This window comes from Carcharodon carcharias, chromosome 22, assembly GCF_017639515.1.
Source record: "Carcharodon carcharias isolate sCarCar2 chromosome 22, sCarCar2.pri, whole genome shotgun sequence".
Lineage (NCBI taxonomy): Eukaryota > Metazoa > Chordata > Chondrichthyes > Lamniformes > Lamnidae > Carcharodon > Carcharodon carcharias.
The window spans coordinates 13,120,358-13,264,536 of NC_054488.1; the positions used below are offsets into that span (position 1 = coordinate 13,120,358).

Consider the following 144,179-nt stretch of genomic DNA (forward strand, 5'->3'; position numbering starts at 1 on the left):
TAAATCCAGGCCACCACTCTGGTTCCCCCTGTTGAATTCGAGGAGAAGTTTAGAGTCTAAACGGTGCGCTGACAGTTCACAAATTGGTCCCAAGCCAGAACACATCTTGCGCCGTAAGAATGAGTGTAAATTGGGGTGTAAATGATTCCGGAGCAAAGCAGAACGGGACTCTCACTTCACCTCTCCCTGACCCTGACATCGGATTCAGACTGCAAGTAAATAAAACCGATTTGGAGTAAGGCTGCAGTTGTACAGTGAATTCATTCTTCAACATCTCATTGTTCTATTCGATTTTAAGCATAAAGTCTATGTCAGTGTATTTCTATGTATGCTACTCAAACAATATATGTGCATATATCACATGTATCTATACATTAATGTGCTTATATAAGTGCATGTATTTAATCTCAAACCGTGCAACCACAAATTATGTTTCGTTGTGCTGTTGACCTCTGCCTGCCTGGGTGCGGGTAACTCTGGAAAAGGACTCAACAAATTCTTTGCACATCGCTTTTCGATTCTCTGTCAAGCTCCATACTTCGGCTGCATTTAATCGTGTATATCACCCGTCTCTCCCCCACCACCCCTGCGCTGGGAATGAAAGGGGTGAGGAGTTATTTGGTGTGTGAGGACTTGCGGGAGGCGCCTGATTTGATGAATGGTTTCCCATCACGCCGGGTCGCCTGTTTGTGTCCTGTATGTAACGCCGGGATCGCAGTAGTTCGCAACTGTTCACATCCAGACACAAGCCTTCAGGGACCTGGCTGGGAAACGCAAGGAAATGGCCAAATAGAACGCCACCTCGCGTTTCAATTTAACCAGCGTTTGCTTATTTATTTATTCATTCATTATTTTATATATATTTTTTTTTAAAAATTAAAATTAAAGAAAAATGAATTTAATAGAAAACGGAAAAGCATGGGATTCTTTTTTTAAAAAGTCACTTGTCCTCCACATTATGAAGTTGGACTAAATGACATCAAAAGGAAACAGCAAAAAGCGCATCGAGAGCTAATGTGATTAAATCGTACTTTGCTTTTTTTTAAAATCGGTCAGTGGGGTTGTTTTCGGGGAAAGCTCACACGGTGTGTGCGGAAAGCTGGTCAAAATTTACAGGGGGGGGGGAACACGTTAATTTAAAGACTCAGAATGACATATTATAAAGCTGTTATCTACAGCTCTTAATTGGACAATCGGAGCCACCCCAGTGTTCAATATCCATGTTATTTCCCATCTATGTTGGCCATTCGGCGGGAGTGATGGGTGGTCACAAATTTGGAGCAACTCCGGTCTCCCCCCCCCGCCTCCCCTCCTCAGGGGTGGGGAACAAGGAGAGACGAAGCTGCTGCCTGACTCTTTCGAACTGCTGTGCAGCTTTGGAGGTCAGCGGGACCGAGACTGTCCGGGAGCGAACGCAGCGCCGGTCTCCCCAATCCTCGACTTGACGGGCTGCCCACGGCCACTTTCCAGGATCAGATATAAACAATCTCCAAAAAGTCTTTAACTGCTAGTCGCAAAGGAGCCAAGATCGCTGCGGCGGTGGTGGTGGTGATGATGATGATAGTAAAAGCCTCCGTGGTAGGAGGGTCTGGGCTGGCTACGCGTTAATTAGCCCTTCCCAGTGCAGCGCCAGGCAGTGTAACCAGTTGCTGTCTTGCTAGTCGCGGGGGTGGGTGGATGGGACCAAAAACCTTGAACAAGTTTCTCGCTGCACACAGCTACCCCTGCTGTAAGAGCACAGAAACTAAGTGGTGTGTGTGAGTGAGAGAGAGAGAGAAGAAACTTTTTTTTGGACGAATCTTATTTCTCACTTGCAGTGCCAGTTGCTTCTCTTCCCCCCCCCCCCCCTGTCTGAACCAATTTATGGTTTGAGAAGTTGAGGAAAACTTCTACTGGTCTTGGCCGAATTTACTGGAATTGTCTGTTGTGTCTTAACTACCAACATGACACTTTTGGGCTCAGAACATTCACTGCTGATCCGAAGCAAGTTCAGGTCAGGTAAGGCAGTGTATAACTTGCCGCTTTGCAAGTGCTTCTGCTATAATCTTAAAAGTGTACATGTGTCATTTTCAACCTTCGTTTTTACTTCAGTATTTGAAATAGGATAATTGAAGACAATGATATGTTAGTTTATGGAGTGACTACGTTCTTTCAAATATTTTGTCTTATTCTTAGTGAGCTTCATTTTTGGATCCGTTACCCACCAGCAAACGTGTTTATTTTTAATATTCTCTTACTTTTCTGTTTGCTTTTCTCATGTGCCTGTTGCTTATTTTAGTTTTAATTTAGTTTCTTAGATTTTGCAGGACAAAACATTCACAGCAATAGCCACATCCGACCTATAGGGAATTAGAAAAATGTAACATGTTGATGCCAATCTACTACTTCTTGTAATGTTAGATGATGCTTAATCTTTCCAAACTGCAACAGATAGGTGGTCCTTAGGGCCTTGTGAGGTATTTACGATTCCTGCCTTTTCTATAAAATTACTTACGTATTTACTTACCTGCTGTTCAAAGCTAGCTGGGAAAAAGATGAAAATAAATCATGTATGTATTGCCAAGGTTTAAATAAAGAATTAACCTCTTTCTGACCTCCTTCAGTGTATTTGTTTGGTAATTATTGCTGTTTGTTTGACTGAGGCTAATTTTGAACCTAAAGCATCTGGAGAAGTTTCAAGCTAGCACAAGAGGTTCTCCTAATGTGCCTGTTGACAGTGCAGGGGTATAATAGAATAAAACCAGCAACACTGCTAATGTGTCCTTGAAATCCAATTTAACATTGTTGGAAAGACATCTCCTTGTATCTTTGGTTTTGACTGCCTTCACTTGTTTGTCTATAAATAAGAACTATCTGACAGCACCAGCATGTCAAGGGTTTTTCCTTTTTATGAGCAGTTGTTAAAATACAAATTGATGTAAAGCCCAATGAACGCTCTTATGATTAAACCTTCAAATACATTGTACAGAACATTACATTGGGGGTTGATGTGTTTGTGCACTTGTTATAAATTAAATGGTTATAAATGTGAGACAGAATTATGCATATCAAAATGTACTTGCATTGTCCTGAGACTGGATCAATTAAAATTATGTCATTTCAGCCGATGGAACATATGTATATGTTTGATAACCAGGACCTGGTCAATTAACTGAAGGGTAACTTTTAGTGTATTTTGCATTGTCTTCTGCCATAACCAAAAATTCCAATAGAATATTATATTCAGAATCACTAGTTTATGCATATGTATAATTAATTTTAAACAGCATGTGTTTGATGTGTTATAACCAGCATGTGTTTGTTGTATGAAATCTGTTAGTATTAGAATTATAAAAATGTAACTCTTCAACTTTGTGACAACACTGCCACCTTCCTGAAACACATTATAATTGAATTTGACATTGCATATTTCATTCATGATTCTGATTTCATAAAGAATGTTTCAGCATTTTCCTGCATTTCTAAATAGTGGAAGTTTAGTTTTTTTCTAGCATTCCTTTTTTTTAAAAAATGCATAAAGTTATGAAGATTGACCCTGCATGGGTAACAGCACTCATAGTGAATCCGGCATGTGGTTAGTGGAAATGGACTGTACACCACTGCTTAGTGAATACAAGTGAACCAGAAAACAGTCACCAAATTGGAGTTTTCACTGAAAAAGAAATTTCTGTTAAACAATTGTTTTGCACAAGCACTTATGATTTACAGTTGTTCCTGAAATGAAAATGTACATTACTTAAAATATAGTAATGCAGCTTTCTCAGATATTTGGTAGAATGTCAAAAACCCCGCAGTGCATGCAGCCGCACGAGCTAAGAGTAAATAGTGGGATATCGCAACAAAATATTACAGTTTAAAGTATCTATACAGCAGGTAAATTAAAGAACTTCTATCTTTTTGACTTTTGATTCATGAAACAGTAAAACTCATCCATGTTCGTCTTTTAAAAATACTTCCAAATGTTGGTTTATCTTGCTCTGCGACTGACTTGTCTTTAACAGTATATTTCTGTGATCTATGCTACATAGCTCTGCATCCGTGAGCTAAATGTTGGGCTGTCAGCTGTCCGATTCTTTGTTTACAACAGCAGTTGATGCTCATGCCCTTCAGACACTGGACAGCAGACTCTATCAGAACACAGATCAATCACTGTCCCCTTTATTCTGACTCGGGCAAAGCTTTCTTTGTATATTAGTCTCCTTCATATAATTTACTGACTATATGATCAATTGATCCTATTTAATTAAGTAGCACTGAAACTAGCCATAATAGTTACGGACTAATTAGATTACTTTATTAACTAATTTATGCAATTCAGTGGCTATTTTATGCAGGTTCCTGCAGTATATATGCCAGCAGTGCTCTGGCAGTAACCTCTTAAAATGCTTTGAACAAAAACAAAATACGTTATTTCATAAAATATGCTATACAGTTTTGGTCATCAAAGTTGGACTTCAGTTCACACATCTCAGAATCCCCTCTTTGTTCTCTACCCATTGATTGCATTATGAGAATTGATTTGAAATCATGCTGGACCTGGACAATTAACAGTCATTGACCCATGTAATTAAATGATGAGGTTATAATCGAATATGAAATTGTGTGTAGCCTCATGTCACGTTCTCTGTAAAGCTCTTGTATTTATGCCAGGGTTGGAATGCTACAATTTTTGAACTATAACGCAAGGATTAGAATTTAGTATTAATTTGACAACATAAAAACTTTGCAGAGTGTTTTTGTCAGTTAGAGCGTAAGCTTAGCTTGAACAGTTTTGCTGACCCTGAAATTCACCAAGTCATTAATTCTGTTTTCACGGAAAGTCTTTTTAGTCCAGTTTTCTCTGAAAACATCATTCTGCTTAATTGCAACATTAGCCTCAAGTGTAATCTCCCATCTGGAATTTATCATTAATGCAATGTTACCAACGTAAAATCAGAATATTATAGTGATTACTGTCCCAAAATAGTTCCACTGTAATGCCATACTATCATTTTTCTTTCAAGCCAACACAGATGCTAAAATGTTGACATCTACAACACCTGACATCAACCTGTTGGTAGATGTCCATGATCTGAGCTTTGCTGCACTAATGCGCAGCTGATCCTGAACTGCCCAGTATAAATGTAGTTTGAATAAGGCCCAAGTACTCAATGCATTACCTCCACAACACACAAAGTAAACAGAGCTAGAATTCATCCAAGTTACAGTTCAGTTAGGGTCGATATCTGTTTTATTAACTCCTGTGCTTAAATTTGTCACACCATTCTGCATTTTCTAGCTGTGAGTGGTGCTTTGTGAAAAATGCTATGTTCATTGTCTTAACCTTACTGTAACCTGTGCTTCTATGTAGCACAGCTGGTGACAGCTCTGGGGACTGAAAATTAGGATGTCATTGTGTTGGAAGGAGCCTCAAACCGAGTCCCAAATCAAAGCTGACTTGAATCTCAGTGGCTTAAAGAGCTGAGAGAAATGAACTGATAGGAACACATTTTTTTAAATGAAAAGAAATTTAAGTATTTTGAATTTTGCTGTAGAGCCAGGTGTGTCAAATGGCAAGTTCATTCATCCCTGCACATCTGTATGCACTTTAGCAGAGAATGGTCATAAATATTCCCCAACACACGTGGCATCTTAAATTCTGTTTCAGCAATAGAAGAAAAATTGTAAACAGCACTGTTGTTCAGAGGGGAACTAAGGTTTGTCTTGGTTGATTAAACACCTGAAATCCAAGTGTGCCACAGGCTTAAAAACACACAACACACGGCATATCAGGCAGTACCTGACACGAAAGACAAGTTAATATTTTTACATGGGGCCCGTGCCCATCAGGAGCTTGGCTGAATCTGTTTGTTGGTCCTTTTACAACATAGAATGGTGCCTTTGGCTCATCAGTGCTCTTGGATTTAAACCCAGATTGCAGAGATGAAAGCACAATCTGGTAACCCGTTTGCTCTGAATCTCATGTGTAAGCGTTTAAGAATATTTATACGGTGCATAAAAAGAAAGCAACAAATGCTCTAACTTTTTTTTTAGATTACACCCTTCCAGCCTTGGGAAGGGGGTGATTTTTAGGAGGCCTGAGCAAATAATGCAGGCTTCAGGGAAAATCTGCGTGGGTCAGTCCTTTCTTGTAGAACTGAAACCAGGCCTGTGACAGTTGACCATGGAGCAGCTCTCTGTAACTTTTACACTGAAAGATACAAGGAAGTAGCACTGTGCTGAGATTAGCACCAAAAAAGAATGAAGCATTCTTCATGTATTTGCTTTCCCTCATGTCTCCATTTTGCTGGGATCCACTCGCTCCACGACCTCACCCAAGTGGCTGTTTTTTATGTGGCAGCCCTAGAGGTAATTATTGTCAGACTTTTCATCTTGAGATTGGTGGAGACATCATAGCTATGCTAAGTCTTGCCCTCATCCAGTATTCATATGCTTCCAGCAGGGATTGTTGGAAAGTGGATGGGAGATGCTGGCTTAGTGCCCTTTAGATGGCAGATTTCAGTGAAATTTGGGTACAATGTCATGGAATTGCAAGTGAACTCACTTAACTGGGCAAAGGAATTGCTTTGCTTAGCAATACTGAAATTATCTAAAATGTTGGAGCTCAACTCTACTAATCTTGCAGACAAATTGATTCTACATCTTGATCCTCCAAACCAAGATCATTTTTCACGACTGTACTGATCTCATCCTTTAATAACAATGCCACACCACCTCATTTTCCTTTGCGCATGTAGTTCCAAAATGTTTAATACTTTTGAATATTTAGGTCCCATCCACAGTCACTTTGTAACCCATGTTTCTGTAATGGCAGCCAGATCGTTCTCATTTATTTACATTTGTGCGATCAATTCATCCATTTTGTTACGAATGCTGCATGCATTCCTAAACAAAGAGCCTTTAATTCTGCCTTTTATCATATTTTCCTATTCTGACCTTATTTGCTGGTGCACTCTTAGGTTTGCATTGTGCTAAAGTGTCAACCAAGATTTAGTGCTCTCCTCTCAATGTTCTGCTTAGAAGCAAGAGTGCTACAGACTGAACCATGGCTGATATCTGATACAGCAGAAAGGTGCCAAAAAAACTGGTCACTTTACAACGCCCTGAGTGGCAATAGAAATCTGCGAGTGGCCATGTTGTTCATTAGGGCTTTCTGTAGAAGTTAGCTTACAGTTATCAAAACCAAAGAATAGAATTCCCAAGATACCTGTGACTGACTCACCCTCTCAGGTACAGTATAGTTGGGAGAGTTCAGGCAGGTATGAACAAAATGAGAAAGTAAAAAAGTTTCATAATGGAAACAGAATAGATTGGAAACCAGTAGCTTAAGAGTTGTGCTTGTCATTGTACATTGTACCCTACATTAGAATTAGTATAATGTAATGGTTGCCAATGAAGTTGTGGACATCCTAATTGTAACCACAGTTATATACCCAACCTAATAAATTACTTAACAGCCCCTAAACTGTTCATTTTAAAAGAAGGGTGATGCACAGGAAGGTTTGAAAGGTAACAATCTGGATTAGCTGTAAGAGCAAGTTTTCTGGGCAGCTGCTTGCTTTTAATTAGACAACCACGCCTACACTCATCTCAGATATTTCTTAATTGCAGCCAACTGTCAGCATGCAGAACTATCCATTTTAAAAATAATTGCTGAAAATTCTAATTTTTAAGGAAAAACGTGCATGCAGACGAGCTATCACCTTCATTGTCAAAGGCACCATTTCACTTTTTCCTTTCTTTCTACTTACTGCTTTCAGTAGGTGACCACCCAATAAAGTCATGAACAATTTGCTGCCAGCAAATCTATGATTAGAAATTAAGGGAGCGTTTGAAAAGTGTGACTACATTGGCTGTTTTCCAGATGTGCCAAAATCTTACCTTAACATTGTGCTCAAGATCCACCGTGGCTACCTTGCAACATGTGTTTGTGTTCTGTGCATTAACCGTTGAGCTGATGCTTGCGCTGGACCTGGAGTGAGGTTGGAATTTGCACTCCAGCCGTACTAACGATTGCTTCACACAAAACCACAGTTGTTGAATGGATGCAGGGTTTGGCACTTTCAGGGTATTTTAATCACTCTATCTTTACAGTGCAGAAGGAGGCCTTTCAGCCCATCAAGTCAGCACTGGCTCTCTGAAAGGGCATTCCACCTCATCCCACTCCCCTGCCTTATCCCCATAACCTTGCACATTCTCTCTTTTCAGGTAGCAATCCAAATTCCTTTCGAATACCTCGATCAAACCTGCCTCCGTCACCCTGTCAGGAAGTTCATTCCAGACTCCAACACCCTTTGGGTGAAAAAAATTTTCCTCACATCACATTTACTCCCTTTGCTAATTATTTTGAATCTGTAGCCTCTAATTCTTGATGTTCTCTTGAGTGGGGACAGTTTCTCACTATTTGCCCTGTCCATACCCCTCAGGATCTTGAATATCTCTATGAAGTCCCCTCTCAGCCTTCTTATCTCCAAGGAAAAGAGTCCCAACCTCTCCAATCTGTCCTCATAGCTACAGTTCTTTATTCCTGGAATCATTCCTGTGAATCTCCTCTGTACTCTCGCCAATGTCTGAAGTATGGCACGCAGAACTGGGCACATTACTCCAGATAAGGCCTAACTAGTGTCATATCCAAGTTCAACTTGATCTCCTTACTCTTGTATTCAATGCCCCTATTAATAAAGCCTAAGATATATATGCTTTGTTCACTGATCTATCAATATGCCCTGCCATCTTCAATGATCTATGTATGTATACACAGAGGTCCCTCTGTTCCTGCACCTCCTTTAGAGGCTCTCCCTTTATTTTGTACTGTCTCACCATACTTTTCTTGCCAAAATGAATCATCTTACACTTCTTTGCATTGAACTCCATCTGCCATGTGTCTGCCCAATCCACCAACATGTCTGTCCTTTTGAAGTTCAAGACTATCCCCAACACAGATGTCAACATTTCCACTTTTCATATCATTTGCAGATTTTGAAATCATGCCCTTCACACCACAGTCTAGGTCATTAATATATATCAGGAAGAGCAAGGTTCCCAACACTGACCCCTGGGGAATTCCACCACAAACCTTCCTCCAATCTGAAAAACAACCATTTATCACTACTCTCTTTTCTGTTGCTCAGCTAATTTCTTATCCAAGTGCCTACTTTCCCTTTTATTCTATGAGCAAGTATTTTGTTGTGTGGCACTGTATCAAATACCTTTTGAAACTCCATATACACCATATCAACAGCGTTTCCCTTATCATCTTTCTCTGTTACCTGCTCCAAAAATTCCAGTAACTTAGTTAACCATCATTTTCCCTTAATGAATCCATGCTGGCTTTCCTTAATTATTCCGCACTTGTCTAAGTGACTATTGATTTTATCCCACCCTACTTCTCCTGCTTATTAAAGTGAGCAATGAGATTATACCACCCCCTTCACCTTTCACTCACTCTGTGTGAAGTGCTCTCTGTCCGTTACTTTAACAAGTTGGATAAAGAATAAAACACCCTCTCTCAAAAAGGACTGACTTAATAATGTGACAGAGCCTCCAGTTTAAGAGACGTTCCTAAGTATACAGTTAGCACAGTACTTCCATCTCAGAAGCTTTGAGTTTTATTTTGTAATTTTCAAAACACAGCCACTCAGTGCTGAGTATTTAGGTAACACAATTAATGTATGATCTCTAATATATAGGAACATAGGGACAGGAGTGGGCCATTCAGCCCCTGGAGTCTGCTCTGTCATTCAGTTAGATCATGGCTCATCTGGCCCTCAACTCCATTTATCTGTCCTTGCTCTATCTCCTTTGCATCAATACCTAACAAAAACCTATTGATCTGAGTCCCAAAAGCTCTACAATTGTTGCACCATCGACATCTTGCTGGGGAAAGAGTTCCAGATTTCGCCTACTTCTTGTGTGGGGAAGAAAGTGCCTTCGAATCACCACCCTCAGTTCAAGATTGCATCCCCTGGTTCTTGATTCCTCTGCTAGAGGAAATAGTTACCCTATCCACCCCATCGAAACCTTTTAATGTTTTAAAAACCTCCATCAGGTCACCCCTCAATCTTCTGTACACAAGGGTAACAGCCATGTAAGAGAAGGATTTTGTACTTCCATTCCCGCCGTCTCCTGCTGAATCCTGATTAGGACCTAGAGACAAGAGAGAGCTTTCACATAGGGAAGTGGAAAAGAAGACATGTCGCCTTGAGGCTGTTTGCACACACCTAATTGAGACATTGACAGAGACCTAAGGCTCAGCATTTCAGAAGGAATTGAGGAAACTTAAAAATAAGAAAATTAACTTTAAAACTGATAGAATGGAAATATAAAGATAGGCAAGATAAGATAAGTATTAATAAATCCAGCCATTTGACGTTTTAGAGCATCAGGACTTGTTTTAATAGGTTTTAACCACAACCATTGATGGTCATATAAATCCCAGAATTGTGATATCACAGAATTAACCACATAACCTTCACACAGTGCTCGTTAACAATTGCATAGAAAAGGTCTTAGTATTGATAACTTATGCTTTGTATCAATTACTCCCAAGTAGCAGTTTTGATTACAGAAAGTCATTGGCAGGATTAATGTGCAGGGCAAAAATGTTCTTTTTAAAACTTGAAGGGATAGAGATCAGTCAGTAAAAGGGGCATCACATCAACTGGCTGTTATACAATATGCTCTGCTTGTTATTCAATTCCATTGACTGCAAAGGGCCAGAAGAACAGGGCAGGCATGTACCACCATCTTGACTTTGTAAAACTCTCTCCAAAAGGTTTTTGTTTTCTTTCCGGCAGACATCTGTTACAGTATTAGCCATAATGCAGCAGTAAAAGCAAAGAGAAGGTGTAAATTGTGCACAGTTTTCAAGTTGCTTACTTTTACACAGGGTACAACTGCTGAGCAGATATATTCATAGCCGACAACTGGTGGTACTATTTTTATCGGCTTAATTTGATCAGTTGTGTATAAATCATCTGATTGGATTGCAGTGACCGGTTCAGAGGCCTCAGCACTTCACCCTGAGCCTGTCTTTTGAAAGGGTTCTATTTTTAAGGCAGTTTCCCAAAGACTTGAGTTTATCAGTTCAGCCCTGCGGCCTAAAGAACAGCTGAGGCTTGTGTGGAAATATTCTATACAGGTTCGAACACGACTGTAAAAGGCTTTCTCTGCAGGTTCACAGCACTGAAGAGTGCGCTGGGAATGATCTCATAATCTGAACCGCGTTTCCCTGCCCATTCATTTTGGTTTCTAAAGGAAACCATTCGGAAGTATGGGGACAGTTAGTGGAAACGGGGGCTTCTGACAACACTCGGCTCCAATCAGGTGCTTGTAGGGCTGTGACCCTTTGCAAAATTAAGCATGGTTGATGCTGCAGAGAGGCAAGACAGTCTGTCAGGGATCATGCCTTACAAAGTATATGGAAGCCAGGATAACAGCTGTTATGTTCACTCCTATTTCATCTCTCAGGGATTAAAAGAAGGTTTGAATATCTCATTTTTACTTGCCTTTTTTTTTTCTTCCTTAAAGCTCAGCTGCTTCTCATTTTTTTAAACTTGAACTGTAATGATGTACACTCCCTAAGCTGCTTCTGAACACTTGTACTGTTTCTAGTCGGTAGTCACCAAACAAGTTATGGCTTCTATTATTGGGCGTTGGTGATTCAGTAATAAATAGGATCCAGGCTCCTGCTCCCTTTGAATTCACCATTTATATTTGTATATGTAAAACTTGTACCATTTTTTAAAAAAATCACCTATTCAGAAACCTGTGACATATTCTGTACCTCGCTGGCTATTCAACAACAGCGAAGTGGTATCTGTATTAAGGACACATGCTACTTGAATCAGCTGCACATATGTAACATTGACATTAACATTTCTGAATGGACAGTTAAGAGTTGAGCAAAATGTGGTAAACAAGTTCTCAAGAAAGTTTAATATCATGGTCCAAATGCTGTCCAGCATGATTCTGAATTATCTTGGGGATGTGACAGTGTTTGACCTCTCGGTGTTCACTTTTTTTGCTGGGACCACACACTGCCATGATTGTGTTTAAAAGACATGTTTATAACTGTACATCCTGTTTTTCATGATATATTTGTAAGGGTGTGCTTTTTGTTTGTCTTCCAATTTTGTGCAGCTGTTGTCGTGGATACTAGAGTTTGATTCTTAAATAATACTTAAATAGTCCTTTTGATTTTCCAGGTTTTATTTGAGTATCAGAATTTAACATTGATTAAATTACAATCTTTTCAGTTCACACACAGTTAGCAAAAAGGGGAAATGAGCAATATTAAAATTGATCTTTTGTCATTTTAATTTGCTATTTTTTTTTAATTTTGAAATCACCTGGTGGCTATGTGCAGCAAAGCATCTCGATCTAATCTTTGAATCTTGTCTGCCGTTTGAGTATTTTGTCAGTTCCTAGGCACCCACTAGAGGGAGTATCACGCTATTGCAAAGCCATAGTCATCTAGTTAAAGAAAAAAACTCAACATTTGTGTAGTGTCTTATCACATCTCCCACGAGTCCCAAAGCACTTCACGTACAAAAATTACTTTGATGTGTAGCCACTGTTGAAAAGCTTGAGATTGCAGCAACCGTTTTTGCATCTAGCAGGCTCTCTCAACGAACAATGAGATGACTGGTGATATTGGTTAAAGGGGAAATCGTTGTTAGTGCAGAGGAGGACTCTCTGCTCTTTGAATAGCACCATGTGATTTAATTGGTTTAACCTGAAAGATATTGAATAGCACCATGTGACCTGTACTTCCATATAGCAGGCAGAACACAATTTAATGCTTCATTTAAAAAGAATAGTTCTAGTACTTCCTCAGTACAGCATTATAATCCTAGAATTTTTAAGTCTTAACTTAATTGAAATATTGTTCATTCTCCCACATGACTCCTCTTCACAAGGTTTTGTGGATTTGCTAACATGCATTTTCTACAAATAAATGAAAGACAACACACACATATATATATGTATGTATCATACATAAAACCTGTGGTTAACGTCCCTGAACCACAGAAATGCCCAGACCATGAAAAGGCCCTGACTGAATAAATGCAGCTGTACATAAAACACCTCCACACAGGTGTCTGTAAAGACCTGCAGGCACTAAAATTCAATGGGATGTCCTTTAAGAAGTATGACAGTGGGATGCCTCTCTGAACTCAAAGGTTGAAGCACTGCAAGAGATTGTGTCCTGCTTGTACTTCCTAAAGGTCAGTCAGACCAGTGTTGAACCATCACGTTTCTCTCCACAGATACTGTCGGACATGCTGAGGATTTCCAGCACTTTACGTTTTTATTTCAGATTTCCAGCATCTGCAGTATTTTGCTTTTGTATCAGCGTTGAATCTTAAGTTTTTCTTTTTTTTTATAAAGTGGTGCAAAAGTAAAACAGGAAAGGTGGCCAAACCATGGCTTACCAGGTAAATTAGAGATAGTATTACATCCAAGGAAGAGGCATACAAATTAGCCAGAAAAAACAACAGACCTGAGGATTGGGAGTAGTTTAGAATTCAGCAAAGGAGGAGCAAGGGATTGATTAAGAAGGAGAAAATAGAGTACGAGAGTAAGCTTGCGGGGAACATAAAAACTGACTGTAAAAGTTTCTATAGGTATGTGAAGAGAAAAAGATGGGTGAAGACAAATGTTGGTCCCTTACAATCAGAAACAGAGGAATTTATAATGGGGAACAAAGAAATGGCTGATCAACTGAATACATACTTTGGTTCTGTCTTCACAAAGCAGGACACAAATAACACACCAGAAATGTTGGGGAACACAGGGTTTAGTGAGAGGGAGGAACTGAAAGAAATCTGTATTAGTAGGGAAATGGTGTTAGGGAAATTGATGGGATTGAAGGCCGATAAATCCCCAGGGCCTGATAATCTACATCCCAGAGTACTTAAGGAAGTGGCATTAGAAATAGTGGAATCACTGGTGATCATCTTCCAAGATTCTATAGACTCTGGAACAGTTCCTACAGATTGGAAGGTAGCATATGTAACCCCACCATTTAAAAAGGGAGGTAGAGGGAAAACAGGGAATTATGGACCAGTCAGCCTGATGTCGGTAGTGGGGAAAATTCTAGAGTCCATTATAAAAGATTTAATTAGCTGAGCACTTGGAAAACAGTGGCAGAATCAGACAGAGTCAGCAGGAATTTACGAAAGGGAAATCATGCTTGACAAATCTACTGGAATTTTTCAAGGATGTAACTAATAGAGTTGGTGAGGGGGAACCAGTGGATGTGCTTTATTTGGACCTTCAGAAGGCTTTCGACAAAGTCCCACATAAGAGATTAGCGTGTAAAATTAAAGCGCATGGGATTGGGGGTGGTGCATTGAGATGGATTGAAAACTGGTTGGCAGACAGGAAACAAAGAATAGAAATAAATGGGTCTTTTTCCGAATGGCAGGCAGTGACTAGTGGGGTATCGCAAGGATCAGTTTTGGGACCCCAGCTATTCACAATATATATTAATGATTTAGATGAGGGAACTAAATGTAATATCTCCAAATTTGCAGATGACACAAAGCTGGGTGGGAGGGTGAGCTGTGAGGAGGATGCAGAGATGCTTCAGTGTGATTTGGACAAGCTGAGTGAGTGGGTAAGTGCATGGCAGATGCAGTATAATGTGGATAAATATGAGGTTATCCACTTCGGTAGCAAAAACAGGAAGGCAGATTATTATCTGAATGGCTATAAATTGAGAGAGGGGAATGTGCAATGAGGTCTGGGTGTCGTTGTACACCAGTCGCTGAAGGTAAGCATGCAGGTGCAATAGGCGGTAAAGAAGGCAAATGGTATGTTGGCCTTCATAGCCAGAGGATTCGAGTACAGGAGCAGCGATGTCTGCTGCAATTATACAGGGCCTTGGTGAGACCACACCTGGAATATTGTGTGCAGTTTTGGTCTCCTTATCTGAGGAAAGATGTTCTTGCTATCGAGGGAGTGCAGCGAAGGTTTACCAGACTGATTCCTAGGATGGCAGGACTGACATATGAGGAGAGATCGACCCGGTTAGGATTATATTCGCTGGAGTTCAGAAGAATGAGGGGGGATCTCGTAGAAACCTATAAAATTCTAACAGGATTAGACAGGGTAGATGCAGGAAGGATGTTCCCGATGGTAGGGGAGTCCAGAACCAGGGGTCACAGTCTGAGGATGCCAGCCAGCATCAGCACCCGACCTCTGAAAATCCTTAAAGGTGGTAAGATTCTGCCCAGTATTAGAAAGGGGAAGGAATCTTAGTCAACTTAGATTTTTTGCCAGGTACACTCAAATTATAAAATAAATTCTAATTTACCTTGTTGCCAAATAATAAAATGGATTTTTTTTGTGAGAGTGAAAAGTGCCATAAAACGATTTGTCCAGTCCCGCAGCATTACACCTCAGGCAGGCCTCTGTCCATGCTTTTCTCCACATCTCTCACCTGGCTCAACAACAACTAACAACAATGACTCTCTCTATAAACTATACAGTCTATATACCACATACACTCTGGCAGTTCCAAGGCAATAGCTTATCTCGAGGTTAAAAACCTATTTGATCTTTGCTTTGTTGTTGCAGTTTATTTATGTCACTCAAACTTCGAGGGTGCTACCAGCTTGTTAACACTGTAATACTGTGTACTGTGTAATACTATGCATTCAAATGCTCCCCGTGTAAAAGCCACAAAATTTAAAGACAGGTAGCAACTGCAATGTAAAATATATTTTTGACAAGCTTGTTGCCTGAGCAAGAGGTTATGGTCAAATAATTTAAATGTTCCGGCAGAATAAATGGTTACTTTTCAAAAATTACAAAAAATGTGAATTAAAATCTCAAAAGATGAGTGTATTTCTGGGAAACATCTGACACCTAAAAGGGAGGAGTATTTCAGTAATGATAGGGATGGTAGTCACCGATTGACTTTCATTGCCTTAAGTGCCCTGCTACCTGCCTGGCTGATCTCAAGTAGGTATCATGGACCTCCTCCATATAAGAGCCCAGTTGCCCTCACTACAGCCACCAAACACTTACTTCAGGATGCTAATGAAGGGCTTGCTTGCTGATCTCTGCAAATTTTGTTTTTGTCACAGTTCTACAACTCCGACTCCAGCAACGACGAACCCGCGAGCAGCTAGCAGACCAAGGCATCATGCCACGTAAGTGCACATAAGACATAAGTTCTCCCCTCTCTCTCTCTCTCTCTCTCTAAATATAATTATGTGAAATGGGTTTTGCAACCAGGAAGCCACTGTCTACCATCAGTTATACTATAAATAGCACAAAGCACAAAGTAACCTCTTTGAACTCATTGAAATGTAAATGTAACTGATGAACCAAGAAAAAACTCTTTAGCTGTATTTAATCCCTTCAACTACACTTCTGCACAAAATAATCTATTAAATCAAATTAATTGCTGAGGGGGATGGGGTTGCGGTAGTAAATTCTATTTGAAAACTAAATGAAGAAGACTCCTGGTTGGTACTCTGGTGTGTTCTGTTTAATAACTCTGTTTTACCCAACATCATCTTGCACTTATGCTGGCAGATTACAGTGCTTTATTTCTGGAGGTTGTGGCACTTTCTCACATGAATTCTCATAGCCAAGGCATGATTACTGTGCCTTTGCTGAAGAAGCTTGAATTTCTGACAAATTAGGGCCCTATTGCTCAGACAGCAGCTACCTAAAAATATTGGAGCATCCTGAAATTCTTAGCAATCAAAGGATTAATTGTGCAGCCTTCCTTATACTGAGACATATTTATAGAAAAATAACTATAGTATTTCAGTACCTTCGCGTTACTCGTTTGCAGTATATGGGTACTTTCACACATAGTGCTTATGTTACTGGATTAGTGGTGCAGAAGACTGGACTAATAATCCGGAGAATGTGAATTCAAATCCCACCATGGCGGTTCGAGAATTTGATCAAAATAAACCTGAAAATAAAAAGTTGGCTGGAAATAAATGTGACCATGAGGCTGTCAGGTACACTAAGTTACTGGTACACTACTGGTACACTAAGGAAGCTTGTCAACTTTACCCAGTCTGGCCCATTTGTGACCACTACTCAGCAAATTCATATTCCGCCTCTAAGTTGTCCTCTAAAGTGCATGTAGTATCAGTATCTGATCTAGTGTCTGAGACTATGAGAGTGAGTGGCAGTGTTTATTCTTCATCGTTGTCCTACAGCTCTTGCCCCTCCACCACTGCTTGGCCAAGTTGCTGTTCCTGGGTGTCTGAATGTAAAGCTTGGAGGGAACTGGAGTGTTCCTCCTGACCCTACATGAAAACCACAAACTGCTGTCCACTACTGCACATCTCCCGGTCGCCTCCATCCCGATCTCCTAGTTCATGCCCGTTCCGATTGCTCTCCATTTCCTGGTTCCCTCTCTCCCTAGTCTCATGCCAGCCTGGTTGACTCTTAACTGCCCTCTGAAATGGCCAACAAGTCACTCTGTTGTAACACCACCACCTCAGGTAAACCATAGATGGACAATAAATGTCAGCAATGCCCATGCCCCAAGAATGAGTTAACTTTACTGAAATATTTAAATTGCAAATAAATGCATGTAACAATTTAAAAGTAGGCTGTAATCACTCAGCTTCCTTTGTAAAAATGCAAATAATTATTGATGTTCTTACTAATGTGGCTTTTTAAAATATCTTGCTAGTAGAAATGCCTTGGCAATGTTCATAGAGTTTGAGGCTTCTTTGGAATGACAGAAGCATTTGACCATGTAACCATACTTCTCTATTACTCTGCTGTTACAATGGTGTTATGTTTAATCTTGTCTGCCTGTTTAGGGCCACATGGTATAATTGCTGTGACCAGCATACCTGAAGTCAGTTCAAGGCCAATTCCTTTCCTTTTTTAAAATATATTTCTTAAATGTAGCATAGAAATTTGCATGTGTGATGGACGTCCCAACACTTATATTGAGGGAACTGATGTGGCATTGTTCAGCATGAGTCAGAGCTTGTTGCTGTTGCAAGGGTGTGAATATTGCCTAAGGGAGCAGTGAGGGGGCTGCATATAATTATTGAAATTATTTGAAAAGCAGCGTCTCAGACTCTTCTCACAGAATGAAGCAAATGTTTTTATGATTGATTATAGGGAAATTTATGCTAAATGTTTCCTTACCCACTGCATTTTGATTCAAAGTTCTGTGTTTTCAGTACGAAAAGAAAGTTAATCATACAGCCAGGCCCCATCGCTTTTACTGGGCCAGCAACTCTCTCTGAAATAAAAGCTAAACACTGGATTACCCCTCCTCGAAAAGCTTTTCATATTCATCTCCCAGTTTCTTTTCAAATCAAGTGGAGAAACAAGCCCACAAATAATGTTACAGCCTAAGGTTTCCTTTTTCTCTGAATCCTACTGATGCATGCTAAACATGTTCCAAATTGTATGCACTCAGCTTGTGGTATCCTGAAAATTACTGGCCAGGGTGTAATTGTTAATTCAGTTAATCGTGCAAATTATAGCTCTGGAATACCTGTCAACAGCAAGTCCAGGTTTGAAGAGAGGTTCAGGTTCCCCAAGTAAAAATGGTTTTGAAGGTACTGTGGGACAAAAAAAAAACATTTTCAAGTTTGTTATGAAATTTATGCATCTTCTGCTGCCAACGTGCTAGGAATACGGACATGGGGAATTTTTTTTCTCTCTGAGGGTTGTGAGATTTTGGAATTCTCTTCCTCAAAATGTGGTGGAGGCAGAGTCTTTGAACAGCTTTAAGCCGGAGGTATATAGATTCTTGACAAGTAAGGGAGTGAAAGGTTTTTGGTGGTTGGCAGGGATGTGAAGTTGGGGTTAAAATTAGATCGGCCCTGATCTTATTGAATGGCAGAGCAGGCTCAAGGGGCTGAGTGGCCTACTTCCTGCTCCTAATTCATACTCCCATATGTTCGTATTAAATCTTATTTTAAGGGCTGGACATGAGTTAGTGAGGGAAAACCAAGAGAAAGACAATATTGGGCAAACATTTTTATAAAAATGGTCTCCATGTCTTTTTTTTTAAGTTGTTAGATTGTTGTCACTTTTTAGTTTTTGATATGTGGGCGATGCTGGTCACATGGTCACATTAACTGTCTGCACCTACTCATTCTGAGGAGGTGAATCTGAGCCGATACCTTGAACTGCTGCAGTCTTCATGTTGATGGTGCTGTCAAAATGGTGTTAGTTGTTAATGTTAATTGTATTAGTAAGCTTAAGGATAAAGAGGTTGAGGGTATTGATTGATTGATTATCTTGACCACATATAAAAAGGGGCTTGCCCTACCAGGGGCTATCACCCCCATCTATTAGTTAATTTGTTTTGACCATTTGTTTTCTTAAAAGGGACTACAAAGAGGGACTGTTGTGACACTGGGTGGATTAGTCGATAGGAAGCAGACGTATGTAATGCTGCATTATGTAGATAAACAAACTATCAAGAAAAGGATAAAAACAAAAAAACTGCGGATGCTGGAAATCCAAAACAAAAACAGTGTTACCTGGAAAAACTCAGCAGGTCTGGCAGCATCGGCGGAGAAGAAAAGAGTTGACGTTTCGAGTCCTCATGACCCTTCGACCGAACTCACCGATGCTGCCAGACCTGTTGAGTTTTTCCAGGTAATTCTGTTTTCGTATCAAGAAAAGGATTTGTTTTTAGTTTCACACTTCACCTTGGGATCACCTAGGCTTGGGATCCATTTATTGTTAGGTAGGTGATTCCATGACTTTGACTCAATGATGATGAAAATAAGGTGATTTATTTCCAAGTCCAGATGGTATGTGACTTGAAGTAGGACCTTAGGATTAGCAATTTAAATCATTCTATTTCTAACTTATTTTTATAATCCTGTATCATTGACATCTCGTATTTGTAAAAAAAACAGTCAAGAAATGTGGTGGCCAACTTTTGACATAGAAATCATTCTATGTCAGAAGCAAAGCATCGACAATTATCACTATCATTCTGACAATCATCAATATTGTTATTGAACTTTTATATACTTTTGAAGAAACATATACAAACAGTGGTAGTCATTTGGAATGTACCCTAATTTTCAAATGAAATGACAGTATAAATTTTACAATTGTAATACTAAAGATAATCTGATATTATTGAATTACCATCAGTATTATATCCAAGATCAGAAAGTCTATAATCTCGACCTGATCTTAGCAATAACATAAAAAAAACAGCCACCATTCTGGCCTAGAAACTGAAGTGCAATCAAAGTTTGATCTCAGCCAACAGCAACTTACATTTATATAGTGTTCTTAATGTAGTAAAACCTCCTAAAGCTCTTCACAAGAGCATTATTAGAGAAAAATTGGCACTGAGTCAAATAAAGAGATAATATGGCAGGTAAAATAGGCAAAAGCTTGGTCAAAGAGGTACGTTCCATGGAGCATCTTAAAGAAGAAAAGGGGGAGAAGAGAATTAGGGAGGGAATTCCAGAACTTATAGGGCCTCAGCAGCTGAAGGCACAGCTGCTGGGCACTGGAAATGCTCAAGATGCCAGCATTGGTAGAGTACAAAAATTTTGGAGTGTTGCAGACCAGAGCAGTTAACAGAGATAGGTAGGAGCAAGGCCATAGAGAAGTTTGAAAACAAAGATAAATACAAGGTGTCGATGGACCAGGAGCCAGTGTAGGTCAGCAAGCACAGGAGTGATGGATGAACGGGGTTTGGTCTAAGCTTGGATATCAGCAGCAGCGCTTTGGGTGAGTTGTAGTTTACAGAGAGCAGGAGATGAAGAGATCAACAAGAGAGGTGATATGCCAAGAACCAATGTCTATAAATTCCATCAGCTCTACACATCACATGTAAAAGAAACAGTACAAAATGTTTTACATAAAAGGTTAATGCTGAATTGGCCTTTCCAATCTTCATAGTCCCCTCAACAAGCAGCAATTAAACTTGGCCTGAGCAGAAATCACTTTGGATTATGGAGGCTTGTTTTTCCTCCCATCTAGCCTCTTCCTCATTCTTCAGGGAATAACCTACACCTCATATGTATCACAGTTTCTTCATATCAACCTGACATTCATTGAATTAGGACTAAAATCTCTTAATCAGTTATTTCAATTTCCAGATATTTAAAACTGCCTACCATTGACATACATTCAAAAGGAACATATGGTTTTGGTCAAAGCAAATTGGCCCACCGGTCTTAATTGCTGGTTACCAGCAATGTATGACTGTCAGTCCCAGTGGCAGTTTGACAGTCTGGGTGTATGACTGTCAGTCCCAGTGGCAGTTTGACAGTCTGGGTGGGGTTGGGGGTGGGTGGAGGGCGAGGGGGAAACAAGATCTGCTGGCCGAGATGCAATTGAGACAGCTGAGGTCTTTAGGACAATCCAGTTGTGGAGGAAAGAGCGATGATCAGAGGTGGCAGTGGTTTCAATGTGGAAGCAAGGTGGAAGAGTGACTGGCTCCATAGTGAAGTAAATTTTTTTTTAAATCTAAACTCCAGTGGCTGCTGAATTAGGTGCAGAGTGCCTGAAGGAACTGACTGCAGCAAAGCAGATTTTGCAAAGGGATCTTGAAATACAAGTTAGGCTGCCAATTCGGAAGTGGCTTTCAGGCGTACACGCTGAACACCTAAAGGGCAGCCCTAAACAGTAAAGCAGGCAATAGACTTCCAGCAGAATGAACAGGCTCGCACCACCCACCATATTGGGTCTTAAGTTTTTGTTTTTATGATCCAATTTCTAGGCCCCTGAGGTGGTCATACTGAGGAATATTAACGCAAAAGCCAAATACTGCAGGCGCTGGAAATAAAATAAAAACAGAAAATGCTAGACATACTCAGCAGGTCAGGACCATTTGTAGAGAAACAGAGTTAAACCTTTCAGGTCGATCTAACAATTTGTGATTGATCAGAAAAGTAAGGCTGGATTTTAGTTCCAATCCTGATGCCAGGCTGATTTCTGGGTTGGGAGCCCAGAAGTAGGTATGGTAGGATTCTGGAGGAGAGTTTCGAGGAGACAACCAATTAAGAGGCCGCCCCTGGGACCCCTTGCCAATTAAAGACAGCGATCAGGCTCCACAATCCAGGGGGCCAATGGGAGCGTAAAAGGCTCTGGGCAGCCGGCAATCCCACCAGGTAAGGCGGGAGCTGGCGATGCAGGTGGGAGAGTTATGGGGCATCCTCTACACCCTTAGATAGTTTAAAAATAAAATGTGGCGATGAATGCCAGGCCATCATTGTGGAGGAGTAACCTCTGGCGACCACCATACCGAGGGCTGGAGGCATTGCTGGGTCACTGGCCTGTCGCCGGAAGACTCCCTCCATCCGTCCGCCGGGCTCCGAGTCTGGAAAATTCCAGCTGGTGTCTGATCAATGCCTTCAACAGACACTTTAACCAGCCTTAATGTCTACTCGTTGCTGGCAGATGGGTATCCATCATCCCCAACCTCCCCCTGTCTTCTCCTCCCCCTCCCAGAAACAGCCTCACTGGAAATAGGGCAGAGTGGGCCAGCACACCCACCATCAAACCCGCCACCATCGCAGGATGAAAATCCAACCAATCAACTCTGTTTCTCTGTTCACTGATGCTGCCAGAGTATTTCCAACCCTTTCTCTTTTTTATTACTGGGAACATGATTGACTAATTGATTGACTGTATCCTATGGCTGATTGGCAAAACTTCACTCACAGAAGGCTTTGTGTCATGAATCTGAAGCGAATGACTGTAATAATCTTGGTTTTTACGGGCAGGATTTAGCCCTCGATGGGCGGGCGGGCCCCACCAGCTCGGCGGCAGGCAGGCAGCCAAACTCCGCCACCGAAACGGGCCCCGCCGCCATTTTGAGTGGGCTGCCCGATGGGAAGCGCTATATGCTTCCTGTGCGGGGGGGGGGGTGGGGGGTGGGATTCCCCAACTTGCGCATGCGCGCAAAAGAGCGCACTGCTCCCTGAGACTAAGTGCTGCCTCAGGGAGATCGGTGAAAGTTTAGAAAACATCAAAAATAGCAAAAGCAAAAAATTATTAACACGTCCCCCTCATGTGACAATGTCACACGAGTTGGGACATGTTAGTAAATATTACATAATCTTTATTAAAGATTTTTTAAACAGACATGAAGCCTCATCCCGCCAGTGGATGAGGTTTCATGTATTATCAGAAGCCCGCTGGGGCTCCTGGCCTGTCCACCAGCCTTAAGGTTGGACGGGCAGGGCCTTTAATTACTTTAATTATCCTGTCGATGGCCTCAATTGGTCATTGACAGGTTGGCGGGCGGACAGCTGATTTTGCCGTCCGCCCGCCTTCCTGAATATTTAAATGGGGCGGGATGACATCGGGGGTTCCTCCCAACATCACCCTGTGTCATTTTCCCATCGGCGAGTGGGCCCTGCCCCCAAATCGCCGACGGGAAAATTCTGGCCAATGTTTTCAAAGGTGACAGTTCCATACCTGCTTTAATTTTCTGAAATGCAGCAGGAATTAATCTTAATTTTTAGACATGCTAAAGCCTTGCTTTTTTCAATTTTGTATTTGTTTTGAACACGATGCTTCATGATTGCAAAATGATCATTCTTGACCATTGTATTAAAAAAAACCTTGTCCGAATGACCATTAAGATAAGAGGGTGTTTTTTGAACAAACTTACTTGTAATACTGCCGAGCATAGTCAGTGTTATTTTGTTCATCCCAGCCTCCCGGACAATCCAACTTGGAGAATTGCAAAGATTTAAACAAGTTTTCCGAAACCGAGTGGTGCAGTTTGTATCAGTGAGATAGGGAGGAGGAGAATAGTTTTCAGTCCATCTTGCAAGGCTGCCAGTGAGGGTTGAAATGTGCAACATTGGCACGCTGGGGCAGTATGGCAACATCCAAATGTGTTCAGCCTTCATCTTAATAGATCTGTTGAAACAAGCGATTGCAAGGGATAGCATGATTAGCGTAAAAGGAGAAATTACAGGAGTGGTTGGCCATGAGTCAAAAGTATTTCATGTCTGGAGCTGTGTTTAGAAATGGCAGGTGACAGAGTGTAAGCAAGGCAAGAATCAGAGTACAGAAGCCAAGATGTAGAGATTTATTGATTCTTTCCCCCTCCGAGTCTCCTGATACAGGTCGAGTATCCTTTATCCAAAACCCTTGGAGTCGATTGCATTTTGGTATTAAGATATTTTCGGTTTTTGGATCTACTGTTATGCTGTAGGATTAGGATTAGGCCTACTTACGTTACAATAGCCTAAGCCTAGGCTCGCTATAGTTTATAAATGCTAGGTTGTTTCTCCATTTGCCAGGTTTGCATCAGCTCGAGTCACAGACTTCCCGTGCAAAAGGTAGGTGAGGTTCATTTGGCTCACGCTAGGGTCCGTTCAAAAAAGTTCTGGTTTTGGCTGTGATCGGTTTTCAGATGTACTCTACCTGTATATCAATTCTGATGAAGCAGAGATAGTGTACTCTTGAAGAATTTTTTTTAATGAACTGGAGCACACTGTCAGAAACAGATCACTTCATTTAAAAGACTGTCACCACCCTTTGTGAGTGTACACAGCAGGCTTGCTTTGCGGAACAGTTGGATTGCAAAACTCTTGAAGCTCTTCTCCTAACTCTGACTGAGAGTGTATTGATCCCTACTGCTGATGGTTAAAAACCTCAAACTTATTTTCAAAAGATTGCACATTTGTTTGATTAATATTGCATATATTTTGTACCGAGGTGAACATGGTGACCCAATAATTTTGCCCCAGCATCAAAATCTCATTGGACCACACTGATCTAATGTCATCAATAAGCAGATTTTTGTGACTTAATTTGATAAATAATAGGGAAGAGCATGCTTAATAACACCTCAGGGATGATGATGTCTGTGTTAAATGGAAATACTGAACTATAATCTTTTATGTAGAGCTTATATGCAGTCAGTATTTTTTACCATGTTTATGACTTTACATCTATCACAGTATCTCTGTGGGAATTGTACTATAAGGACAATGGACCAGCATCTAACATGGTTTTAAAAAATCAAAAGTTTAGAAAACAAATGAACTGATTATGTAATGCAAGAAATTCTCTCAACACTGAGATCCAACAACAATTCTATTATATTTGGATCTGTCACCAAATAAATAACTCCAAGGCCATTATCTGACCTTTGATGAACATGACAGGGTATGAACGGACTATATCAGAACCCTCAGCAGAGTGTTGTTTATCTAAGAGCTTTTCTTTAGAAGAAATATCTGAACAAGATTTTGCAGAACACAACCTAATTATACAGCAAGGAGCAAGAGCGAAATACCATTTCAAAGTTAAATGCCAAGTAACGCAGTTAAACATCAAATTCAATTTGTGAATGTAGCACCTGCAGCTCTAACAGAGTCACTGAATGGCTTTCTATTTCAGAATTATGGTGTAAAGAGGGGTGAACATTTGTGATGTCAGTCATTAATTTAAAACAGATCTAACTGGCGTCTTGTAGAGCACTTGTTACATGGCACATTTCCAAAAGTCACAGTGTTTCTGATGTAGTAGGGCCTTTTTAAATTCCAATCATAGTGTATGAAATTCAGATGATCTAAATGTGAAATTGAACTAAATACCCCCGGGGAAAGTAATCAGTGGAGAGCCCAGAAAATGCGATAGAAACCATTTCTCCCTCCAGCATCACACCTCAAACTGCCAAGCTGTGTACTCATCAGTGGATTTCCGTGCATGTCTGTTACATACCCAGTCATTAGGGAATTGTTTGTATTTTCCATGGATCTAAAGGGATTTTATAACCCTTTAGATCCGTGGACAAGGTACTGGAAAATCACATTCATCCGTATCATTGGATCACTGCTCACTAAATCATCAGAAGTTTGGATGTTTGACAATAGATTACTAGGGGAGCTGGGGCATGCACATCACTTAATGAGCTGAAAATCCCCTCTATATTAATAAGGAATCTGATAAAGACCCTCCCCACTTCTGGCTGGCAGCCCCCCCCACCTGCCCTCACCACCCAGCCTGAAAGGAAATTTGATATAGTCACTTGCTAGTATAGAACTTGAGCATTGCTGAAATAAGAGAGACAGGCTGTCAAAGCTTCTCATCTTGCTCTCATCAGTACACATGCAAGAATACCAAATTTCAAAGGGAAAAACAATTTAAACTGCATGAGGAAAGGTACTGATTCATTTGCAAATGAACTCTAGTCAAGGCATTGCCATGGAGAATGCACCAAGGTACAGTTAGGCCCCAAACCTTTGTTTAAATTCAAAAATGGCAAGTCAATTCTGGTTGAGGTGTTGCCATGGGGAATGAACCAGGGAATAGTTGCCCCCCTTTCTTTTGTTTAACTCATAAAGGCGCAATGCTGGGACATATTCTTTCTGTTTGGAGAAGACAGGGCCATGTGTATGTAGCTTCTAGCAAACATAAATGAGCCACATTGTAGGCCTGACTGATAACCTTAAATTGGTTGTTAGGGTCATTCTTTTCACGCTCGGGATTGTTCAGTAGGTGCTATCCAGTTACGGAATCACAACTAACGTTGGACACTGTGCTGAGTTTTGCAAGCAAGGACTGGTTGGGCACTGGGATGTACTGTAGACCTATCAGTAAATGTTGAGAGGATCAGTTATGAATACAAAGCATTCCCAATATATACTGAAATGAAAAGTTCAGATTGCATTATATATGGAATTCAATTGATGCTTTTACCCCAGTTGTCTCCCACTTTCATGGTTCCTCTCTCAAGACACTGGCTCATGTTGGGATGTGATTCCATGGACCCTTCAGCTCTCCACAACCTCATGCAACTAAGCCATCTTCCTGTATGAACCAAACAGAAAGTTTGATGGAGGAGAGAGTCACAAAAGAATCCATTCCTATTTTGAAAATCTACATGCATATTTTCCCACCACAGGCAGTGAACAGTTACCAGCATCTCATCCACCATTTTAAGTGTTCACAACCTCCACCATTGATGCACCGAGGCAGCAGTATGTACAATCTTTTTAATTCTTTCATTGGATGTTAGTGTCATTGGCAAGGCCAACATTTGTTGCCCATCTATAATTTCCCTTTAGAAGGGTAGCGGTGAGTAACCTTCTTGAACCACTGTGGTCTATCTATGCGGGTAGTGCCGATGGGAAAGGAGTTCTAGGATTTTCATCCCGAGACAGTGAAGGAACGGGGGATATAGTTCTTAGTGGTGTGTGGCTTGGAGGGGAACTTGCAGGTGGTGGTGTTCCCGTGCATCTGTTGCCCTTGTCCTTCTAAGTAAAGAGAAGTTGAGTTTTGGAAGTTGCTGTCAGTGGAGCCTCATTGAGTTGCCACAGTGCATCTTGTAGATGCTGCACATTGCTGCCATTGTGCATTGGTGGTGGAGGGAGTGAATGTTTAACTTTCTGTATGGGTTGCTGATCAAGCAGGCTGCTTTGTCCTCAGTGATGTCGAGCTTCTTGAGTGTTGTTGGAGCTGTACTCATCCAGGCAACTGGAGAGTATTCCAACACACCCCAACTTACCCCTTGTAGATGATTGACAGGCTTTGGGGAGCCAGGAGGTGAGTTATTCAGAGTAGAATTCCCAGCCTCCAACCTGCTTTTGTAGCCACAGTACATATATAGCTGGTCAAGTTCAGTCTCTGGTCAATGGTGATCCTCAGGATGTTGATATTGGAGGGTTCAGTGATGGTAATGCCATTGAATGTCAAGGGGAGATGGTTAGATTCCCTCTTGTTGGAGATGGTCATTGCCTGGCACTTGTGTGGCATGAATGTTACTTGCCACTTGTCAGCCCAAACCTGGATGTTGTCCAGGTCTTGCATTTGGCTTCAGTATCTGAGGAATTGCAAATGTTACTGAGCATTGTGCAATTATCAGCCTTCTCTTCCTGTTAATTGTTTAATTGTCTGCCATCATTCGCAACTGGATGTGGCTGGACTGCAGAGCTACAATCTGATCCACTGGCTGCTTCTACTGATTGGCATGCAAGTAGTTGTACCTTCGCCCTGATGATACCTCACTTTTAAGGTATGCCTGGTGCTGCTCCTGGCATGCCCCCTTGCACTCTTCATTGAACCAGAATTGATCCCCAGTTTACTGTTAAGTGTAGACTGGGGGATATGCTGGGCCATGAGGTTGCAGATTGCAGCTGAATACACTTTTGTTGCTGCTAATGCCCCATAGCGCCTCATGGATGCCCAGTTTTGAGCTGCTAGATCTATTCAAAATCTATCCCATTTGGCACGGTGATAGTGCCAGACATCATGCTGGAGGGCATCCTCAATGTGAAGAGGGGGTTTTGTTTTCACAGGGACTGTGTGGTGGTCACTCCTACCAGTGCTGTCAGGGACAAATGCATTTACGACAGGTAAATTGGTGAGGATAAGGTCACGTAGGTTTTTCCCTCTTGTTTGCATCATCACCTGCCACTAGCCCAGTCTGGCAGATGTGACCTTCAGAACCTGGCCAGCTTCTTGGTGATGGACATTGAAGTCCCCCACGCAGAGCACATTCTGTGTCCTTGTCACCCTCAGTGCTTCTTCCAAGTGGTGTTCAACATGGGGGAGCACTGATTCATCAGCTGAGGAAGGGCAGTACGTGGTAATCAGCAGGAGGTTTCCTTGCCCATGTTTAACCTGATGCCATGAGAACTCCCTCCCGACTGTATACCACTGTGTCACCATCTATGCTGGATCTGTACTGATGTTGGTACGGGACATACCCAGGAATGGTGATGGTGGTGTCTGAGACTTTGGCTGTAAGGTATGATTTTGTGAGTATGACTAAATCAGGCTATCAGGCTGTTGCTTGACTAGTCTGTGAGACAGCTCTCCCAATTTTGGCACAAGCCCCCAGATGTTAATAAGGAGGACTTTGTGGAGTCCATTTTTTCTGTCACTTCCGGTGCCTAGGTTGATGCGGGTTAGTAAATTGGGTTTTGCTTTTCTGTAGCTGTTTGGCATCAGATTGTTGTAGGTCTGGAGTCACTTGTAGGCCAGGCTAGGTAAGGACAGCAGATTTCCTTCCCTAAAGGGCATTAATGAACAAGGTGGATTTTTTTTTAAGTCAATCAATGATAGTTTCTTGCCACAGTTAAGGAGATTAACTTTTAATTCCAGATTTTATTTAATTGATGAAATTAATTAATTGAACTGAAATTGCACCAGCTGCCATGGTGGGATATGAACCTATGTCCCCAGGACTTGAGCCTGGGCCTCTGGATTACTAGCCCAGTGACATCATCACCATGCCACAGCCCCTCCCATCTGCAAGATTCGCAGATTCCTTTGACAGCACCTTTCAATCCCACGACCTTCGCCACCCAGAAGGACAAGGGCAGCAGAAGCATGGGAACCCCACCACTTGCAAGTTCCTGTTCAAGTCTCACACTATCCAGACTTGGAAATATATCACTGTTCCTTCACTGTCGCTGGATCAAAACTTGGAACTCCCTGTGGGTGTAGCACACCACACGGGCTGCAGTAATTCAAGAAGGCAACTCACTACACCACTTCTCAAGAACAACTAGGGGCGGGCAATAAATCATGGCCTTGCCAGCGATGCCCACATCCCATACACGAATAAAATAAAAATTGAATGTGGAAAAGCAGACTGATGTATACTGTGGGTTGGGAGGGGGGCACACACAACCCAAATCTGCATCCCAACTGAAATCACACACTTGGCTCATGCTGGCCATTGAAATTATTATCTCTGGTCTGTGCAGCTTTGTGTCAAATCTGGCCTTTGCCAACGAAACAATTGGCAAAATTAAATTTCATTATTTATACCTCTTTAAATTATGGCAATATTGCTGTACTAACCACTGAAAATCATTTCTAGAATGTCTATTTTAAACTCTTTCAAATAGCCTTGTTATGTTTCTTACTTTAGAATAATTGGGAGATTACAGCCTCACCTGCAATTATTTCATCAGGGGAAGCAGAGTGAGATGCAGTTTCCTATTTTTGTGTCTCCCACTCCTTGGATGCGTAAAAGATTCCTTACAAGAGTTCATTCCAGAACTTGTGAGACCTTTGCACTATTTGGTACTGCAGTGGGCTAATGGCCTATTTGATGTGTCCTTCAGTAATTATAAGCACCTAATTTGGAACTGGTTCTTAACTGTGTTTTAAACATTCACAAATGTGGGAGAGCAACACGCTGGACAGAATGATACGTTCTCAGCTCAAAATCTGCCACAGGAAGAGCTACTAGTTGTACACATTGGCTGGGTTTATCTGTGCCCGCCGGCGTCGGCCACGTTTGTTGGCGTGAGCGGACAATATGGCTAGAAGGCCAAAAATTGGTTTCACCACAACATGAAACCAGTTTGCGATCATCCGCTCTGTCCGCTGATGACGGGCTGCTTTCTCCACCATTAGACGTTGGGAACCTCATTGTAATACATCAGCATATCATTATAAGGCCGCCTGCCGGACTCATCCCCCCGCTCCCTGCTGGATCGTCCACACACGTTGGCAGTAAAACACGCCAATGTGTTTCACAACAGCATCTGTAAGGTGTGCACTTGCTGGGCTGTACTTTGCTTGAGACTTCAAGGTTTGTTTGCCTACCTTGCTTTGGTCAGCACTCGCAGTCATCAGCGCCAGGCTTCACAGATTTAGGGGATCTCATGGGCAGGTCTCTACCTACCAGATCAGCCATATGTGGGTCGCTTTTCAGTGGCTGCAGGGCAAGGTCTTGCTTGGGGAAGGAGAAGAAGTGGCCTCAGGCAAGGGAAGAGGCTGCAGGATGAGAGCTGTACAGGGGAAGGAGGGTGTCCCAGGGAGTGTGTGGGGCACATGTTGATCTGTGCAAGTGGCCTCAAGTTGGTGAGGGCTGAGGAGGCAGATTCCAGAGGCGACGAGGCCAGATGGACATGTGAGGGTTTGTGTGAGAATGGGTGGTGATGTCCCTTGAGCTGGCAGTGAGTGAGATGCCAGTGAATGTGTGAGGGGCATGAGATTAGAGTGGTGAAATGGTTGCCATACCTGACTGCATGGATGAGATCATTCATCCTCTATCTGTATTGGATGGCCAACCTCTTCTGCGTAGCATTGGCATTGACCACTGCTGCCACCACCTAACAAGCCGGATTAGTAATGTAGCTGCCCCTCCTGCGGCCAGAGCGGGGTTAGAGGACATCGCAATGGCCCTCCATGGTGTCCAAAAGGCGCTCATGGCTTGCAGGCTTCTTGCCTTTCGGGGCCATGTTTTCTTCGCTGCAGTCCTGGCCTGGCGGCACTGAGCACGGCTGTACTTTAACTGTGGTGCCCGGCGTGATGAAGCGACGAGGTGATGGTGTGGCAGGCGAATCGGAGCACGGCCACCATTGGAACGGTGTGTATCCCAGGAATGCATAGTTAATGCAGCAGGTTTCGGACGATATGGCATGAAAAGCTGCCATTCCAGCCAGCGGGTAAAACCTGCCACACTCACTGCAAATCTGAGGCGATCTTGCCCATTGAAATGAATAGCATGTAGCAGAGGCCCAAAATGGGCATAGCGAGGCTCAGAGACACCAGATTGCTCCCTTCCTCACCACAGACAGGAGAGGGGGATCTGCACATAGATCCCAGTCGACAGTCAGTAAGGGGATGTGTTCGAATTGGAAAATGTGGAACCTTGGGAAGCAAAGTAAATAATAATAAATTAGGAAAAGGAAATAAGCCATTATCAAGGTTGTCATGTTTAGAAGGCAGTTCAGTTAATGATTCCATATGATGATGGTTCAGTTGCCTGAAGTCAACTGTGAGTCCTGCAGTCTGTTTACTAAACCAGTGTGACCCCAGACACGTGCAGGGAAACAGAAACATTCATTCACAAATGTTTACTGTGTCTTCATTTTGCTTCCTGAAGTGCCAAAAGATCCATTCAGACCAAGTGTCGACAGGTCATGAGGGCAAGGTGAATATTTTTTCAAACAGAAGGATGCCTCAGACATCTGAAACACAAGAATTTCTTCACACCTTAGCTCATTTTCATTCAAACAATGGTGTAAAATGCCAATGCACGTGTTACAGCTGGACAGGGAAATGACAGGAACATTGCAGTGGGATACGTGATATTGCATTGCTCATACATTTCTGAAATGTAGTGGAGCGGCCTGCCCTTCAGTGGTAACGTTTTGAGTTTAAAGTCAATGTGCAAACAAATTGGTCTGCTTGCATTCATTGGGGTAAATATTTATTGCAGAAGCTTTTTTTTTATTAAACAAGGACTTTTCCTGCAAGGAGCAAGGACATGACAACAATAAATTTCAATCCTGAAAATATCTATCTGGTAACTCTAAATTTAGGTGTCTACAGTAGCACTTTGCATTATTTGAACAAGCTGTCTCATTCGGACATGATCCTCTGGGGCTGTCGTGAGATGGACTCTTCACCCAGCAGCCTGTCCTCTTCGCCCAGCAGCCTGTCCTCCTCGCCCAGCAGCCTGTCCTCCTCGCCCAGCAGCCTGTCCTCCTCGCCCAGCAGCCTGTCCTCCTCGCCCAGCAGCCTGTCCTCCTCGCCCAGCAGCCTGTCCTCTTCATCCAGCAGCCTGTCCTCTTCGCCCAGCAGCCTGTCCTCTTCATCCAGCAGCCTGTCCTCTTCGCCCAGCAGCCTGTCCTCTTCGCCCAGCAGCCTGTCCTCTTCGCCCAGCAGCCTGTCCTCTTCATCCAGCAGCCTGTCCTCTTCGCCCAGCAGCCTGTCCTCTTCGCCCAGCAGCCTGTCCTCTTCGTCCAGCAGCCTGTCCTCTTCGCCCAGCAGCCTGTCCTCTTCGCCCAGCAGCCTGTCCTCTTCGTCCAGCAGCCTGCCCTCTTCGCCCAGCAGCCTGTCCTCTTCGTCCAGCAACCTGTCCTCTTCATCCAGCAGCCTGTCCTCCTCGCCCAGCAACCTGTCCTCTTCGCCCAGCAGCCTGTCCTCCTCGCCCAGCAGCCTGTCCTCCTCGCCCAGCAGCCTGTCCTCCTCGCCCAGCAGCCTGTCCTCTTTGCCCAGCAGCCTGTCCTCTTCGTCCAGCAGCCTGTCCTCCTCGCCCAGCAGCCTGTCCTCCTCGCCCAGCAGCCTGTCCTCCTCGCCCAGCAGCCTGTCCTCTTTGCCCAGCAGCCTGTCCTCTTCGCCCAGCAGCCTGTCCTCTTTGCCCAGCAGCCTGTCCTCTTCGCCCAGCAGCCTGTCCTCCTCGCCCAGCAGCCTGTCCTCCTCGCCCAGCAGCCTGTCCTCTTCGCCCAGCAGCCTGTCCTCTTTGCCCAGCAGCCTGTCCTCTTCGCCCAGCAACCTGTCCTCTTCGTCCAGCAGCCTGTCCTCTTCGCCCAGCAGCCTGTCCTCTTCGCCCAGCAGCCTGTCCTCTTTGCCCAGCAGCCTGTCCTCTTCGCCCAGCAACCTGTCCTCTTCGTCCAGCAGCCTGTCCTCTTCGCCCAGCAGCCTGTCCTCTTCGCCCAGCAGCCTGTCCTCCTCGCCCAGCAGCCTGTCCTCTTCGCCCAGCAGCCTGTCCTCTTCACCCAGCAGCCTGTCCTCTTCGTCCAGCAGCCTGTCCTCTTCGTCCAGCAGCCTGTCCTCCTCGCCCAGCAGCCTGTCCTCTTCGTCCAGCAGCCTGTCCGCTTCGTCCAGCAGCCTGTCCTCTTCGTCCAGCAGCCTGTCCTCTTCGTCCAGCAGCCTGTCCTCTTCGCCCAGCAGCCTGTCCTCTTCGCCCAGCAGCCTGTCCTCCTCGCCCAGCAGCCTGTCCTCTTCGCCCAGCAGCCTGTCCTCTTCACCCAGCAGCCTGTCCTCTTCGTCCAGCAGCCTGTCCTCTTCGTCCAGCAGCCTGTCCTCCTCGCCCAGCAGCCTGTCCTCTTCGTCCAGCAGCCTGTCCGCTTCGTCCAGCAGCCTGTCCTCTTCGTCCAGCAGCCTGTCCTCTTCGTCCAGCAGCCTGTCCTCTTCGCCCAGCAGCTTGTTCCTGTTCAAGTCAAAAAAATGTGCCTTAAGATCACCATATTGTAAAATCCCACCTTGGATTTGTTTTGCCATTTGTTTGACTGAAACAAAGGGCATTTGGAGCTGGCGTTGGGCCAAGCCAATGGCAGTGTTTCCTCACAGATGGCAACCTCCAAAACAGCAAAATGGTAGAAATAAATTCTGCAAAATATTTTGAAAGAAGGACAATAAGATTAACATGGTAAAAACAGAATGGACTATCATATGAAATTAAAATCCATTAGGAGAGAGAATAAAGTAGGGAAAAAGCCAATAGATAAATAACAAATAAATTATTTATGCTTCTCAATTATGAATCAATCATTTTGCAAATTATTAAGGATCAATGAAAAGAAACTGAAAATCAGCTCAGAGGAACTTGACATCTAGTCACGTGTTTTTTTTTTCTTCCATGTTTGAAATTTGCCTTTATACTTTGTGGTTTTCCCATGCCCCGCGCTATTTCTCAACTAACAGCCCGACATGGACTTTGGTAATTGTACATCTCAAATTTGAGAGAAATGTAGGTGCAAAATATAATCTATTTGTCATGTCAATGTTCATTTCAAAGTGTCTGTGACCAATTCTGTAATGAAGCCTGTTAAGAGGTGAGAACGGTTCATGAAATGTGATGCCTGTCTCTCAGTAAAAATGGTTCTGAACCTGATGAACCTTCCTAATGTTAGCACTTGTCAAACCAAAAATTATGAAAATAAAGTTAAAGGTGGGGGCATGGGGGTGGGATGCCTGGATCCCCCTTGGGCCGGTAGAAATAAGCTGAAGTTAGACATGGGGCAGTGATGCACCCAAAGTGGCACCTCTGCTTACCTGTCCCATGCTAATTAGATGCTATTCCATGAACTCCACAAACTCTGCCAGGGCCAATTTTGGAGCGCATGATTAAACACAATCCTGGCATAACCAGCCAAGGAATCTTGGGATGCAGGCTTGTAGCAATATAGGAGCATTAGTATCTCTTTGCACCGCGTTGGTAAGTATATTTGTAAAAACGTCCTCTCAACTTTGCAGGCTATTAGGGGTTAACAAAAAGAAACTGAAAGTCAGCTCAGAGGAAGCTGACTCGTTCTTTGCCTAACCACATTTCTTTTCTTTCTTCCTTTTCCACCCATGTTTGAAATTTGTTTGCCTACCTTTTTGCCTGCACTATTTCTCAGCCAGTAGGGAATTCTTTAAAACACCTAAGCCATTCCTCGAATTTGTGCAGGACAAATCATGGCCGCCCCTCAGCTCAGCTTTCTTTCCTTTCTTGTGAAGAATCAAGCCCCTGCTCACTGCTCTCCGACAAAACGTCCAAGACTAGAACTTCACAATGAAGAAAGGAATCAACAGAATATCCCACCCAAGCACTTTTACATTCTCTCTTTGCTTTGACTCTCAAGGGTCAATATTAAACAATGGAGCTTTGATGCCCAGAGATATTTTTGAATTAATATTAATAGAGGTAGGACAATTTGAGGCGTCTGGGACCTTTCAAAATGCTGTTTCTAACAGACCAATGTCTGGTGCAGAGGTTTTATTCAAGAGCTCCACCAGAATTCATCAGGACACATTTCTTTCTGTTCCCTGTTGAACTGCTTGTTGAGTTGCTTATCATTCCGCATTGTGGAAACAATTTCAGTTACATACTGCTGCGTGGACCACTTTTGCTCAGCTGCTGTCTCCAAAACGATTGAATTACTGAAGAGGTTTTACTAAAAGCTCCAAGCACTGCGCTTAGCTGTCCTGCAGTAAACCAAAATACCTATAAGATTATTCAAGTAGATTGAATATATGCCTAGTCTAAAACGGTTCAGGGTGATCTGGCATCGAGCAACAGACGTTACAGAAGCAGAGTCCGAATGTTATATTAGAAAGTAGTTTCTTTGGAAAGGGGCATATCAAATGTTGGGATTGAGCAGGAGATTGTGATTATTCTAAATGGCAAGGTGAAATAGAAAGATGAGGGCAGACTCAGTGGGAAAGGTGGCCTATTCCGAAGATGTAGTGTCCTATCATTGTATGAAATTTGAAATTATGCCAAGCAATCTGCAGTTTTTTTAGGTTGACAAGCATAGCATTAAACAAACCTACAAAGGATAAGTGTTAACATCAAGAAAGTTCAGCAAGTTCAGAACCCCTTTGACTGCAGGACAGGCATCACATTTCATGAACCGTTCTCACCTCTTAACAGAATTAACCTCATTACAGAATTGCTGACAGACACCTTGTAATGAACTCTGACATGGGAGTTAGGTTATATTTAACACCTACATTTGTTACAAACTTGACATGTACAATTATGGGTTAAAAGTACTGGGTAATGAGAATAGGAGATGAAGGGAAGGGTAGCAGTGTTAATAAAATTGCACCATCATCACAGTAAGGAGGGATTGAAATGAGTGTAATCAGCAGATTAAGTTACTATGAGAAGAGTTAAGCATAGTAAAATATAGAAAATACCACTTAGAATATATTACAGACTTTCCGACTATAGTGGCTTAATGGAAGAATGTACGTATATTCAGATGAGGAAGGCCTTTAAAAAGGATAAAAAGATTTTAACCTCTATATAGATTGGGGGAGAAATACGAACACCAAGAAGAAAGGACATGGATTTATTGAACATGTTCAAGGTAGCTTGTTAAAGCAGCATGTCCCCAAGCTAACAAAGGAGCTGTTGATAGCCAATTAGTCATAAATAACAAACCAGAAAAAGGTAACAATCTGATAGTAAGAGGTTTAAGGATCGTATTTTGATTGAATTTGCTACCTGGCCTGAAGAGAACAATAGTGAGAGACAAATCAAGGTCTCGGTTCTGAACGAGGGCACTTTTAAAGAACGAGGAAGGATGTGACTAAAATAAGGTGAAGGTCATAGTTGGTTGCGAAATATATAGCCCAGCTGTGGAGTTGATTCAAACTGGATTGCAAAATAAGTTTGTATCCCTAAATGACAACGGAGGTGGTGGTGGTGGAGGGGGGGTGGGGGTGCTCTTGCTGCCATGAAATAACAGCAATTCATGAGAATGATTCAGACCAATAAAGAGGCAATAGTAGTGGCAAGAATGAGAAGAGAAGATTACAGAATGAAACAAAAACAGACCCAGAAAATAATAAGAAAGGCAAAAGGAAGCATGCTGTGAAGGAAAGGCTTGCGGGCGGAGTTAAGGATAGCAAAAATAATTATAATTACAGCAAGAAAAGGAAAGGGGCAAAGAAGATATTTGCTGCATTGAAACAGATTTAGATATGACTGAAAGAAAGACAGACCTTCTATTTATATAGTGTTTCACAGCCTCAGAACATCCCAACATACTTCACAGTCAATGAATTACTATTGACTTAGTAGTTATTATTACGTAGGCAAACATGACATGCAGTTTGTATACAGCAAGATCTTCCAACAGCAAAGAGATAAATGATTAATTAATTTGTTCTGTGAACCATTTGGCCAGGAAGTTGAGAGAGTTCCCTGCATTTTTCTTAAAAAGAGCTGTGGAATCTTTCACATCTATCTGTTTGAGCAAATGAGCTCTCAGCACAACATTGAAGCTCTTGACCTCGAGCGGAACTCAAAACTTTTGACTTGGAACCAAGCATGCTCAAACTGAAGCAAACAACACTTGGCCAAATGAAGGAAAATTACATGGTGGAAACTCTAAATGAATATTTTATTTTGGCCTTTAAAGTGCAGAAGGAAGATACACTATGAAGGGTAAGTGGAAGAATAATAATTGGTGAAGTGTAATCTTCTTAGAGATCAATGAAAAAATAAAAATAACGACGGATAAATTGATGGAATTGAAGTCGAACAAATTCCAGGCCGGGATGGTACCACCCAAGTGAAATAGGTAAGGAAGTCGGTTATAATCCTTCAATGCTCATTAGGTTTTAGAATAACGAATAGTGTCAGAAGGTAGGAAATAGTACACTTTTATTCAGAAAAAGAGGAAGGGACAAACCATGTAACTGCACTTCTATGGCCTGAATTTTCTGGTCGGCATGTGGGGGCAGGTCCTGCTCACCGACACGTAAAATGACACACGGTGATGTCACCGCGCATCATTCTGATCTTCAGTTCGGTGGGTGCGCACCAAAGTCGGCTGTGCACCCGCTGAACTGTCAAAGGCTTATTAAGGCTATTTAAATAGTAATTGAAATTATTAACTGAGCTGCCAGTCCAGCCTTAAGGTTGGCGGGCAGGTGAAGAGCCCAGGCAACCTTTGCATTTTTCATGGAACCTCATCCAGAGGGGGGATGAGGTTTCGTGAAGGGTTTATAATTGTAATAAAAATGTTTATTAAAATTCATTGACATGTCCCAGCTCATGTGACACTGTCACATGAGGCGACATGTCTGAATAATTTTTTTTTCTGTTATTTCAATTTTTCATACCCAAAGTAATCTCCCTGAGGCAGCTCCGTTGAGGGGGGGGGGGGGCGGGGGGGGGTGATTCCCTGAGCCGGGGGTGAGCACAAGTGCTCAGATCTCCCTGAGGCAAAGTGCTGCCTCAGGGAGATCAGCGTTACTTTTAAAGATGGAAACAAATTTCAGGACACGTCCCCTCATGTGAAACTGTCACGTGAGACGGGACAGGTCCATGACTTTTATTTAAAAAATTTCCGTGAGATTTTAAATCCTACAAGAAACCTCATCCCGCCCGTGGTTGAGGTTTCGTGCATTATCTGAAGGCCGCCTGGCCTCTTCGCCTGCCCACCCAGTTTAAGGTTGGACAGGCAGGCCCATTAAGTCCATTAATTAGTTTCTTGGCGGGCGCATGACCGAATTAAAATCTAAACGACGCAGGGTGACACTGGGACGCACGCCTGACATCACCCTGTGTCAGTTTACGTGTCGGCACGTGGGACCCACCCCCGCTCGCCGACTGGAAAATGCTACCCGCAAGCTTGGCCTGATGTTAACATTACACTTGCCTTTTTTGAAAACTATGGGCTAAATTTTACCGCCCCCCCGCCCTCCCAACCCATCCCCCAACAGGAGGTGGGGAGGGAGGTGATGGGAGCCAGTAAAATCACTAGGAGCTGTGTCAGATCGGTTCCCCCATCCATGGCGGAACAGGAATCAGGCAGGCTGCTGGCCCAAGGAAGCAGGCAGCCAATTCACATATGTCAAGGCCCCAAAAGGGACCATTTTCCAGTGGCATTGGCATTTTACAAATGACAGATCAACACTCCCTCCCCCTCCTTTCACCACGAGAAGAAGCCGCCAGTTAATGGTGGTGGTCTCTCAAGCAGCAACCAGGGAGTCGGGGTGGGGGGGGGAAGAATGTTTGTTTTTTTTTTAAAAGCAAAGAGAAGGTTGCAGAAAGGGAAGGTAGCACCCACGGCCCAGGAGAGCATCACCCACAGTCCCAGCAATATCTTCGGAGGGGTTTCCCTTGCAGCACTCGGCCCGGTGTTTATTTTAAAGATTTTTCTTACCCTGCCTGCTGAAGGCAGCAGGTCTCCAGCCTGTCTCAGCAGTGGCCACCGCTCCTGGTAGCGCTGCTGAGCTGCCGACTCTCTGATTGGGCCGGCTGCTTATAGGGGCCGGTTGCTGTCCTGAATAGAATGGCAGCTCTGGCAACAGTCCCGTAATTGGCTGCTGCCTGTAAAATTCAACGGGAAGTCCCACCTGCCACCCGTGTCTGCTCGCGACACACCCTTCCTCCCGATGTCGGGCCATCCATGTGATTGGTAAAGCGCTGCCCTTTAAATCCACTATAATAAATTGTCAATTCCTACATCCACGTGCATCACTAATGGATGTCATAGGAGTTTCAGTCATAGGCAGCCTTTACAGAAACAAACTATATTCAGATGGGAATGGAAAAAAAGTGATCCCGAAAATGGAGAGGATTGAACTGATTTGCAACATAAATACTGTAACCTTCTTGAAAGCAAAGCTTTTGTGCATATTAATGACAATAGCCAGACACACAAGTCTAACACAAGAGGTGCTTGCAGGTAACCATAGCCATATAGGGCCTGATTTTAACTTTCCGCGGTGAGTTTTGAATGGGTTAAAATCGGACCCACAATGTCTTTTGCATCCGTAAAGTGTAGCATGATTTTCATTTAGATAGAAATGTGTAACAAGGATGGTGCAGCTTTAAATATCTGAGATGGCCTCACTTTCCACAGTAACTATTCAATCTTAAGGTAGAGATTTTTGAATTTACAAAGCTTCTGCTGGTGAGAACTATACAAACAGCAAACTACTTGGTTAACATTGACAGGGAATAGCAGCTGCTAAAACTGACAGAGTATAGTATGACATTAACCATGCTAGACCTTAATCACGTGTTATAGGGTAACAGCATGTAATTCCATGGTTAAATCTTAAAAGAATGCTATTCTCTATAGAGTCATCACCTGAAAGTGGATCAGACTACCCAATAACCATTTCACTTCTCTTAAAGGGATAATGTCAGAATACAAAAACAGTGGCCAAATTGTGGCGGCTAGACATAGCTCTATTTGATCTTTTATCTATGTATAACATCTAGGATTAACATTATCATGAATTGTACATTTACGTGCACCTTTCCGGTGAAGCAATGTCAGCTTGACTCAGCCTAGTGGCAATGACATCTCTTCAGTCAGAAGTTTGTGGTTTTCCCTTCAACCATGGTACATAATTGAGGTTGACACTCCGTGTGGTACTGAGGCAACACTGTGTTGCTGAAAAGAGAGGCATGTTGCCAAAGCTTTGCTTCTTGCACTCATCAGGACAAACACAAGAATGCCTGAGGGTGCTGACTGGTTGGCAAGTGGACTCTGATTAGCCAAGGCATTGCCATGGAGAAAGCAACAGGAAACTATCGGCTCTCCAGGTTCACAGGTAATTCAAAAAAGGTGTACATCTTGAACATATTTATTTTGTTTGCAGAGTATGTGTCCCTGTGTATGAATGTATATCACTTCTAACAAGTCTAAATGAGCCATGTTACCTGGGTGCTTGGGGAGCCTATAATTCTCCGTTGCTTACTCCATGACAATGCCTCAGCCAATCACAGTCCATTAGCACCCTTTTCTCCTGTAGTATAAATTGTTGTGATTGTTTCAAAGTTGGCATTCTTGTATTTGTCCTGATGAGTGCAAGATGAAAGGCTTCAGCAACATGTCTCCCTTTCCAGCAATAGTCAAGTTCTGCGCCACCAAGCAACTGCTTGCAACACTGTATTTTAAACAAAGACCCTGTCTGCCAGTTCTGAGAGTTTGAGTGGACGCTAAGCATTAGAAGTCTCCTGGCACATTTCTACAAAGAACTAGGAGTTCCCATACTGATCTGACCATCGTTCCTCCCTCAGTCAACACCACTCAAATAGATAACTTGTCATTTATCTCGGTGCTGTTTCTGCAATCTTGCTGTGTGCAAAATGGCTCCTGAAAAACAGCAGTCACTAAAGGTCAAATAATAATGTAATTCGTCTGTTTGATGTACTCCAAGGTTTGGATAAAAACTGAACGTTTCATTTCCAGTGCGGAAAGTAAAACAAACTGGATCTTGTCAGAAAAATAATAAACTCGGAGTGTGCACTGGGACAGATCTTTGGTTTGTGTGATAATGTAGAACAACAGTGATAGTGAGTCAGTAACCCATTTTATATCTCATGATACTCATTGCCATTTACTTCATTGTCGGATGTTTTGACTAAGTCAAGATCGAGCCCAATTTGTGAACGTTTACCCCAAGCAAATTCAAAATCTATGTAAATTGATTCCAAGTCCCAATTTGCTCCTGACTTAACAATGATTTAAGGACACTTACCAGTGGTGCACACTGCTTCTATTATGTAGTGATATTAGATGCGGAATTTACACTGTGGCTATTCTGTCACAGGGCGGGAGCAAGTATAGGGAAAGTGCACCATTTCTGGCCATTAAAATCAATGGGTGGAAAATCATAGGTTGGAGCTGTGACATTTCCTGCTATCCACTTCCTGTGTGCACCAGGAGTGCAAAAGTGGAACATCTCCCCACTTCTTCACTAAAACTTATGTACAAAAAATACTCAGATCTGAATATCATGAGATATAAAATGGGTTACTGACTCACTATCACTGTCGTTCTACATTATCACACAAACCAAAGATCCCAGATATTATTGGACTATGATATTTTGTAAAATACCATTCTCATTTAACATGGTGAGATTTTTTGTTGATGTGGCAATGTATGATTGCAATGTAATGTTTAATGGTAATAATATATGGATGGTTGTAATGTAACATTATTGTAAGGTTGTATTCAGTACCATTGTAGCCTTGTAATATATTAACATTCTATGACTTCATGTACTAGTGTTGAATGGCAGGATAGCAATACTGTTTATTTGCAATGTAATAGTGTTGGATATTTGGAATATAGTGACACTGTATGCATGTAGTATATTAATGTTGCATAATTGTAACACTGTATGGTTGTGACATGGAATTTCCTCCCTAAACCTGTCTCTGCACTTTCTTCCCCTCCTAAGATGTTCCTTAAAATCTTTGCCAACCTGTCCTAATATCAGCTTATGTGGCTTGGTGTCAAATCTTGTATGACAACACTCCTGTGACTTGAGACATTTTACTACGTTACAGTTGCTACATAAATGCAACTTATTGACTCTACCAGTGAGTCAATGCAGGATGAGTTTAGTGCGGGTAGGACTGATAAGCAAATTGACAATGGCTTCTGCATAGATGTCAGTGTCCATGCCTGAAACAGGCATTAAACCCTTTTTTGGGTGGAGAAAGGGGCCCAACGCTGTTCTACAAATTTGTCAATGCTTGCCTTCAGCCATTGACTATTGTATTCTCAGGTGCTTGGCAGCCAAACTGGTCCTTAAGCCGAGGCTAAGTTGTAACTTTTTTGCTTAACCTGCATTAAAGGTGCTATAAAAATACAAGTTGTTGTTGTGGAGCTGGGAGGGGTATTCCTGCTCCCCTCAACTGTACAATAAATCTGCAGACAGCTGCCTTTCACCCACCTATTAATTACCACCCCCACTTCCAGTCCCAGACTCTGCTTATCACCTTGACCACCAATCTTCCTGGTCCCTGGGATCGGCGAGCTGGCACCTGCAGCAGACCAGTAATAAACAGATGAGGGCAGAGCCCGCAGCCCTGCTACCCACCTCATGCCCCTGATTTGGGAGCGATGCAATTTCCAGGCCAATGTCCTGCCAAATTTATCTTTGTATTGCAGTCTTAATTTTCACTTTAAATGATCACAATTGACATTCATTTGACTGTACATGGGTATGATATACACAAACCAGGTGCAGCTCCATAAAATATTTAATCAAAAATTGAAAGATAACCATCAGCAACTAAAAAACAGCAGAGATAACTTTGCTGCAGTCAAAACTTTGTAATTCAGTTCTGGTATCATCGCAGCTGACAGGTGAATGGATAAGGATCATATCAGCAAAGGACTGTTACATAAAAAGAAACCATTCTGTAAGGAGGAGGTGCCTTTGTGGGTTCTGAATCCTATACACTAGATGTGCTGTTAGCATCATTGCAGAAGGCTACAGTTCATGCTGTTTGGCAAACAGCAGGAACTTTCTTAGATACAGTTCTTTGCTTGAGTATTAAAATGTGAGTAAATGCTGGATGGGGAATGTCTAAATACAATTACTGCAGGTCAAGATACCTCCTCACAGATCTTGTTGGTTAATTACACAGCAGACTTCTGTAAAGTGTATTATGGCTGTTTGCCTGTGAAAGCTACCTGATTTCAATGATTGGGCCAGGATGTGACATCGAGTTGACCTCGGCCTCACCCTCCAGCTCATAAGTTAAGAAGAGTCCATTCTTCAAGAGCATTGTTTGGAGCGGAGTGATCCTTAGAGAACTGCTGTTCCCATTAAGAGTAGCTTAGCATTGTGATGAATCAGAGCATTTTTCACAGCAATTCCCTCCAGAATTTGACAGTAAATTGGATTTTACTGGGTTTTATAACTATTTTCTCATTTTAACGATTAAATATCTGGAAGAAGCAGATTTCCATTTTTCAATTATAGCACGATGCCTAAACTGCCTGAAAGTGCATCTGTAGAATACGGCAGGATGAATTTTAGCCGGTGAGTTGTGAAGGAAATCTAATTCAGCAAGAATTTTAATGCAAGTTGCTCATTTCAAGATTTTAATTAAACATGACAGAAGGCACTTGAGGACAAATAAAGGATGCAATTATAATGCTGCCCTAATGTGCATTATGTATCCATGGGTGGATTTTGTTTTAGTGGAATGATAATGTGATTGTAATTATAATTTAGTGTTGATTATATATGATTATTACATTAAGAAGAGATATAATGTCAGCTTCTGTCAGTGAAACTATTTATGACATCATGGAATTGAACTTGGGGCGGAATTTTCCACACCCGCCCACTGCTGGTATCTTCTGGTCCCGCCGCAAGTCAATGGACTTCTGGCTGGCGCACCGCGTTGCCTGTGGCGGGTCCCACCTGCGACAGGGCCAGAAGATCCCAGCCTTGGTATCCTGTGAGACAGAGCAAGAATATATTTGTGTAATTATGGGGCATTTTTTCAAACTGGAATTAGAGCTATTAATCTTCCTGTTAATCAATTTGGATTTGTTTTGTTTATTATTCCAGCGCTGAAGAGTCCAGCTGCATTCCATGAGCAGAGGAAGAGCCTGGAAAGAGCCAAGGTATGGACTCCAAGATGTGGATGGCAAACTCAGTCATAATTTTGGGTGGTATTAATTCAAACAGTGATTCAGAAAATTGAATGACACAAGATTGCATAGGATACAGGGCATGGAAGCAGGCCAAATATGAAAGCAAAAAACTGCAGATGCTGGAAATCCAAAACAAAAACAGAAAAAGAAATACCTGGAAAAACTCAGCAGGTTTGGCAGCATCGGCGGAGAAGAGCAAAGTTGACGTTTCGAGTCCTCATGACCCTTCAACAGAACTAAGTAAAAATAGGAAAGGGGTGAAAAACTTATTTTTACTTAGTTCTGTTGAAGGGTCATGAGGACTCGAAACGTCAGCTGTGCTCTTCTCCGCCGATGTTGCCAGACCTATGGAAGCAAGCCATTTGGCTCAACAAGTCCCTGCCAGTGTTCATGCTCCACTTGAGCCTCCCCCCATCTTTCATGATCTAAATCAATCATAGTAACCCTCTATTCCCTTCTCCCTCTCACGCTTACCTGGCTTCCCCTTATATGCATCTATACTATTCACTTCAACCACTCCCTGTGATAGCAAGTTCCACATTCTCAACACTCCTTGGGTAAAGAAATTTCTTCTGAATTCCCTGCAGGATCTCTTGATGAGTTGCAGGGGCAGAAAGAGAAGTCAAGCTAAGCCTAAGTAAAAGCAAAACACTGCAGATGCTGGAATCTGAAATAAAAGCAGAAAATGCTGGAAAAACTCAGCAGGTCTGGCAGCGCCTGTGACGAGAGAAACAGAGTTAACGCTTCGAGTCCATCGAAGAAGAGTCACGTTGGACTCGAAACGTTAACTCTGGCCAGAATTTTCCAGCCGCTCAGCGGGAACTTCCAGTCCTGCCGACGTGAATTGAGATTTCAATTGCTCGTCGGCCCTGCCACAGGGGCGGTGTTCTGGAAAATTCTGGCCTCAGTTTCTCTCTCCACAGATGCTGCCAGACCTGCTGAGTTTTTCCAGCATTTTCTGTTTTTATTTCAAACTTTTTTTATACAGTTTAAAAAAAACACTTTGCGAAACACTTATATTGTCAAATTAAAATGAACTCCTAATCCTGATATTACAATCCCGAAATTGTATTATTCCAATTGAGGGTTATATATAGAACTTCACATGAGGTTACACACAATTTCATATTAGAAATGTTTTAAAGATTATAACCTCATCATTTAATGACGTGGATCAATGACTGTTAATTGTCCCCGTCCGGCATGATTTCAAATCAATTCTCATAATGCAATCAATGGGTAGAGGACAAAGAGGGAATTCTGAGATGTGCGAACTGAAGTCCAACTTTGCTGATCAAAAATGTATAGCATGCTTTATGAAATAACATATTTTGTTTTTGTTCATCGCATTTTAAGAGATTACAGCCAGAGCACTACTGGCAAATATACTACAGGAACCTGCATAAAATAGCCACTGAATTACATAAATTAGTCAATAAAATAGTCCAATAGTCCATAACTATAATGGCAAGTTTCAAAGCTATTTATTTAAATAGAATCAATCTTATCATATAACCAATAAATTACATGAAGGAGACTAATATACAAAGAAAGCTTTGCCCTGAGTCAGAATAAAGGGGACAGTGATTGATCTGTGTTCTGATAGAGTCTGCTGTCCAGTGACTGAAGGGCATGAGCATCAACTGCTGTTGTGAACAAAGAATCGGACAGCTGACAGCCCAACATTTAGCCCACGGATGCAGAGCTATGTAGCACAGATCACAGAAATATGCTGTTAAAGACAAGTCAGTCGCAGAGCAAGATAAACCAGCATTTGGAGCTTATTGTTAAAAAAATGGATGAATTTTACTGTTCAAGGTCAAAAAGATAAAAGCTCTTTAATCTATATGCTGTGTAGATACTTCAAACTGTCATATTTCATTGTGATATCCCTCAATTTAGTCTTAACTTATGCTGCTATATGTACTTGCCTGTCTACCAAAGTCTACTTTTTATCAGCCAGAAAATTGTAATCTTGTAATCTGGATAGCGTGTGTTCTCTTACATGTTTCTGTCAATGGAGCTATGCAAGCTAATTTTTCCCAGTATGCTAGTATGCTTTCAACGATTGCCTGTTTATTAACATCTGCAAATCCATTTGCAAAGCATTTTGATTTGAAATGACCTTTCAATGCTCTTGTATTTTTGGGCTACTTTCAATTGGCGGAGCTACAGTGTCTCAAGAGCCTTGTAATATTTATGGTAAATGGTTGCGCGTGACGGGAATTAGTGGCCAGGATTTTGCCCTTTGTCAGATGGGGACGGGCGGGAGTGACCGGGAAGCCGAGCACCGCAGCGATTGGGGCCCGTCCGCAATTTCACATTGGCAGGCCAATTAAGGTCTGCCCAACATGAAACATGCGCTGCAGCGCTTAGCGCTGCCTGTGTGGTGCGAAGGAGGGCGAGCGGGGAACCGTGTCTGCACACAGGAAAAGCTCCCTGAGGCACAGAGCTGCCTCCGGGAGCTGAAGGGTTTATGAATTAAAAATAAAGAATTTTTAAATTGTTAAAAAAAAAAGTGTCCCCTCATGTGATTCTGTTCTGTCACACGAGCAGGGGCATGTTACTAATGAAATGTTTAAATTTTTATTTAATTTTTAATAACTGTTGGAAATCTCATCCCGCCCGTGGATGAGGTTTCCTAAAAATATCCAAAGGCCTCCTGGCCTTTTCGCCTGCCCGCCAACTGTAAGGTTGGACAGGCAGTGAAAAATTTAATTCCGCTGGGACTTTAATGGCCTTAATAGGCCTGTTAATCGTTCACGGGCATGTGCCAAGTCCCACGTGCGGCTGCCAACTGAAATATCGCACGAGTGCGCGATGACATAGGGACGCTCACCCGAGATCACCGTGCATCATTTTACGCTCATTCAGGTCGGTGTGCGCCCGTCTGACAAGCTAAAAACCCTGGCCATTATTTTGAAAAACTGTCCACCTTTTCATCCTTTAAGTATTGTCATACATTCCCCTTGGTAGCTGCACATTCCCATAAGGCACATTGGAATGTTTCTTTTTTTGAAAAAAGGCATTGTGGTGATGGTGACTTTCTCTTCCTGTTTCTGGTAATGGAGTATTTTTATCTTAGCTTCTCTTCCAGACATTTGAAAACTCATCTTACAGTGCTCAAGTTGGCATTAGTGATTTCATCAATTTGCTTTCACCTGAAGGCTTTCCCCTGTCCCAACCCACTCTTCTCAATTCTTTCATTGTTTCTGGACACTATGATTGTCATTCTTTGCAGCAGGAATGGTCTTTGCATTGATATTTGTGCTGACTAATTCCTTGGGTTGCGCAGTGTTCAGAAGGGTGGGCACATGTCCTGATTGCAAATACAGGTTGTGGCCTTGTGGCAGGGATTATACCAGATTTATGACTGGTCGTACCAAATTCACCAAGTTTACTTTGGGATTTCTGCCAGCTGAGTAAGGCCCACTGTCTGGAGTCATGGCACTGACATGACAGCACTTAAATACACCTAAACAGCTTACTGCAGGATACCAGGAGATACGAGTCAGCACCAGAACACAATTTGAATGGAAAGAGAATAATTAATCAGTTGATTGTGATCCTTAATTAGCTCACATTTCAGATTGATTCATCATAACTGAGGACAGTAATACAACAGTACAAGCATTAATAGATTTTTTATGGTCAGTTGAATATGAAGTGGATTTGCATTTTGTTCCTTTTTTTAACATCCAAATATAAAATATGAGATATGGGGGAAAATGTATATCAAAAGCTGACATCTCTTCAAGCCATATAGTCACTGGTAAAAGCAATTAAGATAAGAGTTAAGGGAGCTAGATAACTTTCAGAGGACTCATTTTTGAGCTTTAAATGTGTGAAACTGTTTAGGATTACATGAAGAGCTTAGAACTGCAAAGATAGATAAGCAACTAACAGATACGCAGTGCTGTAAATTAAGATATAATTGGGAAATCAAAATTGATTAAGAGAAAAATTATTTAAATTGTCATCCAGAAAAGTGAGTCAGGACGTAGGGGAAAGGGCTGGGAGTAGTTTTGAAATTTGACATTTTCAAAAATGATGCGTTCAAATATGCTTTAACATAGACACTTCAGTATCGACTAGGTGCAATTGCTGAATTGACTCTTGCTGTTCTAACCTGGCATATTGTTTTTACCCAACTGTAAGGTAAATTTTCTCATTCCTTGCTTGTAGCTTGAACTAAAAAGGATACATAGGAAGGAGAAGGTGTAAAAATGATTTACAATGATGCCAGAACTAACAGGCTATAACTATCAGGATAGACTGAGCAGGTTGGGGCTCTTTTCTCGATTGTAAGGAGAGTATTGATCCATTGACAGAACCTCAATTAACTCCCTTCAAATTGATTCAGATAAAGTGAATAACTGAAGATTGTAACTGGGTAGCAGAAACTTTACTTGATTATGTGTTTAGTTGAATATGAATTTCCATTTTGTTCAGTCTTTTTAACATCCAAAAATAAAAGATGAAATACAGGGGGAGATGGGGAACAGGGAATGGAGAAACTTGTCTACAAATGCACCTGGTCCTGTCACTGAACAACCCTACCCTAATATATAGAGCGGTATGACTAGACGTGTCTCATGTGCCTAGAAGTATCATATATTTTATAAATACAATGTGTTCGTTATTCTGTACCTGTGAAAACTTGTACAAGATTTAAAAAAAAAACACACACACAGATATACCCTAACTATTTTCCATTCCACAAAGATAAATCCATCTTTTCAATCTAGAGGTCCCAGCAAATGGTCCTTATTCAGTCAACAGCATGGAGCCACAATGCTATTACCACATATCCTTCTGAGTCTGATTTTCCACCTACTGGTGCCTTATATCATTTATATATATATATATATATATCACATTTTCATTGTAGAACAAACAAACCCTTCTTTCTTTCACTGAAAAATGCACAAACAAGGGAATTTTACGCCTCTGCATACCTCTTTCACTCGCTCACTCTGTCAGTTTCTGTTTTGGCAGTGGACATTGATCCTTTGATTGCAAAACACACCAAAATGGTTTACTTATGCACAAAAATGCAATAAATAATTGCTTGTCCATCCCTGCTTCTGGTGCTATGATTCAGTTACATTCTTTCTTGGATATTTTTCTTGTATGCAGTGAAGATACCAATTTCTTACTCTGATTGTACGGCAGTTATGATACATATGGGAGTATAAGGGCCGCGTCCAAGAACTGAGGGGGGTGGCTCAGCCCCAGTGTCACATAATAACACTGCAGCCTCCCTGACTGCAGTGCAGGCCGGTGGTTGAGAATTCCTCGGATTGCAATACTGTCATCAAACTCACACCATGGCCAGGATTTTACAGTTGGCGAGCGGGGGCGGGCCCACCAACACCGGCATATAAAATAACGCGCGATGATGTCGGGCGTGCGTCCCGACATCATCGTGCTGTCTCGCGATATTTCGTTCGACGGTAACGCGCCAGAGTCGGCTGCCCGCCCGCCAATAATTGATAGGCCCATTAAGGCCATTAACCAGGTAATTGACCTGAATTTCACTCCGCCCGTCCAACCTTATGGTCGGCGGGGCAGGCGAAAAGGCCAAGCAGCCTTTACGTTTTTTAGGAAACCTCATCCACGAGCGGGATGAGGTTTCCTAAAGCTTTTACGGATCAAATAAAAACTTTTTCTGGAAAATAAAAACATGTCCCGTCTCATGTGACGTTAAATTTTTATTGCATTAATTTATTTTCTTTTAAAAAGCGCTTCAATCTCCCTGAGGCAGCTCCGTGCCTCAGGGAGATGGCGCTGAACTTGACTGTCCCTCCTCCTCTTCCTTAGCTGCACAGGTAGCGCTACCGCTCGCGTATGACGCTGGGCGGGCCTTAGTTGGCCACCCCGTGTAAAATGGCGGTGCAGAGCCGATCAGCTCCCCGAGCGCTCCTGCCAAGCCCACCGACGCGGGAAAAATTCAGGCCCGTGCCCTCAGCGTGAGACTGCCCTGAGTGTCCTTACGACCCGAAACTTGCATTGGTTTTCTCTGCTACGCATGAGTTAGCATAAACCCCTTAACCATAAACCCCTAGAATATGTGGGAAGCCAGCTAAAAGTTCCTCATCACCTCCAAAGACAAGTAGGAGCACACAACCTAAGGAATCCATATATACTCTACTGGTTAACCAGCTTTTTTTTTTGAATGATGCACAAAACAGCTCCAAGGATGAACTACAAAGCCTAACCTTAAAAAAAAATTATATGGACAGGTCTGCCTTTAAACCAGAATCCTTTCTCCCATCAAATTCTTGGCAATATATTTTGTGATATCAAATTGCACGGAACAATTTGTCACAGAACCTCTATTATTCACCAGGTCATCTGTAGCAAAATAGAGAACTAAGATCCCATAAAAGTCTATGAGCTGCAAGGCTGTCTTTACCTTTGATGATCAAACAATTTCCATTCCAGAGTCAGTCAGTCAAACTATTGTAGACAAAGTAAATAACTTGAACTTAGACTTGTAAGCCACCAGAAAGCCTATTTCGACTGCAAATGAAAAACACAAATTTAACCTGTGTGGTTGAAATAAGATTAACAGATAAAATATTCTTGCCTTTTGAAGAACCTGTAGTTTGATTCATATCTGGATCTGGGGCCCCAATATTGGGGTTAGCAACACTATGGAGAATTTGATAGTATATATAAAACATAGTTGACGGGGGGGGGGGGGCGGGGGGGCGGGGGGGGAAGGAATTTGTTTGCATAGCTCTTGCTTCTAACAGCACCACAAAGGCTTACATCGATTTCCCAGCAGCAAGCAATGCTGCGGACTGCTATCTATGCAGCTTGCCCACAGGGTATTGGCATAAGTGTGCATAACGTGAATGCCTGTACAGTGGTTACGTCAAAGGATTCTTTACCCCCAGTTTATTTTACGAAAATATGCATCTCCCTGGGTGAAAGCTCTTTTTTTGTCACACTGTAATCACTGTAAATGCCGAAATTAGCTAATATCAACCCACCCATTGTGTTCAAAATTGCTGAAATTTTAATAGAATTTAGAACCTCCAAAAAGTTAGATTTCAGTGGTTAGCACTGCTTGTGCTGTCTACAGCGCACTATATATTGTGAAGCAAATTCAGTTATAAATGAATGTTAAAGGTGTATACCACAGAATTTTAATGGCCAGGACTTTGCATGAAGAATAATGCTGAGGCTCTGTGTTCAGCGCTATTACGGAGTAAATTGGACAGCAACTTCCGGAGTCTGCAAATGTGCAGCTAAACACAGAAATTAGGAAGTTGCTGTCCGAGTTCCCAAGCTCCTCCACAGGCTGTGCAGTAACAGTATCTCATTGACAGTCTCAGCATTAAAATCTATGCAAAGATGTGAAGTACTTACCCACTAGTTACCCACTAAATACAGCAGAAAAAGTTAGGGCTCTTGCATCCAGGTGTAAGTAAATTTTTAATGGCATACTAACTCAAAACAACCTCACATCATGCACTGAACATTTTAATTTACAAATATAGAGCCGCATTCCTTCAGAATTTAATTAATGTTGGAGATTTAATTTTTTGTGTGTTTTCTTTTTGTCACTTTTATCTCTGTCTCTACTAATCCCATCTTTCTTCCCCTCTTTTTATTTTGCTTTCTTTACATGATTGTACAATGAATTATGTCTAGTTTATACTCTTGGGTTAGACTCTGTGGGATGAGGTCATGGAATTTTAGCACATCAAAACGCATGAGTCAATGTTGGGTCAGAATGTTAAAATTTTTAAAAAGTTGAATCCCTACTCCACTACTGCGTTTTACAGGGACAAGGGGCAGGGAATTAACCTGCTTCCAGGAGGAATGTGTTGGGCAATTTAAATATTTTAATGAGTCTGGGCAGTCTCTAATTTAACCTTCCTTGCAGGTTTCACAGCAGGTGGTGAGGGTTCCCAGGCCTGGAGAAATTAAGTATCATCACAGCATTGGTTCTGGGTCAGGAGTACCCCCCATCAGCTAACCCCAACCCCAATAAAGGCTCCTGAAGTGAAGGATCAGATCCCCTACTGGAATTGGAACTCCTGGATGGTGGTCTGGACCTACTTGCTTTTACTGCCTGCTCTGGAATGCTCCCGACTTGACTGGAAGCCATACCTGTCAATCAGACCAACTGCTGGGTGGGGAACTTAGCAGGGACAGAAGATGGAAACTATAGAGTTAAAAGTCCAGAGCATGAAGGGAAACCCAGACATCTGAAACTCCACTTCCTTCACCTACGTAATCTGCCTCTGTTACTCCCCAGGCTGGCGTGTCACAGTGAGAATCCTTCAGCCTGATTGGTTGAAGAGCTTTGCTATAGCTTATCCTGCTCACAGATGCCACAAATCTGGTTGTCATTGCAGGAAAATAAAATCTCTAAATGCAGAAAGTTGCTTCTCAAAAGTCCCTGACAAGTCTTTGGGCAGCTGTAAACATAATAAATGATGAGCAGTGTTCGTTTGCCACTGGCCAGAAAAAACAATGCCATTATGGCTTTTTTGAAGCAAGCCATTGCAGAGACTTGCATAAGGAGCTGTGGTGAGTGTGAGTGGAGTGGTAAGGTAAGGAATAATACTAGGATTAGGAACTCGGCGGAAGTATTATATAACTCAAGAAACTAGGATTGTCTCCCACACTGAGATTGCACCCTTTATCCATTCCGATTTAGCTCAGTTTACTCTGCAAAAAACAATTTAAATAGTTAAATGTGAATCACAGCTTGATGTTGGAGGGAAGTTTCATTTACTTTTAGAAATTTCAGAATAGCATTGAATTTCAAAGCCATTTCTGGCAGGGTTTTCTTTTACTTACTCTTTCATTGGATGTGGGCATCACTGATAAGGCCAGCATTTGTTACCCATCCCTAATTGCCCTTAAAACTGAGTGGCTTACTAGGCCATTTCCAAGGGCAGTCAAGATTGTAATAGGTCTGGAATCACATGTAGGCCAGACCAGGTAAGGACAGCAGATTTCCTTCCCTAAATGGCATTAGTGAACCAGATGGCTTTTTACAACAATCCTCTGTGCCATCATGTCCCCTTTGTCACACCTAGGTATGAAAGAATCATTTTTTTTCCATAAAATGGGGAAATTGAGCAGTATTAAATCTAAATCCGTTATTTAGGCCTTGCTGGTTATTGAGATAGCTTGGGTTTCCCAGCAATGTTTGTTGAAATAGAATCAAGGTGTGCAATATATTTTAACCAAAAATTGCACTGTGTGACAGGGCCCAAAGTATTATAATGGATTTAATTGTCTTACAAATTGCGAGAAACCTTCACTTAAGGAGTTTGGTTACACTTAAGTGGAGGTTATTAAATAAAGAAAATTAAACACCTCAAAGCATTTTGTGGATGATTTTTGAGAGTTGCCAAAGGGTGGTGAAAATAATTAAGGTTTATTTCCAGCATCAGTCTTACCCCCGCTATACCTAATCTTCTTAGAACATACTCATCAAAATGTGAAATGGACTTCCAAATATCGTTCTGAAGCAAAAATCTTGAAGTCATTTAAGAAACAGCTGAACGCTGTGATGGCGATCTGTATTTTTTTTTTGCCTGAGCTGATTAGGCTTGCAGTTCTCCCCGCTTGAGTTGAATAGAGTCAAATGCCACCATTCTATGGGTAAGACACGTTTGGTGGAGCTGGTGGTGAGGTCAAAAGATGCAGGTCGAAAATTAGGAAGAGAGTGGCAACTGCAAATGCTAAGTAGCTGAAATAAAAGCAGAAAATGTTGGAAGTAGACAGCAGAATCATCAATTTGTAAAAGACACTAGCGTCCCTTTGCTACCTCATCCGCTTGCCAAAATCTTTACATGTAAACTTAGATGTGAGTTCCAAATTCATATTGGACTCGAAACATTAGCTCGATTTCTCTCTCCACAGATGGTGCCAGACCTGCTGAGTGCTTCCAGCATTTTCTGTTTTTATTTCAGATTTATGCAGTGTTTTGCTTTTATCACAGTCACAGAAATTAAAAATTGTACTGTACTAAAAATGATGGAATGTTCAGGACTTGGTCAGTGTGGAAATATGGTATAGAAGGCGGGGAAACCTATCACAAAAATTATATCGAAGTAGTTTTAATGATATCCAGGGGAAACTGTAGTCATGACATGTATAATTATGGTCTGATTGTGTGATTTGATACAATGACAAACCAGAAGATTTCATGCTATGAGACATGAATAATCTTGATAGAATTATAAATATGTTGCACTAATTAGTATTAGAACCTTTGGAAAAACAGGTACATGAACCCCCATAAATCCCATTCACATCATTGTAATACATAACGTGTTAAATGTGTAAGTAGCAGCTGTTCTTTGGATGGGCTAAGTATTTTAATTTCCTGCCTTAATTATTCATTAGAATAGTGGTTTGAAATTAATTTTAGAAAATGTAACAATATACTGAGGAAAATGGATCTATTATATCTGTGTATCGATGTATATTTATAATTTATGTATGATATATATTCGTATTTTTAAAGATTCTTGTTTTTGTAATAATAGGCTAAATATTCTGGTTGGCGGTTGGGGGGGTGGGGGTGGGGGGCGTGCAGAGCAGGCAGGTGTGGACCCAATCGCCGCCCGCAATCGGGTCCATGCCGCCATTTTACATGGGCAGGCCAACCAAGGCCCGCCCAGCGTAGTGCGCGACTCCCGAGGATAGCAGGAGTGGGCAGGCGGCACGGGAGTGCACTGTCTGCCGGGTCCAACGGCGACCCGGCAGCCTGTTTATATGAAGCGCTGGCAGCCTTGGCAAGGCTGCTCACAATGGCAAGTGGAAGGGCTCACCGTATAGCCTCTGGCTCGCTGTGCCTGGCTCCTAATGGAAGTGGATGAAGCTCGGTGCATGCCTGCATAAAGCATCTGTAACCTGCTTGACACAAGTGTGGACAGCTGATTCGGAGACACCACAAAGATCACCCACCAACCTCTGGAAGGAGCCGGAGGCATAGAGGTTGAGGGCAGCTGTGACCTTCAGAGCCACTGGCATAGGGTGCCCACCCACACAGTTAGTGGAGATCTCAGGGCCAATCATCTGACAGATATAGTCGACTGTCTCCCTTGAGAAATGGAGCCTCCTTCAGCACTGCACCTGAGACATATTGAGGCAGTTGCTTCGCCACCTGTATACCCAGGCAGCAGGATAGTGGCGTCTTCTGCAGCCCATTCTGCCTTGAACTACCTCTTGGCCCTGCACACCTTCTGCCTATCCTCCCAAAGGTGACTCCCCTGGAGGGTGAATGTGCACTCCTGGCCTCCTCCCCCTTCTAGCCCTCCCTTCCTCCTCAGAGGAGCTGCCTCCAGTGGACAATTCTGCTTCCAACCCAAGCTAAGGGAAGGTTTCCTGAAACCTGCAGGCCCAGAAAAGATTACTCACCGCAGAGTGCTGACCTGAAGGTTAAGAGTCCAGAAAAAAGCAGCTGGTATGCGTTTTGAAGTACTGCAGATCACACAGGGATGCTTCAAAAACTTTCAAAAATAAATACTTGACAGTGCACATTCGCGAGCTCAGTGAGCCCTCTTATCCCACCCGTGAATGAGGTTAATACAAATGTGTCCTACCCGCCTGGCCGTTGCACCTGTGCGCTGACCCAAAGATTGCACGGGCGCCGAAAAATCCGAGTCGATTGGTGAGACAAGGGCCTTAAGTGGCCCGTTAATTAATGGCGGGTGCGCGTCAGACATCATCGCGCGCCTGCCCAGCGAAATATCGCAATGGCGCATGGTAACGTCGAGACGCTCACCCAACATCACCAGGTCATTTTGCGCGCGGATGTGTGGGGCCCACCCCTGCATGCCAACAGGAAAATTCTGTCCAATATTTTAGGGCCTCTCGGACTCCCAGTACTTGGCAACACCATCTGCTACTTAAGTCATATAGGCAGTCTACCATATTGGCTTTGGTTAACTGGAACTCAAATTTTATCTTATTCATAGAATCATACACTCAACCTACTGTGCCTGTGTCAGTTGCTTGAAATAACTGTCCAATTAGTCCCACTCTGTTGTTCCCTCCCCATACCCTTGCTGTTCCTTCCCCACCTCGTGTTCTAACCAGCAAACCTCCCTGCTGCTAAATTACCCTTTCAGCCTTGAGTCTGGGCATAAATACAGAATAAAAATCAGCTACACAACTGAGAGGAGAAAAAATCCAGGGAGACATCTTCAGATTTTTAGCAGCCTATTCAGGGTGGCTGGTGTAGTTGAAGCTTCGCCGTTACAATCTCATTCATATTGTGGTGCCCAGGAAATGGACGAGAAAGCAGGGGCGTTCTCACCTTTAAGGTAACATGTCTGTCTCTGCTGGCTTGCAAAATAGACCGGGGATCAGCACCCGGGGCCTCTGCCAATGCTGCACCTTTACTGACTGCTTGAATGGATACCGAAAGTAGTGCAGAGCAACATGCTGATGTCTGCTTTAGCCCCTCTGGTGACACCCATTACCAGGAACTTGCTGTATTTGGAGGGACAGATGGATATTGTTCCCACTTTTCAACAGTACATTATTCACAGGTAGACCATGCATTGACGTAAACTGCAACAGGGCAAATTATTGTATAATTTGTATCTGGTGCACTGACACAAACCTCTCTTCTTTGCCCAAGCAACAAAAATAGGTTGCTTTTTCCATGATGAAAGGCTGTGTCATTTCAATTGACCAAGTTTTTTTAAAGTTCAATTTGCAACTCCCCAAGCTGCAAGATTTCATGTTTGCCAAACAGCTCTCCAGCAAGTAACTGCTAATATTTGAATGTAAGCCCAAGGAGTCTGTATTTCATTAAATCAAATGCTTGTTCATAGATATCCTGTCAGGTGATAAGAGTATGATGTGATATTATATATATATATATATATATAAATGATTATACACTTCAAAAGAACACATGTAGCATTATATATAGTCGGCAATTCAGCTGTTTGTAATGCTAAATCGCAAGCTTCTTAACAGTCTTGCATTTTGTTCGTACAGATGGACACTTTTGACTATTCACCAAAAGATGCTCTTAAAATTCGTGAAAGGATTGGACTGTTCTGCACCCCATTATGCTTTGTAAAATTAGTCGCCTCAGAGACAAAGTTCACCATTAGTTCTTGCCAAAGAATATATTATTAATGTTTTAATGGGCCTGCAGTTACTAAATTTGACAATTGATTACTTTCTTTGTCTTACAGACGGAAGACTACTTAAAACACAAGATCAGAAGTAGACCTGAGAAAACAGATCTGGTTAATATGCATATCCTACAAGGTAAGTACCAATTTTTTCTAACATCATGGGCAGGATTTTTAGGTTGGCGTGCGGGGCACGATCGGCAGGCCTGGGAACGGACAGCTGCCTGCGATTGGCCCCTGAGCGCAATGTCACATGATGAACAGCCAACCAGTGTGGCTCATGCACCGAGAAGATCAGTGCTACCAAGGTGGGGGTGGGCACAGACATGGGGGCGGGGGGGTGCGTGGGTGGAGTAGCGCAGAATGAAAGCACCCTGAAGGCAAAGAGTTCCCTCAGGGAGCTGAAGAATTTAAAAGCAATAAATAAAGATTTTAAAATCCGTCATAAAAATGTCCACGCATCAGAATCATATACATGATGATAATCCTGCCCATGTATTTTTATTTCATTTAATAATAGAAACCTCATCATGCCTTTTGGATGAGGTTTTACCAACAATGCAAAGTCTGCCTGGCAGATTCACCCGTCCGCCAACTGTAATGTTGAATGGACCACAAAACATTGGTGACAACTGGAACCTTAATGGGCTTAACTGGCCTCTTAATTGTCGGCGGGCATGTTCTGACTCTGGTGTGCGCCCGCCGGCCAAAGTATCGCACTAGCGCGGGACGCCATTGGGACGCCCACCTCATGTCATCACTCGCTATTTTACGCTCGAGCGAGCCGGGCACGCGCCCACAAGCCAAGCTAAAAATTCTGCCCCATGGGTCTTGTAATAATCTCCATATTAATGTAACTCGAGTATTTTAAATGCCAAATAGCTTACCTCCTATGATATCGTCCACAGGCAGTCCTGGGCTCGGGCGCACCTTTGCTGACTTAGTCCTTTTAAAACCACGGGCTGGGATTTTCAAAGCTGGGTTGGGAACCCGGCGCCTCCGATAAACCCTGGGGCCCGACCCTGCACCTCAGCCATATCACTCGCACTTAAATGTAACGCGCCAATTGGGCAGGAGGCGAGCTCAGCAGGACAGGTCAGCCTGCTGCCAGTGGCAAATACGGGTGGCAGGCATTAAGGGACCTACTGCTGCCTTGCCCACGAGAGCAGTCAGCTCCTCAGAGAGCCAGCAGCATGAGACAGAGCGTGAGCGGGCATAACTGAGGTGGTAGGTACAATCTGCACACGATGTCTGAGGGCCCGATTAATTTTAAATATCAAACTAAACCTTTCCTTTCGCCCCACAGCGAAGCCGACAGGTGTGCACAAACGTGCGCCAAGCTGGTCTGGTCTGCCAAAATCTCCATTGAAGATTACAGTCCTGACCTTCTCAGCCTGTTAACAGGGCCCTAAAGGAGCTTAATAGGCCATTAGTTGGAGGCGAGCAGATTCCCCCCCTTTCCCTCTTCCCTGCCCTCACTTTTAAAATTGTAGACTCTCCCAGAGGTGTCAGGAGGCCTTAAGTTGTACCTGCACCAGGATCCTGATCCCACCAGCAATTGTAAATTCGGCCCCGTTTCTCATATGCTGCTTGTGAAATTCCAGATAATCCTAGGTTCTTGTAATTTGCCAAAATCAGTAAATTGCCAGTAAACTTAAGTCAGAAGAACCCATGATGAGATGCCTTGTTTCCTTTGCCTTTTTAATACTATTTACATCTATTGCTATGCATGGTGCCTGCATTGTGATAGACATGCCCGAGAGGCAATGCTTGTGTATGTAGAAATTTCTTTTGTAAAGTGCACAATGTTTCTGGAACAATATTTTGCTAAATTTCAGGAAAAACTTAAATTAACATGGCAACTAAAAGTTTACCATCTAATTTGTGATTTGCTTGAGTCCCCTAAGAGAAATGTTAACCGAATCTCCTAGGAATCCAAGAAATTACAATTAGCCAAAGAGTAAGGTGCCACTTCCCTTACCATCTGAGCAGGACTCCAGTGGGATTGACTGAGCAATGACATGAAGTCGGGCTGTCAACTCTGGTTGGATGGATGAATTCCAGGAGGTTGACCTGCCAGCTCCAACTGCCTTTTCCAGGCAAACAAACCTTTTGTCCCCCTCTCCAATATTTTTATGACTAGTAAACAAAGGTGTTCAAAGAAAGTGGGGGGCAGCGGTGGAGGTGTGGTGTGGGGCAAAATGCCCTGATGATTTTTCTCCAGGGCACGTCAGTGTCTGGGATACTGGCCTTTAATTTCTGGAGATTTGGCAACAGTCCAGGAGGGTTTTCAACCCTCGTACTGAACTGTCAGTAGACTGCAAAAGAGTGGGTGGGGAAGGAACATCAAGAAGCAGATAGGTTAGAGCAACTGCAGTAAAGGCAATTTGTTTTTTTATATAACAAAAACAAAAATACCTGGAAAAACTCAGCAGGTCTAACAGCATCTGTGGAGAGGGATAGAGTTGACGTTTCGAGTCTATGTGATCCTTCATCAGAACTAAGACATATAGAAATGAGATGGAATACAAGCTGGTAGAAGGAGGTGGAGCAGGAGAGCTCGATAGGGGGCCAGTGATAGGTGGAGGCCAAGAAGAGACTGCCAAAGATGTCATAGACAAAAGGACAAAGGGGTGTTGACGGTGATGATATTATCTAAAGGATGTGCTAATGGGGACATTAAGGGAAGCAAGCTAGTGGCAGATGGCCCTAGTGCAGGCGGGGTGGGGGGAAAGGATCGAAATGGGCTAAAAGATGGAAATGAAACAATAGATCGAAATAAATTTAAAATAGGAGGAAAAAGAAAAAAATATAGTTGTAAAAAAAAATTATGAATTATTGAAAAAAGGGGGATCGGAAAGGGGGTGGGGATGGAGGTGAGAGTTCATGATCTGAAATTGTTGAACTCAATATTAAGTCCGGAAGACTGTAAAGTGCCTAATCGGAAGATGAGGTGCTGTTCCTCCAGTTTGCGTTGAGCTTCACTGGAACATTGCAGCAGGCCAAGGACGGACATGTGGGCATGAGAGCAGGGTGGTGTGTTGAAATGGCAAGCGATAGGGAGGTCTGGGTCATGCTTGCGGACAGACCAAAGGTGTTCTGCAAAGTGGTCACCCAGTCTGCGTTTGGTCTCTCCAATGTAGAGGAGACCGCATTGGGAGCAGCAAATCAAGTAGGCTAAATTGAGGGAATTGCAAGTGAAGTGCTGCTTCACTTGAAAGGAGTTTTTATTTAACTGGGCTTAACCAAGCGACTTAAACCACAGGTGATATATTCAGATGCAAGGTTTGCTTTAGAATAAAAGCAAAATGCTGGGGATGCTGGAAATCTGAAATAAAAACAGAATATGCTGGAAAATCTCAGCAGGTCTGGTAGCATCCGTGGAGAGAGAAACAGAGTTAATGTTTCAAGTCCGTTTGACTCTTCTTCAGAGCTTTAGAATGATTACTTGCATGAAAATTTCCTAAAGCCAGCAGAACTTGTTTTTTTTTCTGAAGCTAGTTACTAAGTTTGATTTTTTTGCTCCAAAAGATACAGCTGCAGAGGGCACACTTCAAGCAACTCAAATGAAGCTCAAGAGGGCGAGGTTGGCTGATGACCTCAATGAGAAGATAGCCCAGAGACCTGGACCTTTGGAACTCGTGAAGAAGAATATAATTCCAGTAGATTCAGCCGTGAAAGAGGCAATCAATGGTATTTACAAAGTTCTCCTCTGTTCCTCATTTGGGACTTTTGCAGTTACTAACCGTTGTTTTTAATGCATTGGCACCTTCTAAATTTAGAATAATTCATGCAAAACAGATTTGTTCACTGCTGTCTGTAGAAATACACTAAGAATTCATGGGGCAGAATTTTCCGCTCACCGGCCGGGCGCTTGGCCGACCCGAACGAGCGTAAAATGACGCGCGATGACGTCGGGCGAGGTCCCCGATGGCTACTTCGGTTGGCGGGTGCATGCAGGAGTTGGCAGTGTGCCCGCCGACAATTAACAGGCCTATTAAGGCCATTAACAATCTAACTAAATTAAATTTTTCGCTGCCCGTCTAACTTTACGGTTGGCGGGCAGGCGAGAAGGCCAAGCGGCCTTTGCATGTTTTGCGAAACCTCATCCAAGGGCAGGATGAGGTTTCAATCCGTCGTTTAAAAAAGTGTCATCCTAGTTTCTAACATGGCCCTGGTCATGTGACAGAGTCACATGTGGTGACACGTTTTTTAACACCTTAAAATGTTTCATTTTTAATTTTTTATATCATCATCTCCCTGGGGCAGCTCGATGCCTCAGGGAGCTTTACCTGCACGCACTTGTGCGCATGCGCTAAGTTCCCAGCTCACCCTCCCCCCCACCCCCATACAGGCAGCGCTGAGCGCGGCAGCATACATTTCACACTGGGCGGGCCTTAATTGGCCCACCCAGCGTGAAATCGTGGCCGGGCCCCCGACCGCGGTCAGCTTCCTGACCGCTTCCGCCGAGCCCGCCCAATGAGGGCAAAATCCTGGCCATAATTTTATTTCCAAACTCTGAAATTTTGACCTCTTTTTCACAAGCACAGTCAGCAAGTTAGCAATGAAGAGGGAAGTTGAGAGGAAGTTGTTGTCTACACTAATGCTGTGCTTCATCCACTTGCTGGGAGTTACATAACAGTTCATCAGCATCACTGCCTCCACATTCCAGTTCTAATAGGCACCTGATATTTCCTTAAAGATTCGTGTACTTGTTTTTTGGAGAATGCGGTGGACAAGGTTTTCTTTTAAAAACACCTGACGTTCTCAACTAAAGCGATTTTCATTTTCCCATCAGCACTGTGGTAGCACAATTTATATCATTGGCCGGCATTTTCTGGCCCCATTGTGGGTGGGACCTGCCGCGCCCCAGCCAGAAGCCCGTTGACTTGCGGCAGGACCAAAAGATTGCGGCGGTGGGCGGGTGCAGAAAATCCCACTGATTATCTTTGGCCTTTGTCATTCTTGTAAACATTCACATAAGTAAATTTCCCGGAACTCCTGCAATTTGCAACTTGTAATGTTGCATGAAAGACACCATTTAATCATTTTGCTCATTCCTGATATGAAATTCATCACACGATGGAAACATCACTTAACCCACATGTGTTTTACTGTCATTAATCTCATTTATTCAGGAACTTTATGCCAGTTGAATCACATTGACAGTGTATTGTGTGTGTAATTTGGCAAAAATTATTTTTTTCCACTGCTTTATAATAAATTTGGCAATCAGCTCCAACATTTTGCCTATGCATGGAATCTTGGAGCAAGATATTTTTACTATCTGCGCTTCTAAAAAAAAATATAATTTGTGACCAAAATATCTTCTGTGGTTTCATATTTCATGTCAACTAAGATCTGGAAAATACCAAAATATGCAAGTCGCAGAACATGTTAGAGGACTTATCATTGCTGTCTGATGACTTAGTTTGTTACTGAGCCACAAATTCAAGATGGTTCTGAATTTAGTCTCCAGTGTGAAACGAGCCAGTCGATGTCAGCCAAGGGAGCAAGCAGGGCACTGGTATCAGTGCCCCAGGAGAGGAAAGCGGCAAAATCAGAGTTGCTGGTAATGTTTGATATCTTGTACCTTATGCTCTATATGTGCGGGTGTTCAGTGAGGACAGGATTGTTGGCATGGTTCCCACAATTAAATAGCCTTAACAGCACTTACATGCAAAGATTAATGACCACTTTGAGTGAGCATTTGTGGAATCAGGCCACAGCAAGAGTCCGCACCCTCAGGAGAGCATATTCAGAAGAGGAGTAGGGAACCCACAGCTTGAGGAGGCCAGGGAAGGGTTAATACTCTCATGAGAGGAGGGAAGAAGAAGGTAAAATAATAAAAATAAGGCTCCCCTTACTTGCAGGAATCACAAGTCCAGCAAAACCTTAAAATTTACCTTAAGACAGTTTTGCAGAGAAAATGCATGTTGCAGTCCACTCATTGTTTAATTTATCCCATTTATGCCGGAGAACTTTTGTAACTTCATGAATTATGGGCTCCTGTCACCAAGGCATGAGGCTAATTTTTGAGCCATAAGACTGATCGATAGCTTGTGATGTCCGAGTTCTGAGCAAAAAACTGAAAAGAAGGTGATTTAAGAAGTGACCTTAGGACAAGTGTAAAATAGTAAATGGAAAAGGTAAATCCAATAAATAATTTCAAACAAAGTTGCAAGAGTGGGACAAGGGACATGGGTTCAATCTGTTCAGAGACAAATGTGGAATTAATGTCAGGAAGTTCATGCTTAAAGAGTAGTTAGAGATTAGACTGGATATTAATTTGGATACCAGGAGTGAGTGGGGTGGCCAGGGAGGTGGGGAGGGGACTGCTTAGAGGTCAGGAAACCTGGAAGGATGGTTTACCCGCAGGTCCTGCCTAATTCAGTGGCAGGACCTGATTAGTATTTGTTTTTTAACACCCGTTTTCTGACTGCAGCCAGTCAGACTGAGAGATCGGCTGTTGGGCGGGTAGACCTTCAACATCAGACAACAGCGCGGGAGCAATGAATCAGAAAGGTTGGAAAGGGGTGGGAGATCAGAGGCAAGAGGCATTATCGGAGGTCAGAGTAGAGGGGTTATGAGAGATCTGATGGAGGAGATGAGAAGAGTCTGAGAAAGATTGGAAGGTCTGAGTGATCACAGTTGGTTAAGAAGGTAAACTGGATCCATCATGGGAAATGACGCTTACCGTCTGTATCCAGCAGTCCTTCCCTCCCTTTCAGTCACTGGGTTTCCTGAGGCTCGGGGAGACTCAGTCAGCCAGTGTTAAATGCAAAATAGTGCTTAAATATGAGGTAGTCAGCATCATTATAATATTTAAATTACCAACTCTTCTCCAGAAACCAGAAGTCGGCAGGCTAAAAGTGGAGAGGGGTGGAGATGTAAATTTTTAACATTTGAACATCCCGCCCAACTCAAACCCTCCTGTTTTGGTGGGGGGGGGGGTGCGGAAATCCCCCCTGTGGAAGCCGCTGTGTGATTTGACGCTGCTGCGGAGCGCTCTTATTCTTTGTGAAGGACCACATGTTGTGCTCTCCCTTATTCTTATTTTAGCAAGTTTGCATTCTCAAGTTGCAACTCATGTTCTGTTTCTTCCAAATGCCGGGACCTTTGAGGCTTAAGCTGGGGATGTTATTGTCTTAGGTGGTGTTCTAAACTTATCCCAGATATATTCTGGGGCAGAATTCAAAGCACGAGCAGCAGCATAAACTGTTTACACTTGTGCAGTGTCAAATTATTTGCCTGGGGATTTTCCCTAATGTCAGGGAAAGATCTGTATAGACAGAATTGTATTGCTACAATATGTAGCTGATTCAAGCTATCAGCCACCTGCTGCCAGTGCAAAACCCCGCACCCACTGGGGTTATTTGATTTTGCCATCAGCAATTTGAGTTGAAGAGACCTCTTCAGGTGGATTACTATGCCAGCAAAGGGACTGGCGCTGCCTAGTCTGTATTACAGCAAGCGAGACTTGGCCAGGTCTGCGGTATATATCCAGCTTTCATTTTCAATTATGCGGCATCTAATCATCGCATAGAGGAGGGAATTTTCAGTGATCCTTCCACACAGCACGTAGTTTGTCAAAAGACCTCAAGTGCATGGCCTGCAATTGTCATCCATTGAGCTCAAAGGACAGAAGATTTCTGTCAACACATCCCCCGGGACACAGCACATATGATGCCCCACCAGCACCTTGGAAAATTCCACCCTGAATCTCTTGTTTCATCTGTTTTGGTCTTTGGTGTTGCTGATGTAGTGTTAACTTGTGGTTTCCCTGTTGTGCGTTTTTACGTGGAATTTTTCCCTGGTTACAGTTCATGTTTGATTGTGATGGATGGAGGATTTTTCTTGCAGCTTTCCGTAGGCAAGTATGTCAGCGTTCTGCTTTGATACATTGCAAGCATTTTATCTCATTGCCAATTGCTTTAGAAACATTATTTGTATCTTTTACTCTATCTGGTGCATTTTCAATTAAAAACTATGTAGATCAAATCAAGTTTAGGTGCTGTGCCCACAGGGCTCCTTCTTGATGTTTCAGTTCTTTGAAAGTTAAGAAGTGCAGATCTTATTGGTTCGTGTTGTGTAGGCTGTTATCTGCATTGTGCCATTGGGTTGTGTTGTGGTTCATTTATTAAGCAAAAGTAGTTTTTTTATTCTCTTCAGTGTCATGTGGAATTCTCAAATGCATATTGTTGCTTTTCTAGCAGTCATCACAAGGGTGATATTTGAAGACTGCATAATAAATACATATTTTGTATTTTTGTCTTCCGTAAAACATTGTTTAACAAGAGATCTATTACAATCGGTTTTGGAATGTGGCTTACAATGAATGTACCATTCCACGTGCATTGCAATAGGCCTGCGATGGAGAAGGGGGAAATGTCACCCTTTGGAGGACATGCAAGGGGAGATTCTGTGATGCACCGCTCGCAGCAAGGAAAGTGTGCTTGCAAGGACTGAGGGTTGGAGATAAGGCTGTGATAGTCACCCCAATCATCAGATCTGTCCTCACTGTGAGTGCAACTCCCTAGTTGGGGATCAGAATCAGCCTTGACATTACAGCACCTCTGGAAATTGCACTTTTCCCTTGACCATTATAAGTCTATTCTTGACCCACTTGCATTATTATACCCATGGAATGGTGCAGTCTTTTTAAACTACATCTGTGATGCACTAAGGCTGATATTTAGATTGGGGTCATAAAAATGTTATTATAGACGACATGAATTTGAACATGTATTCATTATGCAGTCTTCAGAGGTGACCATTATGATTACTTCATTGAGGAAATCAAGTATCAGTGACACATTTCATTGAAGAAAATAAAAAATGACTAGTTGTAGTCTTTTGAGAAATACCATTGATGATCAGCTTTGTTTTGAGTGATTTCTTCAAGCTTTTATTTCTTTAAGTGATGGGGAGTGACAGTGGGAGATGAAAAATACCTCTTGTAATACCTTTTCAAAATATTAGTTACACTGTTGGTCTGTGTGTCACAGTACATGGAGTAATGAAACTATTTGTATTCCAGTGCCTGTGTGCAGTACAGTTGAAGTGTGATTAGAATGAATCACAAGGAGACTGAATTGATTGGCATGGTCCTTGAACCAAAATATAAAAGGCTAACAATTTGGACAGTTTGAACCACAACAAATGCCCATATTATTACCAAGTTTATAAGAAATTATGTTTGAATTGAACTGTAATTTGAGGTAGCAGATAGTTGTGAAGCTGGCTGTCTGCTGACATCTACTGCATAGCTGAAGGATGAATCAGAAGCTGTTTATACCCAAGTCCTTGTCAGCACCTTCAGCATAGAGCCTGGGGCGGGAGGGGGGATAAAGCCCAGCACAGAGGCTGAATCCATTATGTTTAGAGATTACAACAGACTTACAGGCTCCTGAAACGAAGTACATTCATTCACTGGCACAGATAGGCATAGAGTATGGTACCCATCACCTTCACACCATATAGATGATTGTTTCTGGATAAAACATTGATGGACAATTGAGACTATTTCAATCCTATTTAGTTCAGCAGATAATATTTGATTTAATTTTAACTGATTTCATTTGCTTTGGTTCCTGTTTTACTGAGCCCCAGAACAATAGATGATTTGTTAATGTGTTTGTAATATTTTAAAGATGGGATATTAGGGCCTGAGTTATGAAATGTTAAATAATCATTGTCAGTGCCATACGTTGACTGATATAAAGACTTTTTCAAGTCCAACTTTCTTCTCAAAATTAAACATCTTGAAACTTCCCTTGTGACTCAGTAAGTTAATTTCTTGGCGTAGTATTGACTCATGCAGATACATGAAGCTTTCAAGTATGATCGCCCATGTGCTATAAGTTAGCAGACTATAGGGTTTGTGTGATTGCACTGGTTGGCAAAGCAGGATTGAGACAGAACCAGATCAGCCATGATCACATTGAATGGTAGAGCAGGCTCAAAGCGTTGAATGGCCTATTCTTGCTTCTATAAGTCTTATGTATCCAAAAGGAAACATCAGTAAAGAGTGCCATTCATGATCACTGAGGCAGTGATCCCTGCTAAAAAGTGTGTTTAAACTTACAATTGAGAGAGGCACCAGAGAGCTGCTCATGTCCATGGTTCATACTTCATTCAAAAACACAAAATTTTAGTCAACATGAAATTGGAGGAGGGGACAAAGAAGGGAATTCCCTCCATGCAAGTGCCTCAGTTCTGACACAGTTGGCCCAGGATTTTTAGAACACTTGATCTCATTATGAAAATGAGTGTTAATGGGTAAAAGTGGGTCAAAGTATCAGACTAGGGAAACTAGAAGGTTGATATTGAAGATGGCAATACTTGTGGATAAAGAAAGTTCCTCCTGAAAACATTTGCTTATTTAAAACATTGAAGTAGCTGCTGAAATATTACTGGATGAGCCTGGGGGTGGGCCTCAGTTTTCTTACAGATAACAGCTTTGACCTTTTGCTTCTTAAAGTATGCCTGCATGCCTCTCGATGTCACTGTCTGTAATGAGAGCTCTGTTTTATATTATCAGTCCATAAATACTGCTGTCTGATATTTTCTGTAGCATGTAATGCAGCAGTGTGTATAAATCATGTGAAAGGACATCTTCAAATGAGAGTGACAGTGACAAACCTAATGCATACATGTCTTCACATTTAAATGGCCAAGCCATGTGGAGCATCTGCTGTGCTGTTTGCTTTTTGTCATTGGAGTGCAGTGATTTGCAGAGTTACAGGCACAGGGCATACCCTTCTGCATTGGGATAACATACTTCAGTTATTTAAAGACTAATGGATTCAGCTTGTTTGGGTTTTTGGTGTGGGCTTCAGATGAGCACAATTCCCTGAAAAGACCAAATCTTGCATTGTTCCTCAGTGCTTCATGCCAGGGAATGAGCTGACTGGCTGTATTTGCAGCAATCTGAACTTTAGAAATAGTTCTTTTTAACATGAAATTTGTGCTCATACAGTCAAGGGATGTTAATGATGGGGAATGGGGTACTCCCCATTTCGGACCTCCATTGTCATTATGAAGGACTCCTAAGTCAGCTGCTTCTCCTGTGCATAGATGTGCCTCAATTACACCTCAGAAGTGTGCCCCTGCTGCACTTGTATGGGAGATTTCCATTTCTCACGCTGTCCATCCAGGAGGCACTGATTAAGTTTTTTTTTCCCTTTATTCTTTCATAGGATTGTTCATTTAGTGCTGATTGAGAACCAAATTAGAGTGAAGTTTGGTCCCTTGCTGCTCGTAAGTGGACTGCGACTGCCTAAACCCACTCAATGTAGGATTCTCCCAGCCACCACAAAAGGTTTCCACCTCTGCTTGGATGCTTCATCACACGATTTCAGCCTCCAACCTCCCAACTCGGTCAAACTTCCTTTTCCCATTACAATACTTGGATAACTTCAAAACAATCAAGTATTGAAACACTCCTTTGTTTAGAAAATAAACTTTTATAATGCCCCCCATTTACTTTTTGTCCCTGGGTTGTATGCAGTGTTATTCAGGTCAACCTGAAATTCCTGGAGAATCCTGGAGGGTTGAGAACCCTACCACTAGACTGTGGGCAGATTTGAATTAAGATCCTATCAGCAAAACACCATGGTGTAACACAATGCACCATCCAAGCCCTGTTGCAAGTTATTTTTTTAATTCTTCGCTCTAAGGAAGATTTTAAAATTGGATACAGCTGAATAAGTTTGGGGTAGAGTTCTTGCAGTTGTCCTTCCAAAGCTCACAAAGTGTTTGCGTCACACTTCACTGAAATAACAAGCTCCCTTTTTATTTCACTCAATAACTGTTTTTGCTCGTTGTAAGTGGTTGCTGGAGCAACTGTGTCAGAGTTTGCTACTTTCTGAAGATCTCTGGCCAGTACAAGGTGACACAATGAGACAGTTAGCTGTTATAACATTTTGATCATAGTCTACAGCCAGACAGTTAGACATCAGCTGGATGGATAGGTGGCAGAAGTTAAACATTCTCTCCTACCTCCCCTGAAATGCTGTTGCTTTCCCTTTGCTCTATCTCACTTAAGTGTGTGACTGAATGATAAGTGCCAGGAGTGCTGTTTGGCAGATCACATGGCAGGTTACAGTATCTATTCCATTACCTAGTGTTCTGCCCCATCAACAGCTACAGTTGACTTTGTCAAGATAGCCCTATTTCTCAACACTTCAGTTATCAGGAGACCCCGGAGGTCAAGAGCTATTGTCAGTGTGATCCTATAATCCTGGAAAACTTCCTAGCAATTTGTGCACTTTGATAATAATAGAGAATAGCTAAAGGAAACCTTCTAATGACTTCATTCTATGATTCAGTCTTTGCCACAGGAACATTGTGTTCTTTCCGTCAAATCTACATAGACATGACCATCCACTGCTGTCTGGGCGAGTGAATGACAACAAGCAGGGCATGTAATAACACTCAGTATGAGTCATTTCATGAGTTCACTTTTGTATATATCTATCTAAAAAAAAAATTATGCCCATTACAGCAGTTTGCATTCCTTAGTCTCTACAGAGATCCAAGATATTTTAGAAAGCTTAAAACGTCCTCTGTTATGAAAACATATATTCTGTTACCTTATGAATTTGGCAATTCTTTATTTTATAATGGATTTAATTTCTTAAAACAAAAAGTTATCTTGTCCACAAAGTACAGTGAAATCTACCTCCAATAAATGTCACTTACAGAATATCACCTTGTGGTTCACAGACCATTCTTTTTATAGACCAGATTAAGCAAACTTGGTTCATTGAATAAGTGTCAAAGAATTTTTAAATGAATATTCCCATTAATAAATTGCTGACTGTCTGAGATGTGCAAAATCTGTCCTAAGTGGAGAAAAGAGTGAGGAATCACTTTAAATCAGATGGAAGAATACAAGTTGTGCCACATTCCTGACCTAGAAACAAAAATACATGTAAAAATAATACAACATTTGCTGGTTTCAGATTTGCAGGTATATACATAATTTACAATTGCAAGTTTCTGTTTTGATTTGAACTTTATTTTTGTGCATTGAGGCGTTGTTCTGGTTTCAAATCTGTTGTGAATTATTATCAAATGGCAATTTTGTTAGTGCATCCCTTTGTATTTGTGTTTTCAAAAAAAAAAACCCTCCCAGTATTAGCATGAGACTGTCCAACACAGTCCCACAGGGCACCTGGAATACTTGTTAGACCATTGGAACGGTATACGACACGTCGGGCTCAAAGTGCTGTGCTTTGACATCAGGCAATGTATCCAGACTTGCTCATTCTGTAGGATGAAGAAGCTGATACCATTCATAAATGGTCATATTAATCCAAGCAGGTGAATGAAGGGTGCATGAGGAATTGGCTTCTGACTCGTATGAAAATATATCTCAAGTATGCTTTTGCTCATTACTTGCTGACTTCTCTAAATAACTCACTGAGCGCCTTTAGTGAAATAAATTGCCCGTGTTCATTTTCCAAAGAATGCTACACAGCTGTAAGGTGTTGCAGTCAAGAGATGGAAAGCAGCTTTGAGATCCCAAATATAGGTTAATGCCAACCCAGAAGTCTGTTGAAATGTATACATACATCTGCTAATGGCTGTGTTTAAAAAGATAACTTTCCAGTTACGATGTTTACTGGCTGTTTAATTTTCCAGTAATCAACCATGAATTATTCCTCAATAAAATGACAGAAACGATACTGCATTGGGTATAATTGTCGTCACATATTAGGGACATTGAACGGCTCAATTAATTGCCTGTTTCAAAATCGTCCACGCAATGCATATACCAGGAATATCTGCCAGGATCAGAATAAACCCCCACACTGTATCAGGAAATGAGAAGTTCATTGATATGTTAAACCATACATGAAGGAGTGTTTTGAGGCAATAATTTATTGAAATGGTTCTAATAAGATTATGAACTGTGAGGTTTCTTGCACTGTTTCTCGATGTCCATTATTTGTTGTGTAATAATTGGAAACCATATATTACGAGGAAACTTGCCTAGCAATTCAGTTGTCGCAACAATTTAGAATTGGCCTTTCAGTTTTGAGATTGTTTTAACCTTCAACGTCAATGCAATTTCAAAGGAACATTTAAGTGTATATTTCAGTATATCTCAAATTTATAAAAGCAAAATACTGTGGATGCTGGAGATCTGAAAAAATAACAGAAAATGCTGGAAAAGCTCAGCAGGTCTGGCAGCATCTGTGGAGAGAGAAACAGAGTTAACGTTTCGAGTCCATTCAAGTTATTTTTGGTTCCCTCTCCACAGACCTGCTGAGTTTTTTCCAGCGCTTTGTTTTTACCTCAAATATATTAGCCTCAGAAGCCATTGCTTGGAACTTTAGAAATCTAAAGAAAGTGCGTGCATTAGAAGCAAAACTATGCCTGCTTATTCCTGACCTTTGAGCGTACCAGTTGCTTACATTGTGGTTTTCCCTTTGTCAACAGTTAGCCAAGTTAATTTCCCTAAAGCCCCCAACACATTTTCCTTTGAGGAAGACAGCAGCAATGATGCACTGTCTCCAGAGCAACCCAGAAGTCAGGAATCCCAGGGATCAGAGAGTTCGCCATCTGAGCCAAAGTTCACAGAGTCGTCGTCACCTCTTGCAACCACTACAATACAGGTAGGTCACTACTGCTTTCCTGAAGAGGTGATCTAAGCAAATCCAGCTGCTTACTATTGGGTAGCTTTTGTACTATGGGCAGCTTAATAAGCTAGTTTTAATGCCCGTTTGACGCTAATGCAGAAGGGTTTTTGTTTTTCCATGTTGCAAACTGGAGTGTAACTTGAGTATGAAATCTCTCAGACTGAGTTTGAGTGAGTAATGTATTGTAACCTTAAGCACGTGGAGCAAAGTTTCAAAGTTCCCAAGTTTCTAACCGACTAAAAAGCCTGAGAGCTTTTTAAAATTTGCTTTTTTGTTTTGTTGGTATCATTAAAGAATCAATTGTCCCATTGGCTATCTAATAACATCAAGGTTATTCAACACCTGGATGCTCATGAGAAGAACCTTGCACTTGTACGTAAGCATGCACACATAGTCTCCATAATCAGGAGGTGATGCAGACCTAGCTTTATAACTGGACTCTTTTTGAGCTGTATTGATGCAATCAAGTCATGGTTTGAGGCCAGTATTCTGCCATGTAACTGCATCTTACAATGTACAAATCTGTACCCATGGACAAAGAGGAGAAATTGGAGAGGCCATCTAAGTTGTCTTGATGCTGAAAATTGTATTCTTTTGCTTATGCTTCATCCATTTGACTTAACATTATTTAAACACACAGATGGATATGCTGCCCTCCAGATAACAGGGTTTCATGTCTGTGGAGGGACACTTCTTAATTAATCAGTAATGCAGAGTTGTTGAGGTAAATAGCAATGGGAAAATGAGTCAGTATTTCTTAGATTATATTAAATAAAGAGGCATCACACAACATCAATGTTCTTTGCTGGCTAAGAAACACATTACCTCAAAAGAATAGACACCATTTTCAACTGTAGATTTGTTTTTAGTTTCTCAGTTGAATAACTGTAAAGAAAGTTCATTCCTATTTCATATTGAGGCTAAAGGATCCATTTGAATAGCTGTTTTTTTAAACCTGAAGGTGCACATATTCCTTGAAAGGGAAATTTTGTTGGTGGCAAAGCCCACAGCAGGTGCCTTGTGAGATTTTTCCCTGTACTGCTCTCCATGTTGAGTTCCCAGTCCTAACTCGACCACTGGGAGAGGAGCTGCGCGTAATGGTGACACTTCCAAGGAGAGGGGGTAAATTTAATTGGCAGGCTAACCATGTGTATGCATAATGTCATTCCTGATAGCCGCCACTAGCAGAAGCTTGGTACCATGTAATCTGCCCTCCCAACTTGGCTGTAGATTGTTGCAGTTTGTAGAAATTCTTTTTTTTAACAAGATGTGCAGCGTCTCTCATAGATTTATTGGATTTTTTTTAGAATCCTGGGCAAGTAATTTCAGAATAACAACATCAAATGTGGAAAAATAAATGAGTCTTCAGTGACATCCATCACTGTAAATTCTATTTGTTCTGTCACTTTTTAAAACTCTTTAATTCTTGGTTTCGCATTTGAACAGTAATTCATAAAATTCAGGAAATTTACAGCAAAATATTAAAAGTTGGTGAAACAGAAGCATCCACAGAGTACATAGGCAAGCCGGGAGTGGGTGTAAGATAGTAAAGGAGGCACACATAGTTGCGACATGGTGTGTGAAGACATGGCCATGGGTGTTGGGTGACGATTCTCGTCCAACTGCTTATTGGTAAGCCAGCAAGAAGCCTATGCCATTCAAATGAATCAATGATCTCCTCTTACTCGCCCATTTCCTTAGTGAGATTATTTTCTATTCTTTTCAAAATTCAGGTTGCTTTTTCAAACAGGTACTGTGATTGGCGCTGATTGTAATGAAAGTAAACTTGCAACCTAGCAGCTGAGAATTCAGATTGCATTGTGACAAGTTGTGGAATTGGTATTCAGTGCCGCTAATAATGTTTGGCTAGAAGAAAAAAATCCATGAAAATTGCTGGGAAAAGCCCATTTGCTCACCGGAAGAGAATGAGCCAGGCTGGCCTGATCTGGCCAAAAAGTGACCCTAGTTTACACAACACAATCAAGTCGTAATGCCCTCTGAAGTGGCTGTTTAGTTGTCAAGGTAACAAGCAATATATAACCTTGTTAATGTCACAGATGCCAGTTTTTTATTGTTGAATCGCAATGTCTGTCCAGAAATAAACACTTGGTATCAGATGCTTGTCAAGTCATTGTAACTGCAGTGTTTGCAGAATTTTCATTAAGCTATAGCAAAAGGCAGCACAGGGTCTCATTGTTTTATAGAACTTTATTGCAAAGTGTTTTGTGTTCATGTTTCTGTGCAGAGGTAAAGCAAGTAAGATGCCAAATCAGTAGAGTACAAGACATGCTCAAAATTCTGAGCAGACCACGCTATTAGCACCTTGTTCGGTTCTGATTAGTTAAGCATCCATCCATCTCGTGAGATGATGGACCGTGCCCAGGGTGTATATCATTTCTGGATTAAACATTGTCTGTTGTGGCTGTAGTGGCCGATTGTGAGTGGCAGCCCCTCCCACAGCTGGCACAGGTGAACAGCGTTGGCCTGAGGTTGACTGATGTTTTATCCTTCCAGCGGGCTCCCTTTTCCGCCATCTGGTCATTTCTTTTGCCTCCTGCTTTTTCCACGCCCTTCCTGACCCCTAGTCAGCAGCAAGGACTTCCCATGGATCGACTGCAATCCCAGTCAACTTGAAATCCTGCTTTTAGACATTCTTTTATTGCAGGCGTGGATGACTTGTTGGTTTCGTGCCCATAGCAAGCTCACCATAGAGCATGTCTTTGGGGATGCAGCCGCCATTCATTCAGCTCACATGACCCAACAGAGTCGCCCATGAGTCAAGAGGGCAAACATGCCAAGGATCCCTGCACATGGGTGTACTTCCATACTCAGCCCTCTGTCTTGCCAGGAGATGCCCAACATTTGCCTGAAGCAATGGAGGTAAAAGCTGTTCAGCTGCACTTTTGTGGCTTGCATAAATTGTCCCTGTCTCGCTACTGTACAGGAGGGTTTGGGAACACAAGCCTGCTACGCCCGGAGCTTTGTTTTCTCGGTTAGCTTGTTGTTGGTCCACACTCGACATCTCAACTTTAACATGACAGCTGCAGCATTGTCCATTCTGGCGCTGATTTTGGTATCAAGGGACAGGTTGCTGGTAATTGTTGATCCAAGGTATGCGAAGCTGTCGATGACCCCCAGAGCATGGTTGTTAATGTTGATGGAAGTTGGAGTCTCTACATCCTAGCCCATTACTTTGGTCTTCCTTAATTGCCAGTCCAAACACCTTGCAGGCCCGGAAGAACCAATCTACAAGCGGTTGCAAGTGAACTTCAGAAAGGGATGCCAGCACGTTGTCATCAGCAAACGGCAACTCACGGACTACCACAATATGCAGCTTGGCCTTGGTGTGCAGTCTTGCCAAGTTGAACAGCTTGCTGTCAGCTCTGGTATGCGGATAGACACCTTCATTTCAGTGGCTGAAAGCGTACAATAGCAGCGTGGAGAAAAATATACCAAAGGGAGTTGGCTCCGGGACACAGCCCTGCTTTACCCCACTGCTGCTCTTGAAAGCTTCTGATGATGCTCCATTGTAACCGATGAAACTGTGCATGCTCACACAGAAAGAAGAAATGATGCCCAGAGGTCCAGGCGGGCAGCCTCTTTGCCACAGCAGTTTGAAGAGCCTGTCTCTGCTGACCAGATTGAAGACCTTGGTGAGGTCTATAAAGGCAATATCGAGTAGTCTGCGCTGATCACTGCACTTCCGTAACTGCCGAAGTGAGAAAATCATGTCAATTGTCGATCTGCCAGCTCTGAATTTGCATTAAGACTCGGTAGATGCATGGTACCAGTGTCTGAAATCTGGTCAGAGCAATGCAAGCAAAGACCTTCCCCATAATACTTAATAGGGAGATGCATCTGTAATTGTTACAGTTACTGTGATCCCTTTTGTTTTTTTTTAACAAGGTGATTATTTTTGCATCATGCATGTCTTGCCAGTACTATTTGTATCTCATTTGGTTCTGATTAGCAGAGGGAAAAAGAGAAGTGTTCAAACAATGTAGGTGGTTTGGAGAAGCAGCACAACATTGATTCTAGGTGGCAGTGATCTGAGGAAAGTTTAGAGAAATTTGGATTTGAATGGAGCAAGCTGAAAAATAATCTTAAAGAGACATAGAGAATACTATACATATACAGTATGAGGAGGGTAAATATGTTACTTCAAACAAAAACGACAATAGGCCAATTTTATGCTGTTCTGCCATTAGCCTTGCAAAGATGGCATCTCATTATCAACTCCCCATGTGTCTCAAGAAATGGCTATTAAAATGATTGTTTTTATTCTTTATGATGTATGGGTGTCTCTGGCTAGGCCAACATTTATTGCTCATTCCTAATTACTCTTGAGATGAATTACCCTTGAAGAAGATTCACTGTAGTAAGTTAAGGCTGATCATTAACACTTGGAGGATACTTTTAATGACTGGATAGATGTCTCGGCAATGTCATTCAACATCTCTGAACCAGAAAGGGAATAACTATGAAGTCTCATTCCTTCAGGTCACACATTGTTCCTAGGGTTTCTTAAAAGTTAAAATTAAATTTCCTTTCCTTATTTTTCCTTTCCATCTCTTTTTCACTCTCTTGTAATACAATCTTTACTAATAAAAGACAAATTTGGGACTGAAGTAGGGAAGCTGTCCTTCACACATGGAATGGAATTCACACCAAAGGAAGTGAAAAACCTTAGCATTATTTAAGAAATGATTAGATATTGGAATTGAAGGAATGTAGGGTATTTCTGCAAGAAAGGTGACCGTACATATTTATATTTATCTTCTGATCTTGCAGAAAATCTTTGAGAAGCCTGCCAAAACTCACTCTTCGGATTGTTCTTTTAATTGACAGGGCCAAGGAGCTTAATACAGGACAGGTCCAGCTGAATTGTGTAGGAAAGGATACACGTGAATCAGAAGGGGACAAAACCTGAAATTCCAGAGAAGATCTCCTGGCATCTCAGAGAGCTGTGGGGGGGAAATGGTTACCATAGTGGAAAACAGATTTTCATTTTCAACAGATGTCATTTTCCTGGACATTCCACCAGTCTCCTGCAGCGTTACAGCAGCAGATTGGTGGAGATGCCCTCAGTGTTTAGGTTGGGTTTTAAAACCTACAGAGTTTAGACAGAAAGGAAAGACAGGAACTAATGGAAAATAAAAATGAATGAATATTGTATAACTTGAAACTTTGCTGATAAAATGAGTTACTGGAAGGGTTTACTATATCTCTGTAAAATATTTAGATGTAGGCCCAGAATTTGCTGGGGTGAGGCATCTGACCCCAGCCCCGTTGGTTAGATTTCTCCCCCTCATCCAAAAACTCTCCCCTTTTCCAGTGCACGTTGCTGGAAGTATGTTTTCACAGGGAATCTGGGATCTTGGTGAACAGCAGGACCTGCCATCTATCTCTTTTAACTAATTTAATGATTGAGAAATAAACAAAGGAATATCAGAGAAGAAAATAGGATGAAGTAACATCAAAATAGATACAAAAAGAGAAATACAGAGAGCGAAATAAAGGCATATTACAAGAGAGTCAAAGGAGATGGTAAGCAAAAGTAAGAAAAATAAATTTAATTTTAAATTTTAGGTACCTCTAGAAACAATTTATGACCTGAAGGAATGAGACTTCACAGTTTCAATTGCTCTCATTGTGGGCTGGTGAGTTTGAATGGCACAGCAGGAATATAAACCAGTCATTTAAGACGGCCCTTACAACATTAAGTACTAGCTCTAACTTTCTGCTATGAATTTAATTCATTCGAACAGTGTAAATGCATTGATTTCTGGAAGCATATGGGGAGATTGGCGAGATGTGCTTTTTGTGACCTAATGGTGGACAACAACAGTTGTCCAGCAACTTGTACTGATTCACAGTTCTTGGGGAGTCACATCCTTGCCTCACATTGCCAAGGATTTTTTACACACTGCGCTGTGAACTTGCATTATTTTACCAACAAATTCTGAGTCTTTGGGTTGAATTTTAGCCCCTCCTCCTCTTCGAGGGCATATTTCCCGCTGTTGTGTTGGGGGGGGGGGGCGCTGTGGTGGGGTAGGTAAAAGAGGGTGGACATGCATCCCACCACCTTCCTGCCCACCCCAACTTCACCTCCATAATTTTGGTTGGGTAAGGGGGGTGGGGGACAGGCGTCAAAATCAACAGCCCGCCAGTCATATTTAAATTAACAATTAAGGGCCTGTTGACAGCCAGTTGACCCTGAAAGTACGCTGCCCACATCATAACATGTTTGGCATGGGCAGCAGGGTGGGACCAGGAAGCCTGTTTGTTTTTTAATTAATTAAATGTTTAAAGGGTGAGAAGGAAGAGTGGAGCCGCTCCTTGGGGCTGCCCTTTGGCGATCGTGGGACAACCCCCACCTCAGGTCGAACCCAACCACCTCGCCCGCCCCTTTCCTTTCTACCCACTCCCTGCCTTAAATCCACCCACTGCCCCTCTCCCTAACCTACCCAAACCCTTCCAGCCCAAAACCCCGGATGGGCCTGCTGCGGGTCCCATGAGCCTTGAGCTTCTTTCCCAGCTGCAGTCCCGGCAGTGGCCACTGATGGCTGCCTGGCGCTGCCGGTACTGATGGAGCTGCCGGCCAATTGGATTGACTGGCAATTCCAGAGGGTGGGTCTTCCCACTCGACCCTTATTAGTCCGTGTCACAGCACTTTATGGCTGCGGGGTGAGTCAACATGGAGCATGTCGGCTCCATGCTAATGTTGTTTCTGGTGGGGGGGGGGTGCTTGCTGTCCCCCCTCAAACCACCACCCCCCCAACTGTATTAATGAGCCCATTATTGTTAATGCACATGTACAATCATCAACTACCATTAAAATGGTTTGTTGTAAGGAAATGCTTTACATTGTCTGAATGATCTTGTGAGGTTTATTGTTGTTCGCGCTCCAAGATGATGTGTTAAAAATTGTATTGTTCACTAGTTCAGTTTTCAAGAGCTTTTCAAACTTCCAAAATCTTTGTTATCATTGAAGTAATTTTTTTGACAAGATCACAACATTATCTGTTTCTTCTTACATGACCTTAGAAAGCATTAGAGTAAAGTATTATTATGTCAGCAAATCTCTGTATAGTAATAGAGTCATAGAGGTCTACAGCACAGAAAAAGGCCCTTCAGCCCATCGAGTCTGTGCCAGTCAAACAAGTACCTAACTATTCTAATCCCATTTTCCAGCACTAGGCCCATAGCCTTGTATACCATGGCATCGCAAATGCACATCCAAATACTTCTTAAATGTTATGAGGATTTCTGCCTCTGCCACCCTTTCAGGCAGTGAGCTCCAGATTCCCACCACCCTCTGAGTGAAAAAATTCTTTCTCACATCCCCTCTAAACTTCCTGCCCCTTACCTTAAATCTATGCCCCTTGGTTATTGATCCCTCCACCAAGGGGAAAAGTTCCTTCCTGTCTACTCTATCTATGCCTCTCAATCTTATACGCCTCAATCGTGTTCCCTCTCAATCTCCTCTGCTCCAGGAAAATAACCCCAGTTTATCCAATATCTCCTCATAACTAAAACTCTCCAGCCCAGGCAACATCCTGATAAATCTCCTCTGTACTCTCTCTAGTGCAATCACATCCTTCCTATAATGTGGATTCCAGAACTGCACACAATACTCTAGCTGTGGCCTAACCAGCATTTTATACAGTTCCAGCAGAACCTCCCTGCTTTTATATTCTATGCCTCGGCTAATAAAGGCAAGTATCCCATATGCCTTCTTAACCACCTTATCTATCTGTCCCGCTACCTTAAGAGACCAGTGGACACGCACACCAAGATCCCTCTGATCCTTGGTACTTTCCAGTGTCCTACCATTCATTGTGTATTCCCGTGCCTTGTTTGTCCAGCCCAAGTGCATCACCTCACAGTTATCCGGATTAAATTCCATTTGCCACTGGTCAGTCCATCTGACCAGCTCGTCCATATCCTCCTGTAATCTAAGGCTATCCTCCTCACTATTTACCAGCCCACCAATTTTCAAGTCATTCACAAACTTACTGATCAACTTTCCTACATTCAAGTCTAAATCGTTTATATATACATCACAAACAGCAAGGGACCCAACACCGATCCCTGTGGAACCCCATTGGACACAGTGTCCATGCATTAAGACTACATAATGGCCCTTGATCAATTAGTGCAAAATGTAGTTTTGTTAATTATTCCAAAGGAGAGGAATATAAAAAATATATTGTGACAGATTAGCAGAATTTATGCTATGTGTCAAAGAGGCAGGAATTTGAACATTTGCATCCAAGCTAGGATATTGATATCCATCAGCTGGTGGGCACTAGATTTGTAAGCATATGGAGTACAGAAATATAACTTCCTCAGCTGATATACGTGTACACAAAATATATTTGTTTGTACATTGCCCAGAAACCTAGGTAATTTGGCATTTCACAAGACTTGTGTAAAACATCTGTTCAGTAGATTTTGACTACTACCAATTCTGTCTATGATGTTGTCTTGACATTTTTTATATTTGGTAAACTAATATTATGCTGCAGGTGGGAGCAATGATCATTACTGTGTTGTTTGTTGAATGAACTTAAAGTGATAGTTTCTTGGCTCCAGCTTTGGCTCCTCATACCAATATCTGGTGCACTTGGCAGTGGGCAAGATGATTTTCCAGGCACAATTGTCAGTGTGCCAACAATTGCAGCTTGTGGCATGAGACTGATAAACTATTATTGGTTTCACGTGTCTGAACATTTAAGTGAAGCCATCTGATCTGATGGATAGCTCTATATAGCTGAAAAGTCCAATTACATGTGCTTAATCTTAGTTTGGCAAATGGAAGCCCATTTTCAAAGTATTTGCAAGGTCAAAAGACCAATTGCTGCTCACAGTTTTGTTGCAAAAGTTTTCAACTAGAAGTGTCTGTCGGACGGTCATAATGTCGTTGTCAGGAATCTATAGCATTCCCCAGTACCATGGTCACTGTTCTTTGACAAGTCGTCCAGTGATCCATTTCTATGTCACAATTTTCCAGCCTTTTGCTACTTGAATCTCTCAAGAGATTTTGCTTTATCAATCCTTCTGATAGCATCAGTGTATCTTAAGAATGCTGCAGAGGAAACTTGTTTGCTTTAAGTTTGTGCGCAGGGATTACTTCTTCCAAAGTCCTGATCCATTGGCAAGGTTTGGAAGGAGGTTTTTGAAAGGATTGCTTTTTAAAACCTTCAAAAGTCAACCAGCATTGTGCCCACAGCTCCTCTCCTTCTGAGGCCCTTCCTGTGGAGAAGACTGGTGCTAACAGCATTCCCAACCCTCTGCACAGTGAGTTGTGCAATAAGATGTGTGGAAGGATGAGTGTCAGAAAACAGTGAACTGCTTAAAAAAGAAATAGACAGTAAATGAGAATAAAGCAGGAATAGAAGACTGAATTGGATGAAAAATAACAAACAATTTCATGCCTCTGTTAGGAGCCTGTTGACAAAAACATATCTGCAACGTTAGATGCATTGCTGATGAAGCACTGTTCAGGCTTTGTAAAAATCTTCCAAATGGTATTTAATAAGGCTGTGCTGGACAACTGAGGTTCTTTTTTTAAATAAAAGCAACTCTACAAAGGCGGGTCGTTTGTCCACATGAATTTTTCATGTAAAGGTGCACCTATGGGCGGAATCATCCAGTCCCGATGGCATCGGGTGTCTTGGAGGGCGGGGGAGACCATGCAGCAGGGCGGCCAAAAATCGGCTTCACACCGTCGCGAAACCAGTTTGTGATCGTCCGCTCCACCTGTCAATGGCGGTCCCTGTCTGCCGCCACTGCACGTCGGGAGCCTAATTTCAATACTTCAGCATTTCATTTTAAGTCCTGAATCATCCCCCCACGTCAACTTTATCGCCCACATCGGCGTGACTTCAGGAAGACGTGCTCCTGGCGACCTGAACTTCAAGGGCAACCTGGAGGGGAGTGTACACAAACTTACTCAGCACTCGCGAGTACCACCCATAGGACATCCAGGAAGAGGCCACGCAATCGTGGGGGGCACAGGCAAGTCGCTTTTTCCCAGCTGGTTTCAGTGCGGTGCCAGGCAAAGGCTCCAGTGTGGATCAGGCCAGCGTGGGGTGGGGTGTGCAGGCGGGCAGTAGGTAAGGCAGCACAGGCTGGAGGAAGTACTCAAGCACGTGCTGGGTGGTGGGGAGGAGGGTGGGATGAGGGAAGAGGCCACACACTTGGAAAAGCTTGTCAAAAGTGAGTCTTCTTCCACAGCTGAAACCCTTCAGGTGCAGCTCCATTGACATACTTGGAGTGGGGCCTCTGGAGCTTTACTGCTCACTCAAGCAACACAAAAGCATGAAAGTGCCACCAAATGCTCCAGAACTTTCTATCCATTGGGCGCAGACTGCAAATTAATGCACGGTTTAGGGTGCAGCAGAGCAATTTGCCAACTGGGTAAGTTGTAGAATCTCCTTGTGAAAGGTGGCCAAGGCACAGTCACTGGGAGAGGTGCTCACAGCCCCTCACAATGCCTTCAATAAGATGTGGACCAGTATCCTTCATGGTTCAAGCTAACAGCGCAGGTTTGCAGTGTGGGTTAGGAGAATGCCTGAGCTGAGAGCACAGCAGGCAGTCCAATGGCCGTAGCTGCCGTCAGTTGGTCAAGTGGAGTGGGGCAGAGGTGAGGGGGTTTTGGACAGCCAATGAACGCATTACACACTGGGCATTACACACTGGGCATCCAAGTGGTGGCCAGCACTTTCCTGCATGCATGAAGGAGCCTTCAGGCTTAACCAAAAGAAGTTCTTGGGACACATATGCCAAACCTTGCGTCTCTCTCTTTGATCCTACAGAAGGAGAATATCAGGATCATGGAGCTTGGTGATTTAGCGGTAATGCCTCAAGGCTTACAGGGAGCAGAGAAGAGGAAGAAGAGAGCAGCGGAGGCACCTGGATTGGCAAAGGGAGGAGCACCTCCCTCATGATGAAGGCATGGCAGGGCCTGCTGCACACGCAGCTGAAGATCCACAGAGAGCCGTCACTCGTAGGCATTTTACTGGACTCAGGATCTATAGACGGCACTTAATCAATCCTGAAGATGACCAAAAACGAGTGTTGCTGAAGACTGTGTATGCCTTAGGAACTGGTCAGTCAGAATGCCACCTGCTGCAGGATTTGGCCACACGGGGAGAAGGAGGGCATCCACTGCCAGTGGCCTGAAAGTGACTGCGACACTCAATTTTTATGCCAGTGGCTCCTTCCAGGCCTCCACAGGTGACCTGTGCGGGATCTCACAAGAGGGGATTTGGATCAGCCGGACATCCCTGGAGTCACCTAGCCCCGGGCGTAAAGCTGTTGGTTCTCCTCCCTTTGGGTGCCCGACAACCCCTGGCTGACTCGTTGAGGAGAAGCGGAAGCTGGAGTGAGATCGAGCTGTGTTCATCCCTCTCGCATACACACTGTTGGAGGCCAACTATAGCATCAGTGAAGGAGTTCAGCTCACGCAGCAGTGCAGAACTGATATCCTAGACCAAGGTCTCCAAGGCAGCCACCATCTTACCAGCACTGGCATGCCGGCACTATCACCTCAGCCTGAAGGCAGATGGACTCCTCCATCGTGCCTCGCAATCAAAGCTCAGTGGACATCCCAACTCCAGCAACTAAGTTACGGCTGAGTCCGGAGGCTCGGTTTCTGGCCTCCGGCAGTCCTCCGAGTGTCAGACACCTGGGAAGTCCTTGCCTCCACCTGCTGTGGATCAGACAGTGCAATGTGCTCACCAGATTGTGATCCTACTCTGGAACTAAGTCCCGCTGAGGTGTGTGTGCTTTCTGCGCTATTGGAAGGTGGGGTGAGCGCAGTGATAGGTCTTCAATTACGGTGTCATCAGGATCGTCTTCCAAGGTGTCTTCGGGGCTTGAGTCGAGGACCTGGCTCGTGGACCCCCTCGGCTGCTTCCCAGATGTGCCTGCGAAAACAAGGAGAGATAATTAGTGCATGGCAGGGGACTACGGAACAGGGGAACTGACTCACAGCGTGGTTGTGTAATGGATGTTGCACTGCTGGATTCTCACTTGGTTGAGCCTCGCTGATCTCACTGTCACCACAGGAACGTCCACGTGATCACCGGCCAGCTAGATGACTCTATTTTCAAAGTCTGTGAGGACCTTGATGTCAGGCATTCCTCCATCAATCTGCGACCTCTGCCTTTTGTTGTGTGCCAGCTTGTCCTGCATGAAGGACAGATGGAGAGAGTGTAAGCAGGATGCCTGCCAGGCCATTTGACAAGGATGCCTGGCATGTGTGGGTAGTGAGCGGTGCCATGGAAGGGATGAGGATACAATCCACAGAGCAGAATAAGGTGTGTGTAAAAGAGTCAATGGTGATGTCCCTTGAACCGGCAGTGAGTGAGATCCATGTGGATGTGTGATGGGTTGTGAGTGCGTGAGTTGAGAGTGATGAGAAGAGTGAGTTACCCTGGTGGAACAGAGGAGATCATTCATCCTCTGTCAGCGCTGTCCTCTTATGCAGGGCGTTGATGCTAACCACCGATGACACCACCTCTCATGCTGGATTGGTGACCTTGCTTGCTGATCTTCATCCAGAGCAGGGGGTGCAGGGGTAGGGTACTTCACAGCCGGCCTCCACTGCACCCAGTAGGCACTCAAGAAAGGCATCACTAAATTTGGGACAGCATGTTTCCTCTCTTTGGCCCCATGACTTTCCAGCAGCTCCTGATCCTTCAGAGAGTGCTAGCTCTGTTCAGGAGCGCCCTTTAAATATGGCGCCCATATTATTGAGGGCCTGAGGTGACGGCAGGGCAGGCGAATCAGAGGCTTCCCCGCCAGCGATCTGGAGTGTTTCCCGTGAATGCATTATTAATGAGGTGGGACAGGAATGGGACAATATGGCACGAAAACTCACCATTGCGGCTGGTGGGTAAAATCACTTTTTTTCACGCCTGCTACCACACTTAGTGCAAATCTGGGATGATTCTGCCATATGTCTCTGCTTTTATAAATGTTGGGTATGTGCATGCTTGTTTGTACACCCTGGCTTCAAGTGTACACCTGGCCCTTATGCCTACAACATGCAAATTGTTATAATTATGTGGTGTAGAAGTTCATTAAGTTTTGGGACTGTGTTTATAATTTAAGGTAAAATGAAGGGGGTTATGTGACTTCTAAGTCTACCTGACAGCAAGCCTGGGTGGTTAGATTGTTAGAGGCTAAAGGGGGCTCATATTGTTTTACTGGGAAGTAGATGCAAGTTGTTTACACTTGGAGAAAATGGCCGCAGCCTGTGTGCAAACAATGGATAGAGTGAAATCTCTCAAGTCCCAGAAAAATGTGGAGAATGCCAGGTTGTAAATAGTTGTGCTTTAATAGTTGTGTTCATTTCGTTCCAAGATGAAAGAGAGTTGGGCTCTCAAAGATAGTTAATCAGCATTTCTACCTGGATACAAGACCCATGTGATTTGCATTGCCATGGAGATGTGGAAGAGTTTCTAAGATATCCCTGAAAACTATCAAACACAGTTAGTCTGCCAGGATCTGGGGGAGAGAGAGAGAGAGAGCAACTAGAAGCCAAAGGTTTATGTGGTTCAACGCACAGGAATGTGGGTGGGAGTTCACACTAGGATTGGAAAGACCAAATTTGTGAGGAGTTAAAATGAGGCTGGAAAATTTCTCAAGCTTTAACTAGAGCGAGAAGTCTCCAGGAAAACTCATGCTGTGGAAGACAGTTTTGGAGTTAAGTTTCCAGGTTGGGAAAGAAAAGCTTGGAAGCAAACCCTCGGGAGCTAAGACTCGATTTGGACTGATTCTGGGAGAATAGAGTGTCTGCTTGAAGGACGGTGAAGTCTGCCTGATAGTACATTTATTCGGTTCTGTTAAAAGTTCTGTAGTTTAAAGTACAAATTGCCTACTAAAATAGTGTTTAGGCAATTGTGCTTTTAGCTTGTTTGTTACAGGAAACATCTTAAGACGTGAAATCCTGTTGTGACATCGTTCAGCTTTTAATTGGAAGTTCGAATTTCTTTTTGAAAACTTTCAGTCTCTATGGAGATCATAACAAATTCTTAATTTAAATCCAAAATATGCAAAGTCCCTTTTTTGTGTTATTTTGCATCTCTTTAATAACTATTACAGATTTAATTGTACAGTTGGGAGCATCGTCTTAATTGATCAGAGGTCAGTTGCCAGCTCAGTCAAAAGAACTGGAATCTTGACAACCTAAAAAGGGCACTTGAAGCTACCTTACCTTTCTAATTGCTTTGTAAGCTGTAAAGTGCTTTGGGACACCCTGCTGTCATATAAGATGCTATATCATTGCAGATTTGGCTCCTCAGTTCTCAGTTCCAAACTTTGAGATTTGAGCTGTGCTGTCCTCACTAGACAGCCTGTCTGAATATGTGCAACAGCAGGAATGTGTTATCTTGTTGGCAAAGAGAAAAAAAAAATTAACAGACAGCCTGGTTGACTTCTTACAAAGCATGTATTTTAACAGCAGATTTGGTGCACAAGTATGCTAACTATTGAGGGATTTGTGGTATTTACCATAATGATTCAGGAAATACCAATAAACAAGAAGAGGCTTACAGAGATGGTTAAATGCAAATTCATTTTTTTAACATTCCATTGTTAAATAGCAAATATTAATTCAGCCTTCAAAGTGTTTGAGTTGGTTGTACTAAATAAAAATACTGACAGTTTCAAGCCTGTTTTGTTTTCTTTATTCTTTCATGGGATGTGGGTGTCACTGACAAGGCCTGCATTTGTTGCCCATCCTTAATTGCCCTTGAACTGAATTGCTTGCCAGGCCATTTCAGAGGGCAGGCAAGAGTAAACCACATTGCTGTGGGTCTGGAGTCACATGTAGGCCAGGCTGAGTAAAGATGGCAGATTTCCTTCCCTAAAGGACATTAGTGAACCATTTAGAATAATCGATGATAGTTTCATAGTCACCATTACTGAGACTAGCTTTCAAATCAGAGTCATTAATTAAATTTAAACTCCTCCAGCTGTCATTTGAACCCATGTCCACCTAGCATTAGTCTGGACCTCTGGATTACTAGTCCAGTGACATTACCACTATGCCACTGTATCTGCTCTGTAGATAGAGATGTATCAAGCTGTTACCAAAATATCCAACAAACCCAAACATCTGCTAACTTGATTCATCAGAGCACATTTGTCTAAAAAGGTGTGTCATCAATAACTTTTGAGCTTGTGTGCTCACCTCTTGCTAATGTTGAAGGATTATAGGAACAACCAGGAGAGTGGAGTCAAATATGAAGATGGAGGAATAATACCAAAGGACACAGCCTACTAACTTTTTCCATTGTTTTTACAGTATCTGCCTCACCTCTCCCAGCAGTGTGACCTAAGCAGGCCTACATCTAATAACCAGATCAGCCAGCCTGGAAGCCAAAACCAGCTGAATGGGCAGATTACCGCACCAATACCAGTGCCAGCTATAGTTAAAGTAAGCTTGAATTGCTTTCTAATGAGACATCATCGGACCTCAATGGAGGGAGCTATTAAACATGTTCTATTGAGAGACACTTCAACGGGAAATTGAAAGCAAAATGTTGTTGCCATAGATTAATTGAAGGAAATGTTGGAAAAGGCTTTTTTTTCAGTAGAGTGTCAAATATAACATTTAAAATTTTTAGCAACAGGATAATTAAGAAGACGTTTTTCCTTCTCTTCGGATGAAAGTTAAAGGTTTTAACAGTTTTCGCCATCTGTTTCTGTTATCACAAGATCTGCTGTGCTTTACAGTGCTGCAAGTTGTTGACCCTGCCATTTCAGTCTTTTGGTTTCCTGAGCATTTCTGAAAGGTCAAAGTTTTGATCCACCTAAAGTCAGACCCAAGTTTTGTGCAACTTATTTCAATTATACTGTCAGTGGCCTGGCTTCCGCGTTGATGTGAAGCCAGTATGGTCAGTATGATGTGCTACTGGAAACCATATCCGTGCCTTTGTTACCTCCAGAACTGACTATTCTCCAGGTTGACATTCCATCTTCCATCCACAATAAACTTGAGCTCATCTAAACCTCTACTGCCCATATCCTAACTCGCACCAAGTGCCATTCACCATCACCGCTGTGCTCCTTCACTTACATTGGCTTCAAACCTGGCAACAACTTGATTTTAAAGTCTTCATTCTTGTTTTTAAATCTGTCCATGACCTCCAACCCTACAACCCTCAAAGCTCTCTGTGCTCCCCCAATTTTGGCCTCTTGAGCACCTCCAGTTTTAATTCACCGATGTGGCTTCAGCTGCATGAACCCTAATCTCTAGAATTCCCTCACAAAATTTGTCCACCACTTATTCTCTCTGTCAGTCTTTCCTATGCTAAGATGCTCCTTAAAGCCTCCCTCTTTTGTCTGTCCTAATATCTCCTTATGCCTTGTCAAATTTTGCTTCATAACATTCCTGTGATCACTTAGGGAACATACGAACAAGGAGCAGGAGCAGGCCATTTGGCCCCTCTATCTGCTCTGCTATTTAATAAGATCATGGCTGATCTGATAGTAACCTCAAATTAGTAACCTCAAATCTGCATCCCACCTACCCCTGATAACCTATCACCCCTTTGCTCACCAAGAATCTATCCACCTCTGCCTTAAAAATATTCAAAGACTCTGCCATGAACCTCAAAGCAGCTATATAAATGCAACTTGTTGCCATTGGTTGGGGTGATTGGCATAGAGTACTGTGAAGTCCTGATCAAATGTAATCCCTATTGGATTTATTCCAGTGCAAAACCTTGCAGTGTAGATAGCATCTGAATAGCATGTAAGGCTGTCAAATTACACAATTTTATCCTGCATCACTTATTTTTTTCCAAAAATCTTTACGAGAGAAGTTTTTCCCATGATTAATAAACACCTAAAAACATTTTGGGACTTTGAAGAATTCAGTACTTAACAATCCAGGACATAAATACAGAACAATTTGAGACAAACTGTTTAGTAAATTGGCAAGAAGAGATTGCAAAAGGGGTACAGGGCATAAGAGTTTTTGCACTGTATACAGGACAATGTGTAAAAAGGTCCAAGAAAATGAGCACTTCTGGATCTAGTGGTGGGAAATGTGAACAGATAAGGAGGGGGGGAACAGCTATATAGGATTACATAGGATACAGAGGATTACATAGGATATACGACACAGAAACAGGCCATTGGGCCCAACCAACCATGCCAGTGTTTATGCTCCACTTGAGTCTTCTCCCATCTTTCCTCATCTGAATCTACCATTGTAACCTTGACCCTCAAATGCTTGTCTAACTTGTCTAACCTTAAATACATCTATACTATTCACTTTACTGGGGGAGACGTGGCATCGTGGACTAGTAATCCAGAGGCCAGGTTAATACTCTGGGGACAAAGGTTCAAATCCCACCATGGCAACTGGTGGAATTTAAATTCAATTAATAAAAATCTGGAAAGTAAAAGCTAAGTCTAATGGTGACCATAAAACCGTTGTTGACTGTCATAAAAAACCCACCTGGTTCACTAATGTCCTTTAGGGAAGGAAATCTGCCACCCTTACCCAGTCTGGCTTCAGACCCACAGCAATGTGGTTGACTCTTGACCGCCCTCTGAAATGCAAGCCATTCAGTTTGAGAGCAATTAGGGATGGGCAATTTGCCAGCACCACCCATATCCCATGAAAGAATAAAGGAACCACTCCCTGTGGCTGAGAGCTCACATTCTCATCAGTCTTTGTGGCAAGAAATTTCTTCTGAATCCCCCATTGGATTTCTTGGTGACTATCTTATATTGATGGTCCCTATCAAAACGTTTCATAATTTTGAAGACCTCTATCTAGGCAACAGCAATCACCGCATGATGTATTTAAAATATATCGTGCTTCAAACATTTTAAAAATAACACATTGTGACTCTAACTTCTGAATGATACAACAGAAACAGAACAGATCTGCTATTGATTCAGATAAAGATTGAGGAGGACATATGTAAGACAAAGTAATGAATACTTGATTTTTAAAGGAGGGCGTTGGTGATCATGGCCTGTGATAATGCTTGGCAAATTACTGCAGTGCTTTGCCATTGCTGAGAATGGAACTAGGGAATGTAAACTGGTAACTATTACTGACAAAGAAATAGGAACAGCAATGGGAAACATTTAAAATAATGATCGATGCAGATCAGGAGAAATATATCCCACTAAAAGCAAGAACAAACTAGCCAGTAATGACATAGTATGCATGGATGGATGAGGAAATAAGAGCGAAATGAAAATGAAGGAAAAAGCACAAAGCTCATATACAACAAAGGAGCAGACGACCAAAGGGAATATGAAAAGATTAGGAAAGAGGTCAAAAAGCAAATAAGAGAACAAAGAAAAACTACACCTTTCAATTCTCAGACACTACAAAAAGAAATAATGAAGTATTTTACAGACAGTTAAACAATGAAAGAACATTTGCAATAAGGATAGGTCCACTAAAGGCTGTACATGAACTCACAGATAGTGACAGCAAAATGCCAGAAGAATTAAATAATTATTTTACCTCGGTGTTTACTAGGGAGGTTAACATGGTGGATTTGACATCAGAAGAAGAGATTTAAAAAAAGACATAGGTAAGGTAGATATTTAATTGATAAACTAAACAAAATTAGAAAGGTTAAAACTCCTAGTCTAGTTGGATTGCATCCACGCATATTGAAATAAGTTAGGAAAGCGATAGCAGAGGCACATTACAATTATAGATTTACGTAATGCTGGAAGTACTGGCAGATGTGATTCCTATTCTTAAAAAGGAAGATAGAACAAGTCCAGGAAAATGTAGAGCTATTAGCTTTCACATTCATCGTCGAAATGATCATGGAATCCTTACTCAAATGTGTAATGGAAAAACATCTAGAAACTGAAAACGTAACAAAGCATAGTCAACACAGATTTCAGAAGGCAAAGTCATGCTTTGACTAACCTTATAGAATTCTTTGAAGAAGCAACAGAAAGGTTAGATAAGGGTAATGCTGAAGATGTAACATGTTCAGATTTCCAAAAGGCCTTCAATAAATACTGCTTGGTAGACTCACAACTAAGGTTTGAACACGAGTCGGGTGTCAAATAGCAAAAAACATAGCTACTGGCTACAAAACAGGAAACAGAGAGTTGGGGTTAAGGGTAGTTATTCAGACTGGCCAAAGGTCAGAAGTTCCACAAGGTTCAGTGCTGGTACCACTCTGTTTTTCCTCATTTACATAAACAATTTGGACTCATGAATTGGACATACAATTTCAAAATTTGCAGATGGCAACTAATTGGTTGAACAATACAGAAAAGGCAACAAGGAAACACAGCCATTAATAAATTTATAATTGACAAATGAACGTCAATATGGATAAGCGTGAGGTGGTACATTTTGTGAGGAAGAGTAAGGAGGCTACATTCTCCTTGGAAAGTAGTTGTTCAAACAGGGTAGAGGAGCAGAGGGACCTGTAAAGTTATGTGAAACTTATTTAGAACCTGGGTTAGACCACATTTGGAATACTGCAAACAGTTCTGGCCTCCGTGTTATAAAACATCTCGGGAGTGATTGGAGAAGGCGTAAAATAAAATTTACTAGCATGAGTTTTTTAAAATGAGAGGTTATAACTATTATGAAAGATTGGCACTCATCTGTTACTTCATTCCATTCAATCCCTTCACAATGGTTGTTGAGGATGGTTATAACTACCACTTAACTGCATTGTCGAGAACAATTTATCAGAACTAGAAGTTTAATTTTTTGTTTGCAATTAACCTAAATCGCTTTGATTTGGGTGGAAAAAATCACAAATTACATTAGTGCATGGTCCATATTGGCAAAGAGAAGCTGTTTTTAAAGCACAAATGATTTTTGCAATGCTAGGTCCAAAAGAAAATAGTTTATCTCCGGAAAAGGGAAAATTAAAGGTGACCCGATAGAGCTTGTTAGGGTAATGAGCATGTTTGATCGGGTAGGCATCGAGGAGATGTTTCCACTTGTGTTGGAGACCAGAACTAAGGGCCATAAATAAAAAAATAGCTACTAATAAGTACAAAAGGGAACTAAGACAAAACTTGACTAGCCAGTGAGTGGTTAGAATGTGGAATTCGCTGCCACTGCGAGTAGTTGAGGTAACTATTGTAGATGTTTTTAAGCAGAAGCTAGATTAACACAAGAGGACACAAGGAATAGAAGGATGTGTTAATGTGGTTGGATGGAGATCAGTGGAAGGAGCTTTGTGTGGAGCAGAAACACTGGCATTGACTTGTTGGGCCAAATGACCAGTTTCTGTGCTGTAAGTGCCATGTAATTATATAAAGGACTGTGCATATAAAAAGATGTACAATACCATGCAAAATGCAACTGCATTATTGAACTGATATATGAGACATCAAGTGCCTTTCAGTTGGATGTAAAATTTTAGCACTGTTTAATTGTAAAGTATTTACCATGAGACGATAGAAAGGTGTGATATGTTGTTTTCTAAACAATAATGCTGCTGTACTATTATCTTCCTCCTGACAGCACTTTCATGTATCATATCTGACTATTATTGGCTGCTCTGCATGTATTCAATGTGTTGTAAAATGATTGAGGATGCTGGGCTTTGAATGTTGCCTCTGATGCCATTCTTTGATTCTTTGAGGATTCTTTTGCATGCTGGGGTTGGAATGCTGAAGAACAGGTTCAAATTTATTAATAATAAACAGATTTTTTTATTTTTTTTATTCTTTAGAACCTCCTGCAGGGTTGGCACTCATCTGTTACTTCATTCCATTCAATCCCTTCATAGTGGTTTTTAAGGATGGTTATAACTACCATATTACTGCATTGTCAAGAACGATTTATCAGAACTGAGAGTTTAATTTTTTTGTTTTCAATTGACCCAAATCGCTTTCATTTCAAAAATTATCACAAATTACATCTGTGCATAGTCCACACTGGCAAAGAGAAGCAGTTTTAAAAGTAAAAATTACATTTGCAATGCGAGGTCCAAAAGAAAATAGGATTTGTTTTAAAAAAAAATCACATCAGCCTGGAATCTGTGTGGAAGATATTAAGAAACTTACAGGAAGGGTTAGGACACAGACGGGATGAAAAGTGCAGTAGAGAAGATGTGGTAAATGAGACCTTCATGATACCAGGCTTTCAACTTACAAGGCTATAGATTGAGAGATGGATGAGACTTACTCTGTTTCCCTTTGGCATGAATTTGGACCTTGAAGCCCAGCTTTCACAGTACAAGTTTAGCTTCAGTGTGAACAGAACATCATTGCTAAGCTTGTAGTGGGGATGCATTGTTAGGTTTGCCAGTGGGATTCTATAGACCCATTTCTTGAGACATTCCATTCAGCCCAAACCACCTGTTTACAGTCTAAAATGTATTACCGTCACACCTACAGGTATTCATTCTACTATCACAGGCCTCGACCTGTTATCAGCTTAAGATAGTAAACCACAGTGATGGTTGCATCAAATGTCAAACCAGATTTCCAGATTTAAACCTTACTGTAGTTGAAATGATATTCTTTTGCAATAGTCTGCAAATATATCAACAAGGAGAATCAGTCGCAATTGTTGGTGTTTGAATATGCCTATTGGATGGTCCAGTGGTTAAAATGAGTTTAAATATTCCCTCTTATCTGTTTATTAAAATTAGACAAAGCCATCTGCAGATGGAAAAAACCAGCGCCACAAGAAGCCAAAGGACACAAAACCAAAGGTGAAGAAACTGAAATATCACCAGTACATTCCACCAGATCAAAAGCCAGAGAAGTCTCCACCTCCAATGGATTCAGCCTATGCCAGGCTACTCCAACAGCAACAGCTCTTCCTCCAACTGCAGATATTAAGCCAGCAGCAGCATCATCAGCAACATCATTACAACTATCAGAACATTCTCCCCACATCTCTAAAGTGAGTAGGCCAAAGCCTTGGCTATTTGTACCAAAAATCAGTTCATGTTCTTTGGGCTCTTATCTTCTCTATTTCAATCACTATCCAGTAGCTTCTGCAGAATAAGGAATATTTGTGGATGTTAGTTGAGGATGAGACCAGACTGTGCTGTGATGCTTCCATGTCCAATATTCTGCTGGTAGTTAATTAAGGGAAAGGTAAAGAGATAGTCTATGGTCTCACTGTGACTTGTACAGTAGCTAAGTGGTATGTTACTGAACTACTAAGAGAGACAGAAGCTCATATCCCAGTAAGGGAATTTAAATTCAGCTCATTGAATAAACCTGGAATTAAAAAGCCAGTGTAATTAATGGTGACCATGAAACTACTGGATTTTTATTTTAATTTTAAAATCCACCTGGTTCAATAATGTCCTTTAGGGAAGGAAATCTGCCATCCTTACCTGCTGTGCCCTAAATGTGACTATAGGTGCACAGCAATGGTTGACTCTTAATTGCCGTCTGAGTTGTATTTACAAAGGTTGCTCACCCGCTCCTTCTCAAGAGTAATTCAGGATCACAACAAATGCTCATGTTGCCAGTAAAATAGATATCCTGGGAAGGAATTAAAAAGCAATCTTGACCACTGTTGCTGGAATGATTCAGTTTCTTTGCAGTTTCCATTGGTAGATTCTTACATAATATGATCTGAAACTCACACCGTTATGCATGTCATATGCAGTAAGCAGCATATTGCAGCATTCTAAGCCCTAACAGCACTTACAATTACTCTTTTACTGTAATACTTTGGACCAGAGCTACCTGTCTTACATTCTTCTCCATTGCAAAACCGGGAATGATTGTGACATGAAACAATATAACTGAGATTAAAACCAATGGTCACATTCATATACATGACATATAGCACACAGAACAGAAAGAATACAACAGATAATTAGCAAAACACAAAATGTTAAATATTGCAAAGCTTTACAAATAATGAGATAGGTTCTCAACATGCTGTCCAGATGTAAAGCTGCTTTCTGATTATCTTTTATAACAAGCACTCGATTTTCAGTGCCATCTGCAATGATAATTTCATGCAACAAGTTGATGGTCTACCACAGTGTGTCTAAACTGTTCCAGAACCTTTCAAATAAGTCTTTTATAAACATACCATGGTTGCATCTTCATTCCATTGGGTCCCATCTCGCCACCATATTATGGAACAAATAGTTGAAGCGAGGGAAATTTGGCTGCCCTTGTGCTGTACAGCCTTGTAATACTCAGATCAAAGTACCCCTCCCACAGATGAGAACTGTATATATGTTGTTCATCAACCTTACCCTTCAGGTAGGTAGAATAATACCTGCAGTCTTATATGGGTCTGATTTCACAGAATTCACAACATTTTTACCATGCAGAGGAGGCCCTTCAGCCCATCGTGTCTGCACCAGCTCTCTGGGCATTTTAACTTAGTGCCAATCTCCTGTCTTTTCCTTGCAACCCTGCACATTACCTTTATTTAAATAATCATCCGATGCCCTCAATCAAACCTGCTTCCACCACACTTCCAGGCGGTGCATTCCAAGCCCTAACTACTCGCTGTGTGAAAAAGATTTTTCTCATCTCTCATTTGACTTTCACACCTGACTTGAATATCAAATAGTCTGGCTGCCCTCAAACTAATAGGTTGGTACTATGTTGTCTTTTATTCTTTCATGGGATCTGAGCTTCGCTGTCTCCCTTGAAGGTAGGGAGCCACCTTCTTGAACCGCAGAGGTTCATCTGGTGTGAGTACATGAAGTGCAGCTGTTAAGAAGGGAGTTCCGGGATTTTGACCGAGCAACAATGAAGAAATGGCGATATAGTTCCAAGTCAGGATGGCATGTGGCTTGAAAGTGAAGTTGCCTGGTGTTCCCAAGCATCCGTTGCTCTTGTCCTTCTAGGTGGTAGAGTTTGCGGGTTTGGAAGTTGCTGTCGAAGGAAGTTTGGCAAGTTGCTGCAATGCATCTTGTAGACAGTACATCCTGCTATAAATGTGTGTCTTTAGTGAAAGGAGTGGATGTTTTCGCTGGTGGATGGGGTGCTGATCAAGCAAGCTGCTTTGTGCCGGATGGTGTCAAGACTGCAAGTATGCATGTGTTTCACAATGCACATTTCACAAACCTAAGTCAATTGCTGATATAATTAACTTGTAAGTTTTGCACTGAGCACAAATCGGCCACCTCTTCATAAAACTCTTGGCTATTTCTAGACGGATTTGTGTATTGTTTTACTTCTCTCACTTAAAGACAAGACAATTCTTTTCCGAAATTCGCTACCGTGTTCCATTTTAAATTCAGAACAACTGATCCAACGTATCATATGAAAAAGATGTGGAAGTGTTATTGTTTGGTCGGAGCAGCTTGCCATGTTTACCACAAACGAAGCTTCTATATTTGCCCCAGTCCTGAATACAGTTGTAAACTGAATAATCCATTTCATTTGCTCAATACCGTTGGGACAAATCAGGAGATAAATTCCATCTGAGACATAATCCAAAAAGAAATTGAAGCTGACCAAGTATAGTGCATTCTCAGGAGGTGTGGCAGCATTTGTAAAGCGTTCTGATGAAAGGTCATTGACCTGATATGTTAACTCAGTTTTTCTCTCTCCACTGCTGCTGCCTGACCTGCTGAGGTTTTCTAGAATTTTCTGTTCTTATATTACAGATTTTGCTCCCTCCACCACTGATAAATAATTATATCAGAATGTACTGTCTAGAAGATACACTGCATCAACTTGCCAATCCTCCAGGATTGGCCTGGGGTCCCCAGGAATTGAAGGTCAATCTCCAGGACACTGCTGTGTGCAACCAACCCTGGAGAAAAATTATCGGGACAGTAAAAAGGAGCAATTTTTAAAAATATATTCTTTGAACATTTCTCTTTACCAGATATAAAAATTTTGAAAATGGGCGGGGAGATGCCATGGGGTGGGGGGAGGTGGGAAGGCTATTTGGCTGATAATCAAGCATCATTCAATTGGGTAATGAATCTTTTTGCTTTTTGAAGGCAGTACATCACAAGGATGGATATGTTGGCTAACTAATGGCTGGAGCATGGGGGCAAGTCATGTGACCAAACCTCCAGGAGTAAATTCACTCATAGTTAGCAACCCCATAGGTTGATGGTTCAAATGTGACCCCCAGTTAGCAAAAATATCTTTTTTTGTGTAATTCATTCATGAGATGCAGACGTTGCTTGCCCAACCTTAAATGCCCTTCAGAAGATGGTGATGAGCTGCCTTCTTGAATGCAATTGGGTGGCTTCACTCGGCTATTTCACAAGGCAGTTAAGAATCAACCACATTTCTGTGTATCTGGAGTTACATGTAGGCCAAACTTGGTAAGGACGGTAGATTTCCTTGCCTAAAGGATGTTTGTGAACCAGATTGTCTTTTAAGGGTGATCCAGTAGCTGCATGGCCACCATTGCTGACATTAACTTTTATTGCAAATTTATTTACTGAACTGAATTTAAATTCCATAGCTGCTGTGGTGAGATTTGAATTCATGCCTCTGGATCATTAGTCTAGGCCTCTGGATTACTAGTCGTGTAACAAAACCACTGTTCCATGAAGCAAGCTACATTGTTTGAATTAAAAAGCATTGCCAAACGTATTCATGTAGATGCAATGAATGCATTGAATCCTTTTTTACAGGCAGCCTGGTGAGCAGCTTTCCAGAAACACTTGCACTTCAACCACTACCGTCCCAAGCAGCAACCTGTCTCCAGTGAAGTCCTCAATATCAGGTCCAACCACTGGCTCTCCTTTGAAACTGGGACCTCTTCCATCCAATCTAGATGACTTAAAAGTATGTTCTACCTCATTTACGATGTTCACTTAAAAGATATTTGTCATGAAAAATGTGCATGTTTTCAAATATATTGACTTAGTAGTTCATTTTCTTCTGACTGCAAAAGGTTGTTAAGGCAATGCCAAGTCACTCAGCTTCTTGTTGATGATCATAGCTGCCTCCAAACTTTGCAGGGAGGCGCCCCCTGTGGAGGGGTGAGGGGAGTGGAAGTCATAGCAAACAACATAAACAGCTAAAAAAATGGCCGTTTGTGCCATTTTGCTAGGGTTTGCAGCAATTCCCCACCACAGTTGCATCAGGAGACTGGAAGAACCTAGCAGAATTTCGGGGCCAGCGAATTAAGAGCGTTTTTGTGGAAGGATAAGTGTAAGGGGCTCAGTTATTAAGCTCCAACAGTTTTTCTACTCACAGGACCACGGTGAAGAATTTAAGAATCCAAATGCATTAATTACAGCGCTTGCTTTTCTTTCTCTGCCTGGAGATTCCCCATATATTTTTTTTCTCTTATTCAGTGAGAGATCCCACAGTAATTCTGCGGTTATATTGTTTGATAAGGACCAATGTACTAGGCATTACATTGCATATTATACTGCTGCTAAGGTGCAGCTTTGTCCCTTTGTCCGTTAAGTGCTTCAATGCTATCTGTTTCAAACACTACATTTGGCAGAAGCTACCACATTCACACCGCCTGTATAAAAAAATGCCTCCTAGCTTTTTTATTTGTTCAATAGTGCCTATCCTATGTTTATACCACTTTGTTTTCCCTGCTTCCTCAAAGTGTTCCTCTGAATGGTGAGCACAACTAAAAGTCAAACTGCTTCCTCTAATTAACTGTGAAATATATATATATTATATATAAATGAAGTACTTGATGCACATATACAAGGACATCTGTATATGAACAGGTGGAGTACAGGAGTACTCCCTTACCTGATTTTTAACAAGCTTTATTCTGGCAGGCTCCCACAAAGGAATGATATGAGCTGAAGTGCTGTTGTACCAAAGAATTTGAACTGCATTGAGAATGACTTCTATCTCACTGCTTCACATGTTGTTGCATGTATTATCTCAGATATCAACTATAGAACCAACTTTGTGTTGCACCAACTATATAGTTGGTTAACTGCCAGGTCCATCAGTATTTGTGTTTATCACTGAAGACTGAACAAAGTGGGAACAGGAATAGCATAACCTAGTGACACCACTTGATTAATATGAGCTATTTCAGTTATGTTTTTGTCTATACCTAACTGACAATCTTGGCATTTGCTGCAACATTGCTAAAGTTACTCTTGGCCACAGTGGAACAGTAAGCTGTCTTGATGAGTGTTCTTCATGGGCAGAGTGTAAAGTTTTTGTTGGCATTTTACACAGAAAAGCACAAATACTTAGGCAACCATTTCCATCCGATAGTGATTGTAAATTGTTTACAGCACTGAACTGAAAATAAATCACTACAAAACTGATGGACAGAACAATTAATGCAACCTTTGGCATCCTATTAAATATTCCTTTAATGTGCAGCACGCAACTTAGAACTAAACTGATTGGGCTGAACTGCATATTTCCTGAGAGCTCCCTCTGCAGGCTCCACATCTCAATGCACATTCGTGCCATGGATTGCAACCTAATCTAAACTGCACAGTACAGAAAAAAATACTCTGTAAATAAACTGACATGGCCACTTTATCACACAGGTATTAATCCTGGCTTCCTGATCCGTTGGCTTATTTATACTCCGGGCATTGCATTTAGTCCCGGAGCTATCAGGGAACCGTGCAAGCACATCTCTCCAAAGATATGTGGATAAAAGAACATTAACAAAATTCAGAGGTTGGAAAAGTCCCAAAGTTATGATGCTCCCAAAATACAAATTATTGCAGAATGACATCTCTAACACAGCCTTGGGCCCAGCAAAACAATGTGTTCCCCCCACACATTGAAAGTCTAATTGAAAGGAATTGCAGTTTATTACATTGACAGAGTTGAACAGTGAAACAAACAAACAAACAGAATTTCAACATAACTGCAAGTGAATTTTCAGCTTTATAATAATTCCATTTATGGTGGAGCTTCCCTATGACTGGGGCCTCTACCTATACAAAGTACAATTGTTTAACGTCAGTACAATGACAACATACAAATGTTGCTCATTATGTATCTAATATTGAAAAATCCAGAGCACCCCTTTGAACCATCACATGTTGTTGAATTGTGTTTAGTGTATCATCATTCATGAGCATAAGAACATAAGAAATAGGAGCAGGAGTGGGCCATTTATCCCTTCAAGCCCACTCCGCCATTCAATGAGATCATGGCTGATCATCTACTTCAACACCATTTTCTTGCAGTATCCTCGCATTGCTTGATGTTTTTAAAATGTAGAAATCTATCAATCTCAGCCCTGAACATACTCAATGACTGAGCCTCCACAGCCCTCTGGGACAGAGAATTCCAAAGATTCACCACCTCCTGAGTGAAGAAATTCCTCCTCACCTCAGTCCTATATGGCCTGTCCCTTATTCTGAGACTGTGTGCCCTGGTTCTAGACCCTCCAGCCATATAATCATATATTTTGATCTGTAAAAAGTGATAAATATATATTTTACTTATGACCCCAAATTCAATGATAACGGACAACTGCAGAGCAAAACCTGAGTGTCCCACCAAGGATGCCCTTTAGAAAGGAAAAAAGTGAGTTTTATTGAATAAAATATGAATACAACATGCAGTTTTTTTTTGCATATAGCTTCTTGTCCAAATCCGGGAGCCATCTAACTCTTTCGAGTCATTAAAGGGAGGCTCTATCTGACCATTCAAATGAGCATTGAAGTTTCCATAACATTTTCAAAAATGTTGAGCAATTTCACTGCAAAAAAATAATTGCTTGGTTATTTGTCTTATTCCTCTTTTGCAGGACGCTTATCTGAACAAATTTGCTGTCATCTGTCATCTTTTCCTACATAAGTGTTTGCACTTCCAAAGTGATTTATGCGTAACACTTTGAGAAGTTTCCTAAAGATGGGTTAAGCCACTATATAAATGAATACTTTTCTTTCGCAAACTACTGTGGCTACATTTCAAAAGTACTTCATTGGTTGTAAAGAGCCTTTAATGCCCTGAGGTTATGAAAAGCTTTATATAAATATGATGTTTCCTTCCTTTCTTTTCTACACAAGACAAACAAAATCAGATATTTTCTAAGTCAACAGAGTAGCTGAATATGTTCTTTGTTACTCACACTGTCTAAAACTAAGTCTGTGTTTCGGGTTTTGTTTTTTCCATCACACAGGTATCGGAGCTGAGGCAGCAGCTGAGGATACGGGGCCTTCCAGTGTCTGGTACAAAAACAGCCCTCATGAAGAGGCTGAAACCTTTCCAAGACTCAAAGAGCAACAGCCTGCCAACCAGCAGCACCAGCACAAGCTTGTCCAGTTCTGTCAGTGAGATGACGACCGTGATGTTCCCAATGACTCCCGTGAGCACACACTCAAGCTTTCAGACTCAGACCACCTCCACTGTGCTACCGAATGGATTTTATCAGTTTGGCAGCACCAGCTCAACCCCTCCCATTTCTCCAGCGTCATCTGACCTCTCTGTAACCGGATCCGACTTGAGCGGGTTGCCTGACACCTTTAGTGACGTGCCTGTGCCTTCACCGCAGCTTGGTCTGCAGCCTTCGCCGGTTCAGCTCAGTGCCGAAGACAGTCTGATGAGTAGCATGAATGGAGGCAGCATACAGGTGGAGCTGGAAGGCTTTGACACCCAGAAGGACAAAATGCTCATGGAAAAGCAGAAAGTTATCGACGAGCTGACCTGGAAGCTTCATCTGGAGCAAAAGCAGGTGGAAGAATTGAAGATACAGCTTCAAAAACAGAAAAGGAACAATCAGCACAACCCACAGGCTTCCTCACAGCCGCTCTTCAGTGTGTCTGTAAAGCAGGAAAACCTGATGTCCAGTTGTCCATTTGCTGCACAACAGATGAACGATAAAAGTGCAACACCAATGATCTCTCCCGCATCCAGCAGCAGTTCCACGGAAAGCCTAAACACATCCGGTACAACACAGAAATCCGGCATTGTGAGCAGTCAGACCTGTGTGGAAACTGCGGAACACAATGCAGTGAGGTCACCACCATTCCTGAGTCCACAGTGCTCGCCTCAGCATTCTCCATTGGGAGGCCTAACCAACAGCCCTCAGCATGTCAGCCTTCCCCCATCTCCAAACAATCATTTCCTTCTGCCAGTGTCACCCGCCCCCCAAAATGGAGACGGGCGTAGTGTTTCGCCCCATCAGCTTCAGTCCATTCCGGCTTGCAACAGTCAACTCAAGATACAGGTAACAGTCAAAGCTGCTGGGAATCCCAGAGAATTTTCTAGTTTTGAAATATTAGTGCAGTTCCTGTCACATAATGTTCAAGATGGTGGTAGGCAAGCACCTGTACTGGCCAAACACCATTAACCATTTTGCATCATCATAACCATCAATTACAATGGCGTGGTTTAAAACACATTAAGTGTGCCAGTTATTTCAGGTAGTCTCAGCCACTCAATAGGAAATGCACACCTCATTCAACTGCCAGGATGCCAAAATCCCCTAAAGTGGGTGTGTTTGATCGGCTAGTGCAGAGGAAACTTTACTCTGCATCTAACTCACTATTCCAGACTTACCCTGGGAGTACTTGCTGGGACAATGTAGAGGGAAACATGTGTAAGGAAGGATATTCTTGCATTGGAGGCAATACAGCAAATACTCATTGGATTGATTCCGGGATGAGAGGGTTGTCCTAAGCTGAAATGTTGAGTAAATTGGGCCTTTACTCTCTGAAGTTTAGAATGCTGGAGGTGATTCCATTGAAACGTACAAGATCCTGAAGGGTCTTGGCATGGTAGACATTGAGAGATTGTTTGCCCCTGGCTGGGGAATCTAAAACACGAGGGCACAACCTCAGGTTAAGAGGTCACTAATTTCAGACTGAGATTGAGGAGAGATTTCTTCACTGTTGTGAATCTTTGAAACTCCCTACCTCAGAGGGGTGTGAAGCTCCATTGTTGACTATATTGAAGGCTGGGATGGCTAGACTTTGAATCAAGCGAAGTGGGGAGTCAACAGGAAAGGGGATAGAAGATCAGTCATGTTGCATGGATTGGGAGAGCAAGCTCAAAGGGCTATATGGTCCATTCCTGCTCCTATTTTTACATTCTTATGAACTTTGTTCCATCTCTAAGTAGCATAGGGTTATAACTTGCATTAATCAACATTGCCTGTAGTGACAAACGTGTGACTTTGTGGCGCCATAAATGAGACTTTGAAGTTTGAGAAGCACTATTCCTTTCACCATCCAGCTCATATAATAGGCAAACTGCATGAACAGCAAGGTGTCTGTAATAAGGTGTTGAGGTTGTAATATCAATGTGATAATTGTTCTTGCATCTTTCATCATTTGAATGAAAAGTAACATATGTTAGAATGCTAATGCTTGTACAGTATACAAGCTTTTACATAAAGCACATGTATTGATACCAATAAATTATTGAAAAGGAGGAGAATACCAGAGGAACAGCCAATACAACTGAAGGAACTGGTTTTAAATTTCTACCTTTTAGTAATAAATATTACAAATGTTAATATTTAATGAGCATAAATATTTAAATGTGTTAATTTGGAAGATCTGTGGGGTTAAAGTATGATTTTTGAATAACTTTAAATATCCTCACTATCCTTTTTGCTATAGGCCACAAATGGGCAGGAGCCTCAGCACCAAAATGGGAGCCCGCAATTCCAGCAGCAGCTCCAACAACATATAATACGACAGCAGATACTCAGAAAGGTATTCATCATTAACGATTTAATTACCCAAGAAACTACTCCAGGACATGTTTCAAATCAACCCGAGAATTAACTTGATGCATCATTAATGAGCAATGCCGGCTGGGATAAATTGAACATAATGGTGGGGGAGGGGTATCTCTATTATGGCATTGGAAAGGGGGAAAGACTGACCTTCCACTCCTTCATCCACCCTCAATTTTTAACAGTACAATATGAAGACAGGTGCATTTGCTATGTCAACAGTTAACAATATAACTTCCATGGCCATGGAAGTTTAAAAGGCCCAGTGTCATTGTGATTACTGATGAGAAGCTACAGTGAATTACTCAGAATTTTCCTTGTCAGCTTTAATTAGTAAATTTTTCATTCTACATTGGATGATGTGCTGGCTTTAGTCTTATTCCAGTTCTGGCTAGGCCATGCATAGACTGTCTGTGGACACCATAAGAAAAAGTCTTATTCTGGGTTTAGGCTATGCTTCCCATCCAAGTGAGCACCAACCACTTGTAAATGTGCGGCTGGGGAGGTTGAACATTATCTCTAGACCACAAAGAACTGTCCCGTCACCTTCATCACTCCCACCTCCTCTTCCCCCACCTCCACCTTTCAACTACACCCAACCCATTATAACCCTTCCTACCTTCACCTCTCTCTTGAAGCACTTTAAACCTTCAATCCAGATTTATTCTCACTACTTTAGGATTTCTTTAAAGTTAAAGTGGCAGTATAAAACTTGTCCTCAAAGCCACACAGACCTCCGTAATTATGAAGAAGCTGGTTTTCTCCTGTTTTGTAAGGGAGAATTCAAGAAGACCAGCTCTTAAATTCTTCCTTTTTCCAATTCTTGACTTGCTGGGAATATTACTCTTAGAAATGTAAGCAATTTGAAAGTTCAGGGTATTGATTTCCTCTGACTCTGGGGCAATAACTGATAGATGATCAGTGTAATAAATACACAAACCAGCTTGGTGAAATGGATATCTGCTGTGAGATGGATGGATGGGGAGATCCCATCCCCTCCCCCACCCCACCCTCAACCCCCTCCCTCCCGAACACTGAGTGCAGTTGCTATCAGATTATGTGATGTGGCCTCAGTAACTTGTAAGCTGGTTTAAAAACATAAGTATAAGTAACCAATAAAATTTGTAAATAATTGTGTGTTCCTGTTGGGTCTTTTTATTTAGATGAATGTTCCTAACTCTGCCAATCAAGTTGGTCAAAAGTTTGTCATCAATACTACTCCTTTCTGTAGTTCAAACTCAACCCTGAGCAAGATCAAACAACCTCCTTCTTACGAAGATGCAATGAAACAGGTGAGAAATAATTGAATATTATCATTAGGCAGCATGAGTATTTACTTCTAATAAGCTGAACTTGTTTTACTTAAATAAAGTACAAAGGACAATTCATGTGTCAATGAACCACTCCTGCACACTCAGTAAACGGCTTGATGCATCTGTCAAATCATTTATGACTCTGTAGAAGGCATTGGACAGTTGTAGTTTTACATTTCATGTTTTTCCTGAACTGAGTGATTTATTTTTTTAAGGATTTTCCAGCTAATTTGAGTAGATGTTTATTAGCAGTAGTTTCAATGTCACCATCACAAACTTTTTGGGGGGAACTGCATTTTGAAAACTCTATTGATTTTTATATTGACAGTTATTTCTATCAATTAGAGGTATGTCAAATGAAAATTGTTACATTCGAAATAATAACTTGGCACACATAAACTTGCGAATTAGGAGTAGGAGTAGGCCATTCGGCCCCTCAAGCCTGCTCCGCCATCAATAAGATCATGGCTGATCTAATTGTGGCCTCTGCTTTCTGCCTACCCCCAATAACCTTTGACTCCGTTGTTAGTCAAGAATCTATCTTCCTCTGCCTTCATTGATCAATATGAAAATATTGTTCCATCTACTTTTAGATAATTGTGTTATTCTAATGTTACTTTTTAAGTTTTATATATTATACTGACTTTAGAAAAGTCAGAGATTATTGATTTTTAACAGTTTGTATTAGCACAAGCATCATTTTAAATTGATTTATCCGTTCTATATTCTGGTCAATACGGGACTATGAGCTAATTATTTTTAAGCAATCCTTTTGTTTGAGACTTAGTTTATGTAGTTTAATCTTGTATACCTGCAGCAAATGTCTAGAAACCAGATGGATGACCTACTGGACGTGCTCATTGAGAGTGGAGGTGAGACTTGTTACCTTGACAATTGATCTTCTAAAATTATTCAGTCATCGAGCATGAACTGCCTTTTCGTTATTGTAAAATTCGGCTAATATCTGTTTCCAGAATTCACTCTTTCTCATTAAAAAGCTAATGGTCTCTGTTATGATCCAAACTGAGGTTACCCCTGGACAAGCCTGACCCCAGAATGGAAACCGGCTTGATAGATCCTAACTTTTATTTTTTGTTTGTTTAGATACGTGGAGAGTAGCTACTGAACAGAGGCACAGGGGTCAGCTGATGAACTTTTAACAAAAGAATAAAACATTTATTCAACAAAAGAATAAAACATTTATTCAACAAGAAAAGATGAACTATATTACAATACTCTTTTACGCACAGCTATACCTTTACAGACGTATACAGATTTGTAAGGATAACACAAGTCACAAAAGTTATCTTATACTCTAATGTACACAGTAAGTACAGAGTCCATGTAAATCTATGGCACCCTGTGATCAGACACACCACACTCTGAAATCAAGTAGCAAATGCCACCTCAACCAGACGTTATGGGTCTCCCCTCAACAACCCCCCCCCACCCCCCCACCCCGCCCCCCAAGACACTTGTCACACCGCGAACCAACCAATCTCACTGAACTCCGTCTTTCACATGAACGTTTCCAGTCCCCGCTCTCCAAGAACTCGCCTTGGAATCTTTTCCCAAACCAACGCTTTCTCTCAACAACCCTCAACAAGGGTTCACCTCCAGTGTTTGAAACTCTCCTCCTGATGTTCCTCTTCCCAGGGTTACCACACGCATTCAAGCTGTCTTCCATGCACTCTGTCTCATCAACTCAGCCGTCGACAGTACACCACTTCTTCACATGCCCATAGCAAAGAGTTACAGACCTTCAGTCGTTTCTTTGAGCCTTCTTGCCCCTTGCAAACTGTTCTCACTTTAAATCTGCTTTCTGCAGCTTTTGGTCCTTTTAGATTTGAACCATGGAGCCTTTCTCTCTGCCCCTTACTCTTACCTTCACTTAACAGGACCTTTTCCCTGATCCCTGCCCTTCCTTTGACTAGAAGGTCTTCTTTGGACTTTCCCCTCTTCCACTATGCTGGATTTTTGGAGTTTTCTTTAGCTCGGGAAGGCCTACCTATCCCCTTTGCTCCAGTCTCTCCTGGCAGAAACTTTCAGAACCAACTGCACTCAAACAGTTTCCAAAACAACCTGCTGTTTCTCCTCTGTGTGTGTGTCTGTGGGAGGGACCTGCCTCTTTGGGCCCCTGTTGCTGGGCGACAGTCCAATCCTTCTACCTTTGTATGTTTACCTTCTCTTTAGGGTCATTAGAAATGCAAGCACCTTTTGAAAGTGAAACTAAAACTCCATTTGACCTTTCTTAAGATACAAATACAGGAATACAAATCAAATTTAAACTTCAAAGCTAAAACTCATCCCTAACACCCACAAATATCAATATAATTTACTTAAACTATCTCTATTTCCTAACATTTCTGATTGGATAATGGGTAACTGGTGCGATAAATCTTTCTTCCTTCATCTTAATTTAAGACAAAGATTAGCATAACTTGGAATGTTTGCTTGCTTTTGTTGTGGATTACACCAAAGGTGGCATTTTCAACATGGCAGATTTGCAAACAGTCCTCATCCTGGATGGACATTGTACACCTGAACATCATTGTGATTTAAATGTAATCAAATATCATCTGACACCGGAGAGAACACGTTGATTTTTCCGCACAGTGCACCTTGTATTGTATCTTTGCTGCGGCTAGAATAAACTGTAGTTTAGGAGAAAGCTACCCTACATTTACAGACATTCTCAAGCATATCACCTACCATTAAAGGTGCCTACAGAGATATCTGATCAGGCTGAAAGATTAATAGGCTAGCAGTCCAGCTACTGTAAAGTATCTTGTACTTATTGAGCATTTTCTGTATGCACATTATAATATTGTCAAAGTACCTATTTATCGATATCTACATAAAAGTTCTGGCATCTAGCATGTATTCATCTCACTTTTGATGCCACATTTCAAAGTCTGGAAAAAGAGGAAGATATCATTTTCTGTTGGTTTTACTAACTACATGAGGGAATTGAATATATACCTGGGGAAGCAAAATTGTCTAAGCTATGGGTAAAGAGCAGAGAAATAGAACAAACTGATAGTTCATTCAAAGTGCCTGCATAGGCATGAATGACTGAATGGCCTCCATTTTTGCTTACAATATTTAATAATTGAAAATCCTCACCTCCCGCCAGGTCAACCACTGGAGTTTTATGAACTGCTGTCAATCTACAGAATCTTCCATCAACAATTAACTTATAATTAAACTTTGGGAAGTGCCTATTCTGCACAAAAAGTATCAGACAATGTCTTTAAAAGCGCGGGCCAAGTTAAACTCTGGTCCCTTGTCATTAAAAATTCCAATCATGCTCCAGACCAATTGAAGACCTTGAGTGGGCAATTAATACCCACTTAAGGGTCTCATCCTGCTGCTGCTGGTATTCGACTAGTGGCAGGTGAGCCAGTCACCACACAGGAAGCCCGAAAAGCAAACCCTGTCAAGTTTGCTTCTGGGCTCCCGAGGGGAGCAGCATTGGCCAGGGAGGCGTGTGCCTCGTTGAAAAGCACTCAGCACCTGATTGAGTGACATGGAATAGGGGAGGTGGGGGGGGGCGGGAGGCCTGCTGAGAACTATCCCCAGTCTTTTCTTCTAAACACCCCCGCCCCCCCCCCATCGTGAGGCACCCTCTCTAGAACCCACATCCCATCCTCACATACATGTGGCCTGGTTCCTTCACTGATCCTGGGCCTCTGGTGGGTGCAGTGCCAGCAGCTCTCAGGATCTCAAGATTTCTTCTCCTGGAGCCCTTGATCCCAGGGAAGGCCCTGAAATGGTCACTTAAGTGCCTGACTGACACTTAATATAGCGGGCCTTCCCCAATGGAGGCAACATGAGGCTCTTGCCAGCTCTTCAGCCAGCAGGCAAGACCCCTGTTGCTTGGATTAAAGTGTGCCCTATGTATGAATGATGCCATGAGAGCTGACCTAATTGTAGAAATTGTACTTGTCTATTTAAGAAGTATCTAGTATCTTAACAGTGTAAATGGTAATCATCAAAATTGTTACAGACCATCTCTTATACAGGTTGGTTTCCAAAATCAACCATGTTTGTAGTTTCACTCCTCTCAAAATCATTCTTCTAAAAGACAATTTTTTTTAATATTTCTGTCTGAAAAAAGAGACTTTTTTGTCAAAACTTTTTGTCTTGCACTCATCAGGACAAATTGCAAGAAAATACCAATGTCAGAGCTAGCAACATATTTATACTGTATGAGAAGGAAGTGCTGATTGGTTGGGAATTGGACCCTGGTAGAAATGTTGCCATAGAGAATGTACCAGTGGATGGTAAGTGACAGTTAACTGCCAAGCTTTGTTTGAAATTTAAACCAGACAACTTGACTCCGATGCACCACCCACTGGTGCATTCTCCATGGCAATGCCTCTACCAATCACAGTCGACTTGCCAACCAATCAGCACTCTCTTCTCTTACAATATAAATATGTTGTTTCCCCCTGACATTGGTATTCTCTTGCGAATTGTCCTGGTGAGTGCAAGATGAAAAGCTTTGACAAAAAATCTCTTTTTTTCAGCAATACTCAAGTTCTGTACTACCAAACGACATTTTTTTTGGCTTTCCTTATTGTTCTTGTTTCATATTTTCTATAAGCGCTAAGCAATAAGCATATTTCCTGGTATATTTTCTTATTAGAACTGTTCTCTTTGCAGAAATGCCACCAAATGCCAAAAATGATCATCATTGTACTCAGAAATCATTGCCTCAGATCACAGTTTCATCAGGAGCTTCCACTGTGACAGTGCCTCGGACTTCAACAAGTCCTTTTAACCACATGTCTCCTCCCCAGCTTTCGTTTGACCATTGCACAAGCAACAGTGACAGTCAACTTGAGGCCCTGCTGAATTCTCGCAGCTCCTTGAGTAGAGGCAGCGATCTTGCATTGCTTAAAATTGGCAGTGAAGATTCCCAGCTAGACAACGTGACTGAGGGCTTTACCGGCAACTCGAGGGAGGATATGCTGAACACTCGAGACATTCTGGAGAACCCTCTGTCCCCGATGGACACCCAGATGTCACCATCACCCACACATGGCCACGTTATGAACTTAGGTCTAACAGAAACTCCCTTGGAGAACATGGACTGGTTGGATCTCACACCACCCAGCTCAGCAACAGGTTTTGGATCTGCTGGCTCCTCCACCCCAAGCATCTTCTCTGCAGACTTCCTGGACGTTACAGACCTGAACTTAAATGCAACAATGAACTTGCAATGGTAATATGCTCGGTGGACTACAAACTATCAGTACATTTGACGCCAGTTGAATTGGGGTGTTAAATAAAAAGCAAGCATACTGCTAAGGTATACCAGCCAAAGAAGTCATGTTGGCAAAGGTAAAGTCAATGGAAGAATCCAATTGATCAACCATAAGATGATTACTCTGTGGTTGTTGCATGTAGTAATATCCTGGTTGCTGAAAGAGTTAAAAGCTTTATAAGGTTGTGCATTTACTGCGTTTTACTGGAAGCAAAGTGAACATGAAGTCCGTTGCCAAAGAGTCGAAGTCTAAATCTTACTGAATTGACAGGTAGAGTCCAAAGGATAGATATAATATTGGCCAACTCTTGTACTGACCTTGTGCACACAACCTGCGTTATATCTTTTGTATATAGCTTACATTTGCTTATATCTTTTGCAAGATTTTTTTTATAATTTTTATCAAAAGAAAGAATTCTTTACCAGACAAGCAATATTTGCTATCCTGAACAATGGAAAGTATTACAATACTGGCGTCTTTCCTGAATCACAATTGCAAGGTCACACTACTTTGTGCTAGTATTTGATTCTTTGTATTGTGAATATATCTTATTGTTCACTTTGCACAGTTAAAAGTAGAGGCATTTGTCACTGTTTGCCTGTTTTTTTTTAGATGTCTTCTAGGTGTTAAAATGTTAGAAGCCATTCCATGCAGATGTTTGGTAGTATTTTTAAAAATTAGTAAGTTTATGAAATTATGAAGTGTACTGCTTTGCATTTCAGATGCTTTTTAATAGACTTGGCAGTGTTTGAGGGTGTTGGAGGGAGGGCATCTTGTTTTGCTTGGTATTTAATGAAGCAACATTTCCACCATCCATCACCCCCAAAAAAAGATACCACTTTGCAAAATGCAGTAAATTATGCAATTACATGAAGAAAAGAAAACAAAGAGATGACTTCATTGCTTGTGCTGAAGTTGAGACTCCCTACAAACATAGGAAGATGTTAAACCTGAGTTCAAATGCACAGTAGTAAGCCAGCATCAGGCTTGGCATTATATTCAGTTCTTTTGCAGCTAACTTAGGTACTGACCAATGTGACTTTATTTTTAATATTTTCAGCACATAACCCATAGACCCACATTTGAAAGGAAATAAGTAAATGAAATATTGATTTAAAAGGGAACAAAAGTGAATTGAAAATAGGTGACATCAGTTTCATCCCTTGTCTTAGTGTAAAGAAAATAGTTTATTTTTGGTAACTTTTATTCAAAGCAAGGAAGTGCTCAGAAAAAGTATTTTCATACCATTTTGTATCTTATCGTGTCCCTTTCTGCAATGATATTTAAATGAAAAGTACTTCACTTTACTCCTTTGGCACTGCTTGCTTTTCTGAAATCTCTGGCCAATTCAGTATTCTGGCATGTGAGGGAGATCTTTGTCAAAGGATTTGCTTGCTACCCTATATAGTAATAGTATGGCTGGTTTTAAATGAATATTGTCATGTTTCCCTCTACTTATTCACTATTTCCAAAAATACAAAAAAAATCTGCAAAGTACTGTGCAACTAATTGATATTTAATACTTGAAATATTTTGTCCTGTCATTCCTTATTATATCTAGCTAGCCTCCTTGCTAACTACTTGCACAGACTCCACCAAACAACCAATAAAATTCAGAGATCGTTTGTAAGTAACTGATGACAGGAATCAAAATGATTGAAGGAGATGAACAATCATCTTAAAAGTAAACCAACCCAACAACTGCACTTCACAGTCCAAGTTTCTTATTTCTGCTCCCTGTGAATCAATAATTATATTATATTTCCTTAAATGCCTTTGAGTTAAATAATCCCTGTGACGTATAAGTGATTGTTCTGATCTATCTTGAGTAGATCCCATTCCAGTGCTAGTACACCTCCTTGAGTGAGCAGTGACTCTATGATATGACAGTGGTTGCTTGCAAACTGGATGAGGTACATGGGCTTGACAACCCTTGCATACTGGCATAGCTGATCACAACAGTACATGTTTGACACTTAAACTTCTAATTCTGTACTGATGGTTTGAGCAACATACCTGCCAGTTTATTTGTGCTTGGCAATCATTCTTACCCTGCATGATGGAAGAGATTTTCCATTGATTTTGTAATCTGCGAATGGCAAAATTATGAATCAGATACTGATTTTTTTCGAGCAAATTGAAATTAATGATGATCAACATTGAAATATAGTACCATACCGGAGTAAGCTTTGGTTTCATTTAATCCTGAGAATCTCAAGCTCACTTTTCTCCAGCCTGCTTCTCATATGGTGATGTTCTGAAGATGCAGATACTTAAATCCAAAATGTCACAATGTTAGGAGGGGGGAAAAGAAACTTGTTTTCTATTTTTGAAGCAAGATTATGGCACTTTTCTTCAGCTATCAACAGGACGCAGTTCATCCCTTGATACATGACAGGCTAAGAACCTAACAAGCTGAAAGAATCGAAAACAAAGAGAGTTCTTGCCTTGAGCAGCAGTACTGGAGACATCATGATCTCCTCCTCCTGCAAAACCCACCATCTACAAGGCACAAGTCAGGAGTGTGATGGAATACTCTCCACTTGCCTGGATGAGTGCAGCTCCAACAACACTCAAGAAGCTTGACACCAACGAGGACAAAGCAGCCCACTTGATTGACATCACATCCACAAACATTTAGTCCCTCCACCACCAACACACAGTAGCAGCTGTGTGTACCATCTACAAGGTGCACTGCCGGAACTCACCAAGCCTCCTTAAACAACACCTTCCAAACCCACGACCACTACCATCTAGAACGACAAGGGCAGCAGACACATGGGAACACCACCACCTGGAAGTTCCCCTCCAAGCCACTCACTGTCCTGATTTGGAAATATATCGCCGTTCCTTCACTGTCACTGGGTCAAAATCCTGGAACTCCCTCCCTAACAGCACTGTGGATGTACCTACACTACATGGACTGCAGCAATTCAAGCAGGCAGCTCACCACCACCTTCTCAAGGGCATTTAGGGATAGGCAATAAATGCTAGCCTTGCCAGTGATGCCACATCCCATAAATGAATTTTTTAAAAAAGAAATACAACAATCAAGTCAGTCACCTCAAGCAACATGATGGATCAATTTATACATTTAAAATTTTGATGCTTTTCAAGGTTTGCAAATATATTGATTTTTGAAAACTATTTTAAAGCAGTAGCCCTTCTGTTATTGATCATTACAGTTAACTCCTGAAATATCAAAATCATTCAGCAAGTGGAGCCAAAGTAGGTAAATGTCAAATTTACTCCTACAAGTTCAGAACCCAACGAAAATTGCAAATTATGGCCCAGATTTTGTGATCCATGACTGAGTGAGGATGTTCGCTGCAGAATTCGAAGAAAGTTGCCTGTGTCATGGCTTTCCCTTTCCAGCCAACAGTTCAAATCTGCCATCAAGTCAAGGGGATGTCTTGGCATGCAACAGCAGTGGTATTATCAAACAAGTAGATAGCCAGTAACATTGAAGTATTCACACACATCCAGCGAGGATGGTTAAACGCGCCTAATATTTTCAGATAGCAGAATAAATGATTGTAATTGGATTAAGATAGAAACTAAAACCCAGGTAAAGAAACTTATTTTAAAAAATTTTAAATGTGCATTTTTTTTATAATGGAAAAAAATTGACATTCCACAAAATATAAGATTAGCTTCTCAGGACCATTGAGGGCTGTTTAGCAGTAAAGTAGTCATTCGGTAGTACAGAACTTGAGTATTGCTGAAAAAAGAGACAGACCGAAGCTTTTCATCTTGCACTCATAAGGACACTTCGCACAAATGCCAATATAAGGGGAAATGAACAATTTATACTGCATGTGAAGAGAGTGCTGATTGGTTGGCAAGTGGCATTACCATGGAGAATGCACCAGTGATGGTGACTGACAGTTAACTGCCAAGCATTGTTGGTAATTTAAACCAGGCAGCTTGACACTGATTGGTCAAAGCATTGCCCTGAGGAATCAGTCAGCAAATGGCTGTCATTTAATTTGTTTAGCTGAAACAGGCGCAATGCGTGTTTCTGTCTGCAAAGAACAGTGTATTAAGATGTAGTTTCCAGTACACGCAAATGTGCCACATTGTGAGCCTGACTGACGGTCTTAAATTGGTTGTCAGCATAATTCTTAGCACTCTGAGGATTATTTAGCAAATGTTGTCCAGTCACGGAATCCCATCTAATGTTGGACATTGTGTTTTGAGTTTTGCAAGCAATGGCTGGTTGGGTATGTTCTGCTCCCTGCCCATTGCGAACAGCTGACTGATTCCTCAAGGCAATGCCTTGACCAATCAGGGTCAAGCTGCCTGGTATAAATTTCAAACAATGCTTGGCAGTCAATTGTCAGTCACCATGACTGGGTGCATTCTCCATGGCAATGCCACTTGCCAACTAATCAGCACTCTCTTCATATGCAGTATAACATGTTGCTTTCCCCTTATATTGATATTCGTGCAAAGTGTCCTGATGAGTACAAGATGAAAAGCTTTGACATCTCTTTTTTTTAGCCGTAATTGTGAAATTACACCATTAAAAACCCTGTTACACCTCATTCAACAGGATGTAACCTTTTCAAGGGTTTTTTTACAGTGAGACCAACAATGTATGATTGGAAGTTCTTGTTAATTCAGTGGATTTCCATTGACTGTAGTCTGCGGGTGTCTCAACAGTGCACCCTCTAGAAAAGCATAAAATCACTGACAACAACTTCTGGATCGCCACATTGCTCTGCGTATGTGCAGACTCCAGAAGTTGCTGTCAGTTCCAGTGGAGTAATGATGGCAAAAGCTGGCAGCTCCAGCATTATTACTATTGCAAAATCCGGGCCTTTGTATTTTGACCATAAGACATAGGAGCAGAAATTAGGCCATTCGGCCCATCGAGTCTGCTCCGCCATTCGATCATGGCTGATAAGTTTCTCAACCCCATTCTCCCGCCTTCTCCCCGTAACCTTTGATCCCCTTACCAATCAAGAACCTATCCATCTCAGTCTTAAATACACTCAATGACCTGGCCTCCACAGCCTTCTGTGGCAATGAATTCCATAGATTCACCACTCTCTGGCTAAAGAAGTTTCTCCTCATCCCAGTTCTAAAAGGTCTTCCCTTTACTCTGCGGCTGTGCCCTCGGGTCCTAGTCTCTCCTACTAATGGAAACATCTTCCCCACTCTATCCAGGCCTTTCAGTATTCTGTAAGTTTCAATCAGATCCCCGCCTTATCCTTCTAAACTCCATCGAGTATAGACCCAGAGTCCTCAAACGTTTCTCTTTTGTTAAACCTTTCATTCCTGGGATCATTCTTGTGAACCTCCTCCGGACCCTCTCCAGGGCCAGCACATCCTTCCTGAGATACGGGGCCCAAAATTGCTCACAATATTCTAAATGTGGTCTGATCAGAGCCTTATTTAAGGAAACTGTTTAGAAATGGTTGAAACAAGAGTGACTTGAGATACCTCTAAGAATATTAAAATTATCATATTGACAGCAAAATACAGGAAATACGATTGATTCTTTATAGTTACATGTTTGTAACAGCTACAATATTTTGGGACAGGTAGATGTCTCACATGCACATGCCCATCACCATAATTAAGAGACTTCAAACCAAACTACTGAGAAGTCCACATAATTAATTTCCATTGCTGATGCGGAGTGCACAGTCCAACCCTGTAAGGACACATCCCTAGTTATTGAAGCTCAAAGAACCTAGATGGGGATTGAGGTAAGCCAAATCTGTATAAAGGTACTGCTCGAGTTAAAACAAAAACAAATTTGAAACCACGAAAAGCACTATTAAGCTTCCTATAGTGAATCCAATCAGAATCAGACTAACCAAGTATTCGATTGCAGAGTCAATTTGAGCTGAAGAAGAAGGTGGCCCTGGCTACTAACAGGCCTACACTTTTTACCCACATCAGTGAGTCAGACTCAGGAGAGGTGGTGGCATAGCCATCATGTCACTGGAAAGTAATCCAGTAACCCAGGCTAATGCTCTAGGGGCATGGGTTCAATTCCCGCTATGGTAGGACCAGGGTGTCCTGGAGGGAATGGCCCCTACAGAATGCTGACAAGGAGGGTGAGGGGAAGATGTGCTTGGTGGTGGCCACGCTAGAGTTGGCAGAAATGGAGAAGCAGAGCTTCACTTGCACCTCCTTCAATTTGGTCTACTGCATTTGCTATTGCAATGCGGTCTCCTCTACGTTGGAGACTAAATGCAGACTGGGTGATCTCTTTGCAGAACACCTTCGGTCTGTCCGCAAGTATGGCCCCGACCCAACTGTCACTTGCCATTTCAACACACCACACTGCTCTCATGCCCACATGTCCATCCTTGGCCTGCTGCAATGTTCCAGTGAAGCCCAACGCAAACTGGAGGAACAGCACCTCATCTTCCGACTAGGCACTTTACAGCCTTCTGGACTTAACATTGAGTTCAACAACTTCAGACCATGAACTCTCTCCTCTATCTTTGTCCCTTTTTCCATCCTTTCTCCCCAGCCACTGCCCCTTCCCTCCACCCCACCACCAAAAGGGCTATCTGTTACATGTTTCATGTTGTTCTTTCACAGAGTGCTGATCCTTGTTCTGACTATTAACACATTCTGCTTTCTTACCTTTATGCCACCATCACCATCAACACCTCCTTTAGCCCTTGCCACTACCATTAACACTCCCTTTGTCTTTTTGTCCATGACATCTTTGTCAATCCCTCCTTAGCCACCACCTATTGCTGGCCTCCTACCCAGCTTCACCCGCTCCAACCCTTTACACTCTACAAATTTCATCACATTTCTACTTCTCTTTAGCTCTGAAGAAAGGTCATACAGACTCAAAACATCAACTCTGTTTCTCTCTCCACAGATGCTGTCAGACCTGCTGAGTTTTTCCAGCATCTTCTGCTTATATTATTATTTTAAAAAAAGACTGGCTGGTAAAGTAGCTACAGCACTTTGGTCTACTATAGGCCTGCCTGACTCAGGTATGACGTTACCAAGACTGCCACTTACCACTCCCTCCTCAGTACACTGCCTCCCTCCAGCCCTTCCCCCACTCTCCCTTTTGCAAAAGGCCTGTCATCTTTTGGAAGCATGGTGGCTCAAGGAAACCTAAACAGGCTTGATGCCTAGTTTTTTGTTACAACTGGGATCCATTTATCCAACCCCACTCCATAAAAAGCACAAAGATACAATCATTTTCCAATGGGACTGAACTTCATTTTCCGACTGTACATGACTAAGTTATGGCTCTTGAATTGGAAATGAGTTCTCCACCCACCCAAAAGTCATTTTCTCCTTCTCTTTTGGTACTCACACCAGTGGCAGATGCCATTCCAGTGAGAGACAATCTATATTCAGAACAATGATGCTACAAACCAGGTATAGGAAGTACTTTAGGCAGCACCAATTATCTTTCTCTGGTATTTTTTCCTTCTTAATTAAAAGATGGCCTGGCCTAATTAGGAGTTCTCCGCACAGTCTGTGTACACATCTCATTAGTGTTACTTAATCAAAAATTGACAATTGTAGTGTGGCAATATGGCTTGTGTAAAACTGCAGCTTTCAAGCTACTCTTGAGTGCATCAGGGTGAAGAGGCACGATCAGGATTTCAATTTTCATATCCATTTTTAAAAATTTTACCTGTGAAACTCTTCACCAGCGGTTTACACAATTACTTCAAGAGCAAAATTTTATGCCAGTGGGATTTTACAGTCCCGCTGAAGCCAATGAACTTTAGAGCAGCTTGCCACATTTTATGGGCGTGCCCCCTGCTGCGACAGAGCCATAAAATTCCACCCCAAATCTGAAGTCCTAACATGTTAAAAGAAGACAAAATCTGCCCTCATAAGACCTGACCAATATCTTTTGTATAAATCCAAATTGTTCATAAACTGAGCGTATTCTTAAATTTTAAATAGACGAATTTGCTTAAAGTCTATTCATAAATCACACCTTCACATGAGTTTTTATATGCAAACCTAGAATTGGGTAAGGGGAACAGAAATCTGGCTTGCATCATCAGCATAACTGGTGCTTCAGTGGACACCAGTTGGCACAAAAAAATCACAAGAACAACTTGTAGAGTGTTGCCAGTGGCGCACTGGATTTTGCAGTGCATCAGATAAACCTTACAGTTGGTTATAATAAACACTGAAAAATGAAATTGAAAAATGCACAGAATTGCAATTTTTTTTTACTACTTTTGCTGCTTACCTTTTGTCTCTTTGACCTATGGTTTTCCTTGTGCAACTCCTCGCCTTGTATCACTAATGGTCACTCTGTCTGTTTTAAATGACTTGTGCTTGCCTCTGGTTTCCCTTCCTGCCTCTGAGAAAATGTCTTGCCTCTGAGAAAGTGTCTTGCCTTTGCAGGCCACCTCTCATATGTGACCAGGAACTTAAGAAGGCAGGGAGTTACAGGGCTTGCTGAGGTATTCTAGCACTATAATGTAGTACACCAAAGAGCTTTGCACATGAGCCACTCCAAGCAAAGTATGCAGTATGTTAATTTACAACATGTTTTGAACAAAAAGACTAATTCTCAACCTGTCATATTTATTTAAGAGCGTGTAAGTGGTGCTGTTTGGCTTTCGAGTCGAGCATCACGCAAAACTTTTTCACAAGAAGTGAGACCTCATGGGGGTTTTTCAGATATTCAGTGACTAATCTGTTTCATAATCTTGCAAACAGCATCTGCCTTCAATAAATATGATCAGGTTATCAAATTCTCACTGCTAAAAAGCCACTTAGAGCACAGTGTTTCAGGCTGACCATCACAAGAAATGTAGGGAGCAAACAGCCCATTTATACAAGATGACTGCCATATCAAACTGCCTCAAAAGAGTCATTGGTACTTTGACCAATCCTGTGGGCTTAATTCTTTCTGTATTCATATATGCCTTATTTTTGCACTTTGTAAATACTATGTATTTTCTTATGGTGTATCATGTAACACAACAGAAATTTTGCTTTGTGTATATAACGGCAATAGTTTAGAAGCCAAAGTATTAAAAAAAAACTACATAAACATTAAAAAAAAGTTTTGGAACTGGGTGTTCTTAATAAATCGATTATCATGACCCAACTAGTGTTTGTTTTTACTTATATTGTCTTCTGAGATCCCACTTCAACCGAGACCAACCAATTGTGCCATCCCGACAACCAAGTAGTTGGTCATGTGTCTCTGCTCTTATTTCATTAAAATAAATAGCATGAAAAACAGGCCCGGATGTGAATTTGTTCCAAACAACCTCATAATCATCAAAATATGGCTAACTCAGGTGTGTAGTAGAGTAATACATGTCTTTGAGGTTCAGAACTGTAATAAAACTATTACTAGGCCGGTTTTTATTTTTGGGAAGTCTAAACCACAATCCTTTTATCTTTGCGGTGATTTCTATATTAATTGGAATCACATAGAAGATGTGGGAATTATTTTTTTGCCCAAAACACAGCATTCTGGTATATTTTCCTTTTTGTTGGTCATCCCAAGTGTCTGCTTAACTCAGTTAGTCCCCCTCTCATCTTTGGGCAGAAGACTGTGAGTTGAGACCTACACAAGAGTTTGAGCTTGTAATGCGTACACGATACTGGAAAAGCGATTCCACTGGTCGAGGTGGAAGTTAATATATCAATTGCAAATAACAGCAGGAAATTCTCCTTCTGTTCCACCCCACCATCCCTCCTCAAAAAATATTTCCAAATTAACCATTAAATAGACATACGCTTCATTGCTTTCTCTGGGAAACCGCTAATGCAGACTATATCCCTATATGTTGTGCACTTTTAAGTTATTACATGAAGCAGTTGGAGACATTTCAAATTAAATACAGGTGTTTACATTATTACATTATTAACGTAGCAGGAATCCCTGATTTTCCAAAATGGCAGCTGTATTTGCTATTAGACTAGTAACCAAAGCAGAAATAGAGTACCTTTGATGCATTGCTGAAAAAAGAGAAATGTTGTGGAAGCTTTTTGTCTTGCACTCATCAGGATAGATTCCCAAGAATACCAAATCTCAAAGGAAACAACAATTTATGCTACATAAAGAAAGGATAATTACTTGTTGGCAAATGGACTCTCATGCAGGATAAATTGTTGTTTGCTTTGAGATTTGGCATACTCACGAATACGTCCTGATTAGTGCAAAATAAATTTTAATTTCCTAAAATTCCTGAGATTCTGGCAAGGTCACATCAGATTGGAAAATAGCGAATGTGACTCCTCTGCTCAAGAAATGAGGGAGACAGAAAGCAGGAAACTATAGGCCAGTTAGCTTAAGGTCAACTGCTGGCGCCATCGACACTCTCTGTCTCTGTCAGTTCCTCCAGCGAATGTGAAGTGCCATCTCCTCTGTGTCCCGGGACACTGGCCAATGTTTCAATGCCAACCGAGGTGCTAGTACCTGCGTTGGTGCCTCGTAGAAATGGTGTGATGCAGGTGACACTTGAGAGCCCTCAGGTGTGAGAGGGGCATCTGCAGTTCCTCCTGCCGGCCATGCTCCGATGATGCTGAAATGAACAACAAGGAACGTGGATCAGTTAGCATGCACATGGTGACACACTCATCCCTTTCCCCCCGGCTCATTATGTGCTCAACCTTCCAGAACCAATGGACATCACTTTAGGAAACACACGGTTTATACTCCCATAGCAAGGAAGCGCAATTAGGTGCAGCGTCGAGGGCAGCAGATGGTTCTTGGCCACGACACCTTGAGGCTCCCCTTCCACAATCTCATCACGATGATAGGACATGTGTTGGAGTTCTGAGTATGTGCCTAGCTGCATCTCCTGCAGGTTGTGCCCAGGCTAGTCATGTGCGACCAAGAGCAACACGTGGTGCGGAGAAGAATCCATCTCCTCATGAACCACTGAGGCTGATGTAAGCATGGGCACTATCTGCTTGTCCACCCAGCATAGGAAAAATGCCCAACATGATTCAATGCAGTCATGACAGTAAGACTTGGGTGTGGGTCTCAAAGGCTAAGGCTATCTGTTGGGTTAAATGCCCAATGCCAACATGGTACTCGCCTTTCCAGAGCACAACAAATCATTGAAGCGCTTACGGCACTGGATCCAGGTGTGCCACACCATGTCGCGGGAGCTCACCGCCTCTGCCACCTCCTCCCAGGCAGGTTTGGTCATGTGTGGGAGGGGCCTCGTCCTCCCATCCTGGGGGACCAATACCTCCCGCTGTGCTGCCACTTCCTCGAGGAGGGCAGCAAGGCAGTCATCTGAAAAGCGAGGGGCATTGGCCCCCCACTGGCCTACCCTGCAGCCTGGCCTGCTCCTCTGCCCTTCCCTCCGGCCTGCCCTGCTCAGCTGACCCCCTGCGGTGTGACCTCAAAGTGGCCATTGTCACCAGCCTACAGGGGGCTGCCAAGCCTTCATTGGACCCAGCGGTCTGTGCACGCCCTCCACTGCCCACACACTCCCGCTATCCATGGGAGTCGGCAAATACACTGGGCTGGCCCACCCGCCCACATAAAATGGTAGCACGGTCCCGATCACGGGCACCGATCGGGTCTGCACCTACACCTGCTCTACCCCCACCGCCCAATGGAAAATTCTGCCCATGGCTTGTGAAAAGGAAATCATATTTAACTAATTTATTAGAACTCTTTGAGGAAGTAACAAGCAACGTGGATAACGGGGAACCTGTGGATGTGTTGTACTTAGATTTCCAGAGGGCATTTGACAAGGTGCTACGTCAAAGGTTACTAAAATAAAAGTTCATGGTGAAGGGGTAAACAATTTAGCATGGATAGAGGATTGGTTAGCTAACGGGAAACAGAGAGTAGGCATAAATTGATCATTTTTGGGTTAGCAAAATGTACGAGTGGGGTGCCACAGGGATCAGTGCTAGGGCCTCAACTATTTACAATTTGTAATAATGACTCGGATGAAGGGACTGAATGTATGGTTTCTAAATTTGATGATGACACAAAGATAGGTAGGAAAGTAAGAAAGAGGACATAAGGAATCTACAAAGGGACATAAGTAGGTTGAGTTGGCATAAATTTGGCAGATGAAGTATAATGTGGAAAAATGTGAGCTTGTCCACTTTGGCAGGAGGAGTGGGAAAGCAGCACATTATTTAAATGGAGAGAGACTGCAGAACTCTGAGGTACAGAGAGATTTGGGTGTCCTGGTACATGAATCACAAGAAGTTAATATGCAAATGATTAGGAAAGCAAATGGAATGTTGTTGTTTATTTCAAGGGGAATGGAATATAAAAGTAGGGATGTTTTGCTGCATTTGTACAGGATATTGGTGAGAGCACACCTGGAGCACGGTGTGCAGTTTTGGCCTCCTTATAAAGGATATAAATGCATTGGGAGCAGTTCAGAGAAAGATCACTCAGCTGACACTTGGGATGGGGGGTTTGGTGTTTATCTTATGAGGAGCAGTTGGGCAGGCTGGGCCTGTATCCATTGGAGTTTATTAGAATGAGAGATGATCTGACTCAAACATATATAACACACAGGGTGGATGCTGAAAGGATGTTTCAACTTGTGGGAGAGACTAGAACTAGGGGGCACAGTTTCAGAATAAGGGGTCTCCAATTTAAGACAGAGATGAGAAGAATTTTTTTCTTTCAGAGGGCTGTGAGTCTTTGGAACACTCTTTCTCGGAGAGCAGTGGAGGCAGGGTCATCGAATATTTTTAAAGCAGAGATAGGTAGATTCTTGACTAACAAGTGAGTCAAAGGTTATTGGGGATCGGCTGAATGTGGAGTTGAGGCCACAATCAGGTCAGCCATGATCTTATGGTGGAGCAGGCTCGAGGGGCCAAATGGCCTGCTCCTAATTCATATGCTCTTGTGAAAAGCTTCAACAGCGTGTCTCTTATTTTCAGCATTACTCAAGTTCTGTACTACCAAACGATTGTTTGATGCATTCAGAGAAGCAGCAACCAAAATACATTTTAGTTTAAGTGATGTTGGCAACTCTCAGGTAAGGTACTTGAATCAAAGCACAGGCATGTCCTGGCATATGCCTGCTTCTAACGCACCATGTAGGGAACACCACTGCATTAACGCTGGCGGGAATTTAAAAATTGCTTGGGACGGTGGGAAATGACATGCAAGAAGAATGAGGAAGTCAAGCAAGTTGGGGAACTATAGGTCAAGAGTATATGAGCATCATAAATAGGAGCATGAATATGCCATTTGGCCCCTTAAGCCTGCTCCCCTATTCAATAAGATTACAGCTAATCTTCTACATCAATTCCAGTCTCCCACTCCATCCCTACATCTCTTGATTCCCTTAGTGTCAAAAAGATCTCTCTATCTCAGTTTGGAATCTACTCATTCTGACTGAGCATGCACCGCCCTTTGGGGTAGGGAATACAAAAGTATTATAAATTAGGTATTGGTTCTTGTGATGAAATGTATATAGCCAGTCCCAAAAGCTATAGGATACCAATGTCATGAGGAGTGACACCGATTGTGGCAGTCAGTCAGGCTTCCACTGACTCATCAGAGGTGTCTCCAATTAAATAACTAAGTGGGAAATTTTTAAAACCCAATTTTTCAGATTAAAAGCAGATCTGCAGTGAAGAGCAACATTACCCTGTGATAATTGTGGACTTGGCTTTGTGAACCTAATGACCAAAGTCTGCAGGAGTGCTAAACTATTTTTGAATTGGTGGTGAGAGCACAAAGGAGTGTCCTCAGACAAGTGGCACTGGATTGCACACCCCAAGAGAGAATGTGCAACTTTCCATCACTGAACTGGAGCATTAGCTAAAATAATACAAATTAAATACCATTAGTGTTATAAATGAAAATACCCTTATCAAACACCTTAGCAGTAATTTTGGAAAAATACCTGTAAGAAGCAAATTGACCATCAGGAGAGTTATAGAGTAAAAGGAATGTGTTAGAAAAAATATGGAATTATGGGTTGTAAGTTGTAAGAAATACCAACTTGGCATTGTGAAACCTGGGCAAGAAGTGGTCAAAAATCAATCACCTAAGAGATGCTGAATAAGGATGCCAGGAACTTAGAACTAACTGCAAGAGGGCAGAGGTGTAAGGGCAAGGGAAGAACTGAAGGGCAAAAATAGTGTTATTGATTGAAGAATGGTAAGTGGCTTGTGACTTCCATGTCCAACTAAACAAGAAGGCAACAACCTCCAGCCTTCATTGCATCAAAAGTACATAATTTTAAGTGAATAGACACTTTCCAAGTACACACCGTTTGGAATATAAGCAATATTTAATTCTAACAGTACTTTATGGATGAAAATATTTGCTTTTTGTTACATTAACAGAGGGTATATTATGAAGATGCATGTGATATGATTTGTATCCTGATACACTACAAGTTAAACATGAATCTTTAAGTCTGCATTAAGTATTCTGTTCTCACCACATTGGAGAATTAAACTGGTGGATTAATTTGTGTACTTGGTGATTTGATTCCATTGCAGCTGAAGACAGTGTGAATAGGAAATATTTTATAGTTCAACTTTTAAGATATTAGCACTTTAAACATTGCCATCAAACAAATTTTCAAAGTTTCAACAGGGGACTGATCTAAGTGCCCAGCCACAGACAGTGGAACTGCCGAGGACTTGAGGCCAATGATTAAAGTTAATGGTGAAATAATCTGCCAAATTCTTATACGTCTACATTAGAACATAAGAAATAGGAGAAAGAGAAGGCCATACACTCCCTGGAACTTACTGCACTGTTCAATAGGACAATGGTTGGACTTCCACATCAGGTCCACTTTCCCACCCTATGTCCATAATCCTTGACTCTCTGAGTACTTAGGAAATCTATCCATCTCAGCAACTGAAAATCCATAACCCTCTGGAGTAGAGAATTCCTAACCTTTCATAACCGCTGAGTGAAGAAATTTCTCCTCCTCTCAGTCCTAAGTGACCAATTCCTTACCCAGGCACTATGATTCCCTTGTTCTAGACTCTGCAGCCAGGGAAGATTCCTTCATGACTACTTGTTTGAGCCTTGAGACATTGAGACACTTCTGGACATTCATCCCCTGGGGGTGTTTAAGAGGATAGATCTTGATGTTTATCTTTGATAAGCGGTGGTCACTCCAGCAGTCAGCACTCACTACACACACATCCTGCTGGCCCCTCTGTCTGGTGATGACACAGTGGATAAAATGCCATTGCATAGAACATGAGGGGGCGGGGGGGGTGCGGGGTGCATCTACCATACATTGTTGTACTTAGGGAGGCAGAAAACTGTATTGGTGATTAAGGGGTCAGGCTCAGCATACACCTTCAGCAAGAGGAGACCACTGCTGTTACAACAGCCAACCCCATTTTACCCCCAATGACTCCTCTCGCATACCTGGTGATCTGTGCCAACTCTTGCGTTGAAGTCACCAAAATTATTCGCTTGTTTGATTTGACACAAGAGCAATGAAGGAGTGGAGGTCATCATAGAATTCACCTTGGCTTCATCAAGGTTGGTCCTGGAAAGGGACATATGCACTGATGAGAGTTGCCTGTCTGTTGCCATGCATGCAGAGTTCAAGAACCATCAAACAATCATTAACACCCTTGGGAAGGCAAGTCACCTTATTGACGAGATGATTCATGACAGCAAAGCCTACACCAGCATTGCACCATTCTTCTTTTCCACAATCACTCAAAAAGAATGTGTAACCTACACTGATTTCCTTGAATGACCCTCATCAGGTATATGAGTCTCACTGAGGGTGGAGATCAGGGCGCAGTATCTAGCCAGCTCTCTACTGATGAGCATATTCTTCTCTCAGGCCTGTTGGCTGTGACATTGTCTGTCAGGGTGCACATGTTCAATGCGCCAATGGTGCCCAGTAGCACCTTTGTTTTCTTTTTAGCGATTGACTTACACCCACATTGATGAGATCCTGCCAGTTGTGCCTGCTGGTCAGGGAGGTGAGCAATGTGCTCCAAAAAAGGGTTGCTCAATCACTGAGGGGGTGCCAAATTCTGCTTCCTTCCATTGAAAAACGACCCCATGGCCTGAGCTGCCTGTATGCAGGTTCATGACTACAGCTCCCAGTGAATCCACTGCTATATCACTCGCCCATTGTTACAGGGCTTGTGACAGACGGATGATGGATGACAGCTAATAGAAAGATAATGAGCATAGCTTGCATGTGAATTAACTTTTAATGAGGGAGAATTGTGTATCATCAGCCTCACTGTCTCTCTCTTGGTCCAATGACAAGATGAGTCGAGACAGCTGGAGATAGATCTGGATGCCATGGGTGACTGGGATATCTTCAGAATTACATCAAAAGCAATTAAATGGCAGTGCAAGAAAAATAAGTTTGAAAATACTGCTGACATCAGGGAAAGAATTGCTCCAGCCATTTTATATACAAAAGCCTTGTAAGTGGATTCAGCAAGAACTTGTCACAATGTAGAACGACATAATAAAGAAGAGTTATTCTCCCTCCCAATTCATACTGGGCACTATGGGTTTTTCGGCTGTTACAAATTTCAATAGCAGTTTGGCCCAAGATAAAGAGCTTATTGTAACTTAAAGTACAATTATCATTTAAATGTGTGACCTACATTGCTATTAATTTATTTAATTTTTCATTAAATTATAAATTATAGAAGGATAAAAGAAAATAATATGAAATAATTAAAGATTTGGATTGGTTTTCTGATTGACCCCTGAACAGAAAAACTGGAAATCTGATTCAACTAATCAAGTTATTGGCAAATGATCAGACACTACAGCTGCACAGAAAATCTTAGCAGGCAACTTGCATTGATACCTATCTCCAAAGCAAAGTGAGCCTCCTTTCTGTGATGAATGATAGGGGGGTGAAATGCTAACCCCTGTGCAGCACATAAGTAAACCAGAGGAATCAGAATTTCAGTATATGAATAAAAACAGAGCTTGAATTTGTTGGTGTTCCCACTATGCATTATTTGGCTAGGTGACCTATTTTCTCTTCAAAGTAATTTCTTCCAATGTCCCATCATGAAGTTTTAGTGGAGGGAATAGAACAATGAAATCCCGCCAACTCTGCTGCCAATTTTTCTTTTAGGACACTGAGAAGAAATGTTACCCGGATGACTCACTCAGTAATTTTCCTTTAACTCCGATGATACCTTGGTCACAGCACTGACCAAAAATCAATCAAGAAATGGAAGATATTGCACCTCATGATTGCACAACCTGTCAGAGTGAAACATCATGCTGAGGCAATGGGCCACCAGAATGCCCCTATTAATAGTCTTGTTTTCAATTCCTTATTTGTGTAATCCATTATAATGCATTGTGCATGAATGTGTTTGTGTGCAGTGTGTGTGTGCGTGCAACAACATACTTTTTTCCTTTGAAAGTGCACCTTGTAATGAAAAGCAACAAACAGCAGAATATAACACTGAAACCATCTGCATTTGTTTATGAGTGAGTGTGGGTATGACGATACATCCTTGGTTCAAATATACTGTTCCGTACTTTAAAGGTGAAAGGTCATTAACATGAAATGTTATCAGATTCACAAAACTATTCTCAAGACATTATGAAAAAATAATATCTGAATAACTTGCCAGCAAGATTCTGGATGCCCAGTTTTGTTCATAAACAGGATCAGGTTTTTGTTCTCTATCTGGAATTTATGAAATGATGGATAACACTCTTGTGATGTTACTTTGGAAGATATATCATGATGATGGTGTATGAGACAGCCTTTCAGTAAAGCTGAGTTATTCAAAAATCCCAGAGGGAAACTTTAAACAACTGTCATAACCTATATTTTAAGTGGTATGTTTGAGATGTAAATCTAAATTCAGGAATCAGACCACCAGTTCTCGAGAGATTTTATATTAAATTAAATGAAACATTTTATTAAGTTACAACACATTGAACACACATACATGGCTACAAATTACTATTATCATAACTTTTAACAAATTTCCAAACTAATCTCCACTAAGGCAACAGCAACCTATTGACTTAACCAGACACCAGGCAAAGCAGTTTCACCTTATGAATTCAAAATGAGGTTCTTTAGACTCTAGTTCCTGTGGGGACAGTTGTTGGCTTACAGCTGCTTTGACCTTACATTGCCTCTGCTCTGCTCACAAGAACTGCTGAGGTTATACCTAGCTCAGTTCATTGAATATAAATCCTCATTGTGTCACCAGCCTCTTTGAACTCCACCTTTTCTAACAATAAAACCCCTTTCATAGCACCAATTTTATTAGTAATATAAACATATTGCTTGGTCTCTGCTAGCTATGTGCCAGATTTCACCTGCCTTCTTGAATGCTCCATTCAAAAAATGTTAATGCGCTCTGGCGTCTCAAAACTTGTACACATCAAAGCACCCAGACTAGCTGGCTTTAATCCAATCAAGACACACCCACAGACTAAATCTCTATTTTAAAAGAAAAATATTTTCCAATAATATTGTTTATATTAACAGCTTCATGACAGGTGCTTAAGCTGATTATTATGACTTTGGGTTCCTTTTGCCAGAAAGAAGCATGCAAGTTCCATTTTGCATTAATGTTTTGGAGGCTTCAAATAAAACTCAATGCATATTGTACTGGTAGTTTAAATATTATTGATGTATGAATTAATTAATCATTAGTATTAAACTGTTTTCTCTTGAAAATTTTCTCTATACATTAAGAGAAAGGGATGCTGTTACAAAGGAAAAGGTCTTGCAATGAGATGCTACACTCTCATTTCAACTTTGGAATCTAGGTTTCAATCCAACCCAGTTTTCTTTTGCCAGTGGCATATGAAGCTCAGGTGTAAAGGAGTGAGTATTAAACCTGTGGCACTGTTAAACTACTTACACCAGTGTCGGCTCATAGCAATGTAAAGCTAGCAGATCTGAGTTATCCTGCTCTAGGTCTAGGCAAAAAGGAAACTTGCCCAGAGATACTTGTAAGGAGCTAATTCGGCAACATTGAACTACAGCTTACGTATAATAATCTCAGTCAATAGCCATGTGGATAGTCAGCTTTATGCTAAGGTTAAAAGTTTAAAAATAAGTTTAAGTATTTTGAAGGCCGACTTTTTGCTGATTGCAGTTATATAGGTACAGCATCTCAAAACCAGCAACCTCAAGGGTCTGTGCTGAATTTTGGATTTTTCCAGTTTTCAGGTCGGGCCGTTCAGGCTGGATCGGGTCATGAGTCGCTTGGCCCACTCGGAGCGTGGGCAAAGACCGGTGTGCAAAGCCAATTTGCCACCACAACAATGCAGCCAGCTAACAAGCCAATATATCATTTTACTCATCTAATAATAATAAAAATTCATCCATAGCAGCTTAAAAAATGTCTATCTTCAGACATTACCAGTTTTCGGGTAGTCAGATTTGAGACTGTATGACACAGCATTTAGTAAAGGCTGAGTTGTTTAAATCCCAGTGGGAAACTTGAACAACTGTCATAGTCTATATTTTCAATTGGTATGTTTGAGATGCAGCTCTGAATTCAGGAATAAGACCACCGAGCCTCAAGAGTTATTTTTAATATAAAACTAACTTAACAACTAATTTAACTTAAATTAATTTATTAATTTAACAAGAAATTAAACACATATACATGTCTACAAATTACTAATAATAATAGCTTTTAAACAAATCCCCAAATTAATCAGTCCCAAGTAAATCTTCACCAAGGCAACAATAATCCATAGACTTTAAACAAACACCAGGCAAAGCACATTTGACCTTACAAATTCAAAATAAGTTTCTTTTCAATTTGATTCCTTTTCAGACAGTTGTAGACTTATAGTCTGGTTAGATCTTAAACGCCTCTGACCTATACACACAACTCCTTTCAGTTTATACCTAGATTTCCCTTTGAATGTAAATTATCCATTGTATTATTAGGGGCAGGAATTTCCCCTCGGCGATTTGGGGGTGGGGCCCACTCACCGAGGGGAAAATGATGCGGGATGACGTTGGGAGGAACCCCCGACATCATCCCGGTCCCTTTAAATTTTTAGGAGGGCGGGCGGACAGCGAAATCAGCTGTCTGCCCGCCGACCTGTCAATGGCCAATTGAGGCCATTGACAGGCTCATTAAGATAATTAAAGACCTGCCCGTCCAAGCTTAAGGCTGGCGGGCAGACCAGGAGCCCCAGCGGGCTCCAGATTACTCATGAAACTTCATCCACTGACGGGATGAGGTTTCATGTCCGTTTTTAAAAAAATTAATAAATTTTATGTGTTTATTATTAACATGTCCCATCACCTGTCACGAATCTCCCTGAGACAGGACTTTGCCTCATGGGGCAGTGTGCTCTTTCATATGCATGCGCAAAAGAACGCACTTTGACAGATGGGGAATCCCTCCCCCCCGCCCCACCCCCAACACAGGAAGCGCATGGTGCTTCCTGTCAGGGATGCCGCTGGGCGGGCCTTAATTGGCCCACCCACTCAAAATGGCAGCGGGCCCTGTTTCGGTGGCGAGAGTTGGCTGTCCGCCCGCCGCCAAGCCAGAGGGGCCCGCACGCCATCCGAGGGCAAAATTCTGCCCGAGGTCTTTTAATTTTACCTCTCCTAACAACAATCCTTTTCTTCCACCAATTTTATTAGTAATATAAACACATTGCTTGGCAACTCCCAGCTAAGTGCAAGGTTTTACCCATTCTTTTGAATGGTTTATTCAACAAATGCAAATTGCACATTACCTTTTAACTTACGTTTATCTAATTAGCATCTCAAACTACTATACATCAAAGCAGCTAGACTAGCTGGCTTTAATCCAACTAAGACACACATAGACACAGACCCTACTACAAGTCCAATTTAAAAATGATTTCCAATAACATTATACACATTAATATCTCTTCATGACAGAAACACCGTACCTGTATTGAAGCCAGTGTGTTGTTGAAGTAACGTGGGATTCTCTCACTAACTTCATTCCCATGTTATATTGTGCAGTTTCTGTTGATGCAAAGCTAAAAGTTGTTTGCATGAGTACTGGCCATTTAAATTTAGGCCCACGTCTTTAAAGAATGGCCAATAAATTAAAGGTTTCATTTTCTTTTAGCTGCTCACAATTTACTCACGTGCTTTCAAAATTGATGCCTTGGAAAATTGGACCTTATGCTATTTTAATAGCTTGTTTTAAAATGCTTTTTCCGACAAAGGATCTTTTTGTTTGAGCACTGTGTGTGCGTGTGGTCCCAGATACAAGTAAATTTAGCACTTGGTGCAACAACTAGTGGAAACTCATTAAAGCCACTTAATGAATACTTAGCAGAAAGTTGCATGTTAATGCCATTCAATGAAATGGATTTTTCTGATTGATAAGATAAGAAAATGTGTAGTGTATTATCACTGGTACTAACACACACAGATAAAATTCTGCTCTGTGAGCATCTTTCCAATGGGTTCTGCGTGGTCTTTCTCTTTTTGTTCCTCTGTTCTCGTTTCCGGTTTTTCAAAATAAATCTTTACTATCCCAGCTTTGATCTCTCTATTCCCAGCATTGCTCCATTATCTTGCAGCTTTGATCTCAGCATCTTTCAGCTCTGTTCCCTATTTCCAGGCTCTATGCCACAAACTGCCTGAACATTCCTATTTTTTGATTTATGTTTTCTGATAAAGTGGTTAAAACTGAATTTATATTCCAAAATCGAATATTTTTGGTCTTAAAAAGGGAACCATACTGTGGGATGGACAAAAGTTGATACAAATGACTCCTCCTGATTTAATGAAGCAGCAGTCTGGAGTCCTATCATGTTGGGCCCTCTCAGGCAATTGCTACATTCATATCATGTTGATTCTTTAATAATACTGGGTGGATCTCCCATGGTTTTGCTCATGGTGAGTCACAGGATAACATGGAAAGGGGTTGAATTCCTAGCTATTGTCAGCACATTAGAGGTGTATAAATGAAGCAAGAAAATTGAGTGATAGCAATTCTCACCATTGAAATGCTTCTCCAAGTTCCTCACAATCGGCCCACTCAGCCTCATTTGCATACGTCAGAGGGAGGGAAAGTGATGCCCTGGAATCCTGGCTTTAATTTCCAATCGCATCCTGAGTAACTAGCTGTGAGTTAGTTATGAAGTGCAGTAACTGCTAGAAGCAACTGATGAAGGCAGAAGTGCAGAGTCCCTGAGAAACAAGGGGCTGGAAATTTAGAATTTAGAATTAGGCAGCTGGAAAAAAACACTTCTTTGTTTTCCTTTCAACCTGCACACATCTAGCTTTCCTTTTAACTGCACTTGATAGTACCACACTGCAGGTGGATTTATCCGGCACCGTTCTTGCACTGTTACCCTGGGCATTGTCATTTAGGAACTTTGGGTACACTTCCGAAGGGGAGCCACTGAAGGCATCACAGAATCACAGAATCACACAGTGCAGAAGAGGCCCTTTGGCCCATCGAGTCTGCACCAACACATGAGGAACACTGGAAGGGAGGAAGAGTGAAGGGGTCCTGCAGTCATGAAGGGACCCTTACACGGGAGGCTGACACAGAGGATTCAAAGGAAGCTGGGGCCATGGGAGTGAGGAGGAGGAAAGGAAAAGGAGGCAGAGGTGAGCAGCTAGCCAAGGACAGGTGCACCCTGCTGGCCAGCCGGCATGGTGAAGCTGAAGTGGCAGTAGGCTTCAGAGAGCACTATGCACAGGGTTGCCAAGGAGAAGAGCTCACCCTGAAGGGAGGATGTGTAGGCAGCACTCAAATTGCCTCCAGATGTTAAAGTGCCAGAGTCTTAGGTGGCTGCGTCCAGGGAGGCAAACAGATGCTTGAAGGGGATATAAGCTCAAATTGTGTGAGTGGCTACCCGATACCTATGGCTCCGAAGGTCACTGTGGCTTTGGATTTCCAAGCCTCAGGATCATTTCCAGGATCAACAGGATACCTCTGTGGTATTTTCCAGTCAACATCCCAGCCTTACATCAGGCTTATCAAAGATGCAATGTTCAGGAGAGTGGAGAACTCCATCAGGTTCAGCACACCTGAGGACAGCCAGGCCAAGAGAGCCAGATTCTTTTGAGCCATTGCTGGATTCCTCAAAGCACAAGGGGTACTTGATTGTACACGTGTAGCCATCAAAGCACTTATGGGCGTATCAGGGGCGTTTGTCAAGTTAGTTGCGAGTTTTCACTCTCTCAATGACCACTGCCTGCAGATCCTGCAGGTGTGTGCATGGTACCTCACCACTTATATCCTCAGGCATGCCTAGTGCCATAGCTCCATGTACCACCAGTGTAACTGGATGGTAGCGTAATTGGAGGTGAGGGTTATCTATTAAACAAGTGAGTCATGATGCTGGTCAGGAATCCACGTTCTGAGGCTGAGGACAGATGCAAAGTGAGCCATACATTCACCAGGGCGACTGTTGAGAAGACTATTTCATCTGTTGAAAGTGAGATTCCAGTGTCTGGACCAAACTATTGGACCCTGCAACATGCACTAGTTCGTGTCTACCTGACTTGCGTGTTTCACAACTTGGTGCTGCAGAGGGGGGGAAGAACTGACAGGTGAGAACAGCGTAGGCCAGCAAGCCTCTTCAGATGAAGAATCCAATGACAACTAAAAAGAAGGGCATCAAGTTCAAGACCAGCATGACGCACCAGATGAGGGCCAGCAGAGTATAGGTGCCAGGGAGATGAGGGAGTCCTTGATAATGAGGCATTTCACAAACTGATGTGAGGCCTATCTCCATGAGCAATAAGAACCAGCATCTTACGAACATCAACCCTGAATGAAAACACACCGCCAGCATCCCAAATACCTTCATTACAAAGTTTCTCAGTGAGGGAACTGCTGAAGCCCAATGAGATTGACCATGGGCTTGTGCCCTTATCACTATCATGTAGCCGGGTGATCCTTCACAAAAAAGACACAATATAATAGGTGACAATCATTGAGACTCAGAACATCATAAAACTCAGGAAAGCAAATGGAAAAAGTACCTGTGATGACTCACATGTATTATGACTTCTTCATTCTTTTATGCATGCTAAGCTCTGGTCCTCCTCCATCACTGCCAGCTGCGCTGGAGGCAGGCTGATGTTGATACCTTGTTGGCCTGGATGACCTTGGCAGGCATCCTCTGGTCACCCAAGACTATGAGGACCCTGGCATGGTGAGTGACTTCTGCCTGGTGACAGGAGTGTCCTCTTTCGCCATGGCACCCTGAGGTACTGGCAGAGGGGTGGAGAAGATGTTGCTATCATCAGAAGAATAGCCCCCAGAAGCAGACAGCTATTGTTCATCCACCATCATGAGGTCCAATTGTGCCTCCCTTTTTCCCTAAGAGGGATATTGATGCTCTTTGCTTGACCTCAATGGCAATGAGGTGGTTTGCAAGTCTGCATGTCTACCCAGCACCCATGAATACTCGGCTGATTCTGGCTCTCCATAAGAGTCGCCAACCACTCAATAGAGGAAGCCACGCACAAAAATGAGAAGGAGATTGCCGTGCTCATGGCCTGGCTAGACTTCTTCCCTGCTCTTGCCAAGGCATGCATACCCGCTGGAATCTCCGTCAGATTGTCACGCATCTCCCCGCTGGACATCCAACATCCATTGTCTGATAGATGATTCCAGAGACTCTTCATCGGCCTGGGGTTTGGTATCTTCCTGGTCTCCCACTCTCCCAAGAGTCAGAGTCAGTTGGACTATCACTGCCTCCAAAAAATGGTCCAGTGCTTGTGTGTTGCTATGACTTTGACCGTCATGTTGTCATGAAGAGATATTAATGTCTATAATGTTATTGGAAATTATTTTTTAAGATAGAGTTCTAATGGGGTCTGTGTCTATGTGCATATCTTTGTGTAGCTAGCCTGGGTACTTTGATGCATTGTAGCTTTGAGATGGTAATTAGCTATACATAAGGAGGGTAGAAGGTAAAGTGTAAATTTGCATTTTGTTAAAAGAAACCATTCAAGAATGTGGATGAAATCTTACACCTAGCTAGAAGACGCCAAGCAATGTGTTTATTTTTTAGGCTTACTAATAAAATTGGTGGGATAGAAGGATATTATTGTTAGAAAAGGTAAAGTTAAAAGCCTAGTGATACAATTGAAAATTTATTTTCAAAGAGAAAGATATGTATAAAAGAAAAAGAGATTGTGTGTAAGGGAGAGGCATTTTAAGATCCAATAAATGTGAGAAGCCTCCAGCCTGTAAGCCTCAAGCTGCTGTCTGGAAGGATCCAGAGCCGAAAGAAACTCATTTTGAATGCGATTGTCCAAGATGTGCTTTCTAGGTGTCTGTTTAAATCTATGAGATTTATTGTTGTCTTAAAGGGGGTGTAACTGAGAATCAGATTCATTAGGGGATTTTTGTAGCTATTATAGTAGTAATTTTGCAGACACATGTATGTGTTTACAATCGTTCTTGTATTAACAAATGTTTAATTTAGTTTTATAAAAACCTCTTGAGATTTGGTGGTCTTATTACTACTGAATTCAATGCCTTCATCTCAAAACATACAAGTTGCAAAAAGGAGTTATAACGGTTGTTTCAAGTTTCTCCCTAGGATTTGAACAACTCAGCCTTTAACATCGGCTGGGGGCCAATAATAACTGGGGGCTCTTTGCGGGATATATTTGTAATTCCTTGATTTTTATTGAATTGGTGAATCTTAAGGCTATGAATATGAGAAGCACTTTGAATTCAGGAGTGGGTGTGAGGTATTTTTGAGTGGTGAGACTACAAAAATGGTTGTACCCATGGCTAAATCTTTTTTGGAAGTAGAAGATGTAACTCTGATTGAGTTACAAAAAGTATCCAAGAGTAAGTTAACAGAGTTGGCAGATAAATTACAATTGGGGTTACCTGCAGGGGCTAGGAAATCATACATAATTGAAGTGATAGCACAGCATTTGAAGTTGGAAGGAATACCTGAGAGACGGTTCTCCAAGGGATGTTTCATTGGAATGGGCTCAAATTCAGTTGCAAATGAAAACAAATTGAATTAGAAGAAAAAGAAAGTGGAAGGGCATTCCAAAGGGAACAGGCAGAAAGGCAGGAGAGAGAAAGAAAACAGGAAAGGGAGTTAGAAATTGTGAAGATAGAGAAGAAGGAAAGAGAAAAAGAGAGAGAGAGAATTCCAACTGAAAATGCTGGCAGTTAAAAAAGAGAAGCCAGGAGGACTTATCTCCAGAGTAGAACCCAGTGGGGAGGTATTTAAATTTGTACAAGTTCTTCCAAGTTTGAGGAAAGAGATATTGAAGCATTCTCTATTTAATTTGAGAAGATAGCTAAACAGGAGAACTGGGCATTATTGTTACAATCCCGGTTGGTGGGGAGGTGCATGAGGTATATGCTGAAGAAGTATTGGCGAATTATGATATGGTGAAAAAGGCTATTTTGAGTGCATATGCATTGGTTCCTGTAGCATGCAGGCACAAATTTAGGAAAATGAGAAAACAGCCTGGGAAAACTTATACTGAGTTTGAAAGAGTAAAACAAAATAATTTTGACCAGTGGATACACTCATTAAAAATAGAGGCAACCTTTCAAGTTCTTAGAGAAGTAATTATTTTGGAAGAATTTAAAGATTCAATTCCTTCAATAGTGAGAACTCATGCGGAGGAACAGAGGGTTGAATCTCTAAGGCAAGCAGCAGAGAGAGTTGATGATTATGAGTTAGTGCATAGAGTTAAACCTTCTTGTCACCCTTTTAAATGGGAAAAGGGTAAAAGTGGGAAGGTGAAAGGAATGTGGGCAGTCGGGGAAGAGAAGGAGTAGCTGGAAATTCCCAGGAAGCTTTTTCTCAGAATGAAAAAGGTGCTGAGGGTAGGAGCGACATTTAAAAGTTGGGGTGTTTGTATTGTAATACTCTGGGGCACACAAAGTCAGTGTGTTGGAAATTGCAGGGGAAATCCGTTGGAGTTATTGGGGTGCAGAAAAGCTCTGGAAGTAAAAGTACTGTGGGTTCTGAGGTTTAGGCACTGGTGAAACCAAGGGAAAGATTTTCTCTGTCTGTGAGCGCTGGGGGGTGATTCCCTGGGGGGAGTGCACTCTTTCTGGCATGAGTGCGAAAGAGCACACAAATCTCCCTGAGGCTAAGTGCTGCCTTCAGGGAGATCTCCCCGGAATTAAAACTTTTAAGACAAATGTTTAAAAAATTTCCCTGACGTCCCTTCATGTGACACTGTCACATGAGTTGGGACATGTCCATCACTTTAACTCAAACCTTTATTAAATATTTTAAAATCCTCATGAAACCTCATCCTGCCCGTGGATGAGGTTTCTTGCTTTTCCTAACACCCGCCAGGGCTCCCGGCCTGTTCGCCAACCTTAAGGTTGGACGGGCAGCCCTGTCAATGACCTAAATTGGTTTATTAATGGCCTCAATAGGCCGTTGACAGGTTTGCGGGCGCACAGCTGACTCGGCTGCGCCCCCACTGACCTGAAAATGGAAATGACGTGGGGTGACATCGTGATGATGCCTGATGTCATCCTGTGTCATTTTACGTGTTGGTGAGCGGGCCCCACCCCCACTCACCGACCGGAAGCTCCTCCCCCAGTGGTTTCTGTACAAGTAAAACAGGGAGTATCAGTAATAGGTAAAGAAGTGGGAATGTGTTCACAGTTTATCCAAGAGAATTCTGGGGATCAAGTTGCTGAAATGTTTAAAGATTTTGTGTGTGAAGAGGAAGTCTTTCCATGTGTATAGGGTGGAGTAGGTAAATAGGTTAAAATTATAAGAGACTCAGGGGCTTTCTCCTTAATGTTTGACAATCCTTAATGTTGTGGGATAGTGATATTTGTTGTTCAGAGGGAGTATTGCAAGAACAGGTGATAATAAGTGGGGTTCGTGGACTTGCTAAACCTATTCCATTGCGGAAGGTAAATTTAAAGAGTAAGTGGAAAACTGGCAAAGTGACTGTTGGGGTGGTGGAAAAATTGCCCATTGCAGGGGTTCAATTTATTCTGGGTAATGATATAGCTGGATTGCAAATGTGAGAGATGCCTATGGTAGTTGAGCAGCCTGTAGAAGTGTTTTCAATGGAGGTGTTACAAAGTGAGCATCCTGGATTGTTTCCAGATTATGTGATAATGAGTTCACAGGCACACAGGTTGCAGAAAGAAAAGCAAAAAGGACAGGCAGTTCAGAGGCAGGAAGAAGGTATTGAAATCCAATTAACAGGCATTATGTTTGATAACATTGCTCAGAAAGACACAGGAGAGGACCTTCACTGAAGTGTTTAACTCAAGGCAGTTAACTGAGTTGCAGCAAAAGGATTTGCAATTGAAACAGTTATATCAGGCAGCTTACTCAGAAACAAAGGAAAAATGTATTCCAGAATGTTATTACCTTAAGGGTGATATTTTATTGAGAAAATGGAGGCCGGATCATGTCTCAGTAAATGAAAGCTGGAAGGACGTGCATCAGATTGTTATCCCATTAAGGTATAGAAATTAGATTCTGAGGATTGCTCATGAAATTCCGGTGTCGGGGTTGGGGGGTGGGGGTGGTGGTGGTGGCATTTGGAATTAGAAAGACATAGGCAAAAGTACGGAAACATTTTTATTGACCAGGATTGCATAGGAATGCAGTTAAATTGTGTAGAACATATTACACATGTCAGGTGTGGAAAACCACAAGCAGTGATTAAGTCAGTACCTTTAATCCCAATACCAGCATTTAAAGAACCTTTTTCCAGGGTCATGATTGATTGTGTAGGACCTCTCCCTAAGACTAAAAGTGAAAATCAGTACTTATTGACAATAATGGATGTGTCTACCAGGTTTTGTGAAGCGATACCTTTAGGAAATATTACAACTAAGAAGATTATGGAAGAGTTAACTAAATGTTTTACAAGATATGGTTTACCTAAGGAAATGTAATCAGATCAGTGTTCAAATTTTATGTCACAACTGGTTAGGGAAGTAATGAACAGTTTGGGGCTAAAACAGTTTAAGTCAACAGCTTATCATCTGAGTCACAAGGACTTTAGAAAGATGGCATCAAACTTTAAAAACTATGTTGAGAGTGTACTTTCAGGATTGTCCACAGGATTGGGATAGGGGAGTTCCATTCTTGTTATTTGCTATTAAGGATGCTCCTAATGCATCGACTGGTTTAGTCCTTTGAATTAGTTTATGGACATGAGGTAAGGGGACCACTGAAATTGATTTATGAGAAATTGGTTGGTAAAAATCCAGAAATCACTCTCCTGGACTACATATCAAATTTCAGAGAAAGATTAGACAGAGCATGTGAGTTGGCTAGGGACAATTAAAGATATCACAGCAAGTGATAAAAGTGAAAGCAGACAGGAAGGCTACAGCTCAGAATTTTATTGCTGGAGGGAACATACTAGTTCTGTTGCCAGTACTGAGTGACTCATTAAAGGTGGGGTTTTGTGGGCCTTACAGGATTGAAAATAAATTGAGCGAAGTAAATTATTTAATAAATATTCCAGATAGAACCAGAGGGTGTGCTATGTAAATATGCTTTAAGAGTACATTGTCAGGGAAGAGGACCAAAAGGAGATGTTGGTGGTGGGAGATAATGAGAAAGAGGTAGAAATGCAGGACTCTGGAATTGATTTTCCTCTGATCAAATTGGATAATGAGCGGATACTTGCAAATTTAAATGTAATAGTGAATTACCTTCCAGGCTAGTGTCAAAGTGATTTGGAAAAGCTATTGCAGTCACACAAAGCTATTTGTGGGAATAAGTTGGGGAAGACAGGTTTAGCAATACGTGATGTTGTTGTAGAAGTTTCACTTTCGATCAGGCAATATCCTTATAGATTAAATCCAGCAAAGTTATCACAAGTACAGAAAGAAATTGATTTCATGCTTTACAACAGCTAGTGCTGTTGGGAGGAGTTTAAACTAATTCAGCAGTGGGAGGGGACACAGAATGTTAGCAGAGTAGGGACACATCATAACACAGTAAAACAATCACACAGAGGGAGCACAGCTGCATTAAGATTCAAGGGAGTAAGGCAAAGCTGGATGGCTTCTACTTTAATGCCAGGAGTATTACAGGTAAAACAGATGAGTTAAGGGTGAGGATTGACACGTGGAGTTGTGATATAGTAGCCATCACAGAGATGTGGTTGAGGGAGGGGCAGGATTGGCAGCTCAACATTCCAGGATATAGAATCTTCAGGTGATTCAGCGGAGGGGGTAAAAGAGGAGGAGGCATTGCATTATTAGTTAAGGAATCAGTTACTGCAGTAAGGAGAGGTGATATCTTGGAGAGGGCATCGAATGAAGCTTTGTGGGTAAAGCTTAGGAGTAAACAAGGGGCAGCCACATTGTTAGGTGTTTATTATAGAACCCCAGATAGTTAGCAGGAAATTGAGGAGCAAATATGTGCACAATTTGTGGAGGTATGTAAAAACAATAATAGGGTAATTATATTAGGTGATTTCAACTTTCCCAACATTAATTGGGATATACATAGAGTCTAAGGGCTTGGATGGAATGGATTTCTTGAAATGTGTACAGGAGAACATTTTAGGTCAATATGTAGAGGGTCCAACAAAGGACGGCGCAGTTCTGGACCTAATTCTGGGGAATGAAGCCGGACAGGTGGCTGAGGTGGTGGTTGGGGAGCATTTTAGTTAAGAGGCCATTTTAAGCTGTTATGGACGAAGAAATCGACAAGTTGCAAAAAAATGTTTTGGATTGGGGGAGAGCGGATTTTAGTAAAATAAGGCTGGAACTGGCCAAGGTAGACTGGGAACAGCTACTTGTGGGGAAATATACACAAGAGCAGTGTGGGGGCATTCAAAAAGGAAATGGGGAGGGTACAGGCTCAATATGTTCCCTCTAGGGTGATAGGAAGGAGTAACAAGCCCAGAGAACCATGGATGACCAGAGATATTCAGGATACGATGAGAAGGAAAAGAGAGGCTTTTAGGAGGTACAAGGGGAGCAAATCAGTGGAGGCATTAGTGGAGTGCAGAAAGTGCAGGGTGGAGCTTAAGAAAGCAATTAGGAGAGCAAAGAGGGGATATGAGAAAGCTCTGGCTGGTAAAAGTAGGGGAAATCCCAAGATATTCTATAAATATATCAACGGGAAGAGGATAACCAGGGAAAGAGTAGGGCCCATTAGGGACCAAGGGGGAAATCTATGGGTGGAGCCAGAGGACATCGCCAAAGTGTTGAACAAATACTTCACATCCGTCTTCACCCAAGAGAATGAGCATTAAGGTATGGAACTCAGGGAGAGAGACTGCGAGGTTCTTAAGCAAATTGATACAGGGAGTGACAAGATATTGGTGGTGTTGGCAGGCTTAAAAGTGGACAAATCTCCAGGTCTGGATGATTTGTGTCCTGAGGGAGCCAAGGGAGGAGGTCGCAGGGGCTCTGACCCAAATTTTTAATTCCTCTCTGGCCACGGGAAAGGTGCCAGAGGACTGGAGAACAGCTAATGTGGTTCTGCTATTTAAGAAGGGTTGTAGAGATAAGCCAGGGAATTACAGACCAGTGAGTCTCACGTCAGTTGTAGGGAAACTATTGGAGAAAATTCTGAAGGAGAGAATCTATCTCCACTTGGAGAAGCAGGTTTGATCAGGGGTAGTCAGCATGGCTTTGTCAGAGGGAGGTCATGCCTAACAAATTTGAATTTTTTGAGGAGGTGACCAGGTGTGTAGATGAAGTTAGCGCAGTTGATGTAGTTTATAGGGATTTCAGCAAAGCTTTTGACAAGGTCCCACATGGGAAACTTATAAAGAAGGCAAATGCACATGGGATACAGGGTAATTTGATAAGGTGGATTCAAAATTGGCTTAGTTGTAGGAGACAGAGAGTGTTGACAGAAGGCTGATTTAGTGACTGGAAGCCATTGTCCAGTGGTGTACCACAGAGATCTGTGCTGGGTCCCCTTTTATTCCTCATTTATATAAACGACAAAGATGACTATGTGGGGGGTAGGATTAGTAAGTTTGCGGATAACACAAAGATTGGCTGGGTGGTTAACAGTGAGGTTAAGTGTCTTGGGTTACAGGAAGCTATAGATGGGATGGTCAAATGGGCAGATAAGTGGCAGATGGAATTTAACCCTGAAAAATGTGAGGTGATACATTTTGGTAGGAATAATTTGACAAGGAAGTATTCAATGAATGGCATGACACTAGGAAGTTCTGAGGAACAAAGGCACCTTGGCATGTATGTCCATAGATCTCTGAAGGCGGGGAGGCATGTTAGTGGGGTGGTGAAAAGGGCATATGGAACACTTGCCTTTATCAATCAAGGTATAGATTACAAAAGTAGGAGGTCATTGTTGGTGTTGCATAGAACCTTAGTGAGGCCACAGCTGGAGTACCATGTGCAGTGCTGGCTGCCACATAATAGGAAGGATGTGATTGCACTGGAGGGGTTGCAGAGAAGATTCTCCAGGAGGTTGCCTGGGATGAAACATTTAAGTTATGAAGAGAGGTTGGATAGACTTGTGTTGTTTTCTTTGGAGCACAGAAGACTGAGGGGTGACCTGATCAAGGTGTACAAGATTATGAGGGGCATGAACAGGGTGGAGAGGGAGCAGCTGTTCCCCTTAGTTGAAGGGTCAGCCACGAAGGGACATAAGTTCAAGGTGAGGGGCAGGAAGTTTAGGGGGGATGTGAGGAAAAACTTTTTTACCCAGAGGGTGGCGATGGTCTAAAATATGCTGCCTGGGAGGGTGGTGGAGGTGGGTTGCCTCACATCCTTTAAAAAGTACCTGGATGAGCACTTGGCATGTCATAACATTCAAGGCTATGGGCCAAGCGCTGGTAAATGGGATTAGGTAGGTAGGTCAGGTGTTTCTCACGTGTGGGTGCAGACTTGGTGGGCTGAAGGGTCTCTTCTGCACTGTGTGATTCTGTGATTCTGTGAAAATTATATCATTGAGTCTAGTTGCAGTAACTGGAGTTCACCTATTGTACTGGTCTCAAAACCGGATGCAACACTAAGACTGTGTGTGGACTATCGAAAAGTGAATACAGTGACAAAAGCGGATTCATATCCTATACCACAGTTGGAGGATGTATTGAGAAAGTGGGACAATCAAAATTTATCACCAAGATTGACTTACTAAAAGGACATTTGTTCTCTACGATAATGGTGCATGCCAAGGAGATATCGGATTTTGTGACACCAAATGGACTGTATCAGTTTAAAGCCATGCCATTTGGTATGAAGAATGCACCTGCGGCATTTCAAAGACTGACAAACAATGTAATTGCAGGTCCAAGCAATTGTGCTGTTTGTATTGATGACTTAATAGTTTTCAGTCAGACATGGGAGGAGCATTTGCAACATCTGGAAGAATATTTACTCGATTACAAGAAGCTAATTTGATGATGAACTTGGCTGAAAGTGAATTTACAAAAGCACAAGTTATGTATCTAGGCCATGCCATTGGACATGGTAAGCTGGCTCCGAGAGATGCGAAAGTCAAGGCTATCGTGGATTTCTCAGTGCCTTCAACAAAATGAGAAGTTTTGAGATTTCTGGACATGTGTGGGTTTTGCCAGAAATTTGTACCAAATTTTAACCGAGTGGTTGCTCCACTGAGTGAACTATTAAAAAAGAACAAGTAGTTTCAATGAAAACGGAAATGTTGGAAGGCATTTGATAGTTTGAAAACTGTATTAGCTATGACACCAGTTTTGGCAATTACACCAAGCAATTTAAGTTGCTGTTGATGCAAGCGATATAGGCTTTGATGCTGGACTGTTACAAGAAGATGACACTGGAATTGAAAAACCTATTGGG

The 144,179-nt window shown here is 42.0% G+C and overlaps 1 protein-coding gene across 4 annotated transcripts; it reads left to right on the forward strand.

The window, feature by feature from the left end:
* The first annotated feature begins 1,828 nt into the window (after positions 1-1,828).
* LOC121293740 (myocardin-like) lies at positions 1,829-113,138 on the forward strand. 4 transcript variants are annotated; one of them, XM_041216994.1, is made up of 14 exons: positions 1,829-1,998; positions 16,098-16,163; positions 44,491-44,546; positions 57,773-57,848; positions 61,244-61,405; positions 72,164-72,339; positions 87,686-87,817; positions 94,002-94,258; positions 97,941-98,094; positions 101,390-102,436; positions 103,833-103,928; positions 105,115-105,243; positions 106,061-106,136; positions 109,933-113,138. In XM_041216994.1, the coding sequence occupies exons 1-14, from the start codon at positions 1,944-1,946 to the stop codon at positions 110,496-110,498; spliced, it is 3,048 nt and encodes a 1,015-aa protein (XP_041072928.1). In that variant the 5' UTR covers positions 1,829-1,943; the 3' UTR covers positions 110,499-113,138. The 4 variants fall into 4 exon arrangements, with proteins under 4 accessions (XP_041072928.1, XP_041072925.1, XP_041072926.1 ...); XM_041216991.1 differs by lacking the exon at positions 1,829-1,998 and adding an exon at positions 11,362-11,482; XM_041216992.1 differs by lacking the exon at positions 1,829-1,998 and adding an exon at positions 11,362-11,482 and having other exon boundaries at positions 106,082-106,136.
* The last annotated feature ends 31,041 nt before the right edge of the window (positions 113,139-144,179 follow it).

Bases quoted from the DNA above. Each gene is read 5' to 3' on its own strand.
- LOC121293740 (XM_041216991.1), top strand. From the start codon at position 11,362: ATGGTTGATGCTGCAGAGAGGCAAGACAGTCTGTCAGGGATCATGCCT. The intron at 61,406-72,163 runs GTATTTACAAAG...CTTTGTCAACAG, and splicing joins CGTGAAAGAGGCAATCAATG to TTAGCCAAGTTAATTTCCCT. The intron at 98,095-101,389 runs GTATGTTCTACC...TCCATCACACAG, and splicing joins CCAATCTAGATGACTTAAAA to GTATCGGAGCTGAGGCAGCA.